The sequence below is a fragment of the Chiloscyllium plagiosum genome, unplaced genomic scaffold (assembly GCF_037043375.1).
Source record: "Chiloscyllium plagiosum isolate Xiang-an unplaced genomic scaffold, Cpla_swu_hap1 HiC_scaffold_10, whole genome shotgun sequence".
Classification (NCBI taxonomy): domain Eukaryota; kingdom Metazoa; phylum Chordata; class Chondrichthyes; order Orectolobiformes; family Hemiscylliidae; genus Chiloscyllium; species Chiloscyllium plagiosum.
Window position 1 is genome coordinate 85,988,426 of NW_028270148.1, and position 121,896 is coordinate 86,110,321.

General features: G+C 46.3%; 1 protein-coding gene across 1 annotated transcript; it reads left to right on the forward strand.

Annotated features, from left to right (window-relative positions):
* Nucleotides 1–56,326: 56,326 nt before the first annotated feature.
* Nucleotides 56,327–121,651, forward strand: LOC122552970 (solute carrier family 22 member 2-like). The gene is made up of 11 exons (XM_043696294.2): nucleotides 56,327–56,775; nucleotides 66,889–66,992; nucleotides 67,081–67,235; nucleotides 67,688–67,856; nucleotides 67,956–68,070; nucleotides 71,942–72,048; nucleotides 82,089–82,303; nucleotides 92,140–92,248; nucleotides 102,298–102,410; nucleotides 103,838–103,937; nucleotides 108,253–121,651. Exons 1-11 carry the CDS (start codon nucleotides 56,365–56,367, stop codon nucleotides 108,359–108,361), a joined length of 1,707 nt encoding a protein of 568 aa, XP_043552229.1. The 5' UTR covers nucleotides 56,327–56,364; the 3' UTR covers nucleotides 108,362–121,651.
* Nucleotides 121,652–121,896: the final 245 nt, after the last annotated feature.

Here is a 121,896-nt window from a genome sequence, read left to right on the forward strand (position 1 = left end):
GTGACCCAGCAATGAACCTGCACAGCTGTGTGACCCACCAGTGAACCTGCGCAGCTGTGTGAACCAGCAGTGAAACTGCACAGCTGTGTGACTCACCAGTGAACCTGCACAGCTGTGTGACCCAGCTGTGAACCTGCACAGCTGGATGACCCAACAGTGAATTTGCAGTTGTGTGACCCAGTAGTGAATCTGTACAGCTGTGTGACCAAGCAATGAACCTGCACAGCTGTGTGAACGAGCAGTGAAACTGTACAGCTTTGTGACGCATCAGTGAATCTGCATACGTGTGTGACCCAGCAGTGAACCTGCACAGCTGTGTGGCCCAGCAGTGAAACTGCACAGCTGTGTGACCGAGCAGTGTTCCTGCACAGCTGTGAGACCCAGCAGTGAAACTGCTTATCTGTGTGACCCAGCGGTGAGCCTGTACAGCTGTGTGACCCAAAAGTGAACCTGCACAGCTGTGCGACCAAGCAGTGATCCAGCACTGCTGTGTGACCCTGCAATGAGCCTGCACAGCTGTGAAACCCAGCAGTGAACCTGCACAGCTGTGTGACCCACCAGTGAACCTGCACAGCTGTGTGACCCAGCAGTGAACCTGCATACCTGTGTGACCCAGCAGTGAATCTGCACAGCTGTATGAACCAACAGTGACCCTGCACAGCTGTGTGACCCAGCACTGAAAATGGAACAGCTGTGTGACCCAGCAGTGAACCTGTACAGCTGTGTGACCCAGCAGTGAACCTGCACAGCTGTGTGACCCAGCAGTGAACCTGCACAGCTGTGTGACCCAGCAGTGAACCTGCACAGCTGTGTGACCCAGCAGTGAACCTGCACAGCTGTGTGACCCAGCAGTGAACCTACACAGCTCCGTGACCCAGTAGTGAACCGAGACAGCTGTTTGACCGAGCTGTGAAACTGCATATCTGTGTGACCCAGTGGTGAACCTGCATAGCTGTGTGACCCTGCAGTGAACCTGCATAGCTGTGTGACCCAGGAGTGATCCTGCACAGCTGTGTGACCCAGCAGTGAAACTGCACAGCTGTGTGACCGAGCAGTGATCCTGCACAGCTGTGTGACCCGGCAGTGAAACTGCTTATATGTGTGACCCAGCGGTGAGCCTGTACAGCTGTGTGACCAAAAGTGAACCTGCACAGCTGTGCGACCAAGCAGTGATCCTGCACTGCTGTGTGACCCAGCAATGAGCCTGCACAGCTGTGAAACCCAGCAGTGAACCTGCACAGCTGTGTGACCCACCAGTGAACCTGCACAGCTGTGTGACCCAGCAGTGAACCTGCATACCTGTGTGACCCAGCAGTGAATCTGCACAGCTGTATGAACCAACAGTGACCCTGCACAGCTGTGTGACCCAGCACTGAAAATGGAACAGCTGTGTGACCCAGAAGTGAACCTGTACAGCTGTGTGACCCAGCAGTGAACCTGCACAGCTGTGTGACCCAGCAGTGAACCTGCACAGCTGTGTGACCCAGCAGTGAACCTGCATACCTGTGTGACCCAGCAGTGAATCTGCACAGCTGTATGAACCAACAGTGACCCTGCACAGCTGTGTGACCCAGCACTGAAAATGGAACAGCTGTGTGACCCAGAAGTGAACCTGTACAGCTGTGTGACCCAGCAGTGAACCTGCACAGCTGTGTGACCCAGCAGTGAACCTGCACAGCTGTGTGACCCAGCAGTGAACCTGCATACCTGTGTGACCCTGCAGTGAATCTGCACAGCTGTATGAACCAACAGTGACCCTGCACAGCTGTGTGACCCAGCACTGAAAATGGAACAGCTGTGTGACCCAGCAGTGAACCTGTACAGCTGTGTGACCCAGCAGTGAACCTGCACAGCTGTGTGACCCAGCAGTGAACCTGCACAGCTCCGTGCCCCAGTAGTGAACCTAGACAGCTGTTTGACCGAGCAGTGAAACTGCATATCTGTGTGACCCAGTGGGGAACCTGCATAGCTGTGTGACCCTGCAGTGAACCTGCACAGCTGTGTGACCCAGGAGTGATCCTGCACAGCTGTGTGACCCAGCAGTGAAACTGCACAGCTGTGTGACCGAGCAGTGATCCTGCACAGCTGTGTGACCCAGCAGTGAAACTGCTTATCTGTGTGACCCAGCGGTGAGCCTGTACAGCTGTGTGACCCAAAAGTGAACCTGCACAGCTGTGCGACCAAGCAGTGATCCTGCACTGCTGTGTGACCCAGCAATGAGCCTGCACAGCTGTGAAACCCAGCAGTGAACCTGCACAGCTGTGTGACCCACCAGTGAACCTGCACAGCTGTGTGACCCAGCAGTGAACCTGCATACCTGTGTGACCCAGCAGTGAATCTGCACAGCTGTATGAACCAACAGTGACCCTGCACAGCTGTGTGACCCAGCACTGAAAATGGAACAGCTGTGTGACCCAGCAGTGAACCTGTACAGCTGTGTGACCCAGCAGTGAACCTGCACAGCTGTGTGACCCAGCAGTGAACCTGCACAGCTGAGTGACCCAGCAGTGAACCTGCACAGCTGTGTGACCCAGCAGTGAACCTACACAGCTACGTGACCCAGTAGTGAACCTAGACAGCTGTTTGACCGTGCAGTGAAACTGCATATCTGTGTGACCCAGTGGTGAAGCTGCACAGCTGTGTGACCCTGCAGTGAACCTGCATAGCTGTGTGACCCAGGAGTGATCCTGTGCAGCTGTGTGACCCAACAGTGAACCTGCACAGCTGTGTGACCCAACAGTGAACCTGCACAGCTGTGTGACCCAACAGTGAACCTGCACAGCTGTGTGACCCTGCAGTGCATCTGTACAGCTGGGTGACCCAGCAGTGAACCTGCACAGCTGTGTGATCCAGCAGTGAACCTGCACAGCTGTGTGACCCAGCAGTGAACCTGCACAGCTGTGTGACCCAGCAGTGAACCTGCACAGCTGTGTGACCCAGCAGTGAACCTGCACAGCTGTGTGACCAAGCAATGAACCTGCACAGCTGTGTGACCCAGCAGTGAGCCTGTACAGCTGTGATACGCAGCAGTGAACCTGCACAGCTGTGTGACCCAGCAGTGAACCTGCACAGCTGTGTGACCCAACAGTGAACCTGCACAGCTGTGTGACCCAGCAGTGAACCTGCACAGCTAAGTGACCCATTAGTGAACCTAGACAGCTGTGTGACCGAGCAGTGAAACTGCATATCTGTGTGGCCCAGTGCTGAACCTGCACAGCCGTGTGACCCCGCAGTGAACCTGCATACCTGTGTGACCCAGGAGTGATCCTGTACAGCTGTATGACCCAACAGTGAACCTGCACAGCTGTGAGACCCAGCAGTGAACCTGCACAGCTGTGTGACCCAACAGTGAACCTGTACAGCTGGGTGACCCAGCAGTGAACCTGCACAGCTGTGTGACGAAACAGTGAACCTGCACAGCTGTGTGACCCAGCAGTGAATCTGCATAGCTGTGTGACCCAGCAGTGACTCTGCACAGGTGTGTGACCCCGCAGTGACTCTGCACAGGTGTGTGACCCAGCAGAGAACCTGCACAGCTGTTGTATCCAGCAGTGAACCTGTACAGCTGTGTGACCCCGCAGTGAACCTGCACAGCTGTGTGACCCCGCAGTGAATCTGCACAGCTGTGTGACCCAGCAGTGAACCTGCACAGCTGTTGGATCCAGCAGTGAATCTGCACAGCTGTGTGATCCAGCAGTGAATCTGCACAGCTGTGTGACCTAGCAGTTAATCTGCACAGGTGTGTGACCCAGCAGAGAGCCTGCATAGCTGTGTGACCCAGCAGTGATCCTGTACAGCTGTGTGACCCAAAAGTGAACCTGCACAGCTGTGTGACCCAGCAGTGAACCGGCACAGCTGTGTGACCCAGCAGTGAACCTGCACAGCTGTGTGACCCAGCAGTGATCCTGTACAGCTTTTTAACCACACAGTGAACCTGCACAGCTGTGTGACCCAGCAGTGAATCTGCACAGCTGTGTGACCCAGCAGTGAATCTGCACAGCTGTGTGACCCAACAGTGAACCTGTACAGCTGTGTGACCCTGCAGTGCATCTGCACAGCTGTGTGACCCAGCAATGAACCTGCACAGCTGTGTGAACCACCAGTGAACCTGCACAGCTGTGTGAACCAGCAGTGAAACTGCACAGCTGTGTGAACCAGCAGTGAACCTGCACAGCTGTGTGACCCAGCTGTGAACCTGCACAGCTGTATGACCCAACAGTGAATCTGCACAGTTGTGTGACCCAGTAGTGAATCTGTACAGCTGTGTGACCAAGCAATGAACCTGCACAGCTGTGTGAACCAGCAGTGAAACTGTACTGCATTGTGACGCAGCAGTGAATCTGCATACGTGTGTGACCCAGCAGTGAACCTGCACAGCTGTGTGGCCCAGCAGTGAAACTGCACAGCTGTGTGACCCAGCAGTGAACCTGCACAGCTGTGTGACCCAGCAGTGAATCTGCACAGCTGTGTGACCCAGCAGTGAATCTGCACAGCTGTGTGACCCAGCAGTGAATCTGCACAGCTGTGTGACCCAACAGTGAACCTGTACAGCTGTGTGACCCTGCAGTGCATCTGCACAGCTGTGTGACCCAGCAATGAACCTGCACAGCTGTGTGACCCACCAGTGAACCTGCGCAGCTGTGTGAACCAGCAGTGAAACTGCACAGCTGTGTGACCCAGCTGTGAACCTGCACAGCTGTATGACCCAACAGTGAATCTGCACAGTTGTGTGACCCAGTAGTGAATCTGTACAGCTGTGTGACCAAGCAATGAACCTGCACAGCTGTGTGAACCAGCAGTGAAACTGTACAGCTTTGTGACGCAGCAGTGAATCTGCATACGTGTGTGACCCAGCAGTGAACCTGCACAGCTGTGTGGCCCAGCAGTGAAACTGCACAGCTGTGTGACCCAGCAGTGTTCCTGCACAGCTGTGTGACCCAGCAGTGAAACTGCTTATCTGTGTGACCCAGCGGTGAGCCTGTACAGCTGTGTGACCCAAAAGTGAACCTGCACAGCTGTGCGACCAAGCAGTGATCCAGCACTGCTGTGTGACCCAGCAATGAGCCTGCACAGCTGTGAAACCCAGCAGTGAACCTGCACAGCTGTGTGAACCAACAGTGAACCTGCACAGCTGTGTGACCCACCAGTGAACCTGCACAGCTGTGTGACCCAGCAGTGAACCTGCATACCTGTGTGACCTAGCAGTGAATCTGCACAGCTGTATGAACCAACAGTGACCCTGCACAGCTGTGTGACCCAGCACTGAAAATGGAACAGCTGTGTGACCCAGCAGTGAACCTGTACAGCTGTGTGACCCAGCAGTGAACCTGCACAGCTGTGTGACCCAACAGTGAACCTGCACAGCTGTGTGACCCAGCAGTGAACCTGCACAGCTGTGTGACCCAGCAGTGAACCTAGACAGCTGTTTGACCGAGCAGTGAAACTGCATATCTGTGTGACCCAGTGGTGAACCTGCACAGCTGTGTGACCCTGCAGTGAACCTGCATAGCTGTGTGACCCAGGAGTGAACCTGTGCAGCTGTGTGACCCAACAGTGAACCTGCACAGCGGTGTGACCCAACAGTGAACCTGCACAGCTGTGTGACCCTGCAGTGCATCTGTACAGCTGGGTGACCCAGCAGTGAACCTGCACAGCTGTGTGATCCAGCAGTGAACCTGCACAGCTGTGTGACCCAGCAGTGAACCTGCACAGCTGTGTGACCCAGCAGTGAACCTGCACAGCTGTGTGACCCAGCAGTGAACCTGCACAGCTGTGTGACCAAGCAATGAACCTGCACTGCTGTCTGACCCATCAGTGAGCCAGTACAGCTGTGTGACGCAGCAGTGAATCTGCACAGCTGTATGACCCAACAGTGACCCTGCACAGCTGTGTGACCCAGCACTGAAAATGGCTCGGCTGTGTCACCCAGCAGTGAACCTGCACAGCTGTGTGACCAAGCAGTGAATCTGCACAGCTGGGTGACCCAACAGTGAACCTGCACAGCCGTGTGACCACGCAGTGAACCTGCACAGCTGTGTGAACAAGCAGTGAACCTGCACAGCTGTGTGACCCAGCAGTGAACCTGCACAGCTGTGTGACCCAGCAGTGAACCTGCACAGCTGTGTGACCCAGCAGTGACCCTGCACAGCTGTGTGACCAAGCAATGAACCTGCACAGCCATGTGACCCAGCAGTGAGCCTGTACAGCTGTATGACGCAGCAGTGAACCTGCACAGCCGTGTGACCCAGCAGTGAACCTGCACAGCTGTGTGACCCAGCAGTGAACCTGCACAGCTGTGTGACCCAGCAGTGAACCTGCACAGCTGTGTGACCAAGCAATGAACCTGCACAGCTGTGTGACCAAGCAATGAACCTGCACAGCTGTGTGACCCAGCAGTGAGCCTGTACAGCTGTGTGACCCAGCAGTGAACCTGCACAGCTGTGTGACCCAACAGTGAACCTGCACAGCTGTGTGACCCAGCAGTGAACCTGCACAGCTACGTGACCCAGTAGTGAACCTAGACAGCTGTGTGACCGAGCAGTGAAACTGCATATCTGTGTGGCCCAGTGGTCAACCTGCACAGCTGTGTGACCCCGCAGTGAACCTGCATACCTGTGTGACCCAGGAGTGATCCTGTACAGCTGTATGACCCAACAGTGAACCTGCACAGCTGTGAGACCCAGCAGTGAACCTGCACAGCTGTGTGACCCAACAGTGAACCTGTACAGCTGGGTGTCCCAGCAGTGAACCTGCACAGCTGTGTGACGAAACAGTGAACCTGCACAGCTGTGTGACCCAGCAGTGACCCTGCAGAGCTGTGTGACCAAACAGTGAACCTGCACAGCTGTGTGACCCAGCAGTGAATCTGCATAGCTGTGTGACCCAGCAGTGACTCTGCACAGGTGTGTGACCCAGCAGTGACTCTGCACAGGTGTGTGACCCCGCAGTGAATCTGCACAGCTGTGTGACCCAGCAGTGAACCTGCACAGCTGTTGGATCCAGCAGTGAACCTGCACAGCTGTTGTATCCAGCAGTGAACCTGTACAGCTGTGTGACCCCGCAGTGAACCTGCACAGCTGTGTGACCCCGCAGTGAATCTGCACAGCTGTGTGACCCAGCAGTGAACCTGCACAGCTGTTGGATCCAGCAGTGAATCTGCACAGCTGTGTGATCCAGCAGTGAATCTGCACAGCTGTGTGACCTAGCAGTTAATCTGCACAGGTGTGTGACTCAGCAGAGAGCCTGCATAGCTGTGTGACCCAGCAGTGATCCTGCACAGCTGTGTGACCCAAAAGTGAACATGCACAGCTGTGTGACCCAGCAGTGAACCTGCACAGCTGTGTGACCCAACAGTGAACCTGTACAGCTGTGTGACCCTGCAGTGCATCTGCACAGCTGTGTGACCCAGCAATGAACCTGCACAGCTGTGTGACCCACCCCTGAACCTGCGCAGCTTTGTGAAGCAGCAGTGAAACTGCACAGCTGTGTGACCCACCAGTGAACCTGCACATCTGTGTGACCCAGCTGTGAACCTGCACAGCTGTATGACCCAACAGTGAATCTGCAGTTGTGTGACCCAGTAGTGAATCTGTACAGCTGTGTGACCAAGCAATGAACCTGCACAGCTGTGTGAACCAGCAGTGAAACTGTACAGCTTTGTGACGCAGCAGTGAATCTGCATACGTGTGTGACCCAGCAGTGAACCTGCACAGCTGTGTGGCCCAGCAGTGAAACTGCATAGCTGTGTGACCGGGCAGTGTTCCTGCACAGTTGTGTGACCCAGCGGTGAAACTGCTTATCTGTGTGACCCAGCGGTGAGCCTGTACAGCTGTGTGACCCAAAAGTGAACCTGCACAGCTGTGCGACCAAGCAGTGATCCTGCACTGCTGTGTGACCCAGCAATGAGCCTGCACAGCTGTGAGACCCAGCAGTGAACCTGCACAGCTGTGTGACCCACCAGTGAACCTGCACAGCTGTGTGACCCAGCAGTGAACCTGCATACCTGTGTGACACAGCAGTGAATCTGCACAGCTGTATGAACCAACAGTGACCCTGCACAGCTGTGTGACCCAGCACTGAAAATGGAACAGCTGTGTGACCCAGCAGTGAACCTGGACAGCTGTGTGACCCAGCAGTGAACCTGCACAGCTGTGTGACCCAGCAGTGAACCTGCACAGCTGTGTGACCCAGCAGTGAACCTGCACAGCTGCGTGACCCAGCAGTGAACCTACACAGCTACGTGACCCAGGCGTGAACCTCGACAGCTGTTTGACCGAGCAGTGAAACTGCATATCTGTGTGACCCAGTGGTGAAACTGCACAGCTGTGTGACCCTGCAGTGAACCTGCATAGCTGTGTGACCCATGAGTGATCCTGTGCAGCTGTGTGACCCAACAGTGAACCTGCGCAGCTGTGTGACCCTGCAGTGCATCTGTACAGCTGGGTGACCCAGCAGTGAACCTGCACAGCTGTGTGATCCAGCAGTGAACCTGCACAGCTGTGTGACCCAGCAGTGAACCTGCACAGCTGTGTGACCCAGCAGTGAACCTGCACAGCTGTGTGACCCAGCAGTGAACCTGCACAGCTGTGTGACCCAGCAGTGAAAGTGCTTATCTGTGTGACCCAGTGGTGAGCCTGTACAGCTGTGTGACCCAAAAGTGAACCTGCACAGCTGTGTGACCAAGCAGTGATCCTGCACTGCTGTGTGACCCTGCAATGAGCCTGCACAGCTGTGAAACCCAGCAGTGAACCTGCACAGCTGTGTGACCCACCAGTGAACCTGCACAGCTGTGTGACCCAGCAGTGAACCTGCATACCTGAGTGACCCAGCAGTGAATCTGCACAGCTGTATGAACCAACAGTGACCCTGCACAGCTGTGTGACCCAGCACTGAAAATGGAACAGCTGTGTGACCCAGCAGTGAACCTGTACAGCTGTGTGACCCAGCAGTGAACCTGCACAGCGGTGTGACCCAGCAGTGAACCTGCACAGCTGTGTGACCCAGCAGTGAACCTACACAGCTACGTGACCCAGTAGTGAACCTAGACAGCTGTTTGACCGAGCACTGAACCTGCACAGCTGTGTGACCCAGCAGTGAACCTGCACAGCTGTGTGACCCAACAGTGAACCTGCACAGCCGTGTGACCACGCAGTGAACCTGCATAGCTGTGTGACCCAACAGTGAACCTGCACAGCTGTGTGACCCAACAGTGAACCTGCATAGCTGTGTGACCCAACAGTGAACCTGCACAGCTGTGTGACCCTGCAGTGCATCTGTACAGCTGGGTGACCCAGCAGTGAACCTGCACAGCTGTGTGATCCAGCAGTGAACCTGCACAGCTGTGTGACCCAGCAGTGAATCTGCACAGCTGTGTGACCCAGCAGTGAACCTGCACAGCTGTGTGACCCAGCAGTGAACCTGCACAGCTGTGTGACCAAGCAATGAACCTGCACAGCTGTGTGACCTAGCAGTGAGCCAGTACAGCTGTGTGACACAGCAGTGAACCTGCACAGCTGTGTGACCAAGCAATGAACCTGCACAGCTGTGTGACCAAGCAATGAACCTGCACAGCTGTGTGACCCAGCAGTGAGCCTGTACATCTGTGAGACGCAGCAGTGAACCTGCACAGCTGTGTAACCCAGCAGTGAACCTGCACAGCTGTGTGACCCAACAGTGAACCTGCACAGCTGTGTGACCCAGCAGTGAACCTGCACAGCTACGTGACCCAATAGTGAACCTAGACAGCTGTGTGACCGAGCAGTGAAACTGCATATCTGTGTGGCCCAGTGGTGAACCTGCACAGCTGTGTGACCCCGCAGTGAACCTGCATACCTGTGTGACCCAGGAGTGATCCTGTACAGCTGTATGACCCAACAGTTAACCTGCACAGCTGTGAGACCCAGCAATGAACCTGCACAGCTGTGTGACCCAACAGTGAACCTGTACAGCTGGGTGACCCAGCGGTGAACCTGCACAGCTGTGTGACGAAACAGTGAACCTGCACAGCTGTGTGACCCAGCAGTGACCCTGCAGAGCTGTGTGACCAAACAGTGAACCTGCACAGCTGTGTGACCCAGCAGTGACCCTGCAGAGCTGTGTGACCAAACAGTGAACCTGCATAGCTGTGTGACACAGCAGTGACTCTGCACAGGTGTGTGACCCAGCAGTGACTCTGCACAGGTGTGTGACCCAGCAGAGAACCTGCACAGCTGTTGTATCCAGCAGTGAACCTGTACAGCTGTGTGACCCCGCAGTGAACCTGCACAGCTGTGTGACCCCGCAGTGAATCTGCACAGCTGTGTGACCCAGCAGTGAACCTGCACAGCTGTTGGATCCAGCAGTGAATCTGCACAGCTGTGTGATCCAGCAGTGAATCTGCACAGCTGTGTGACCTAGCAGTTAATTTGCACAGGTGTGTGACCCAGCAGAGAGCCTGCATAGCTGTGTGACCCAGCAGTGATCCTGTACAGCTGTGTGACCCAAAAGTGAACCTGCACAGCTGTGTGACCCAGCAGTGAACCTGCACAGCTGTGTGACCCAGCAGTGAACCTGCACAGCTGTGTGACCCAGCAGTGATCCTGTACAGCTGTGTGACCCAACAGTGAACCTGCACAGCTGTGTGACCCAGCAGTGAACCTGCACAGCTGTGTGACCCAGCAGTGAATCTGCACAGCTGTGTGACCCAGCAGTGAATCTGCACAGCTGTGTGACCCAGCAGTGAATCTGCACAGCTGTGTGACCCAACAGTGAACCTGTACAGCTGTGTGACCCTGCAGTGCATCTGCACAGCTGTGTGACCCAGCAATGAACCTGCACAGCTGTGTGACCCACCAGTGAACCTGAACAGCTGTGTGAACCAGCAGTGAACCTGCATACCTGTGTGACCTAGCAGTGAATCTGCACAGCTGTATGAACCAACAGTGACCCTGCACAGCTGTGTGACCCAGCACTGAAAATGGAACAGCTGTGTGACCCAGCAGTGAACCTGTACAGCTGTGTGACCCAGCAGTGAACCTGCACAGCTGTGTGACCCAGCAGTGACCTGCACAGCTGTGTGACCCAGCAGTGAACCTGCACAGCTGTGTGACCCAGCAGTCAACCTAGACAGCTGTTTGACCGAGCAGTGAAACTGCATATCTGTGTGACCCAGTGGTGAACCTGCACAGCTGTGTGACCCAGCAGAGAATCTGCACAGCTGTGTGACCCAGCAGTGAATCTGCACAGCTGTGTGACCCAGCAGTGAATCTGCACAGCTGTGTGACCCAGCAGTGAACCTGTACAGCTGTGTGACCCTGCAGTGCATCTGCACAGCTGTGTGACCCAGCAATGAACCTGCACAGCTGTGTGACCCAGCAGTGAACCTGCGCAGCTGTGTGAACCAGCAGTGAAACTGCACAGCTGTGTGACCCTGCTGTGAACCTGCACAGCTGTATGACCCAACAGTGAATCTGCACAGTTGTGTGACCCAGTAGTGAATCTGTACAGCTGTGTGAACCAGCAGTGAAACTGTACAGGTTTGTTACGCAGCAGTGAATCTGCAGACGTGTGTGACCCAGCAGTGAACCTGCACAGCTGTGTGGCCCAGCAGTGAAACTGCACAGCTGTGTGACCGAGCAGTGTTCCTGCACAGCTGTGTGACCCAGCAGTGAAACTGCTTATCTGAGTGACCCAGCGGTGAGCCTGTACAGCTGTGTGACCCAAAAGTGAACCTGCACAGCTGTGCGACCAAGCAGTGATCCTGCACTGCTGTGTGACCCAGCAATGAGCCTGCACAGCTGTGAAACCCAGCAGTGAACCTGCACAGCTGTGTGACCCACCAGTGAACCTGCACAGCTGTGTGACCCAGCAGTGAACCTGCATACCTGTGTGACCCACCAGTGAACCTGCACAGCTGTGTGACCCAGCACTGAAAATGGAACAGCTGTGTGACCCAGCAGTGAACCTGTACAGCTGTGTGACCCAGCAGTGAACCTGCACAGCTGTGTGACCCAGCAGTGAACCTGCACAGCTGTGTGACCCAGTGAACCTACCCAGCTACGTGACCCAGTAGTGAACCTAGACAGCTGTTTGACCGAGCAGTGAAACTGCATATCTGTGTGACCCAGTGGTGAACCTGCACAACTGTGTGACCCTGCAGTGAACCTGCATAGCTGTGTGACCCAGGAGTGATCCTGTGCAGCTGTGTGACCCAGGAGTGATCCTGTGCAGCTGTGTGACCCAACAGTGAACCTGCACAGCTGTGTGACCCAACAGTGAACCTGCACAGCTGTGTGACCCTGCAGTGCATCTGTACAGCTGGGTGACCCAGCAGTGATCCTGCACAGCTGTGTGATCCAGCAGTGAACCTGCACAGCTGTGTGACCCAGCAGTGAACCTGTACAGCTGTGTGACCCAGCAGTGAACCTGCACAGCTGTGTGACCCAGCAGTGAACCTGCACAGCTGTGTGACCAAGCAATGAACCTGCACAGCTGTCTGACCCAGCAGTGAGCCAGTACAGCTGTGTGACGCAGCAGTGAATCTGCACAGCTGTATGACCCAACAGTGACCCTGCACAGCTGTGTGACCCAGCACTGAAAATGGCTCGGCTGTGTCACCCAGCAGTGAACCTGCACAGCTGTGTGACCAAGCAATGAACCTGCACAGCTGTCTGACCCAGCAGTGAGCCAGTACAGCTGTGTGACGCAGCAGTGAATCTGCACAGCTGTATGACCCAACAGTGACCCTGCACAGCTGTGTGACCCAGCACTGAAAATGGCTCGGCTGTGTCACCCAGCAGTGAACCTGCACAGCTGTGTGACCAAGCAGTGAATCTGCACAGCTGTGTGATCCAACAGTGAACCTGCACAGCCGTGTGACCACGCAGTGAACCTGCACAGCTGTGTGAACAAGCAGTGAACCTGCACAGCTGTGTAACCCAGCAGTGAACCTGCACAGCTGTGTGACCCAGCAGTGAACCTGCACAGCTGTGTGACCCAGCAGTGAACCTGCACAGCTGTGTGACCAAGCAATGAACCAGCACAGCTGTGTGATCCAGCAGTGAGCCTGTACAGCTGTGTGACCAAGCAATGAACCTGCACAGCAATGTGACCCAGCAGTGAGCCTGTACAGCTGTATGACGCAGCAGTGAATCTGCACAGCTGTATGACCCAACAGTGACCCTGCACAGCTGTGTGACCCAGCACTGAAAATGGCTCGGCTGTGTCACCCAGCAGTGAACCTGCACAGCTGTGTGACCAAGCAGTGAATCTGCACAGCTGTGTGATCCAACAGTGAACCTGCACAGCCGTGTGACCACGCAGTGAACCTGCACAGCTGTGTGAACAAGCAGTGAACCTGCACAGCTGTGTAACCCAGCAGTGAACCTGCACAGCTGTGTGACCCAGCAGTGAACCTGCACAGCTGTGTGACCCAGCAGTGAACCTGCACAGCTGTGTGACCCAGCAGTGAACCTGCACAGCTGTGTGACCAAGCAATGAACCAGCACAGCTGTGTGATCCAGCAGTGAGCCTGTACAGCTGTGTGACCAAGCAATGAACCTGCACAGCAATGTGACCCAGCAGTGAGCCTGTACAGCTGTATGACGCAGCAGTGAACCTGCACAGCTGTGTGACCCAGCAGTGAACCTGCACAGCTGTGTGACCCAGCAGTGAACCTGCACAGCTGTGTGATCCAGCAGTGAACCTGCACAGCTGTGTGACCAAGCAATGAACCTGCACAGCTGTGTGACCAAGCAATGAACCTGCACAGCCATGTGACCCAGCAGTGTGCCTGTACAGCTGTGAGACGCAGCAGTGAACCTGCACAGCTGTGTGACCCAGCAGTGAACCTGCACAGCTGTGTGACCCAACAGTGAACCTGCACAGCTGTGTGACCCAGCAGTGAACCTGCACAGCTACGTGACCCAGTAGTGAACCTAGACAGCTGTGTGACCGAGCAGTGAAACTGCATATCTGTGTGGCCCAGTGGTGAACCTGCACAGCTGTGTGACCCCGCAGTGAACATGCATACCTGTGTGACCCAGGAGTGATCCTGTACAGCTGTATGACCCAACAGTGAACCTGCACAGCTGTGAGACCCAGCAGTGAACCTGCACAGCTGTGTGACCCAACAGTGAACCTGTACAGCTGGGTGACCCAGCAGTGAACCTGCACAGCTGTGTGACGAAACAGTGAACCTGCACAGCTGTGTGACCCAGCAGTGATCCTGCAGAGCTGTGTGACCAAACAGTGAACCTGCACAGCTGTGTGACCCAGCAGTGAATCTGCATAGCTGTGTGACCCAGCAGTGACTCCGCACAGGTGTGTGACCCAGCAGTGACTCTGCACAGGTGTGTGACCCAGCAGAGAACCTGCACAGCTGTTGTATCCAGCAGTGAACCTGTACAGCTGTGTGACCCCGCAGTGAACCTGCACAGCTGTGTGACCCCGCAGTGAATCTGCACAGCTGTGTGACCCAGCAGTGAACCTGCAAAGCTGTTGGATCCAGCAGTGAATCTGCACAGGTGTGTGACCCAGCAGAGAGCCTGCATAGCTGTGTGACCCAGCAGTGATCCTGTACAGCTGTGTGACCCAAAAGTGAACATGCACAGCTGTGTGACCCAGCAGTGAACCTGCACAGCTGTGTGACCCAGCAGTGAACCTGCACAGCTGTGTGACCCAGCAGTGATCCTGTACAGCTGTGTGACCCAACAGTGAACCTGCACAGCTGTGTGACCCAGCAGTGAACCTGCACAGCTGTGTGACCCAGCAGTGAACTTGCACAGCTGTGTGACCCAGCAGTGAATCTGCACAGCTGTGTGACCCAACAGTGAACCTGTACAGCTGTGTGACCCTGCAGTGCATCTGCACAGCTGTGTGACCCAGGAGTGAACCTGTGCAGCTGTGTGACCCACCAGTGAACCTGCGCAGCTGTGTGAACCAGCAGTGAAACTGCACAGCTGTGTGACCCACCAGTGAACCTGCACAGCTGTGTGACGCAGCAGTGAATCTGCACAGCTGTATGACCCAACAGTGAATCTGCAGTTGTGTGACTCAGTAGTGAATCTGTACATCTGTGTGACCAAGCAATGAACCTGCACATCTGTGTGAATCAGCAGTGAAACTGTACAGCTTTGTGACGCAGCAGTGAATCTGCATACGTGTGTGACCCAGCAGTGAACCTGCACAGCTGTGTGGCCCAGCAGTGAAACTGCACAGCTGTGTGACCGAGCAGTGTTCCTGCACAGCTGTGTGACCCAGCAGTGAAACTGCTTATCTGTGTGACCCAGCGGTGAGCCTGTACAGCTGTGTGACCCAAAAGTGAACCTGCACAGCTGTGCGACCAAGTAGTGATCCTGCACTGCTGTGTGACCCAGCAATGACCCTGCACAGCTGTGAAACCCAGCAGTGAACCTGCACAGCTGTGTGACCCACCAGTGAACCTGCACAGCTGTGTGACCCAGCAGTGAACCTGCATACCTGTGTGACCCAGCAATGAATCTGCACAGCTGAATGAACCAACAGTGACCCTGCACAGCTGTGTGACCCAGCAGTGAACCTGTACAGCTGTGTGACCCAGCAGTGAACCTGCACAGCTGTGTGACCCGGCAGTGAACCTGCACAGCTGTGTGACCCAGCAGTGAACCTGCACAGCTGTGTGACCCAGCAGTGAACCTGCACAGCTGTGTGACCCAGCAGTGAACCTGCACAGCTGTGCGACCCAGCAGTGAACCTACACAGCTCCGTGACCCAGTAGTGAACCTAGACAGCTGTTTGACCGAGCAGTGAAACTGCATATCTGTGTGACCCAGTGGTGAACCTGCATAGCTGTGTGACCCTGCAGTGAACCTGCATAGCTGTGTGACCCAGCAGTGATCCTGCACAGCTGTGTGACCCAGCAGTGAAACTGCACAGCTGTGTGACCGAGCAGTGTTCCTGCACAGCTGTGTGACCCAGCAGTGAAACTGCTTATCTGTGTGACCCAGCGGTGAGCCTGTACAGCTGTGTGACCCAAAAGTGAACCTGTACAGCTGTGCGACCAAGTAGTGATCCTGCACTGCTGTGTGACCCAGCAATGAGCCTGCACAGCTGTGAAACCCAGCAGTGAACCTGCACAGCTGTGTGACCCAGCAGTGAACGTGCATACCTGTGTGACCCTGCAGTGAATCTGCACAGCTGTATGAACCAACAGTGTCCCTGCACAGCTGTGTGACCCAGCACTGAAAATGGAACAGCTGTGTGACCCAGCAGTGAACCTGCACAGCTGTGTGACCCAGCAGTGAACCTGCACAGCTGTGTGACCCAGCAGTGAACCTGCACAGCTGTGTGACCCAGCAGTGAACCTGCACAGCTGTGTGACCCAGCAGTGAACCTACACAGCTACGTGACCCAGTAGTGAACCTAGACAGCTGTTTGACCGAGCAGTGAAACTGCATATCTGTGTGACCCAGTGGTGAACCTGCACAGCTGTGTGACCCTGCAGTGAACCTGCATAGCTGTGTGACCCAGAAGTGATCCTGTGCAGCTGTGTGACCCAACAGTGAACCTGCACAGCTGGGTGACCCAACAGTGAACCTGCACAGCTGTGTGATCCAGCAGTGAACCTGCACAGCTGTGTGACCCAGCAGTGAACCTGCACAGCTGTGAGACCCAGCAGTGAACCTGCACAGCTGTGTGACCAAGCAATGAACCTGCACAGCTGTGACCTAGCAGTGAGCCAGTACAGCTGTGTGACGCAGCAGTGAATCTGCACAGCTGTATGACCCAACAGTGACCCTGCACAGCTGTGTGACCCAGCACTGAAAATGGCACAGCTGTGTCACCCAGCAGTGAAACTGCACAGCTGTGTGACCAAGCAGTGAATCTGCACAGCTGTGTGACCCAACAGTGAACCTGCACAGCCGTGTGACCACGCAGTGAATCTGCACAGTTGTGTGACCAAGCAGTGAACCTGCAAAGCTGTGTGACCCAGCAGTGAACCTGCACAGCTGTGTAACCCAGCAGTGAACCTGCACAGCTGTGTGACCAAGCAATGAACCACCACAGCTGTGTGATCCAGCAGTGAGCCAGCACAGCTGTGTGACCAAGCAATGAACCTGCACAGCCATGTGACCCAGCAGTGAGCCTGTACAGCTGTATGACGCAGGAGTGAACCTGCACAGCTGTGTGACCCAGCAGTGAACCTGCACAGCTGTGTCACCCAGCAGTGAACCTGCACAGCTGTGTGACCAAGCAATGAACCTGCACAGCTGTGTGACCAAGCAATGAACCTGCACAGCTGTGTGACCCAGCAGTGAGCCTGTACAGCTGTGAGACGCAGCAGTGAACCTGCACAGCTGTGTGACCCAGCAGTGAACCTGCACAGCTGTGTGACCCAACAGTGAACCTGCACAGCTGTGTGACCCAGCAGTGAACCTGCACAGCTACGTGACCCAGTAGTGAACCTAGACAGCTGTGTGACCGAGCAGTGAAACTGCATATCTGTGTGGCCCAGTGGTGAACCTGCACAGCTGTGTGACCCCGCAGTGAACCTGCATACCTGTGTGACCCAGGAGTGATCCTGTACAGCTGTATGACCCAACAGTGAACCTGCACAGCTGTGAGACCCAGCAGTGAACCTGCACAGCTGTGTGACCCAACAGTGAACCTGTACAGCTGGGTGACCCAGCAGTGAACCTGCACAGCTGTGTGACGAAACAGTGAACCTGCACAGCTGTGTGACCCACTAGTGAATCTGCATAGCTGTGTGACCCAGCAGTGACTCTGCACAGGTGTGTGACCCAGCAGTGACTCTGCACAGGTGTGTGACCCAGCAGAGAACCTGCACAGCTGTTGTATCCAGCAGTGAACCTGTACAGCTGTGTGACCCCGCAGTGAATCTGCACAGCTGTGTGACCCCGCAGTGAATCTGCACAGCTGTGTGACCCAGCAGTGAACCTGCACAGCTGTTGGATCCAGCAGTGAATCTGCACAGCTGTGTGATCCAGCAGTGAATCTGCACAGCTGTGTGACCTAGCAGTTAATCTGCACAGGTGTGTGACCCAGCAGAGAGCCTGCATAGCTGTGTAACCCAGCAGCGATCCTGTACAGCTGTGTGACCCAAAAGTGAACCTGCACAGCTGTGTGACCCAGCAGTGAACCTGCACACCTGTGTGAACCAGCAGTGAACCTGCACAGCTGTGTGACCCAGCAGTGAACCTGCACAGCTGTGTGACCCAGCAGTGAACCTGCACAGCTGTGTGACCCAGCAGTGATCCTGTACAGCTGTGTGACCCAACAGTGAACCTGCACAGCTGTGTGACCCAGCAGTGAACTTGCACAGCTGTGTGACCCAGCAGTGAATCTGCACAGCTGTGTGACCCAGCAGTGAATCTGCACAGCTGTGTGACCCAACAGTGAACCTGTACAGCTGTGTGACCCAGCAATGAACCTGCACAGCTGTGTGAACCACCAGTGAAACTGCACAGCTGTGTGACCCAGCTGTGAACCTGCACAGCTGTATGACCCAACAGTGAATCTGCACAGTTGTGTGACCCAGTAGTGAATCTGTACAGCTGTGTGACCAAGCAATGAACCTGCACATCTGTGTGAACCAGCAGTGAAACTGTACAGCTTTGTGATGCAGCAGTGAATCTACATATGTGTGTGACCCAGCAGTGAACCTGCACAGCTGTGTGGCCCAGCAGTGAAACTGCACAGCTGTGTGACCGAGCAGTGTTCCTGCACAGCTGTGTGACCCAGCAGTGAAACTGCTTATCTGTGTGACCCAGCGGAGAGCCTGTACAGCTGCGTGACCCAAAAGTGAACCTGCACAGCTGTGCGACCAAGCAGTGATCCTGCACTGCTGTGTGACCCAGCAATGAGCCTGCACAGCTGTGTGACCCAGCACTGAAAATGGAACAGCTGTGTGACCCAGCAATGAGCCTGCACAGCTGTGAAACGCAGCAGTGAACCTGCACAGCTGTGTGACCCACCAGTGAACCTGCACAGCTGTGTGACCCACCAGTGAACCTGCACAGCTGTGTGACCCAGCAGTGAACATGCATACCTGTGTGACCCAGCAGTGAATCTGCACAGCTGTATGAACCAACAGTGACCCTGCACAGCTGTGTGACACGGCACTGAAAATGGAACTGCTGTGTGACCCAGCAGTGAACCTGTACAGCTGTGTGACCCAGCAGTGAACCTGCACAGCTGTGTGACCCAGCAGTGAACCTGCACAGCTGTGTGACCCAGCAGTGAACCTGCACAGCTGTGTGACCCAGTAGTGAACCTGCACAGCTGTGTGACCCAGCAGTGAACCTACACAGCTACGTGACACAGTAGTGAACATAGACAGCTGTTTGACCGAGCAGTGAAACTGCATATCTGTGTGACCCAGTGGTGAACCTGCACAGCTGTGTGACCCTGCAGTGAACCTGCATAGCTGTGTGACCCAGGAGTGATCCTGTGCAGCTGTGTGACCCAACAGTGAACCTGCACAGCTGTGTGACCCACCAGTGAACCTGCACAGCTGTGTGACCCTGCAGTGCATCTGTACAGCTGTGTGACCCAGCAGTGAACCTGCACAGCTGTGTGACCCAGCACTGAACCTGCACAGCTGTGTGACCCAGCAGTGAACCTGCACAGCTGTGTGACCCAGCAGTGAACCTGCACAGCTGTGTGACCAAGCAATGAACCTGCACAGCTTTGTGACCCAGCAGTGAGCCAGTACAGCTGTGTGACGCAGCAGTGAATCTGCACAGCTGTATGACCCAACAGTGACCCTGCACAGCTGTGTGACCCAGCAGTGAAACTGCACAGCTGTGTGACCAAGCAGTGAATCTGCACAGCTGTGTGACCCAACAGTGAACCTGCACAGCCGTGTGACCACGCAGTGAATCTGCACAGCTGTGTGACCAAGCAGTGAACCTGCACAGCTGTGGACCCAGCAGTGAAACTGCACAGCTGTGTGACCCAGCAGTGAACCTGCACAGCTGTGTGACCCAGCAGTGAACCTGCACAGCTGTGTGACCAAGCAATGAACCAGCACAACTGTGAGATCCAGCAGTGAGCCTGTACAGCTGTGTGACCCTGCAGTGCATCTGTACAGCTGTGTGACCCAGCAGTGAACCTGCACAGCTGTGTGACCCAGCAGTGAACCTGCACAGCTGTGTGACCCAGCAGTGAACCTGCACAGCTGTGTGACCAAGCAATGAACCTGCACAGCTGTGTGACCCAGCAGTGAGCCAGTACAGCTGTGTGACGCAGCAGTGAATCTGCACAGCTGTATGACACAACAGTGACCCTGCACAGCTGTGCGACCCAGCAGTGAAACTGCACAGTTTTGTGACCAAGCAGTGAATCTGCACAGCTGTGTGACCCAACAGTGAACCTGCACAGCCGTGTGACCACGCAGTGAATCTGCACAGCTGTGTGACCCAGCAGTGAACCTGCACAGCTGTGTGACCAAGCAATGAACCAGCACAACTGTGAGATCCAGCAGTGAGCCTGTACAGCTGTGTGACCCTGCAGTGCATCTGTACAGCTGTGTGACCCAGCAGTGAACCTGCACAGCTGTGTGACCCAGCAGTGAACCTGCACAGCTGTGTGACCAAGCAATGAACCTGCACAGCTGTGTGACCCAGCAGTGAGCCAGTACAGCTGTGTGACGCAGCAGTGAACCTGCACAGCTGTGTGACCCAGCAGTGAACCTGCACAGCTGTGTGACCCAACAGTGAACCTGCACAGCTGTGTGACCCAGCAGTGAACCTGCACAGCTACGTGACCCAGTAGTGAACCTAGACAGCTGTGTGACCGAGCAGTGAAACTGCATATCTGTGTGGCCCAGTGGTGAACCTGCACAGCTGTGTGACCCCGCAGTGAACCTGCATACCTGTGTGACCCAGGAGTGATCCTGTACAGCTGTATGACCCAACAGTGAACCTGCACAGCTGTGAGACCCAGCAGTGAACCTGCACAGTTGTGTGACCCAACAGTGAACCTGTACAGCTGGGTGACCCAGCAGTGAACCTGCACAGCTGTGTGATGAAACAGTGAACCTACACAGCTGTGTGACCCAGCAGTGACTCTGCACAGGTGTGTGACCCAGCAGTGACTCTGCACAGGTGTGTGACCCAGCAGAGAACCTGCACAGTTGTTGGATCCAGCAGTGAACCTGCACAGCTGTTTGACCCCGCAGTGAACCTGCACAGCTGTGTGACCCAGCAGTGAACCTGTACAGCTGGGTGACCCAGCAGTGAACCGGCACAGCTGTGTGACGAAACAGTGAACCTGCACAGCTGTGTGACACAACAGAGAACCTGCATAGCTGTGTGACCAAATAGTGAACCTGCACAGCTGTGTGACCCAGTAGTGAACCTGCACAGCTGTGTGACCCAGCAATGAACCTGCACAGCTGTGTGACACAACAGAGAACCTGCATAGCTGTGTGACCAAATAGTGAACCTGCACAGCTGTGTGACCCAGCAATGAACCTGCACAGCTGTGTGACACAACAGAGAACCTGCACAACTGTGTGACCCAGCAGTGAATCTGCACAGCTTTGTGACCCAGCAATAATTCTGCACAGCTGTGTGACCCAGCAGTGAATCTGCACAGCTGTGTGACCCAGCAATAATTCTGCACAGCTGTGTGACCCAGCAGTGAACTTACACAGCTGTGTGGCCCAGCAGTGAACCTGCATAGCTGTGTGCTCCAGCAGTGAACCTGCACAGCTGTGTGACCCAGCAGTGAACCTGCACAGCTGTGTGACCCAGCAGTGAACCTGCACAGCTGTGTGACCCAGCAGTGAACCTGCACAGCTGTGTGACCCAGCAGTGAACCTGCACAGCTGTGTGACCCAGCAGTGAATCTGCACAGCTGTGTGATCCAGCAGTGAATCTGCACAGCTGTGTGACCAAGCAATGAACCTGCACAGCCATGTGACCCAGAAGTGAAACAGTACAGCTATGTGACCAAGCAATGAACCTGCACAGCTGTGTGACCCAGCAGTGAACCTGCACAGCTGTGTGACCAAGCAGTAAACCTGCATACCTGTGTGACCCAGCAGTGAATCTACACAGCTGTGTGACCCAGTAGTGAATGTGCACAGCTGTGTGACCCAACAGTGAACATGCACATCAATGTGTGACCCAGCAGTGAACCTGCATAGCTATGTGTGACCCAGCAGTGAACCTGCACAGCTGTGTGACCCAGCAGTGAATCTGCACAGCTGTGTGACCAAGCAGTGAATCTGCACAGCTGTGTGACCACGCAGTGAATCTGCACAGCTGTGTGACACAGCAGTGAACCTGCACAGCTGTGTGACGCAGCAATAATTCTGCACAGCTGTGGACTCAGCAGTGAATCTGCACAGCTGTGTGACCCAGCAGTTAACCTGCATAGCTGTGTGACCCAGCAGTGAACCTGCACAGCTGTGTGACCCAGCAATAATTCTGCACAGCTGTGTGACCAAGCAGTGAATCTGCACAGCTGTGTGACCAAGCAGTGAATGTGCACAGCTGAGTGACCCAGCAGTGAACCTGCACAGCTGTGTGACCACGCAGTGAATCTGCACAGCTGTGTGACCCAGCAGTGAACCTGCACAGCTGTGTGACCCAGCAGTGAACCTGCACAGCTGTGTGACCCAGCAGTGAATCTGCACAGCTGTGTGACCAAGCAGTGAATCTGCACAGCTGTGTGACACAGCAGTGAATCGGCACAGCTGTGTGACCCTGCAGTGAACCTGCACAGCTGTGTGACCCAGAAGTGAACCTGCACAGCTGTGTGACCCAGCAGTGAATCTGCACAGCTGTGTGACCAAGCAGTGAACCTGCACAGCTGTGTGACCCAGCAATAAGTCTGCACAGCTGTGTGACCCAGCAGTGAACCTGCACAGCTGTGTGACCCAGCAGTGAACCTGCACAGCTGTGTGACCCACCAGTGAACCTGCACAGCTGTGTGACCCAGCAATGAACCTGCACAGCTGTGTGACCCAGCAATGAAACTGCACAGCTGTGTGACCCAGCAGTGATCCTGCACAGCTGTGTGAACCAGCAGTGAACCTGCACGGCTGTGTGACCCAGCAGTGAACCTGCACAGCTGTGTGACCTAGCAGTGAATCTGCACAGCTGTGTGACCAAGCAGTGAACCTGCACAACTGTGTGACCCAGCAGTGAATCTGCACAGCTGTGTGTCCAAGCAGTGAATCTGCACAGCTGTGTGACCAGCAGTGAAACTGCACAGCTGTGTGACACAGAAGTGAACCTGCACAGCTGTGTGACCCATCAGAGAACCAGCACAGCTGTGTGACTAAACAGTGAACCTGCACAGCTGTGTGACCCAACAGTGAATCTGCACAGCTATGTGACCCAGTAGTGAATCTGCACAGCTGTGTGACCCAACAGTGAACATGCACATCAATGTGTGACCCAGCAGTGAACCTGCATAGCTATGTGTGACCCAGCAGTGAACCTGCACAGCTGTGTGACCCAGCAGTGAATCTGCACAGCTGTGTGACCAAGCAGTGAATCTGCACAGCTGTGTGACCACGCAGTGAATCTGCACAGCTGTGTGACACAGCAGTGAACCTGCACAGCTGTGTGACACAGCAATAATTCTGCACAGCTGTGGACTCAGCAGTGAATCTGCACGGCTGTGTGACCCAGCAGTTAACCTGCATAGCTGTGTGACCCAGCAGTGAACCTGCACAGCTGTGTGACCCAGCAATAATTCTGCACAGCTGTGTGACCAAGCAGTGAATCTGCACAGCTGTGTGACCAAGCAGTGAATGTGCACAGCTGAGTGACCCAGCAGTGAACCTGCACAGCTGTGTGACCACGCAGTGAATCTGCACAGCTGTGTGACCCAGCAGTGAACCTGCACAGCTGTGTGACCCAGCAGTGAACCTGCACAGCTGTGTGACCCAGCAGTGAACCTGCATATATGTGTGACCAAGCAGTGAACCTGCATACCTGTGTGACCCAGCAGTGAATCTGCACAGCTGTGTGACCCAGCAATGAATCTGCAGTGAACCTGCACTGCTGTGTGACCCAGCAATGAGCCTGCACAGCTGTGAAACCCAGCAGTGAACCTGCACAGCTGTGTGACCCACCAGTGAACCCAGCACTGAAAATGCACAGCTGTGTCCTCCAGCAGTGAACCTGCACAGCCGTGTGACCATCAGTGAATCTGCACAACTGTGTGACCCAGCAGTGAACCTGCATAGCTGTGTGACCAAGCAGTGAATCTGCACAGCTGTGGACCCAGCAGTGAAACTGCACAGCTGTGTGACCCAGCAGTGAACCTGCACAGCTGTGTGACCCAGCAGTGAACCTGCACAGCTGTGTGACTGAGCAGTGAACCTGCACAGCTGTGTGACCCAGAAGTGAACCTGCACAGCTGTGTGACCCAACAGTGAACATGCACATCGATGTGTGACCCAGCAGTGAGCCTGCACAGCTGTGTGACCCAGCAGTGAACCTGTACAGCTGTGTGACCCAGCAGTGAACCTGCACAGCTGTGTGACCCAGCAGTGAATCTGCACATCTGTGTGACCCAGCAGTGAATCTGCACATCTGTGTGACCAAGCAGTGAATCTGCACAGCTGTGTGACCACGCAGTGAATCTGCACAGCTGTATCACCCAGCAGTGAACCTGCACAGCTGTGTGACGCAGCAATAATTCTACACAGCTGTGGACCCAGCAGTGAATCTGCACAGCTGTGTGACCCAGCAGTTAACCTGCATAGCTGTGTGACCCAGCAGTGAACCTGCACAGCTGTGTGACCCAGCAGTGAACCTGTACAGCTGTGTGACCATGCAGTGAACCTGCACAGCTGTGTGACCCAGCAGTGAATCTGCACAGCTGTGTGACCAAGCAGTGAATCTGCACAGCTGTGTGACCCAGCAGTGAAACTGCACAGCTGTGTGACCCAGCAATAATTCTGCACAGCTGTGGACCCAGCAGTGAGCCTGCACAGCTGTGTGACCCAGCAGTTAACCTGCATAGCTGTGTGACCCAGCAGTGATCCTGCACAGCTGTGTGAACCAGCAGTGAACCTGCACGGCTGTGTGACCCAGCAGTGAACCTGCACAGCTGTGTGACCTAGTAGTGAATCTGCACAGCTGTGTGACCAAGCAGTGAACCTGCACAACTGTGTGACCCAGCAGTGAACCTGCACAGCTGTGTGACCCAGCAGTGAACCTGTACAGCTGTGTGACCATGCAGTGAACCTGCACAGCTGTGTGACCCAGCAGTGAATCTGCACAGCTGTGTGACCCAGCAGTGAATCTGCACAGCTGTGTGACCAAGCAGTGAATCTGCACAGCTGTGTGACCCAGCAGTGAACCTGCACAGCTGTGTGACCACGCAGTGAACCTGCACAACTGTGTGACCCAGCAGTGAACCTGCATAGCTGTGTGACCAAGCAGTGAATCTGCACAGCTGTGGACCCAGCAGTGAAACTGCACAGCTGTGTGACCCAGCAGTGAACCTGCACAGCTGTGTGACCCAGCAGTGAACCTGCACAGCTGTGTGACCCAGAAGTGAACCTGCACAGCTGTGTGACTCAGCAGTGAATCTGCACAGCTGTGTGACCCAGCAGTGAACATGCACATCAATGTGTGACCCAGCAGTGAATCTGCACAGCTGTGTGACCCAGCAGTGAACCTGTACAGCTGTGTGACCCAGCAGTGAACCTGCACAGCTGTGTGACCCAGAAGTGAACCTGCACAGCTGTGTGACCCAACAGTGAATCTGCACAGCTGTGTGACCCAGCAGTGAACCTGCACAGCTGTGTGACAAAGCAATGAACCTGCACAGCTCTGTGCCCAGCAGTGAATCTGCACAGCTGTATGACCCAACAGTGACCCTTCACAGCTGTGTGACCCAGCAATGAACCTGCACAGCTGTGTGACCCAACAGTGAATCTGCACAGCTGTGTGACCCAGCAGTGAACCTGCACAGCTGTGTGACAAAGCAATGAACCTGCACAGCTCTGTGCCCAGCAGTGAATCTGCACAGCTGTATGACCCAACAGTGACCCTTCACAGCTGTGTGACCCAGCAATGAACCTGCACAGCTGTGTGACTCAACAATCAACCTGCACAGCTTTGTGACGCAGCAGTGAATCTGCACACGTGTGTGACCAAGCAATGTACCTGCACAGCTGTGTGACCCAGCAGTGAAACTGCACAGCTGTGTGACCCAGCGGTGAGCCTGTACAGCTGTGTGATCGAACAGTGAATCTGCACAGCTGTGTGACCAAGCAGTGATCCTGCACAGCTGTGTGACCAAGCGGTGAAACTGCACAGCTGTGTGACCAAGCGGTGAACATGCACAGCTGTGTGACCCAGCACTGAAAATGCACAGCTGTGTCACCCAGCAGTGAACCTGCACAGCTGTGTGACCATCAGTGAATCTGCACACCTGTGTGACCCAGCAGTGAACCTGCATAGCTGTGTGACCCAGCAGTGAACCTGCACAGCTGTGTGACCCAGCAGTGAATCTGCACAGCTGTGTGACCAAGCAGTGAATCTGCACAGCTGTGTGACCCAGCAGTGAAACTGCACAGCTGTGTCACCCAGCAGTGAAACTGCACAGCTGTGTGACCCAGCAATAATTCTGCACAGCTGTGTGATCCAGCAGTGAATCTGCACAGCTGTGTGACCAAGCAGTGAATCTGCACAGCTGTGTGACCCAGCAGTGAACCTGCACAGGTGTGTGACCACGCAGTGAATCTGCACACTGTGTGACCCAGCAGTGAACCTGCACAGCTGTGTGACCCAGCAGTGAACCTGCACAGCTGTGTGACGCAGCAATAATTCTGCACAGCTGTGGACCCAGCAGTAAATCTGCACAGCTGTGTGACCCAGCAGTGAACCTGCATATATGTGTGACCAAGCAGTGAACCTGCATACCTGTGTGACCCAGCAGTGAATCTGCACAGCTATGTGACCCAGCAGTGAACCTGCACAGCTGTGTGACAAAGCAATGAACCTGCACAGCTGTGTGACCCAGCAGTGAATCTGCACAGCTGTATGACCCAGTGACCCTTCACAGCTGTGTGACCCAGCAATGAACCTGCACAGCTGTGTGACCACGCAGTGAATCTGCACAGCTGTGTGACCCAGCAGTGAACCTGCACAGCTGTGTGACGCATCAATAATTCTGCACAGCTGTGGACCCAGCAGTAAATCTGCACAGCTGTGTGACCCAGCAGTGAACCTGCAGATATGTGTGACCAAGCAGTGAACCTGCATACCTGTGTGACCCAGCAGTGAATCTGCACAGCTGTGTGACCCAGCAATGAATCTGCACAGCTATGTGACCCAGCAGTGAAACTGTACAGCTGTGTGACAAAGCAGTGAACCTGCACAGCTGTGTGACTCAGCAGTGAACCTGCACAGCTGTGTGACAAAGCAATGAACCTGCACAGCTGTATGACCCAGCAGTGAATCTGCACACCTGTATGACCCAACAGTGACCCTTCACAGCTGTGTGACCCAGCAATGAACCTGCACAGCTATGTGACCCAGCAGTGAAACTGTACAGCTGTGTGACAAAGCAGGGAACCTGCACAGCTGTGTGACCCAGCAGTGAACCTGCACAGCTGTGTGACAAAGCAATGAACCTGCACAGCTGTGTGACCCAGCAGTGAATCTGCACAGCTGTATGACCCAACAGTGACCCTTCACAGCTGTGTGACCCAGCAATGAACCTGCACAGCTGTGTGACCCAGCAATGAACCTGCACAGCTGTGTGACCCAGCAATCAAACTACACAGCTTTGTGACGCAGCAGTGAACCTGCATACCTGTGTGACCCAGCAGTGAACCTGCACACGTGTGTGACCAAGCAATGTACCTGCACAGCTGTGTGACCCAGCAGTGAAACTGCACAGCTGTGTGACCCAGCAGTGAACCTGTACAGCTGTGTGATCGAACAGTGAATCTGCACAGCTGTGTGACCAAGCAGTGAACCTGTACAGCTGTGTGACCAAGCAATGAACCTGCACTGCTGTGTGACCCAGCAATGAGCCTGCACAGCTGTGAAACCCAGCAGTGAACCTGCACAGCTGTGTGACCCACCAGTGAACCTGCACAGCTGTGTGACCAAGCGGTGAAACTGCAAAGCTGTGTGACCAAGCGGTGAAACTGCACAGCTGTGTCACCCAGCAGTGAACCTGCACAGCTGTGTGACCCACCAGTGAACCTGCACAGCTGTGTGACCATCAGTGAATCTGCACAGCTGTGTGACCCAGCAGTTAACCTGCATAGCTGTGTGACCCAGCAGTGAACCTGCACAGCTGTGTGATCCACCAGTGAACCTGCACAGCTGTGTGACCATCAGTGAATCTGCACAGCTGTGTGACCCAGCAGTGAACCTGCATAGCTGTGTGACCCAGCAGTGAACCTGCACAGCTGTGTGACCAAGCAGTGAATCTGCACAGCGGTGTGACCAAGCAGTGAATCTGTACAGCTGTGTGACCCAGCAGTGAATCTGTACAGCTGTGTGACCCAGCAGTGAGCCTGTACAGATGTGTGACCCAACAGTGAACCTGCACAGCTGTGTGACCAAGCAGTGAACCTGCACTGCTGTGTGACCCAGCAATGAGCCTGCACAGCTGTGAAACCCAGCAGTGAACCTGCACAGCTATGTGACCCAGCAGTGAACCTGCACGGCTATGTGACGCAGCAGTGAACCTGCATACATGAGTGACCCAGCAGTGTACCTGCACAGCTGTGTGACCCAGCACTGAAAATGCACAGCTGTGTCACCCAGCAGTGACCCTGCACAGCTGTGTGACAAAGCAGTGAACCTGCACATCTGTGTGACCCAGCAATGAACCTGCACATCTGTGTGACCCAGCAGTGAACCTGCACAGCTGTGTGACCAAGCAGTGAACCTGCACAGCTGTGTGACCAAGCAATTAACCTGCACAGCTGTGTGACCCAGCAGTGAACCTGCACGGATATGTGACCCAGCAGTGAACCTGCATACCTGAGTGACCCAGCAGTGAACCTGCACAGCTGTGTGACCCAGCACTGAAAATGCACAGCTGTGTCACCCAGCGGTGACCCTGCACAGCTGTGTGACAATGCAGTGAACCTGCACAGCTGTGTGACCCAGCAATGAATCTGCACAGCTATGTGACCCAGCAGTGAAACTGTACAGCTATGTGACGCAGCAGTGAACCTGCACAGCTGTGTGACCCAGCAGTGAAACTGCACAGCTGTGTGACCCAGCAGTGAACCTGCACAGCTGTGTGACCCAGCAGTGAACCTGCACAGCTGTGTGACCCAGCAGTGAAATTGCACAGCTGTGTCACCCAGCAGTGAACCTGCACAGCTGTGTGACCCAGCAGTGAACCTGCACAGCTATGTGACCCAGCAGTGAACCTGCATACCTGAGTGACCCAGCAGTGAACCTGCACAGCTGTGTGACCCAGCACTGAAAATGCACAGCTGTGTCACCCAGCGGTGACCCTGCACAGCTGTGTGACAATGCAGTGAACCTGCACAGCTGTGTGACCCAGCAATGAATCTGCACAGCTATGTGACCCAGCAGTGAAACTGTACAGCTGTGTGACCCAGCAGTGAAACTGCACAGCTGTGTGACCCAGCAGTGAACCTGCACAGCTGTGTGACCAAGCAGTGAACCTGCACAGCTGTGTGACCCAGCAGTGAAATTGCACAGCTGTGTGACCCAGCAGTGAGCCTGTGCAGCTGTGAAACAGAGCAGTGAACCTGCACAGCTGTGTGACCCAGCAGTGAACCTGCACAGCTGTGTGACCAAGCGGTGAAAGTGCACGGCTGTGTGACAAAGCAGTGAACCTGCATACCTGAGTGATCCAGCAGTGAACCTGCACAGCTGTGCGACCCAGCACTGAAAATGCACAGCTGTGTCACCTAGCAGTGACCCTGCACAGCTGTGTGACAAAGCAATGAACCTGCACAGCTGTGTGACCCAGAGGTGAACCTGCACGGCTGTGTTACAAAGCAGTGAAACTGCACAGCTGTGTGACCCAGCAATGAACCTGCACAGCTATGTGACCCAGCAGTGAAACTGTACAGCTGTGTGACCCAGCAGTGAACCTGCACAGCTGTGTGACCCAGCAGTGAACCTGCACAGCTGTGTGACAAAGCAATGAACCTGCACAGCTGTGTGACCCAGCAGTGAATCTGCACAGCTGTATGACCCAACAGTGACCCTTCACAGCTGTGTGACCCAGCAATGAACCTGCACAGCTGTGTGACCCAGCAATCAAACTACACAGCTTTGTGACGCAGCAGTGAACCTGCATACCTGTGTGACCCAGCAGTGAACCTGCACACGTGTGTGACCAAGCAATGTACCTGCACAGCTGTGTGACCCAGCAGTGAAACTGCACAGCTGTGTGACCCAGCAGTGAGCCTGTACAGATGTGTGACCAAGCAGTGAACCTGCACTGCTGTGTGACCCAGCAATGAGCCTGCACAGCTGTGAAACCCAGCAGTGAACCTGCACAGCTGTGTGACCCACCAGTGAACCTGCACAGCTGTGTGACCAAGCGGTGAAACTGCACAGCTGTGTGACCAAGCGGTGAAACTGCACAGCTGTGTCACCCAGCAGTGAACCTGCACAGCTGTGTGACCCACCAGTGAACCTGCACAGCTGTGTGACCATCAGTGAATCTGCACAGCTGTGTGACCCAGCAGTTAACCTGCATAGCTGTGTGACCCAGCAGTGAACCTGCACAGCTGTGTGATCCACCAGTGAACCTGCACAGCTGTGTGACCATCAGTGAATCTGCACAGCTGTGTGACCCAGCAGTGAACCTGCATAGCTGTGTGACCCAGCAGTGAACCTGCACAGCTGTGTGATCCACCAGTGAAACTGCACAGCTGTGTCACCCAGCAGTGAACCTGCACAGCTGTGTGACCCACCAGTGAACCTGCTCAGCTGTGTGACCAGTGAATCTGCACAGCTGTGTGACCCAGCAGTGAACCTGCATAGCTGTGTGACCCAGCAGTGAACCTGCACAGCTGTGTGACCAAGCAGTGAATCTGCACAGCGGTGTGACCAAGCAGTGAATCTGTACAGCTGTGTGACCCAGCAGTGAATCTGTACAGCTGTGTGACCCAGCAGTGAGCCTGTACAGCTGTGTGACCCAACAGTGAACCTGCACAGCTGTGTGACCAAGCAGTGAACCTGCACTGCTGTGTGACCCAGCAATGAGCCTGCACAGCTGTGAAACCCAGCAGTGAACCTGCACAGCTATGTGACCCAGCAGTGAACCTGCACGGCTATGTGACGCAGCAGTGAACCTGCATACATGAGTGACCCAGCAGTGTACCTGCACAGCTGTGTGACCCAGCACTGAAAATGCACAGCTGTGTCACCCAGCAGTGACCCTGCACAGCTGTGTGACAAAGCAGTGAACCTGCACATCTGTGTGACCCAGCAATGAACCTGCACAGCTGTGTGACCAAGCAGTGAAACTGCACAGCTGTGTGACCAAGCAGTGAACCTGCACGGCTATGTGACCCAGCAGTGAACCTGCATACCTGAGTGACCCAGCAGTGAACCTGCACAGCTGTGTGACCCAGCACTGAAAATGCACAGCTGTGTCACCCAGCGGTGACCCTGCACAGCTGTGTGACAATGCAGTGAACCTGCACAGCTGTGTGACCCAGCAATGAATCTGCACAGCTATGTGACCCAGCAGTGAAACTGTACAGCTATGTGACGCAGCAGTGAACCTGCACAGCTGTGTGACCCAGCAGTGAAACTGCACAGCTGTGTGACCCAGCAGTGAACCTGCACAGCTGTGTGACCAAGCAGTGAACCTGCACAGCTGTGTGACCAAGCAGTGAACCTGCACAGCTGTGTGACCCAGCAGTGAAATTGCACAGCTGTGTGACCCAGCAGTGAGCCTGTACAGCTGTGAAACCCAGCAGTGAACCTGCACAGCTGTGTGACCCAGCAGTGAACCTGCACAGCTGTGTGACCAAGCGGTGAAAGTGCACGGCTGTGTGACAGAGCAGTGAACCTGCATACCTGAGTGATCCAGCAGTGAACCTGCACAGCTGTGCGACCCAGCACTGAAAATGCACAGCTGTGTCACCTAGCAGTGACCCTGCACAGCTGTGTGACAAAGCAATGAACCTGCACAGCTGTGTGACCCAGAGGTGAACCTGCACGGCTGTGTTACAAAGCAGTGAACCTGCACAGCTGTGTGACCCAGCAGTGAACCTGCACAGCTGTGTGACAAAGCAATGAACCTGCACAGCTGTGTGACCCAGCAATGAACCTGCACAGCTGTGTGACGCAGCAGTGAAACTGTACAGCTGTGTGACCCAGCAGTGAACCTGCACAGCTGTGTGACCCAGCAGTGAACCTGCACAGCTGTGTGACAAAGCAATGAACCTGCACAGCTGTGTGACCCAGCAATGAACCTGCACAGCTGTGTGACCCAGCAATCAAACTACACAGCTTTGTGACGCAGCAGTGAACCTGCACAGCTGTGTGACCAAGCAATGTACCTGCACAGCTGTGTGACCCAGCAGTGAAACTGCGCAGCTGTGTGACCCAGCAGTGAGCCTGTACAGCTGTGTGATCGAACAGTGAATCTGCACAGCTGTGTGACCAAGCAGTGAACCTGTACAGCTGTGTGACCAAGCAGTGAACCTGCACAGCTGTGTGACCCAGCAATGAACCTGCACAGCTATGTGACGCAGCAGTGAAACTGTACAGCTTTGTGACACAGCAGTGAAACTGCATACCTGTGTGACCCAGCAGTGAACCTGCACATGTGTGTGACCAAGCAGTGTACCTGCACAGCTGTATGACCAAGCAATTAACCTACACAGCTGTGTGACCCAGCAATGAACCTGCATAGCCGTGTGACCCAGCAGTGAGCCTGTACAGCTGTGTGACGCAGCAGCGAACCTGCACAGCTGTGTGACCCAGCATTGAACCTGCACAGCTGTGACCCAACAGTGAACCTGCACAGCTGTGTGACGCAGCAGTGAACCTGCACAGCTTTGTGATCCAGCAGTGAACCTGCACAGCTGTGTGACCCAACAGTGAACCTGCACAGCTGTGTGACCCAGCAGTGAACCTGCACAGCTGTGTGACCCAGCAATGAACCTGCACAGCTGTGTGACCCAGCAATGAACCTGCACAGCTGTGTGACCCAGCAGTGAGCCTGTACAGCTGTGTGACGCAGCAGTGAACCTGCACAGCTACGTGACCCAGTAGTGAACCTGCACAGCTGTGTAACCGAGCAGTGAAACTGCCTATTTGTGTGACCCAGCAGTGATCCTGTACAGCTGTGTGACCCAACAGTGAACCTGCACTGCTGTGTGACCCAGCAGTGAACCTGCACAGCTGTGTCACCCAGCAGTGAACCTGCACAGCTGTGTGACCCAGCAGTGAACCTGCACAGCTGTGTGACCCAGCAGTGAACCTGCACAGCTGCCTGATCTTGCAGTGATCCTGCACAGCTGTGTGACAAAACAGTGAACCTGTATAGCTGGGTGACCCAGCAGTGAATCTGCACAGCTGTATGACCCAACAGTGACCCTTCACAGCTGTGTGACCCAGCAATGAACCTGCACAGCTGTGTGACCCAGCAATCAAACTACACAGCTTTGTGACGCAGCAGTGAACCTGCATACCTGTGTGACCCAGCAGTGAACCTGCACACGTGTGTGACCAAGCAATGTACCTGCACAGCTGTGTGACCCAGCAGTGAAACTGCACAGCTGTGTGACCCAGCAGTGAGCCTGTACAGATGTGTGATCGAACAGTGAATCTGCACAGCTGTGTGACCAAGCAGTGAACCTGTACAGCTGTGTGACCAAGCAGTGAACCTGCACTGCTGTGTGACCCAGCAATGAGCCTGCACGGCTGTGAAACCCAGCAGTGAACCTGCACAGCTGTGTGACCCACCAGTGAACCTGCACAGCTGTGTGACCCACCAGTGAAACTGCACAGCTGTGTGACCAAGCGGTGAAACTGCACAGCTGTGTCACCCAGCAGTGAAACTGCACAGCTGTGTGACCCACCAGTGAACCTGCACAGCTGTGTGACCATCAGTGAATCTGCACAGCTGTGTGACCCAGCAGTTAACCTGCATAGCTGTGTGACCCAGCAGTGAACCTGCACAGCTGTGTGATCCACCAGTGAACCTGCACAGCTGTGTGACCATCAGTGAATCTGCACAGCTGTGTGACCCAGCAGTGAACCTGCATAGCTGTGTGACCCAGCAGTGAACCTGCACAGCTGTGTGACCAAGCAGTGAATCTGCACAGCGGTGTGACCAAGCAGTGAATCTGTACAGCTGTGTGACCCAGCAGTGAATCTGTACAGCTGTGTGACCCAGCAGTGAGCCTGTACAGCTGTGTGACCAAGCAGTGAAACTGCACAGCTGTGTGACCAAGCAGTGAACCTGCACTGCTGTGTGACCAAGCAATTAACCTGCACAGCTGTGTGACCCAGCAGTGAACCTGCACGGCTGTGTGACAATGCAGTGAACCTGCACAGCTGTGTGACCCAGCAATGAATCTGCACAGCTATGTGACCCAGCAGTGAAACTGTACAGCTATGTGACGCAGCAGTGAACCTGCACAGCTGTGTGACCCAGCAATGAGCCTGCACAGCTGTGAAACCCAGCAGTGAACCTGCACAGCTGTGTGACCCAGCAGTGAACCTGCACGGCTATGTGACCCAGCAGTGAACCTGCATACCTGAGTGACCCAGCAGTGAACCTGCACAGCTGTGTGACCCAGCACTGAAAATGCACAGCTGTGTCACCCAGCAGTGACCCTGCACAGCTGTGTGACAAAGCAGTGAACCTGCACATCTGTGTGACCCAGCAATGAACCTGCACAGCTGTGTGACCAAGCAGTGAAACTGCACAGCTGTGTGACCAAGCAGTGAACCTGCACAGCTGTGTGACCAAGCAATTAACCTGCACAGCTGTGTGACCCAGCAGTGAACCTGCACGGCTGTGTGACAATGCAGTGAACCTGCACAGCTGTGTGACCCAGCAATGAATCTGCACAGCTATGTGACCCAGCAGTGAAACTGTACAGCTATGTGACGCAGCAGTAAACCTGCACAGCTGTGTGACCCAGCAGTGAAACTGCACAGCTGTGTGACCCAGTGAACCTGCACAGCTGTGTGACCAAGCAGTGAACCTGCACAGCTGTGTGACCCAGCAGTGAACCTGCACGGCTATGTGACCCAGTAGTGAACCTGCATACCTGAGTGACCCAGCAGTGAACCTGGACAGCTATGTGACCCAGCACTGAAAATGCACAGCTGTGTCACCCAGCGGTGACCCTGCACAGCTGTGTGACAATGCAGTGAACCTGCACAGCTGTGTGACCCAGCAATGAATCTGCACAGCTATGTGACCCAGCAGTGAAACTGTACAGCTATGTGACGCAGCAGTGAACCTGCACAGCTGTGTGACCCAGCAGTGAAACTGCACAGCTGTGTGACCCAGCAGTGAACCTGCACAGCTGTGTGACCAAGCAGTGAACCTGCACAGCTGTGTGACCCAGCAGTGAAATTGCACAGCTGTGTGACCCAGCAGTGAGCCTGTACAGCTGTGAAACCCAGCAGTGAACCTGCACGGCTGTGTGACAATGCAGTGAACCTGCACAGCTGTGTGACCCAGCAATGAATCTGCACAGCTATGTGACCCAGCAGTGAAACTGTACAGCTATGTGACGCAGCAGTGAACCTGCACAGCTGTGTGACCCAGCAGTGAAACTGCACAGCTGTGTGACCCAGCAGTGAACCTGCACAGCTGTGTGACCAAGCAGTGAACCTGCACAGCTGTGTGACCCAGCAGTGAAATTGCACAGCTGTGTGACCCAGCAGTGAGCTTGTACAGCTGTGAAACCCAGCAGTGAACCTGCACAGCTGTGTGACCCAGCAGTGTACCTGCACAGCTGTGTGACCAAGCGGTGAAAGTGCACGGCTGTGTGACAAAGCAGTGAACCTGCATACCTGAGTGATCCAGCAGTGAACCTGCACAGCTGTGCGACCCAGCACTGAAAATGCACAGCTGTGTCACCTAGCAGTGACCCTGCACAGCTGTGTGACAAAGCAATGAACCTGCACGGCTGTGTGACCCAGAGGTGAACCTGCACGGCTGTGTTACAAAGCAGTGAAACTGCACAGCTGTGTGACCCAGCAATGAACCTGCACAGCTATGTGACGCAGCAGTGAAACTGTACAGCTTTGTGACCCAGCAGTGAATCTGCACAGCAGTGTGACCCAGCAGTGAACCCGTACACCTGTGTGACCCAGTGAACCTGCACAGCTGTTTGACATAGCAGTGAACCCGCACACCTGTGTGACCCAGCAGTGAACCTGCACAGCTGTGTGACCCAGCAGTGAACCTGCAAAGCCATGTGACCCAACAGTGAATCTGCACAGCTGCGTGATCCAATGAACCTGCACAGCTGTGTGACCCAGCTGTGAACCTTCATAGCTGTGTGACCAAACACTGAACCTGCACAGCTGTGTGACCAAACAGTGAACCTGCACAGCTGCGTGACTAAGCAGTGAACCTGCACAGCTGCGTGACTAAGCAGTGAACCTGCACAGCTGCGTGACTAAGCTGTGAACCCGCACAGCTGTGTTACCCAGCAGTGAACCTCCATACCTCTGTAACACAGCACTGAAACTGCACAGCTGTGTGACCCAGCAGTGAACCTGCACAGCTGTGTGACCCAGCAGTGAACCCGCACACCTGTGTGACCCAGTGAACCTGCACAGCTGTTTGACATAGCAGTGAACCCGCACACCTGTGTGACCCAGCAGTGAACCTGCACAGCTGTGTGACCCAGCAGTGAACCTGCACAGCTGTGTGACCCAGCAGTGAACCTGCACAGCTGTGTGACCCAGCAATGAACCTGCACAGCTGTGTGACCCAGTGAATCTGCTCAGCTGTGTGACCGAGCAGTGAACTTGCGCATCTGTGTGACCCAGCAGTGAACCTATACAGCTGTGTGACCCCGCAGTGAACCTGCATATATGTGTGACCCAGCAGTGAATCTGCACACGTGTGTGACCCAGCAGTGAACCTATACAGCTGTGTGACCCCGCAGTGAACCTGCATACATGTGTGACCCAGCAGTGAACCTGCACAGCTGTGTGACCCAGCAGTGAACCTGCACAGCTGTGTGACCCAGCAGTGAACCTGCACAGCTGTGTGACCCAGCAGTGAACCTGCACAGCTGTGTGACCCAGCAGTGAACCTGCACAGCTGTGTGACCCAGCAGTGAACCTGCACAGCTGTGTGACCCAGCAGTGAACCTGCACAGCTGTGTGACCCAGCAGTGACCCTGCACAGCTGTGTGACCCAGCAGTGACCCTGTACAGCTGTGTGACCCAGCAGTGAACCTGCACAGCTGTGTGACCCAGCAGTGAACCTGCACAGCTGTGTGATCCAGCAGTGTAACTGAGAAGTGAATCTGCACAGCTGTGTGACCAAGCAGTGAATCTGCACAGCTGTGTGACCCAGCAGTGAACCTGCACAGCTGTGTGACCCAGCAGTGAACCTGCACAGCTGTGTGACCCAGCAGTGAACCTGCACAGCTGTGTGACCCAGCAGTGAACCTGCACAGCTGTGTGAACCAGCAGTGAACCTGCACAGCTGTGTGACCCAGCAGTGACCCTGCACAGCTGTGTGACCCAGCAGTGACCCTGTACAGCTGTGTGACCCAGCAGTGAACCTGCACAGCTGTGTGACCCAGCAGTGAACCTGCACAGCTGTGTGACCCAGCAGTGAACCTGCACAGCTGTGTGATCCAGCAGTGTAACTGAGAAGTGAATCTGCACAGCTGTGTGACCAAGCAGTGAATCTGCACAGCTGTGTGACCAAGCAGTGAATCTGCACAGCTGTGTGACCCAGCAGTGAATCTGCACAGCTGTGTGACCCATTAGCGAACCTGCAAATCTGTGTGACCCAGCAGTGAACCTGTACAGCTGTGTGACCCAGCAGTGACCCTGTACAGCTGTGTGACCCAGCAGTGAACCTGCACAGCTGTGTGACCCAGCAGTGAACCTGCACAGCTGTGTGACCCAGCAGTGTAACTGAGAATTGAATCTGCACAGCTGTGTGACCAAGCAGTGAATCTGCACAGCTGTGTGACCAAGCAGTGAATCTGCACAGCTGTGTGACCCAGCAGTGAACCTGCACAGCTGTGTGACCCAGTAGCGAACCTGCAAATCTGTGTGACCCAGCAGTGAACCTGTACAGCTGTGTGACCCAGCAGTGAATTTGTACAGCTGTGTGACCCAGCAGTGAATCTGCACACGTGTGTGACCCAGCAGTGAACCTATACAGCTGTGTGACCCCGCAGTGAACCTGCATACATGTGTGACCCAGCAGTGAACCTGCACAGCTGTGTGAGCCAGCAGTGAACCTGCACAGCTGTGTGAGCCAGCAGTGAACCTGCACAGCTGTGTGACCCAGCAGTGAACCTGCACAGCTGTGTGACCAAGCAGTGAATCTGCACAGCTGTGTGACCAAGCAGTGAATCTGCACAGCTGTGTGACCCAGCAGTGAACCTGCACAGCTGTGTGACCAAGCAGTGAATCTGCACAGCTGTGTGACCAAGCAGTGAATCTGCACAGCTGTGTGACCCAGCAGTGAACCTGCACAGCTGTGTGACCAAGCAGTGAATCTGCACAGCTGTGTGACCCAGCAGTGAACCTGCACAGCTGTGTGACCCAGTAGCGAACCTGCAAATCTGTGTGACCCCGCAGTGAACCTGTACAGCTGTGTGACCCAGCAGTGAATTTGTACAGCTCTGTGACCCAGTGAATCTGCGCACGTGTGTGACCCAGCAGTGAACCCGCACACCTGTGTGACCCAGCAGTGAACCTGCACAGCTGTTTGACCCAGCAGTGAACCTGCACAGCTGTGTAACCCAGCAGTGAACCTGCACAGCTGTGTGACCCAGCAGTGAACATGCACAGCTGTGTGACCCAGTGAATCTGCACAGCTGTGTGACCCAGCAGTGAACTTGTGCATCTGTGTGACCCAGCAGTGAACCTATACAGCTTTGTGACCCCGCAGTGAACCTGCATACATGTGTGACCCAGCAGTGAACCTGCACAGCTGTGTGACCCAGCAGTGAACCTGCACAGCTGTGTGACCTATAAGTGAACCTGTACAGCTGTGTGACCTATAAGTGAACCTGTACAGCTGTGTGATCCAGCAGTGTACCTGCACAGCTGTGTGACCGAGCAGTGAACCTGCACAGCTGTGTGACCTATAAGTGAACCTGTACAGCTGTGTGATCCAGCAGTGTACCTGCACAGCTGTGTGACCGAGCAGTGACCCTGCACAGCTGTGTGACCGAGCAGTGAACCTGCACAGCTGTATGATCCAGCAGTGAACCTGCAAAGCCGTGTGACCCAGTGAATCTGCACAGCTGCGTGATCCAGCAGTGAACCTGCACAGCTGTGTGACCCAGCAGTGAACCTGCACAGCTGTGTGACCCAGCAGTGAACCTGCAAAGCCGTGTGACCCAACAGTGAACCTGCACAGCTGTGTGACCCAGCTGTGAACCTTCATAGCTGTGTGACCAAACAGTGAACCTGCACAGCTGCGTGACTAAGCAGTGAACCTGCACAGCTGTGTGACCCAGCAGTGAACCTGCACAGCTGTGTGACCCAGTGAACCTGCATACCTCTGTAACACAGCACTGAAACTGCACAGCTGTGTCACGCAGCAGTGAAACTGTACAGCTGTGTGACCAAGCAGTGAATCTGCAAAGCTGTGTGACCAAGCAGTGAACCTGCATACATGTGTGACAAAGCAGTGAACCTGTACAGCTGTGTGACCCAGCAGTGAGCCTGCACAGCTGTGTGACCCAGCAGTGAACCTGCACAGCTGTATGACCCAGCAGTGAACCCGCACACCTGTGTGACCCAGTGAACCCGCACACCTGTGTGATCCAGCAGTGAACCTGCACAGCTTGTGTGACCCAGCAGTGAAACTGTACAGCTTTTTGACCCAGCAGTGAACCTGCACAGCTGTGTGACTAAGCAGTGAACCTGCACAGCTGTGTGACCCAGCAGTGAACATGCTCAGCTGTGTGACCCAGTGAACCTGCATTCCTCTGTAACACAGCACTGAAACTGCACAGCTGTGTCACGCAGCAGTGAAACTGTACAGCTGTGTGACCAAGCAGTGAATCTGCAAAGCTGTGTGACCCAGCAGTGAACCTGTACAGCTGTGTGAACAAGCAGTGAACCTGCATACATGTGTGACAAAGCAGTGAACCTGCACAGCTGTGTGTCCCAGCAGTGAGACTGCACAGCTGTGCCACTCAGCAATGAACCTGCACAGCTGTGTGACCCAGTAGTGAATCTGAACAGCTGTGTGACCCAGTAGCGAACCTGCAAATCAGTGTGACCCAGCAGTGAACCTGCACAGCTGTGTGACCAAGCAGTGAATCTGCACAGCTGTATGATCCAACAGTGACCCTGCACAGCTATGTGACCCAACAGTGAAACTGTACTGCTTTCTGACCCAGCAGTGAACCTGCACAGCTGTGTGAGCCAGCGGTGAGCCTGTACAGCTTTTTGACCCAGCAGTGAACCTGCACAGCTGTGTGACTCAGCAGTGAATCTGCACAGCTGTGTGACCCAGTAGCGAACCTGCACAGCTGTGTGACGCAGCAATAATTCAGCACAGCTGTGTGACCCAGCAGTTAACCATCACAGCTGTGTGACCCAGCAGTGAACCATCACAGCTGTGTGACCCAGCAGTGAATCTGCACAGCTGTGTGACACAGCAGTGAAACTGCACAGCTGTGTGACCCAGCAGTGAACATGCGCATCTCTGTGACCCAGCAGTGAACCTATACAGCTGTGTGACCCAGCAGTGAACCATCACAGCTGTGTGACCCAGCAGTGAATCTGCACAGCTGTGTGACTCAGCAGTGAAACTGCACAGCTGTGTGACCCAGCAGTGAACATGCGCATCTCTGTGACCCAGCAGTGAACCTATACAGCTGTGACCCAGCAGTGAACCTGCACAGCTGTGTGACCCAGTAGTGAACCTCCACAGCTGTGTGACCCAGCAGTGAATCTGCACAGCTGTGTGACCCAGCAGTGAACCTGCACAGCTGTGTGACCCAGCAGTGAACCTGCACAGCTGTGTGACCCAGTGAACCTGCACAGCTGTGTGACCCAGCAGTGAACCTGCATCCCTCTGTATAACAGCACTGAAACTGCACAGCTGTGTCACGCAGCAGTGAAACTGTACAGCTGTGTCACCTATAATGGACCTGTCCAGCTGTGTGATCCAGCAGTGAACCTGCACAGCTGTGTGACCCAACAGTGAATCTGCACAGCTGCATGATCCAGCAGTGAACCTGCACAGCTGTGTGACCCAACAGTGAACCTGCACAGCTGTGTGACCCAACAGTGAATCTGCACAGCTGCGTGATCCAGCAGTGAACCTGCACAGCTGTGTGACCAAGCAGTGAATCTGCACAGCTGTATGATCCAACAGTGACCCTGCACAGCTATGTGACCCAACAGTGAAACTGTACTGCTTTCTGACCCAGCAGTGAACCTGCACAGCTGTGTGAGCCAGCGGTGAGCCTGTACAGCTTTTTGACCCAGCAGTGAACCTGCACAGCTGTGTGACTCAGCAGTGAATCTGCACAGCTGTGTGACCCAGTAGCGAACCTGCACAGCTGTGTGACGCAGCAATAATTCAGCACAGCTGTGTGACCCAGCAGTTAACCATCACAGCTGTGTGACCCAGCAGTGAACCATCACAGCTGTGTGACCCAGCAGTGAATCTGCACAGCTGTGTGACACAGCAGTGAAACTGCACAGCTGTGTGACCCAGCAGTGAACATGCGCATCTCTGTGACCCAGCAGTGAACCTATACAGCTGTGTGACCCAGCAGTGAACCATCACAGCTGTGTGACCCAGCAGTGAATCTGCACAGCTGTGTGACTCAGCAGTGAAACTGCACAGCTGTGTGACCCAGCAGTGAACATGCGCATCTCTGTGACCCAGCAGTGAACCTATACAGCTGTGACCCAGCAGTGAACCTGCACAGCTGTGTGACCCAGTAGTGAACCTCCACAGCTGTGTGACCCAGCAGTGAATCTGCACAGCTGTGTGACCCAGCAGTGAACCTGCACAGCTGTGTGACCCAGCAGTGAACCTGCACAGCTGTGTGACCCAGTGAACCTGCACAGCTGTGTGACCCAGCAGTGAACCTGCATCCCTCTGTATAACAGCACTGAAACTGCACAGCTGTGTCACGCAGCAGTGAAACTGTACAGCTGTGTCACCTATAATGGACCTGTCCAGCTGTGTGATCCAGCAGTGAACCTGCACAGCTGTGTGACCCAACAGTGAATCTGCACAGCTGCATGATCCAGCAGTGAACCTGCACAGCTGTGTGACCCAACAGTGAACCTGCACAGCTGTGTGACCCAACAGTGAATCTGCACAGCTGCGTGATCCAGCAGTGAACCTGCACAGCTGTGTGACACAACAGTGAACCTGCAAAGCCGTGTGACCCAACAGTGAATCTGCACAGCTGCGTGATCCAGCAGTGAACCTGCACAGCTTTGTGACCCAACAGTGAACTTGCACAGCTGTGTGACCCAGCAGCGAACCTGCACAGCTGTGTGACCGAGCAGTGAACCTGCAAAGCCGTGTGACCCAACAGTGAATCTGCACAGCTGCGTGATCCAGCAGTGAACCTGCACAGCTGTGTGACCCAGCAGTGAACCTGTACAGCTGTGTGACCCAGCAGTGAACCTGCACTGCTGTGTGACCCCGCAGTGAACCTGCATAGCTGTGTGACCCAGCAGTGAACCTGCACAGCTGTGTGACCCAGCAGTGAACCTGCACAGCTGTGTGACCCAGCAGTGAACCTGCACAGCTGTGTGACCGAGCACTGAACCTGCACAGCTGTGTGACCCAGCAGTGAACCTGCACAGCTGTGTGACCCAGCAGTGAACCTGCACAGCTGTGTGACCCAGCAGTGAACCTGCACAGCTGTGTGACCCAGCAGTGAACCTGCACAGCTGTGTGACCCAGCAGTGAACCTGCACAGCTGTGTGACCCAGCAGTGAACCTGCACAGCTGTGTGACCCAGCAGTGAACCTGCACAGCTGTGTGACCCAGCAGTGACCCTGTACAGCTGTGTGACCCAGCAGTGAATTTGTACAGCTGTGTGACCCAGCAGTGAATCTGCACACGTGTGTGACCCAGCAGTGAACCTATACAGCTGTGTGACCCCGCAGTGAACCTGCATACATGTGTGACCCAGCAGTGAACCTGCACAGCTGTGTGACCCAGCAGTGAACCTGTACAGCTGTGTGATCCAGCAGTGAACCTGCACAGCTGTGTGACCAAGCAGTGAATCTGCACAGCTGTGTGACCAAGCAGTGAATCTGCACAGCTGTGTGACCCAGCAGTGAACCTGCACAGCTGTGACCAAGCAGTGAATCTGCACAGCTGTGTGACCAAGCAGTGAATCTGCACAGCTGTGTGACCCAGCAGTGAATCTGCACAGCTGTGTGACCCAGTAGCGAACCTGCAAATCTGTGTGACCCCGCAGTGAACCTGTACAGCTGTGTGACCCAGCAGTGAATTTGTACAGCTGTGTGACCCAGTGAATCTGCGCACGTGTGTGACCCAGCAGTGAACCCGCACAGCTGTTTGACCCAGCAGTGAACCTGCACAGCTGTGTAACCCAGCAGTGAACCTGCACAGCTGTGTGACCCAGCAGTGAACCTGCACAGCTGTGTGATCAATAAGTGAACCTGCAAAGCCGTGTGACCCAACAGTGAACCTGCACAGCTGTGTGACCCAGCTTGAACCTTCATAGCTGTGTGACCAAACAGTGAACCTGCACAGCTACGTGACTAAGCAGTGAACCTGCACAGCTACGTGACCCAGCAGTGAACCTGCACAGCTGTGTGACCCAGCAGTGAACCTGCACAGCTGTGTGACCCAGCAGTGAACCTGCTCAGCTGTGACCCAGCAGTGAACCTGCACAGCTGTGTGACCCAGCAGTGAACCTGCACAGCTGTGTGACCAAGCACAAACTGCACAGCTGTGTCACGCAGCAGTGAAACTGTACAGCTGTGTGACCAAGCAGTGAATCTGCAAAGCTGTGTGACCCAGCAGTGAACCTGTACAGCTGTGTGACCCAGCAGTGAACCTGCACAGCTGTGTGACCCAGCAGTGAACCTGCACAGCTGTGTGACCCAGCAGTGAATCACCATTCAATAACAGTGAGAATGAAAATAAGTTGCCATTTATTTCTCACCTTTCATTTGAAATCTATAAATAAGGTGCAAGGGAAGACCAACTGGCCTAACCCTCTCCCATAATCATGATGTGTGGAGCATTTTAGCAAGACACGTTTGATGCCCTTCCCCTTATATCGGTGTTAGGATGTCCTGACAAACCTCATTCCCAGTGCATTACTTTTAAATTGTATTTCTATTAAAATGTACAGCAAACATGTCCGTAAAGACTCTTATCAAATTTTAGAGATGCGCCATCAAAAGCATTCCATCAGATGTATCACAGCCTGGTATGGCAACTGCCATGCAGGGGACCGTAAGACACTACACAGAGAGTTGTGAACTCAGCCCAGTCCATCATCCGAACCAACTTTCCATCCATGGACTCCAACTACACTTCTCACTGCCTCAGGATGGCAGCCAACATATTCAAAAACCTCTCCCATCTCAGTTATAATCTCTTCCAACCTCTTCCATAAGGTAGAAGATATAAAAGCTTAAACATATGTATCAACAGATTCACGACCAGCTTTTACCTCACTGTTATTAGACTTCTGAACAGACTTCACAAATTTTAAATTTAATGTTGATCTTGCTCTTTGTGCACTTTCTCTGCAGCAGTAACATTGTATTCTTTGCTCTGTTCTACTACCCTAATACACTTCATTTGGTATGATCTATCTGTGCTGCATGCAAAATGGCATATTTCACTGTACTGAGGTGAATGTGACAATACTAAATGAAATAAACTCAAACATGTCTTGGTGACACTGGTTGATGAACGAGAAATTAGGAGAATACATCGCTTTTTTTAAAAAGAAGGGTCATTACATGCAGCTAAACAGACAGTTCAGGAATTGAGTCCTGTCATGACAGGATTTCAATCACTCCTCCATTACTGCACTGAAGTGTCTACATGTTTGATATGGTGGAGTCACTGAACTGAAGTTTGAGCCATAATTGATTCAGACAAAGATATGCCCATCGCTAAGTCAAGCTTACACGTCATCAGCAGCTTTGTAAAGGGCAAAACCTTTCAATTAAATACATTGTTTGAAGGTGGAAAACTTCAAAAAAAAATTGTAGGCCTTGTAAGTTTCAACCTCCAAGGATGTAGTTGAACTGGAATACAGATGAATGATTGAATGGAATGGTCCTTTGACTCAAGTTATATGGTTTGACTTCCATTCCAGGCATTTGTAGTTAGTGGAGACCTAAGTTCTAATTCTGGAGTTTGGTTTATAAGAGCACCATTAAATCCTTCCAGTGAATAGGACAAACCACCCTATCAATCAGAGAATGGAATTGATTCTTGTCACAAAAGGGAGTCCAGGGCGATATGTTGCCTTGCTGCTGCCAAGGTCAAGGATGTCTCTGAGACAGAAGAGGACTTTTTCAAAAGGGAAGGCAGGTAGCCAGAGGTCATAATGTACTAATGTCTGCCTGAATCCCCCACTAACAACATCCTTGGGGTTACAATTGACCAGAAACTAAACTGGACATATCACATGGACACAGTGGCTATAAGAGCATGTCAGAAGCTAGGAATATTGAAGTAAGTAATTCATCACCTGACTCCCCAAAGCCTGTTCACCATCTAAAAGGCACAGGTCAGGAGTGTGACAGAACACTCCCCACATGCCTGGATGGGTGCAGCTCCAACAACACTCAAGAAGCTTGACACCATCCAGGACAAAGCAGCCCACTTGATTGGTATGGCATCCACTCCCTCCACCACTGATGGTCAGTTCCAGCAGTGCACATTATCTACGAAATGTGCTGCAGAAATTCACCAAAGACCCTCAGACAGCATTGTCCAAACTCACAACCACTTCCACCTAGAAGGACAAGGGCAGCAGACTCATGGGAACATAACCAATTTCAAATTCCCTCCAAGTCACTCACCATCCTGACTTGGAAATATATTGCCATTCCTTCACTGTTGCTAGGTTAAAATCCTGGAATTCTTTCCTTAATGACATTGTAGGTCAACCCACAGCAGGTGAATTGCAGCGGCTCAAGCAGGCAACTCATCATCTTTTCAAAGGCCACTAGGTGCAGGCAATGAATATAGGCCAGCCAGTGATGCCCACATCCCACAAATGAATAAAAAAATGTGGACTCTTGTACTCAATGCCCCAAACAATAAAGAAAGCATGCCATACACTTTCTTTACCACCGTACTTGTGTGGCCACTTTCAGGTAGCTGTAAACGAAGACCCCAAGATCCTTCTGTACGTGATGCTGCTATTAACTGTATACACTTCCTTAACATTTTTTTCCCCGAAGTGCAACACTTTATACTTTTCTGGATTAAACTCCATCTGCCATTTCTCCACTCATATCGACAACTGATCTATATCCGGCTGTATCCTTTGACAACATTCTACACTATTCACAAATTAAAATTACTAACCCTCCCATCTGTGTTTTCATCCAAGTCACTTATATAAATCATTATGGAATACCAAAGCTCCAGCCAGAAAAACACCCTTCCACCACTACCCTCTATTTTCTATGGGCAAGCCAATTCTGAATCCAAATGGCCAAGTCACTGTGGATCCCATCAATCTTAACCTTCTCGATGAGCCTACCACTGAGGGACTTTGTCAAAAGCCTTACTAAACTCCATGTAAACAACATCCACTGCTCTATCCTCATCAATCACCCTCATCACATCCTCAAAAAGTTCAATCAAGTCAGCAAGATATGACCTCCCTTGCACAGAGCCACGTCAACTGTCCCTAATGAGACCATGTTTTTCCAAGTGCACATAATTCCTATCCCCAAAGTTCCTCTCCAATAGTTTCCCAACCACCAATGTGAGGCTAGCTGTTATATAATTTTCTGGATTACCCCTATTTCCCGTCTTCAACAATGGAACAACATTACCTACTCACCAATCCTCAGGAACCTCTACTGTGGCTAGAGAGGATACAACAGTCTTGGTCAAGGGCCCAGCAATCTCCTCTCTTGCCTCTCTCAATAACATGTGGTAGATCCCATAGGCCCTAGTGACTTATCCACCTAATGCTCTTCAAGAGGCCTAGCACCATTCTTTCTTGACCACAGCATGCCCCACATGAATCTCATGATTCTCCATGTCCCTCTCCTTGGTGAATACTAATGTAAAGTACTCATTTAGAATTTCGCCTCTATCCTTTGCCTCAAAGCACAAGTTCCCTCCTTTATCCTTGAGCAATCCTACTCTCTCCCTAGTTATTGTCTTTCTTTTAATGTACAGATCATTCTGCTATAATGCGTGTTTAATCAACGTGAATTGGCTATAATACTATTGATGAATTGGAGACACTGTTTGGATAATGCAAACTTTCTGCTGAATGGTTGTAACAACCTTCTACAATGCGATTTTCTTCAGCAGTTTTCCATAGTGCAATTTTCTATAACACAACGTTACAGAGGAACGCAGTCATCACATTATACCAGAATGTCGTGCATGTATACATTATTACTGGTATGTATAAATTATTGACTGAGAATTCTCTTAGTGCCAGGGCTTAGGTGGGTTAGAATTTGTTAGGTGCATCCAGGAGGGTTTCTTGAAGTAATATGTAAATTACTTCATATTTACATAGTAAATGTAAATAGTCTCAACTAGGGAAGAGGCCATACTAGACCTGATACCCAGGAATAAGCCCAGCCAGGTGATTGAAGTTTCAGTGGAGGGGCATTTCAGGAACAGTGACCATAATTCTATAAGTTCTATGTTTGGGCAGCATGGTGGCACAGTGTTTAGCATTGCTGCCTCACAGCATCAGATACCCGGGTTCAATTCCCTCCTCAGGCAACTGTCTGTGTGGAGTTTGCACATTCTCCCCGTATTTGTGTGCGTTTCCTCCGAGTGCTCTGGTTTCCTCCTACAGTTCAAAAATGTGCAGGTTAGGTGAATTGGCCATGCTAAATTGCCCGTAGTGTTAGGTGAAGGGGTAAATGTAGGGGAATGGGTCTGGATGGGTTGCTCTTCGGAGAGTCGGTGTAGACTTGTTGGGCCGAAGGGCCTGTTTCCACGCTGTAAGTAATCTAATCTAATCTAATCTAATCTAATCTAATCTAATCTAATCTAGGGCCTTGGGTGAAAGTACTAAACTGGGAAAGGATGATAATGACAATATTAGGCAGGAACTGGGGAATGTAGATTAGGGATAGCTGTTTGAGGGTAAATCCACATCTGTCATGTGCAAGTTGTTAAAGGGCATTTGATTGGAGTTCAGGACCAGCACATTCCTGTGAAATTGAATGATAAGGAAGACAAGATGCAGGAATCTTGGATGACAAGGGAAATAGTGAGCTTAGTCAGAAAGGGAAAGGAAGCATAAGGAAGGTTTAGGAAACTGAAGACAGACAGACCCTTTTAGGAATATAAAAGACAGGAGGAAGGACTTAAACAAGGAGAAGTGACAAAGATGATTGATGAAGACAGTGTGGTAAATATTGTCTACATAAACTTCAGCCATGCCTTTGCCAAGGTCCCTAATGGCAGACTGGTAAAGAAGGTGAAGTCACATGGGATCTGCGGTGAGCTGCTAAGATAGGTACAGAAGTAATTTGGTCATAGAAGACAGAGAATAGCTTTGGAAAGCTGTTTTTCTGACTGGAGATCTGTGATCAGTGGTGTTCTGCAGGGATGAGTACTGGGATCCCTGATGTTTATAATATTTGTCAATGGTTGGAGAAGAGTGCAGGTGGTCTGATTAGCAAGCTTTGCAGATGACACAAACGTTAGGGAGCTGCAGATAGTGAGGGAGATTGCCAAATGATACAGTAGAGGCTTGGGTGGAGAAATGGCAGATGGAATTTAATCTGGAGAAATGCGAGGTGATGCATTTTAGAAGGTCTAACACAGGAGGGAAGTATACATGCCGTGACTGGAACAAGGTCAGTCAGGTGGATCTCATTGACTATGTGTTCCCTGACTGTGACTGTGACTGTCCAATCAGGGAGTCCTGGCTTACAGTATAAGCATTCTGTTCACTCTAGGAGCCAACTCTGAGCTAGCTGGATCAGTATCATATACTAAACACAAAGGATGACTTGGTGACAGGATACTGGTGTTCCTGGAGTTATTTCAATCCAATAAATGGCAGAACACATAGAAGCAGTATCTAGGCATAAAGGTCCACAGTTCCCTGAAAGTGGCTACACAGGTGGATAAACTGGTTAAGAGGTGTTTGCCTTCACTGAACTACATTAAGAATACTTTGTATAGTTTACCAGAAGTATATGGAGGCTTTGGAGAGAGTACAGAAAAGGTTTACCAGGATGTTGCCTGGTTTGGAGACTATTAATTATGAGGTGAGATTTGACAAACTTGGTTTATTTTCACCTGAATATTGAAATCTGAGAGATGACATGATAGAGGTTTACAAAATTATGAGAGGCATGGACATTCGGAGTCTTTTTCCTTGGGTAGAAATGTCAATTACTAGGGAACATAGGTTTAAGATAAAAGGGGGTAGGTGTAGAGGAGATGAGGGGCTTTTTTTAAAACAGAGAGTGATAAGTGCCTGAAATGCACAACCAGATGAGGTGGTAGAAGCAGACACAATAGTAATGTTTAAGAAACACCTTGACAGCTACTTTAATAGAGGAGTATGGAGGCAAAAGGTTTTTAGTTTAGAAAGGCATCATGTGTTGGTATTAGGATTGGTGGGGCAAACAGCCTGTTCCTGTGCTGTACTGTTCGTTGTCACGTTGTACCAAATCCCACTGGACCTCCAGGCCTTGAGCACAGAAATCTTGGCTGACTCTTCAGTGCAGTATGAAGCAAATGCTGAATGATTGGTGTCATAACCAGTTCAGGTGTATCCACACAATGGTCTGCAAATAGTATATTTGTATAGCTCATTCATCTTCCTTTTAGTTTTTAACTGCTCCAACGTGAAAATAACCAGCAGCTGAGCTTTTGTGTAAACAAGATCAAATATTTGTTTATCCACAAAGATTAAAAGGAGCTAGTAATAACATTCTTCCCTTTCTTTTAGTTTTTCTTGTATTCTCTGTCACCATGTCCTCTCTCTCTCCTCCCCACAATCCAGATGGACCATCTGTTCTTTACAGTCTGACATTTAGCCACACCATTGGTCTGCCATTCTCAAAATCTGATCACTTAATCGGAAGTAGCAAAATCCTTGCCCCCCCCCCACCCCCCACCCCAACACTCAACCCCTCCACAATTGCATCAATGCTGCCCTGTCCACACTTTACATCAGCTCTGATGATGAGCCAAGACTTGAAACATTAGCTTGATCTCTCCACAGATGCTGCCTGGCCCACCGTGATTTCCAGCATTTTTGTTTCCAGTACAAATTCCGGCATCTGCAATAATTTGCTCCTATTACAGTACCAACAAAGTATCCTTATAAAGACGAGTGCAAGATCAGTCTGTTATTGTTGTACACCTAGTTGTTTCTTGATGACTTACCTTTATGAATGAAAGAGCCGAAAGCATGAAATCAGATTGAGCAACTGTGATGGCTTCCATAGTCAAATAGTTGGAGGTTACTTGTACAGGTGCATCCAGTTGCTAGAGCAGGTTTCGAGAAAGAGGGAAGCTTTCTTGTTCTTCACTGTTTCTGCAGTTACAACACTTGAATATTGGCTAGACTCTTTTGGCAGAGCTGCAGTAGATTGTCCTTTTTGTAAGCCTGCTTTGGTTGAGAACCCAATCTCTCAAGACACTTTACTGGAGAGACTGATTCGGAATTATGCCTCAGCCAGTCCTATGCAGAGCAATATGGCTGCTACATTAAATTTTGATGAATCATTGTTGCACAAAGTAACCAAGTTCCACTGTGGTATATCTTCATTATACTTAGAAGCATTGAATTTTCATACCTTTAGAAAAATTCTTTGAGGGTGATGCTGAGATAACATATCAGTCTGTCTGTCTTTCTGGCCGAAATGAATCTGCAATGTGACTCATGGGAGTCATCTTGTATGTTGCTGTGTCCATTCTAAAAGGTCAGATTAGGCTTTTTTGTAAACTAAGATTCAAATTACACAGTTTTCACGGTTGGAGACACAATCTTTTGCATGAAATGCTAAACTGAGGGTGACAAAGAGTTTGAGTCACATTTCAAAGTGTCCTGACCAATGCCTGCTCTTCAGCCAAGACGTTTGAAACACATGATTTGGCCATCATTACGATGTTGTGAGTGTACTTTGCTTTCTGCAATTTTGCTAGCCAGATTTCCTCCATTGCTACAGCAATAATAAAAGCGACTGCTACTGTTTGGCACATCTGAATTGTAAAGTACCTTAGAAAATTATTTTTATGATAAAATTGCTGACATTGTCCCAGGAGAATTTAGAAGTTAGGGGTTGGGGTGTGTATGATAGGTTTGTAGAGCTTCTGCGTACCTCAAATTTATTTGCTGCTTTGGAGCAGGAACACTAAGCCCAATGTCCTTAATCAACATTTACAATCAGGAGTTATGTAAATCCAAGTGATATTTGTTATATATCAACATCCTGTGAGTTAAGATTAGATTAGATTCCCTACAGTATGGAAACAGGCCCTTCGGCCCAACGAGTCCACACTGACCCTCTGCAGAGTAACCCATCCAGACCCACTTCCCCCCCGCCAAAATTTACCCTGGCTAATGCACCTAACACCATGGGCACAGCCAATTCGCCTAACCTGTACATCTGTGGATTGTGGGAGGAAACCGGATAATCCAAAGAAACCCACACAGACACAGGGAAAACATGCAAGCTCCACACAGACAGGCACCTGAGGCAGGAATTGAACCAAGGTCCTGGCACTGTGAGGCTGCAGTGCTAACCATTGATCCACTGTGCCATCCCATGTTTATCATAACACCTACCTTATTCATTGATCAGAGTTTCAACTGATTAGCCATATAAATACCATGCTATAAACACAGTAAAAGGGTTGAGATTTTTTTTTGTGGTGGTAACACATTCCACTACCTGAAAAGGTACAAATCAGAAGTGTAATGGAACAGGCTCCAGTTGACTGAATGAACAGGGCTCTAACAACATTTAATGAGCATGACACCATCCAGGACAATGCAGCTGACTTATTGGCATGTCATACACCACAACATTTACTCCCTTCATCATCAATTCACAGTGACAGCATTGTGCACAATCCACAGGGAAAATTGTAACAAGTCAGCAGGACTACAGCAAAATCCATGTCTGCAAGAGAAACAAAACCAGCAAGTGTGCGGGAACAACACAACGTTCAAGTTCCCCTACAAATCACGTCATCCTAACTTAGAATTATTCTCACTATTCTTCACAGTCACTGTGCAAAAATGGTGAAACACCCACTCTAACAGCACCACGAAAGTTCCTTTATTCATTCAGATATCAGTGGTTCAAGAAGGCAGATCACTAATTGTTTTTCAACAGCAATTAGAGGTGGGCAATGAGTGCTGGCTTTGCCAGCAGTATTCAGTTCCTGTGGGTAAAAACAAGGGAAAGGGCAGGAAGATGGAAGTGAGGAATGTTGAATAAGCCATGATCCTACTCGAGGGACTGAAATGTCTATTCCTGTTACTATTTCTTATGGTCTTAAGACTGGGCAAACAGATTTCACCTGCTTTGCTAAAGGATGTCATACTGAGATTGAGAAAAGTGATTTTAACAGGTCACTGCATTAAAATTATTAACTTTGACATCTATCCAAATGCCTTGTGACCTATGATGCAAAACATCTGACCGTGTAATGTTTAATTTTCAAATGTTGAAAATTTATGTTACAGCAGCAAAAATCTCAGTCTTTTGCACCCCAAAAATATCTGAGGCTGGCTTACTTGGAAACTTCAAAACTTAGATGGATAGAGTTTTACTTGATAAGGGTTTTAAAGAATAGAGTGCAAGTTATGAAAATAGAACCAATATATAGAAAAACCATGAGGAAATTGAGTGACAGAACAAATTTGAGAGGCTGAATAGCCTAATTGTTTTCCTATGTCCTGTATGATCACTGGCACTCGACCGGGTCAAGAGGTTGAAGACCAATGAGAAGGTGGCAGACATCAAGCATCTTAGCCCCTTTTTGGAAAGAATCATCGAACACCCAACCCAGGAAAAATTAGTACTGTTCCTGTGATGATAGGGATACCAGAATGACCACTCACACAATGAGCAAAATGGTGCTTTGCAATTCCTGGATGTGCTTCACCTGGCATTTTACTCCACATCATTAATGGGCGGCACAGTGGTTAGCACTGCTACCTCACAGCGCCAGAGACCCGGGTTCAATTCCTGCCTCACGTGGCTCTCCGTGTGGAGTTTGCACATTCTCCCGCTGTCTGAGTGGATTTCCTCCGGGTGCTCCGGTTTCATCTTACAATCCAAAAATGTGCAGGTTAGGTAAATTGGCCATGCTAAATTGCCTGTAGTGTTAGGTGAAGAGGGGAATGGGTCTGGGTGGGTTGCGCTTCGGTGGGTCGGTGTGGACTTGTTGGGCTGAAGGGCCTGTTTCCACACTGTAAGTAATCTGATAGTTTGATGATATGTTGCCACGAGTCAGCACTAAATGGAATCTCCTGTCAGTCCACACAGAACGTTTTCCAAACTTGCTGCATAATACTGAATTATGATTTCCAAATCTGTGATGTCTATTGGGAGACTTGATCACTGAATTCATTCTACTGTTTCATTTTGAATTTCTTTCTTTCTGTGGCATGATTACATTAAATGAGAAAGAATGAATCAGTCACAAGACTTCCTTCTGATTTAAGGCTTAAGTTTTATCACCATTCGTGAGTAATTGCAAAGGAACATTTGAAACCTGTGGAGTGGAGGAGGTGCAGGTTGGTGCTTGGTCTGGGGATAGCCTGCTGGAGGCCACCAGGGATCTAAAATAGTAAATGGTTAAACAGTTAATTGATGAATGTTGTTCTTGCCATTAACATATTGCAATTCCTGTTTAAAACAGATTTGATGAGTGATTGTTTATTTGGAAGCCATTAGTAATTCTTGAGGGTATTAAGTAAAAATTTTCTAGTTGTTCCTGTAGATTTATTTTTTTATTCCTTTTCATCTTTGGTAAATACATAAATCCTCTGTATCCACGAAATCAGGTCTTGCAAATTGACCTATCCACACCAAGAAATAAGTAACAACAAAATTCAAGATTTGGACTGAGGTGTACAAATTTAAAAATCACACAACACCAGATTATAGTGCAACACGTTTAATTGGAAACACTAGCTTTCAGAGCGCTGCTCCTTCATCAGGTGGTTATAGTGCTCTGAAAGCTAATGCTTCCAATTAAACCTGTTGGACGATGACCTGGTGTTGTATGCTTTTTAACAAAATTCAACGTCCTCAGGAAAAAAAAAATCACATTCGTGATTTTGAATATTCCTTATTCGCAAAGCTTCTTAATAATGGAACCCTCATAGATAATACGAAGGAATGACTTTGTAATTTAAAGAGTGAATTAAATGCTTCAGTATTTTGTTTTTAGCAAATGCATCTGCTAATGTTTAAATGGTTACCTGATATAATTAAAATTGTTTAAATGGTTACTTTTTAAAATATCCACATTCCTAGTTGCCACAATCGTGGGGTCTACCTACCAAACCCTGGGCCATTAAAATCATTCCATCACCAACTTTCACATGCTTCCTTCCTTCATGCAGTTCTGCTCCCATTCATACCTCCTCTGCAGCCATTTTTATTACCACACCACCACCTAATATTGCTTTGCATCAGCATTTTTGTCATCTAGCACCTTGCTCTCTAGCACCATTTTACTTTATCAAATTTCACTTCCTTTGCTACCCTTCTCATTTTCCCTGTATCAGCTTAAAAGTTGTTTATATCTAAACATCTCTCCAAAATGCTGCCAGACCTCCTGCATATTTGTACTTTTTCTGTTTTAACTTCCAGTATCTGCGTTTAGTTTGCTTTGGTTTGAAACTCATTCATTGATGTTAAAATAAATAACACAAAGGACTGTGACTTCAGTGTAAGCTCTTTGCAAATTAGACCCCTTATAAGGACATTCTGAACCAAAGTTCAGCTGGAAAATTGACCTTTGATTTTATCATTTAATCATCCATCTAATCTCAGTGTTGCAATATACCTGTCCAGTGAACTGAATCCTACTGTCTCCATCGTCTTTGTTTAAAAGTGCACATTGTTAATCAGAGACGTATTTAAGATAAACGAAGAAGAGACAGGCATAACAATCTGGCCACAATGTATCTGGATTTGTTCCCTTATCACACTCTTCTCCAGTCACCCAATTAACAAATTTTAATTTCTAACATTATTTTCAAGATAGTTTCAGCTTAGCTTTATATTAGCTGAACTCATACAGATATACTGACAATGCCATGTCAAATCATTGTACAGAGTTGTTCCCTTCTGTCAAATTTTGAATGGGATATGATGGTAGACAGGATTGATACTCCACATTAGGACATCAGTTGTTAAGTAGTTAATTTAATAAAGAAAGGCTTACATTTATATAACATCTTTCATGGAGCCATTTATGTGTTACAATGTAGGAAGAATTGACAGCTTTATGAACAACAATGTCCCACAAATAGCAATGAGAATTTTCAAAAACGTTGTTTTAAGCACGGTTGAAGAATTAATAATATCTCGGACACTGGGGAGATCACTTCTCTATTTCTTTGAATGGGGCTGCAGAATTTTTCACATTCAGTTAACAGGTCAAGTGGGGTTATGTATAAATGTGTAATTGGAAAGATGACAGGTTTGACAGTGAAGTTCTAACTAAGGATTGCAATAACGACTGAGAAATTAGGACACAAGAACTAAAATCAAGTAATTTATATACCGAAGCAAGTTGATTTATTTTTCACTTTTACAATATTGGAGTCACATTTGTTTGTTTACTTTAAGTTTGAAGTAAATTATCTCCATCTTAAATGTGACAGTAGCTTGTCTATTCACTTATTAACAGAATAAACCATTGATTTGATTTGTTAATTTGTAGACCTTTGCTCTTCAGGCATTTGCTAGAATACAAAACTGCTGATAGTCTGCAGATAAACAGATCTGTGGATACATCCATCCCATCAGAAGCTCTTCTATTGAGCTCTGGGGGAAACTCTCCTTTGCAATGGCGGCTTTTGATGATGTTTTAATACAAATTGGAGGTTTTGGACAATATCAAAAGGTGATTTTCTTTCTGATATATCTGTCATCGATGATGTTCTCCCATTTGTACTTTGGATTTGTTTTTTTAGCAGTTACTCCTGACCATTGGTGCAGGAGTCCTGGGGTGACTGAGCTGAGAGATAAGTGCAACTGGTCTCTGGAACAGGAGAAGAATTATACGTTACCTGTGGGGCAATCTGGCAGCTCCTCATACAGTCAGTGTGAGACATACGATATTGACTGGAACTCTTCTTCAGGCAGCTGTGAAAATCCACTGCTTTTTGTCCAGAATGGATCCCAAGATCTACCACGTACAACTTGCCAGGACGGGTGGGTTTTTGAAAATGGCTCATTCCCCAGTATTGTGACCGAGGTATGTTTGAATTTTAGTCAGTTATTAAACTTGTCTTAGAGCAGAATTCCAAAGCATTATAGTGAAAGAAAGACTATAATTGTAAAATAGTTTTCACAAACGAGAAGTGTTTTGCAGCGAGTTAAGGATATTTTAAAGTACAAGTCACTTGTAATCTAGGAAACACTGAAGCCAATCTATGCCTAGCTTTTGTCAACAAGGCAACAGCAGTTGATAAGGAACAGTAAAACTGCTTTTGTTAGTGTCTTCAATTAAGGGATAAATATTTGTCAAAATATTGGGAAACTGCCCTGTTGTTCTTTGAAATACTGTAATAGGCCGTTTTTACATCGACCTGAGAAGACAGATTTCCAATACTACAGCTCTTTATCAATACTTACTGTGTGCATCAGCATGGTTTCCTTGTTTGTCTCTGATATGTGATTTCAACGTGCAGACTACTACTTCAGGGATGAGACCATCAGTGCTTCCCACAGAGTCAGGTGGGATCAATTGAATATTAGGGGACTGGTTTTGGTGATGGGCAGGTGTTTTGCATGGAACGTTAATAGACAAGTCCCATAGAGCACACAATTGGATAGATTCTGCATGTGCTGTAACGGTAAAGGTTCAATGGCCTTTTCTTATTTTATGCTTTCTTAGTTCTCTTAAGTATCTTATCGAAACAGAACAATTGTACTTGGAACTAAGGGTTGTCTTTGGGTTGTAGAATATTTAGCATTTAAAACCAAACAATACTGGTATTTTGATGTTACATCTGAGAGATTTTGTAATATTGTCAAAAAGATGTATAATTTGAACCATTGTATAATGTTGGCCATTGTGGAAAACAACATTAACAATCCTAAGCTTATGGAAAACTCTGCTGCTTGTATCACAACTTGTGCTAACATTCACTTACTTTTACATTTGAGGATCTACATCGGATCCTGGTCTGGAAATTTAAAAATTATCAACCTTGTTTTCATATTCCTCTATGGCCTTTCTGTTCCTGATCTTTCTTCCAACCCTGCACTCTTCCATTATCGTTACCTTTAATACTCCCTAGGATCTATCTTTGGCCTCCTATTTCTCATTTACAAGCTGGCCCTCAGAGATGTTATCCAAAAGCATCCAACATCAATTTCCACATGTACACACACATTACCCTGCTCTACCTTACCACTGTGTTATCTGAACCCTCTCCATTGTCAGTAAACTGTCAGACCGCTTGTCTGACATCAAATACTGGGAGAGCAGAAATGCTCCAAATAAATATTAGGAAGACTGAAGCTAACAAACACAATGTCACTGATTCCATCCCTCTCCCTGATAACTATCTAATACTGAACAAGATTGTTTGTGACCTCAGTGTCATAGTTAGCCCCCAAGACAGTCTTTTGATCACATGTCCTCATCATCACCATTTCTAATTCTGAAAAATTGCTTGTCTCGGTCATCTGTTCTACTGCTGAAACTCCCATCCATGCCTGTGTTATCTCAAAACTTGACTATTTCATGAACTCTTGGCTGACCTACATTCTGCCATTTGCGAAACTGAGATCTTCTAAAACTCTGCTCATATCCTAACTCACATCAAATAACTTTCACTCATCAATTCTGTTTATATTTGCTCTCAATTGGTTAAGACCTGTTTTAAAATTCTCATCCTTGTTTTACCCTTTAGCATCACTTCTGTATCTTGGATTTCCTCCAGCCCTTCAATGCTCTGAGATATCCGCACTCCTTTTCATTTTCTTCTCTTTTTGGTTTCTTTTAAGCCTGGAGGGTGGAGGCCTCTGGCAGCAGTGGCAGCAACGCTAGGTACACAGTTTCACCCCCCACCTGGGGTCTCCCAGCAAGTGAGGAACAGCTCCTAGGCTGAGCCCCCTGGCCTGGACTTACAGGTTAGGCTGTGTCTCCAGGTCCGCAGCTAAACCTGTTTGACTAAAGAAGAAGAAAGACCCTAAGAGGAGGTCTTCTTTGTCTTCAGTGTCCTGGTATTCCAATGGCTCAGTGAGCGATCTCATCGCTGAATGGCAGTCTTGTCCTGGCTGCTTCTTCAGGATATTCTATCATTCCTTAATTGGTTTCCCTGAGCCTCAGAGATGTTAACTGAACTGTGATGAACTTTGTCTTAACTTTCCTGTTTTTATTATTGGGTTTGACTTCCGTCATTGATTTTGGCACTGTGGTGGGGCAAATTTCACTATATTTTTTGTTTAAAAGTACACATGACAATAAATTTCTATTCTATTGTATTCCTCTAGACCCAGAGGCATACAGCATGGAAACAGACCCTCAGTCCAACCCATCCATACCGACCAGCTTTCCCAAACTAAACTAGTTTGCCTGCATTTGCCGGTGTTTGGTCTATATCCCTTTAAACCTTTCCATGCGTTTACCTGTCCAAATGTCTTTCAAATGTAACTGTACCTGCATCTGCCACTTTCTCTGGCAGTTCATTCCATATATGAACCACTTTGCATGAAAAAGTTGCCCCTCAGGTCCTTTCTAAATCTTTCCCCTCTCATCTTAAACCAATGCCCTCTAGTTTTGAACTCTCCATCCTGGGAAAAAGACCTTTGCTATTCCCCTCATGATGTTATAAACCTCTATAAGATCACTCTTCAACCTCCAGGGAATAAAGTCCCAGCCTTTCCAGTCTCTCCTTTTTACTCTCAACACTCCAGCCCTGGTAACATCCATGCACATCTTTTCTAATTCTGGCCTCTCGAGCATGCCTGGTTTTAATTGCTCCACATCTGGTGGTCATGCCTTCAACTGCCAAGGCCATAAGCTCTATTCCCTCTCTTCAACTCTGCCTTTCCACCTTGATTTTAGTTTTTAAGATACTCCCTGAGACCTATCAATGTGTCTTCGGGGGTTATACCTTGTTTCCTCTTACTTCTATGACGTGATTTGAGACATTCTATTATGGTAAAGGGACCAAATAAATGCAAATTGAAACACAGAAAACAAAGAAAGCTAGAAACCTAAAATGGAAACAGAAAATGTTAGATGCTCAGCTCTACCAATATCTGCCAATTAGCATTTCAGGTTGATGACCATTCACCAGAAAATTGAACTATCAACCTGAAACATTATTTCTGTTCTTGCCTGACAGATCCTGACTGACATGAATTTTCATTTTTAGTTATGAATACTGTTGTTTTTGTAATATTATCTGTTGGGCTGAATGGCCACTACAGAGTTCTTTTTTTAAAATATTATAGTTATGACACAGGGTAAACCCATCTGCTAATTTAAACCCAACACACAGAAGAGCTCACCTCGCGCCATAATCTGTTAAATTTCGAGAGGCAAAGAACTATCTCAGATCTCACTATTCAAAGTAAAAATTAATAATTTTATTCTTTAAGTCCAAAAGAGAACATTAAAACAACAACTATTTACTTTCTCTTAAACCTATTCTTTACCTCCCTAATACTCATCCAATAAAAAGAAACCTGATAAAGATTTACAAAAACAAATCACGTTTCAAACACCAGCCAGATTTTCCTCTGTAGGTTTTCCTCTGTATTTTCCTTGGTCGTCTTTTCTTCTGCTGCACAACTTTTCTTATGGACAGGTACCTTCCAGAGAGCTATTTGGCTGGCAGTCTGTACTTGTTGATGCCCTTTGCTGTTCTCCCCCTAACCGTTCAAAATGTCTGGTTTTATACCCCAAAATATTGGATCATTTCATTGGTTTGGCGCCATCCCAAACAGTAAAATTCAAATTCTTTTGGGTTTTGGTCTCTGGGGCATAATTTAAACTGATTTGATTTTTTTTGTTCCATGACAATACAGCTATTTGTTTCACTCAAATATTACATTTTTAAATTTTTCAGCACACTCTGTGCTTTCAGTCAGAACTTGCTAGCTTCCTCTCTCTCTTAAAGGTACAGCGCATACCAACAACTTCATAACACCTCCCCACTTAAGAAAAAAAATGAACCATCATGATGAAAAGATGGCTTCATTTTTTTCTCTCTATTCCTTAACCACAGTACCATGACATATATATGACTTTAATCTAAGTTCATATTAATTTCTTCCCACATATATATATATATATATATATATAAAAAACATTGAATAGGTACCAAGCTCATCTCTACTTTATCAGTTAAATCCATGACAATGCATCTGTGATTATATTCTTACAACCCGCAACATGTTCGATTTGTTAATTAAAAGTCTGTAACATAAGACTCCAATGAAATAGTCTCATATTCTTGTTTTTAAAGCATTCCAATAATGTAAGAGGATTGTGATCCGTGCACACAACTGTCTCCAATACATTGTTTGTGACATACACATTAAAATGTTGTAAGCCAGTACCAAACCCAATAGTTCTTTTTCGATCGTGGAGTATTCCCTCTGGTGGATGTTGAGTTTTTTCCAAAAGTAACCAACTGGCATTTCAATCCCACCATCATCTTCATGTAGCAGCACAGCTCCAACTCCTATATCACTAGCATCAATGGCAACTTTGAAGAGATTTGAAACGTTTGGTGTAGCTAAAACTGGTGTAGTGGTTAATATTGCTTTTAAATGGTCGAATGCCTCCTGGCATTGGTCTATCCAGTGAAACTTTGTTCTTCTTCTGCAAATCAGTTAACAGTGCCACTTCACTGCTGGCACTTGGAACAAACTTCCACGGTGGCTCAGTGGTTAAGACTGCTGCCTCATAGCACCAGGGTCCTAGGTTCAATTCTAGCCTTGGGCGACTGTCTGTGTGGAATTTGCACATTCTCCCCGTGTTTGCATGGGTTTCCTCCTACAGTCCAAATACGTGCAGGGTAGGTGAATTGGCCATGCTAAATTGCCCATAGTGTTAGGTGTATTAGTCAGAGGGAAATGAGTCTGGGTGGTTACTCTTCAGATGGTTAGTGTAGCCTGGTTAGGCCAAACGGCCTGTTTCCACACTGTAGGTAATCTAATCTAGAATCTGTTTAGTCCCAAGAATCAAAGCACCTTTTTCTTCGAGGTTGGTCATGGAAATTCCTTGATGGTCTTCCATGACCAATGTTATGTCCCAAGAAGATCACCTTTGCTTTCGCAAATTCAGTTTTGTTTAAGTTTACTACCAGTTTTGCTGTTCGGAGTCGTTCAAAGAGCTCTGCCAACTGTACCATATGATCTTTTCAGGGCTTACTAATGAGCACTATACCATCCAAATAGACTGCACAGTTTGTAAACCCAGCCACAACTCTGTTCATGAGTCTTTGGAACGTGGCAGGTTCGTTCTTCATTCCAAACACTGTCACTTTGAATTGATATAGCCCATTTGGGGTTACAAATGCAGAAATTTCTTTCACCATTTCTGATAAAGTACCAGCCAGTAACCACGCAGTAAGTCCAACTTGGTGATGTAACTGGCTTGTCCAACTTTCTCGATACAGTCCTCCAATCTCGGTACTGGATATGCATCCAATTTTGTAACGGCATTGACCTTCCAATAATCCATGCAAAATCATTGAGTTCCATCTGATTTGGGAACTAAGATGATTGGAAAACTCCACTCGCTCTGGCTTAGTTTGATCATGTCCTCGTTGAGCATGGCCTCCACCTCCTTCTGGACCTGTCTGGCCTTGAAAGGATTTAGTCAATAGGAGTGTTGTTTTATCGGAACGGTATTCCCTATGTCTACTTCATTTACAATAGCATTAGTCCTCCCCATCTGATTCCTAAAAATGTCCTCATACTGCTGGAACAAACCTTTCAACTGCATTATTTGCTGCTGAGACAGATAGTTTACTAACCTATCCCACTCCTCAAGGACTTCTTCATCTTTTAACATATTTTAAAGCACATCAAATCTTCAAATCTGGATTTGATTCCTCACTCTGCAGGGCAGTAACTTACACCTGTTTCTCCAGTTCTTTCTCACTCGTATTATAAGGTTTCAACATGTTCACATGACATACCCAATACAGTTTTTTTCTATCTGGCATCTTTAGCAGGTAGTTCACCTGACTCAACTTTTTCTCAATTTGATAAGGACCACTAAACCTGGCTTTTGAAGGGATCTCCTGTCACTAGTAACAGTACTAGCACTGTATCCCCTCGGGAAAACGTCTGAGTCTCAGAGCTTCTTTCTGCTATCTGCTTCATTCTATGCTGTGCCCTCTTTAGGTGCTGTTTAGCTAACTCACCTACTCGATTTAATCTCTCCGATATATAACCTAAGTGTGAGATCTGTGACTTTGGTCATGTCAATTTCTCTTTAATTCAAAAGGCCTCTCACTTCATGTCCGAATATTAACTCAGAGGAAGTAAACTAAGTAGATTCATTTGGGTCATCTCTAATGGCAAACAATACAAACGGGACACCTTTATCCCAATCATTCGGGTAATCTTGACAGTATGCTCTCAACATGGTCTTCGAGGTCTGATGTCACCTTTCTAAAGCTCACTAGGATTCAGAATGATATGCACTGGATTTAAAGTGCTATATACCTAAACTATCCATGACCTCCTTAAACAGCCTAACAGTAAAATTAGGCCCCTGGTCCTACTGAATCTCTCTGGGTAGCCCATGCCACATGCAGAAAGCTACTAACTCCTCTATCACCCTTTTTGTTTTAATACTCCGTAATGAAATTGCCTCTGGAGATCTGGTAGACACATCCATTAAGGTTAACAAGTACTGGTTCCCACTTTCAGTTCTCAGGAGGGAACCTACACAATCAATTATAACCTGCGTGAAAGGTTCTTTGAATGCCGGAATTGGCAACAAAGATGCTGGTTTACCTACCATTTGGCATGTATAACACGTACAGCAAAAGTTAATGCGTTGTGCATTCCAGGCCAATAAAAATGTTATAGTACCATTGCCTGAGTCTTTCGTGCTCCTAGATGACCACCTACAGGTAGTTCATGTGCTATCCATAACACTTCCTGTCTGTATGCTACCGGCAATGCAATCTGGTGCATTTTGGCCCATTTCTCCTCTGCACTAACCTGCCGTGGTCTCCATTTTTGTCTTAGGATTCTATCTTTCAGATAATAACCTTGAGGAATATTCTCTGCCTCCTTTTTGGAGTACGCATCCTCATATATATCTTTTATCATCTTGTTTTGCTGTCGCAAGTCCCTCAGCCTTTCCGGACTAAACACTTCTACCTGACCCACTGCCTGTTCAGGTTTTTCCTGCACCATTACGTCAAACTAACTGAGCCTCAACTCCTTCATCTTTCTCTGTAGTTTTTGCTTCATGCTGTGACATATGATAGTGGGATCTTGTTACTACACAGTCTGGAAAAATATCAGGATATTTTTCTTTTAACTCCTCAGTTTCCTGGTCTTCCTTGGGCTTCTCCACAACTAGGGGTGTCGCTCCCACCTTGGACCCTGCTTAATCATTCCCAAGAACAAACTGGATTCCTGGAACTGACACTCTGTCAATCATTCCCACTGTTACTTCCCCAATCTTGAGGTGGCACTCTAACCTGATCTTACATAGGTGAACGCTAAATTTCTGTTCATCTGTCCCACAAATTACCACACACTCAAGTAACAGATCAGAAAGAGTGCAAATTTGCTCATCTCTTACTATTAGACATTGCTTAGATCCTGTATCTCTCAAAATGATAACTTCTTGCCCTTCTCTCCCTGTTCTTTCTGAGTAAATTTTACCCACAGAGGCAAATTCTTTACAGTGATGAGGAACTAACTCCATTCTCGGCCCCTGCCTAAGCTGTGCACTCTCGTGCAGCTCCTTGGCTCTTCTTGGGGGTTTCCTTTACTACTTTCACTAATGCCACTGGCTTAGCTTCTTTTACCACGTCTATTCCCACAGTGCCTTTCTTTAACCACCCGCACTGTGACTTTACGTGTCCCACTTTACCATAGTGGAAACACCTGAGGCCTTTCACCTCCTTTCCACCCTCTTGGGCTTCTTTTTTAACCTGTGATAGATACTTACCAGTGTTCTCTACTCTTTGTTTCATAGTACAGGATCTCCCCTTCTCCCAACTTCTATTCCTCACAGACAAAATTCTAGCTGGAAGCTTCTCTTATGCACCAACATCGATTCACCTGCTAATTCTGCTGCTCTCCTCCCTTCCTGAACTTTTTGTTCATCCACGTGAATTCTTACCAATTCTGGAAGTGAGTTTTTTTAACTCTTCTAGCAGAATAATCTCTCTTAGAGCCTCATAGGTCTTATCTACCTTTAAGGCCCGCACCTATCTATCAAAATGACTCTGGTTAATTCTCTCAAACTCAACATAGGTCTGACCTGGTTGCTTCTTTATGTTTATGAACCGCTGTCTATATACTTCTGGTACCAATTCATAAACACTTAAAATAGCCTGTTTGACCTCTTCGTAATCTCTTGACCCCTTATCTGACAGCATGGAAAATACCTCACTAGTTCTGCCTACCAGTTCAGTCTGAACTAGCATTACCCATAAATCCTCAGACCACCCCATCTGCCTAGCCAATTTTTCAAATGAAACAACGAAGCCTTTGACATCTTTCTCATCAAAACGTGGCAGAGTTTTGACATGTTTGTATATATCATTATCTTCTCTTTTAATCTCCATCTTGTTAACTTGACTTTGCTGACTAAGTCACAACTTCTTAATTTCAAATTCTCTCTTTTTCTCTTTCCCTTTCTTCTCTCTCTTTCTCTTACTCTTTGCTCAGCTAAGTGCCCTCTCTCTTTTTTTCCCCTCTCTCTTCTCTCGCTCCTTCTTTCTCTCTTTGCTTAGCTAAGAACTTCCTCTGTCTTTCTTTCTCCTCTCTTCTGTCTCTTTCTCTCTCATCGCTCTTTCTCTTTCCCTCTGTCTTTCCTCTCTCTCTTTGTTTATTTTCTAACTCCATTTTCCTCAATTATAATTTAAGTTTTTCTAACTCTACTGGACTTGTCTGTTTCTCTGACACACCTAAATGTTTGAATAATTCCCTTACAATTTCAGCTTTACTTTGGTCCTTGGTTAAACCCAATTCTAACCTCTTTGCTAATTCTAAGAGTATGGTCTTTTCTTTCTAAACTTCCTTGGCAAATTTGGGAATCACCAGAGTCTCTTTAGCAATTTTAAGAGCCATTTCTCACTTTTAATTTAACCAACCACAAGTAACCAAAATTAAACAAATTGTCTCATCTACGTTTTATTTAAAGATCTAGGACGCTAATCTGCAAGTGTTCAAATCTACTGAGCTTTCTTCGTATACCAAATCTAACCAAATCTGTCCAAGTCTCATGCTGGATCAGTCTAAACCTGTACAAATCATGGACGAGAGCCCCCAAACTGTTACAACATGGGGTAAATCCCTCTGCTAATTTAAACCCGACACACAGAGAAACACATCTCGCCTCGTAACCTGTTAAATTTCAAGAGGCAAAGAACTATCTCAGATCTCACTTTTTAAAGTAAAAATTAACAATTTATATTCTTTAAGTCAAAAAAGAGAATGTTAAAACAACAACTATTTACAACTCCTTTCTCTTAAACCCTATCCTTTACCTCCCACTCTACAATACTGGTCCGATTAAAAAAAAAATTGATTAAGATTGACAAAAAAAAATCACATTTCAAAAGCCAGCCAGCTGTCAATTCTCCTTTTAGATTTTCCTCTGTATTTTCCTGGGTCGTCTTTTCTTTGGTTTTCTGCTGCACAACTTTTCTTATGGACAGGTACCTTCCAGAGAGCTATTCAGCCAGCAGTCTGTACTTGTTGGTGATCTTTGCTGTTCTCCCCCTAACCATTCAAAATGTCTGGGTTAATACCCCAAAACGTTGGATCATTTCATTGGTTTGATGTCATCCCAAACAGTAAAATTAACTTTCTTTTGGATTTTGGTCTCTGGAGCATAATTTAAACTGATTGGCCAAATATGGATTTGTTCTTGTACCATGGCAACACAGCACCAGCTATTTGTGTCAAACAAATGTTACATTTTTAAATGATTCAGCACACTCTTGTGCTTTCAGTCAGTCCTTGCCAGGTTCCTCTCTCTCTTAAAGGTACTGTACACACCTACACCTTCATAACAATAATATGAATTAACTTTAATTTAATAGTTCTGTGCATAATGTAGAAGTTAAATTCAAAAGGCAGAGTAAAATACTTGTCTGTTTTCAATAACTTCATTTGCGTGACTCCACAATTTGTACAGTTTGAACTGGTGTGTGCTGATGCCTGGAAAGTGGATCTGACTCAAGCTTGTCTAAACGTGGGATTTATGTTTGGAACGATGATCATGGGCTATGCAGCAGACATGTATGTATCATCCTAAATTTAATTCTGATTTAAAAATCTGGATACTAATATAATTTTATTTTTATTTCTTAAAATTATTTTGTTGCAGATTTGGCAGGAAGCTTTGCTTCTTATTTGCAACTTTTGTGACCACAGTGTCAGGTCTTCTACTGGCTTTTTCCCCAAACTATACTTGGTTTGTGATCTTCCGCACTCTTCAAGGCCTATTCAGCAGGGGAGGTTGGCTGTGTGGCTACGTCTTAAGTAAGGTCTTTCTTTTACTTTTGTTTGAATAGACAATCACTGGTAAATGGGCATTGTATTCAATGAATAATCTAAACAATGGTGTTGTTAAAAACTACTGCAGTGATTATGCCAGGATTTCCCAAACTAGAGATTGAGACACCAATTAATAGCTGAGATTTTGGGGCTGTGAGCTAGGAGACAGCAACGACTGACCCCTCTGATGTCTGCTGTTATAGATCTTCACCTATCCCCACCCCCATCGAGGAATCACAACAAATTTCAAGCTGGGTTTTATCTAGTTACGATGTTCCAATCTGCTTATTGGAGCCAACTTGCTTGTCTTTTCCTGCCTGTTATTGTTTATTCACGTGAATTAGCTTGTTAGAAATAGCTCAATTATCACGCATTGGTTTTTAGTGTCAACTCTTGGTATTCTCATTCCTTCACTGAACTGTGTGTTTCTCTTCCAGTCACTGAACTTGTTGTGTCAGATTACAGAAGAACAGCAGGGATTTTAAACCAAGTGTCATTCAGTTTTGGGATCATGCTTCTTCCTGCCATTGCTTATTTTCTACCAGCCTGGAGAAACTTGCAACTGGCAATAACCATTCCAAACTTCCTCTTCTTGACTTACTACTGGTAATGTCTGATCAGCATCAGTAGTTACTGAGGAACACCAGTTACTTAGTGCATTAAATTGTGGTCATGAAAGATAACCCCACATATGGTCATTTGCAGGTTGGTTCCAGAGTCTCCCAGGTGGATGTTTTCTCAGAAGAAGGATGAAGAAGCTATGAAAATTTTGCAGCAGGTGGCAAAAAGGAATGGCCACACCTTTTCAATGAAAGCCGAGGTGACTAGTTTATATGGGAATGAAACTGAGACTGTGATTCTATATACACGTTCAGCCTGCAGGCTAAAGTTGCCATCAACTTAAATGGGTCTAATGCAATGCAGAGATAATTCCGGGCATTCCTGTACATAAAGCCATAAAATATAGGATCAGAATTAGGCTATTTGGTATATCAAGTCTGCTCCACCGTTTGATCATGTCTGGTATGTTTCTCAAGCCCATTCTCCTGCCTTCAGCTCATTACCCTTGATCCCTTTCCCATTCAGCTCTGTCTTAAATATACTCAATGACTTGGCCTCCTCAGATTCATCATCCACTGGCTGAAGAAATTCCTCCTCATCTCAGTTCTAAAGGGTCATTCCTTTACTCTGAGGCTGTGCCATTGAATCCTAATCTTTCCTACTAGTGAAAACAGCTTCTCCACATCCACTCTATCCAGGTCTCTCAGTATTCTGTCAGTTTCAATGAGATACCCCTCATCTTTTTAAACTCCATCAGGTACAGAGTCCTCAACTGTTTCTCATATGACAAACACTTTATCACTAGATCACTCTTGTGAACCTCCTCTGAACCTGCACTAAGGCAGCACATCTTTCCTTAGATCTAGTCTCAAAACTGTATGAATGGTCAGGCACAGTTCATACCTCTAACAAATTAAATAAAGGTTTATTATTTGTCTTAACAATCAGTCAGCATTTTCAAAATTTTACAATAGTGAAAAGCTTTACTGTGGCAGTAAGTCAACTCACACACTGGCATGTATACTGACCTTTCAACTCTTGCACTTAACCTCAAGTGTACCCATCATTCAAAGGGAGAGAGGGAAAAACTATGTAACTATAGGCCAATTAACTTAATATCAATTGTTGAAAAAATATTGGAATCAATTATTAACAAAGTAAGAGCAGAAAAGTTGAAAAATCATTACATAGATAAGCAGAGCCAGCATGATTTCATGATAGGGAAATCATGTCTGACTAATTTATTCGAGTTTTTCGAGGAAGTCTCAACCAGAGTGGATAGAGGCGAACCAGTTGATATGCTGTATTTGGACTTCCAGAAGACATTCACAAGGTATCTCACAAAAGGTGACAAGTCATAAGATGGGCTATATTGTAATATATTGGCATGGATAGAGATAGGAAACAACAACTGGGGGATACCGTGTTCTTTTTCAGCTTGGTGACCTGACATTAGTGGGGTTCCACAGGAATCAGTTTATAGTTTATATTAACGACTTAAAAGAAGAAAGCAAATGTACCATAGCCAAATATGCAGAAATAGGTCAAAGTGAAAGATACATGTATGAGAGGGATATAAGCAGTTTACAGAATGATAGATCGGTTATATAAATGGGCAACAAAATGTTGACAAATAGTGGGAAAATATGAAGTTGTTCATTTTAGAAGGAAGAACAAAAGAACAGAGTATTATTTAAATGCAGACAAACTGCAGAAAGCTACTATGTAAAGTGACTTGGGAATACATGTGCATGAAATGTAGAAATCTAGATCAAAGTGCAGCAAGTAATCAGGAAGGCTAATGAAATGTTGGAAATGTGTTGCTGGAAAAGCGCAGCAGGTCAGGCAGCATCCAGGGAACAGGAGAATCGACATTTCGGGCATAAGCCCTTCTTCAGGAATGGGGAAAGTTTGTCCAGCAGGCTAAGATAAAAGGTAGGGAGGAGGGACTTGGGGGAGGGGCGTCGGAAATGTGATAGGTGGAAAGAGGTCAAGGTGAGGGTGATAGGTCAGACTGGGGTGGGGGCGGAGAGGTCGGGAAAAAGATCTCAGGTTAGGAAGGCTATACAGGAGAATCGACGTTTCGGGCATAAGCCTATATGATTCTCCTGTATACTTATGCCCGAAACATCGATTCTCCTGTATACTTATGCCCGAAACGTCGATTCTCCTGTATACTTATGCCCGAAACGTCGATTCTCCTGTATAGCCTTCCTAACCTGAGATCTTTTTCCCGACCTCTCCGCCCCCACCCCAGTCTGACCTATCACCCTCACCTTGACCTCTTTCCACCTATCACATTTCCGACGCCCCTCCCCCAAGTCCCTCCTCCCTACCTTTTATCTTAGCCTGCTGGACAAACTTTCCCCATTCCTGAAGAAGGGCTTATGCCCGAAACGTCGATTCTCCTGTTCCCTGGATGCTGCCTGACCTGCTGCGCTTTTCCAGAAACACATTTCCAGCTCTGATCTCCACCATCTGCAGACCTCACTTTCTCCCCTAATGAAATGTTGGCCCTTATTTCAAAAGAGTATAAGAGTATGGAAGTCTTATTGCAATTGTACAAGGTGTTGGTGAGACTACATCTGGAGTACTGTGAGCAGTTTTGGTCCCTGTATTCAAGAAATGATTTCAATGGAGGTAGTTCAGAGAAGCTTCTCAAGGATGATCTCTGGTATGGAAGGATTGTTTTATGAGTAAAGGTTCAGCAGGTTGTGATTCTACTCACTGGCGTTTAGAAAATAAGACGTGGTCTTATTTAAACATTTTGGATTCTTATTAGACTTGACAGAGTAAATGCTGGGAGGATGCTTTCCCACATAGAGTTTAGGACCAGAGGACATAATCTCAGAATTAAGGGGCACCAATTTAAGACTGAGAAGAGGAGGAATTTCTTCTCTCAGAGGGTTGTGAGTCTTTGGAAAACCTTGTCACAGAGATCTGTGGGGCCAGAGTCTCTGAGTAGATTTAAGGCTGAGATAAATTGATTCTTGATCAGTAAGGGAAGAAGAGCAATTATGAAGAAAGGGCAGGAAGATGGACATGGGGAGTGTTGGATTAACCATGCTCCTAGTGAAGATGAAGCAGGCTCAAGGGGCCAAATGCCCTACGTCTGTGCCTATTTCTTACATCTTATGATCTTTTATAAATTATTATTTGTTTCTGAAAATGGTAAATCCTGATCATTCACACTGAGGACGTTAAGAGCAGTCTGCAATCCATACCTTGTACGTCTGGAGGCATATCTAAGCTAGATCACATAGGACTGTTAGGACTAGACCAGTGAATTAATTGGTCTTTTTTTAGCAATTTGAACATATGAACATAAAATGTAAGAACTGGAGATGGCTATTTGGTCCTTCAAGCTCATTCTGCTATTCAGTAAGGCCATAGTTGATCTTCTATCTCAACTCCACCTTCCTGCACTGCCACCACATCCTCTAATTCCATGTTTACCAAATTTCTATCAAACTTTGTTTTAAATACAATCAGTGACTGAATATTCATGGCTATCTGGGTAAACAGTTTCAAAAATTCACAATCTTGCAAGTGAAGAAAATTCTTCACATAGAATTATATGGTACAGAAGAGGCCCTTCAGCCCTTCGAGTCTACACCACCAAATCTACTCCAGATCTACATAAGTCCCATTTTGCTGAACTTGGTCCATGGCTTTGGATATAATGACACTTGAAATGGCTCATCCAAGTACTTTTTAAAGTTTGTGAGGTCACACACTCCTACTACCCTTCTAGACATTCCAGGCAATCACCACCAACTTAAGTGAAAAACCCTTTCCTCAACTTCCTTTTAAACGTCCTGCCTTTCACCTTAAAAGTATACCATCTCACACAATTGGCAACTTACTTTAAGCTTTTAATTCAACTTTGGCTCAGGATATGGTTTTGATATAACTGGGTGATTTGCCAGATATACTAGGACAATCACTTAATCCTGAACTGATTTTTTTTATATGTAACACCAAATTTTATAACAGTCTCATTCAATCCCCTGGACTTTTGGATAATAGTTCTTGGTTTTTCAAATTATAGTCTTCAATTTGTTGGTGTCTAATTCGTGTTTTCTACTTTTTGCTACCCACAATATTTTCAGTCCCTTTTCTTTTCCCAGGCAATTACTATCGAGAAGAATGATGAAAAGATGAACCGTCCTTCCATAATTGAGCTGGTCAGGACACCTCAGATGAGGAAACATACTCTCATTTTGATGGTGAACTGGTGAGTCTTATTCATTTTTAAAAAATTTATATTAGCTTAATATTTAATCTTTAAAGAGGTATCACCTGAACTACTGTGTGTCACTCACTAACTACTGTTTGCAGCACCATAACCACTCTGTGTACCATTCAAACACTCATCCATAACACTCAACTACCATCTGCAAATCCCTAATTACAAACTACAAGAATAAAGAGTATAGTTACCGTGTGGCAAATGGTAACTGGGGCGTAATGTTAGTTGTGCTGAAAGTTGTAATTTAAATGACTGCTGAAATGGTTTAGTCATTGGATATTACAGATGTTAGTTTGGTGGCACATTTAATAGTTGTGGTGATGCAGTTGATAGTTATGATGATAGAGATGGTAGTTAGAGTTGTTCAGGTACTCAGTGAATTTCAACCGCCAGCAGACGGAATACCATAGGCAATAATTTTGTTTGGAAATATACCCCAGAAAAGGTATTCAGGCAATTCTCTGTGTCAAAGGTATTCATGGGAGGTGGTCTGTCATGGCCCACATTTATTTTCAGCACACAATCTTCAGCTCTTCCTCTCCATAATTATAGAATCATAGCATGGGAGAGGTGAAAGTGTTTGTTTACGGTTGCTGGGACTTTGCAATGTTTACAGCAAGGATGCCATATTTAAACTCCAACTGCAACCACCTTCAGGCATCGTAATCCAGGAGTTGCCCTTCACTGTTATCTCAAAGAAAATGTCCCAGAAAGGATTTTTCGCTCATTGGTTCAGCAACAGGGACCTGAAGGTTTTAATGGAAAGAGGAGAAAGTGAGGTCTGCAGATGCTGGAGATCAAAGTTGAAACTTTATTGCTGGAACAGCACAGCAGGTCAGGCAGCATCCAGGGAACAGGAGATTCGACGTTTCGGGCACAGGCCCTTCTTCAGGAATGAGCAGGGAGTGTTCAGCAGGAGAAGATAAAAGGTAGGGAGGAGGGACTTGGAGGAGGGGAGTTGGAAATGTGATAGGTGGAAAGAGGTCAAGGTGAGGGTGATAGGTCGGAGTAGGGTGGAGGCGGAGAGGTCAAGAAGAAGACTGCAGGTCAGGAAGGCGGTGCCGGGCTGGAAGGATCCGGCTGAGACAAGGTGGGGGGAGGGGGGATGAAGAAACTGGTGAAGTCCAAGTTCATCCCCTGCGGTTGGAGGGTTCCCAGTCGGAAGATAAGACGCTCCTCCTCCGACCGTCGGGTTGTTGTGGTTTGGCGGTGGATGAGTCCAATGACCTGCATATCCTCGGTGGAGTGGGAGGGGGAGTTGAAATGCTGTGCCACAGGTTGGTTGGGTTGGTTCGTCCGGGTGGCCCAGAGGTGCTCCCTGAATCGCTCCGCAAGTAGGCGGCCTGTCTCCCCAATATAGAGGAGGCCACACCGGCTGCAGCGGATGCAGTAGATGATGTGGGTGGAGGTGCAGGTGAATCTGTGGCGGATATGGAAGTTTCCCTTGGGGCCTTGGAGAGAAGTGAGGGGGGAGGTGTGGGCGCAAGTGTTGCACCTCCTGCGGTTGCAAGGGAAGGTGCCGGGAGTGGTGGTTGGGTCGGTGGGGGGTGTGGATCTGACAAGGGAGTCGCGGAGGGAGTGGTCTCTACGGAAAGCTGATAGGGGAGGGGAGGGAAATATATCCTTGGTGCTGGGGTCTGTTTGGAGGTGGCGGAAGTGACGGCGGATGATGCGCTGTACATGGAGATTGGTGGGGTGGTAGGTGAGGACCAGTGGGGTTCTGAACCCCACTGGTCCTCACCTACCACCCCACCAATCTCCATGTACAGCGCATCATCCGCCGTCACTTCCGCCACCTCCAAACAGACCCCAGCACCAAGGATATATTTCCCTCCCCTCCCCTATCAGCTTTCCGTAGAGACCACTCCCTCCGCGACTCCCTTGTCAGATCCACACCCCCCACCGACCCAACCACCACTCCCGGCACCTTCCCTTGCAACCGCAGGAGGTGCAACACTTGCGCCCACACCTCCCCCCTCACTTCTCTCCAAGGCCCCAAGGGAAACTTCCATATCCGCCACAGATTCACCTGCACCTCCACCCACATCATCTACTGCATCCGCTGCAGCCGGTGTGGCCTCCTCTATATTGGGGAGACAGGCCGCCTACTTGCGGAGCGATTCAGGGAGCACCTCTGGGCCACCCGGACGAACCAACCCAACCAACCTGTGGCACAGCATTTCAACTCCCCCTCCCACTCCACCGAGGATATGCAGGTCATTGGACTCATCCACCGCCAAACCACAACAACCCGACGGTCGGAGGAGGAGCGTCTTATCTTCCGACTGGGAACCCTCCAACCGCAGGGGATGAACTTGGACTTCACCAGTTTCTTCATCCCCCCTCCCCCCACCTTGTCTCAGCCGGATCCTTCCAGCCCGGCACCGCCTTCCTGACCTGCAGTCTTCTTCTTGACCTCTCCGCCTCCACCCTACTCCGACCTATCACCCTCACCTTGACCTCTTTCCACCTATCACATTTCCAACTCCCCTCCTCCAAGTCCCTCCTCCCTACCTTTTATCTTCTCCTGCTGAACACTCCCTGCTCATTCCTGAAGAAGGGCCTGTGCCCGAAACGTCGAATCTCCTGTTCCCTGGATGCTGCCTGACCTGCTGTGCTGTTCCAGCAATAAAGTTTCAACTTTAATGGAAAGAGTGAAGGAAAGCAGGGCAGGGCTTTATCCTGCTGACAAACAAAGGAGTCATGCCATAGACTTAGCCCACCTGACCGAGATAGTGGCCTGAGTCAGTGTAGTGTCCCTGGTGAAACATTACACACAACAGTGCAGTACATGACCTTCTGCGCTCTGTAAAGCTAAGTGCCACCATCTTCTTTCTGCAAACTTACACTCATCACTCATTAAACTCTATCACTTCATAAGGCTGTTACCAAGACTCATAAGAATTTCAGTAATGACGAGAGATCGGACAGTCTGTGGTTGATTTCCTTACAGCAGAGGAGACCGAGAGGGAACATGACTGAGATGTATAAAATAATAAGCAACACAGAAAGGATAGACAGGAGGAAGCTTTTCCTCTTGATGAGCAGAAGCGTAGATCTAAGGTGAGGAGCAGAAGGTTTACAGGGGATGTGAGTAATAAACCTTTTCACCCAGAGGGTGGTAGGAATCTGCAATTCACTGTCTGTATTGGTGGTAAAGGCAGAAACCCTCATACCATTGATGAGGTATTTCAATGTGCACTTGTGATGTCAAAGTGTACAGAGCTATGGATCAAAGACTGGAAAATAGGATTAGAATAGTAACAGAGTCAATCCATCCAGTCCATTCTTACGATAATCCCAAACTAAACTAGTCCCATCTGCCTGTGCTTGGTCCACATCCCTCCAAACATTTCTTATTCATGTACTTATCCAAATGTCTTTTAAACATTGTAACTATACTCGCCACTTCCTCTGGAATTTTATTTCACACATGAACCACTGTCTGTGTAAAAGAGTTAGCCTTCATGTCTTTTTTAAATCTTTCTCATCCAACCTTAAAAATATGCCCTCTAATCTTGAAATCCTCACCACAGTGTAAAGGCACCTTCCATTCACCTTATCTATACCCATTTATGATTTTAAAAAACCTCTGTAAGGTCTCCCCTCAACCTCCTGCGCCCCCGTGAAAAAAGTCCCAGCCTATCCAGCCTCACCCTATTACTCAAATCTTCCATTCCTGGGGTACCATCCCAGTAAATCTTTTCTGATCCCTGTCCAGCTTATAATATCCTTCATATAACAGGGTGACCAGAGCTAGACATAGTACTCCGGAAGAGGCCTCACAAACACGTAGGAGAGAAAGGAAGACCCAACATTCTAAAGTATGTTGCACTTTTATAAACATATACACTCTTGTACTCTATGTCTTTGTCACTATCTGGTGATGTCATACCCCTTTGGGAGATGGGCAGACTCTTCAGACATCACAAAAATGATGTAATGATCAATCATTGCTCATCTTTCACAAGCAACCAACTCCTTGACTGTAAATAGTGTCGACATCATGGATCCTTGAAGCAATATTGATGACAGCGACATATGTAGATAGTGTAGAAGCAAAAAATGGTGTGCAAGGGTTGTGCTTGGGTCTGGTCTGCACACATCTTCCCCACTTATACCCATCTTATGAGTGAGATTAAGGAAGCCATAATAGAGCAATAGAGTCATAAAGATGTACAGTATGGAAACAGACCCTTCGGTCCAACTTGTCCATGCCAACCAGATATATCAACCCAGTCTAGTCCCACCTGAGGTTTCTTTGACATCAGGTATATAGTCAGGTCAGGTATATAGAACATGATTTGCTCCTGCCCCGTTTGTGAGGTAACAGCTTTCAGGTGATCCATATGTTTGTTCTGGATAATTATTACCTACTTGAACTGTGTATCATGGAACCTGATCGCAAGTTGACCTCACCTTGTGCCCAATCAGGGTCATTTTCAGGATTCCGGCACCAAACTTCATCCCCTTAAGTAAACTGCCTCCCTCACGAATGGGAAGCATGCGGTGGCACTGGCTTTCCTGTTGCCATTTCACCATCCTGGGAGTCCAGGAATAACAGGTTTAGGCTGATGCAGAGTTTTCTCCCCACCAGTGACTCTGCTGGAGCTTTGAATGGGCATCCACAATGACTAGGAACATTGAGCCCATAAAAGGACTGGCATGGTCAACATGTAACCAAATCCAGGTATTACCCAGCCATTCTCACAAATGTGGGGGTGCTGCTGCCACCAACGTTTATCTTTGTTAGCACACTGGGCATTGCCCCACCAACGCAGCTATGCTGGCATCTAATCCTGGCTACCAGACATAAAGTCTTGACAACATCTTCATTTTGGAAACACTGGGTTACACTGATGGAGCTCAGCCAATATCTGGTGACAACTTTTACTCAAGACAATCACTCCTGCTCCCCATACTAATATGCCGTCCCCTACGGTGACCTGGTCTCACTGGGTCCAGAAAAATTTCTGATGGCCCTTCTGTTTCCACCATCACCACCATCTGTTTTAGTTTTGCCAGGACAGGCATTCACAGTCAGATATTGTCAGTGATGACCAGAAGGGTATCCATAAAGTTTAAAACCAGAATGGACTCATCCAGAGGAGGCACCATTGGTCCTGGTTCGACCAGAATCTATGGGCAGCACCGCCTTGACTTCTTTATGCAGCCCTTACAGGGGTTTGTGGTCCATTACTACGACAAACACACGTCCATAAAGATATTGGCGGAACTTTCCCACACCAAAGATGACTGCCAATCCTTCCTTCTCTATCCAGGCCTTTTTGCGTTCAGAATCAGCCAAAATCTGGGAAGCATATGCTATTGGATATTCCTCTCCTTTGTACCACCAGTGAGCCGATACTACTTGCCCCAATCGCATGTCAGCACCACCTCTCACATCGGATCATGGTGGGCTGATTTTTCACTTCCTTAAAGGCTACTTCTTGGCTACGTTACCATTTCCATGGCTGATCCTTTATTGATAGCAGGTATAAGAATGTCAAGATGGAGGCCAGGTTATGTAAGAATTTCTTGTAATAATTCACCAATTCAAGGAAAGACCTAAGCTCCATTACAGACATGGGAGCTGGGACTCCTTTGATGGCCCTCACCTTCCCTTCCAATGAATCTAACCTGGTTTTCTTGACTCTGTAACTCAAGTAGGTCACTTGGGGTGCTTGGAACACACGTTTCCCTTCTGAGGCATACACCTACCCAGGAGAAACGTTTAAGAACTGTGTTCAAGTTCTCCAAGTGCTCTTCATTGGTCTTCCCGGTTATTGACATGTCATCTAGATAAACGGTAACCTGGGGTAGCCCTTGTAAAATATTTTCCATTATCTACTAGAGAAGGGCACAGGCTGATACCCCAAATGGCAGTCCTGAAAATTGGTACAAATCTTACTATTAATTGTGGCGTACTTTTGGGATTCCTCAGTTGCAGGTAGGCGTGCTCATTTCCAGCTTCGCAAATGACAGTGTTTCCCCCCACCCACAACCCTTGCACACAAGTCCTCTATGCAAGGGATTGAGTATTTATCCAGCTGCAGGATGCAGCTTACCCTTTGCTTAAAATTCCCACAAAAGCGAACTGAGCTGTCAGGCTTCACAGTTGGTATGACCGATGCTGTCCATTTCACAAACTGCACTGGTTTGATGATTTCTTCACTTTCCAACCTCCTGATTTCTGCCTCTACTTTTACCCACAAGAAAATGACCCCAGGCAGACCTTGCAAAACTATGGAATTTCTTCCTGGTGATCATGTAAAGTGGCTTTGGCCCCTTTGATAGTCCCTAGCCCTTCCTGAAAAACGTCTGGGAATTTCATTAGGACTTCACCAAGGCAGCCATTTTCTCATGAAAAAATGTTGAGCCAATCAAGGTGAATCTTTCTCAACCAATTCTGTCGCAACTGGCTTGGGCCTGAGCCTCTGACTACAATCAGTGGTAACTGCACCATCTGCTTCTCATAGGAGACCAGAACCAAAATCATACTGTTAATTTCTATCTGTTCCCCAGCATACACTCTCAGTCTGGCTGAGGTCTTGCGTAAACTTAAGGGTTGGAGACCAGAGTGAATCTTATTAAAGAGAGGTACTGCAACCATAGATACAGCTGCAGTTGAAACTTTATTGCTGGAACAGCACAGCAGGTCAGGCAGCATCCAGGGAACAGGAGATTCGACGTTTCGGGCACAGGCCCTTCTTCAGGAATGAAGAAGGGCCTGTGCCCGAAACGTCAAATCTCCTGTTCCCTGGATGCTGCCTGACCTGCTGTGCTGTTCCAGCAATAAAGTTTCAACTTTGATCTCCAGCATCTGCAGACCTCACTTTCTCCTCGTAGATACAGCTGCACCAGTACTGACCTTCAGGAAAACCAGGTGACCATTTAACCAAACATTAATTTTAAATGGTACTAATTTGGATGTTGCTAAGCAATTTAACAGTTCCAAGCCACATGTAGGGGGACTTTCCAGGGTGCGCACTCTCCTGGATACCGACCTACGAGTTTTCTTACTCAAGGCAGGCTTTGTAGGACTCCTTTGCTCTCTCCAGTCTGCATACCAGCAGCAACTACAATGCCTTGTGATTGTGAAGAGCTTTCCAGCCACTTGGCCAAGACTCGGCTTTGTTGTAGGGTTCTGCTGTGGGCTGGCCTAGGATCCCTCTGCTCAGGATATGCCCTGTGTGAGGCTCTGCGATTGCCTACACTCAAATGATGTTCCCCAAGCTCAATCGGACAAGTCAGGGTGGTCACTTTCATTGGGATGCCCTGTAGCTCCCATGCTCCACTTGCCACATTTTCTAATAACAAAGTCAGTTGTGGTGCCTGTTTGAACTCCAGGTGGGCTTCAGCTTTTGCATAGTTATATTATTAATCCCATATACTAGATAGTCTCTCAGCATCTCATTCAGGGTTAACTCAAAATCACATGCCTCTGCTGGTCATCTTAACTGAATTAAAAATCCCAATACTGATTCATCTGGTTCTCAAACAGCCAAATAGAATCAATAACGTCTCAGAATTAGAGGTGGTTTGGTGTCATAATATACCTTAAATAAATATGGCAACCGTTGCAAGATTTTAGAGTCTGGTGCCTCTTGAAAAATTAAGCCCCTAATATCCAAAAATGCTGAAGGCCTGCAAGCAGTCAGAAGGATTATTTGTTACTTTTCATCTGCCCCAGTGTAATTTGCCTGGAAAAAAAAATCACGTTCTTTCTGCATCCTGGCCTCGTCTCTGATGACCGGTTCAAAAACGTCAAGCTTCCAAAATAAAGGCATGATGCCAAAAATGCTTACCTCAACTCAAAGATGACTTTTGAGAGTGAATTTTCTTCAAGAATGTATTGTTTTTTTATTGAAACAATTGCACAAAGGCCAGTATCCTGTCACCAAATCATCCTTTATTTACATGTGCACAACAGCCAGCTTAGAGTCAGTCTCTCAAGTGAGGAGATTCTGAATCCCCTTTTCTAAAGTATTTTCTTTAAATGCATGCTATTGGAAAAGCTCAGCAGGTCTGGCAGCATCTGTGGAGAGAAATCAGAGTTAATATTTTGTCTCTAGTGACCCTTCTTCAGAACTTTCCTTCAGTTCTGAGGAAGGGTCACTGGACCCGAAATGTTAACTCTGATTTCTCTCCACAGATGCTGCCAGACCTGCTGAGCTTTTCCAACAATTTCTGCTTTTGCTTTATTCCTTTTTACCTGCACACACAAGGGTGTCGCTTTCAGTAACTTGCACCCTCAACTAGCACATAAACATGCCAGCGCTCTAGCACACAAAGGTTAGGAGATGCAGTTTTTAAAACAAAAACTCCTCTTCTAGTATATTTATGGAAGCTTAAAACACAAGTATGTCTTTTATCGTTTCTTTCAACTCATATCATATCTATAGTCTGAGACATAACCCACAGGAGATTGTTTTCTGCTGAGAGTGGGTGATCAGCCCCTCATTATCTCTGTAGCCACAGGAAATCACAGTTCAGCTTTCTAGAACCACATCTCTCCTTTTGAAGTATTTCTTAGAACTTCTCTGAACACTCTTCAAATACAATATTCCATGGTTCCCCTGAGGACTCAGTATAATCCACACAGCCACTAAATTTATATTCTTTATGTTATCTTTTATAATTTATTTTATCTTTTGACTTGTATGTATTTCTGTAAAAAGAAGCGCATATTGTACTTGAAAGTTCAACATCAATAGTTCAGTATATACCACAGGGCAGAATAGTGGCTCAGCGGTCAGCACTGCTGCCTCACAGCGCCAGGGACGCGGGTTCAAATCCAGACTCAGGCAACTGTCTGTGTGGGGTTGGCACTTTCTCGACATGACTGCATGGATTTCCTCCGGGTGCTCTGGTTTCCTCCCACAGTCCAAAGATGTGCAGGCTAGGTGGATTGACCATACTAAATTGCCTGTAGCGTTCAGGGATGTGTACGTTAGGTGCATTAATCAAGGGTAAATATAGGATAATATGGTAGGGGAATGGGTCTGGGTGGTTACTCTTCAGACGGTCGGGTGTGGACTTGTTGGGCCGAAGGGCCTGCTCCCTCACTATAGGGATTCTATGATTCACTCTTGCCTCACAGCACCAGAGATCCAGGTTCGATTCCACCCTCAGGTGACAGTCTATGTGGAGTGTGCACATTCTCCCCGTATCTGTGTGGGTTTTCTCTGGGTGCTCCGGTTTCCTCCCACAGTTCAAAGATATGTACAGTAGGTGGAATGGCCATGGTAGATTGTCCATTGTGTCCAGGAGTGAGTAGGCTGGGTGGATTAGCCATGGGAGTTGGAGAGTTGCAGAGACAGGGTAGGGGGATAGATATAGGTGGGATGCTCTTCGGAGGGGTGGTGTGGACTTAATGAGCTGAATGGCCTGTTTCCACACTATAGGAATTCTATTACTATCCTTGAGTAACTTGGGAGAATGGTTGAAGGTCATGACATTGCATCATAATTCCACACAACAATTTGTACCTATAACTCAAGGAATCTTACCGGCTAAAAGCGCATGGGGTACTTCAGTTTTGTGAAGAGACAGGAGAAACTGTGGTTCTCTTTCCTAGAGCAAATGAGGTTAATAGGAGATTTGACAACTTTTCAAAATTATTAACTGTTTCAATAGAGCTGATAGGAAGAAGTATTTTCCATTGAGAGTGACTAATGTCAATTCATACAAAGACAGAGATAAAGTTGCAGAATTTGTTAGCAAACTATCAAATCAACTCAGTTGGCTGGACTGTCAATGTGTCAACCAATTATTGCTAACATCACATGGTTCAATTCCCAGTTTCAGGTAATGTAAAGTCAGGTCCTGCCTCCTCATCCTACTTATAGCAAAAGAAAAGGAACATAACTGTGGTTTGTGAATATTCACAAGGATTTACCTTGAGGCAAGGAGTTAAGATGAATTTAACAACATATCAATTAGTTTGAACCGTAAGAGCATTGGCTCATCAATTAGTGCAATGGTATGAGATTTGTTTATTAAACTTAACCTCTTTATTTCAGGTTTACGAGTGCCTTGGTGTATCAAGGACTTGTCATGCGTTTGGGAACTCTAGGAGGAAACATTTACCTTGATTTCTTTATCTCAGGAGCTGTGGAAATCCCAGCATCAATCATTATCATTTTAGTGATTGAACGGATTGGACGACGCCTTCCCTTTGCAGCAGGTGGTCTGGTGGCAGGGGGCTCCTGTTTAATAGTGGTGTTCATACCTGAAAGTAAGCATGATTCTCTGGGGATTCTTACCCAGTTGCACTGTAATGTTGATCTGAACCCACACTGCAACAGTGGAAATAACACATTCATTAAATTGTAACGTTGATATGTCTTAAATATAATTCACTAACTATTATGAACATATTTATTCCACAACATTACACATCTCAGAAGTTCAGGATATAAATTCACATTGGTCTATAAAAAAATGGGCTACAAATTAACACTAAGCTGTACTGGTGAGGATATAGATTTGTAGTGATGGACATTCCAGCTCATAATAGTCTGCAGCAGTGAGACTTTAGTAAGATGCAGGACCAACAGGTCTCTGGAGGGAAGGATCCATGGTCTAAGTGATAAGAATACAGGTTCACACTGATCTACAGTTATGAATATATATTCAAATAGGTTTACAGCAACAAAGATGCAAGTCCAATCTAGCCTATATAAACTTAGACAAAAGATTAAAATGATCTGTATTGGTGAGAATACAGTTCACACTGGGTTGTGCAAGCTCAGGGTACAGATTAACATAGATGTGTAATGGTGAGTGTACAGGTTATCACTAGTCAATGGAGTTGAGGATACAGATCAATGCTTGCCTATACAAGTTCATGATACAAGGTCACATGCGTTGTAGTGGTGTAGTTACAGGTTCATTTTGATCTGTGTAAGCTCAGGATACAGGTGAACAGTCGATTTGCACAAGCTCAGGATATAAGAATTCCTAGAGATAGTGCAGGTACATTTTTTACAGCAGTATGTTACTGATGAACAAAAAAAGGTGGTATTACTAGATCTGGTTCTTGGGTAGTTTTTTTAATTTTAAAAGGGAGGAGAACAGACAAAGGAAGCACATGGTGAGGTCAGTGCAGGATAGAGAGAGAGAGAGAGAGAAAAAGAAACAGACACCACAACCAACCTGCACAGTTACTGCCTTTGCCGTTTGAATTTATGTATCACTGGACATCGGAGTGTGCCTGGGAAAATTAACAAACAGTGAAATTCACAACTGATCTTGGAGGAATTGTTTGGGCGAAGTTCACAGCACAGAAACGGATAAGTGAATTTGTTGAAGAGTGTGGGTTCTTTCTTGATTATATGTTTTTTGAGATATGTCTCTTGATTAAACTTAAAATATAAGCCATAACTATTAATTTAACCTGGGGCAGTGTTTTGTAGAGAAATAAGATGGTGTTATTTTCTGGGTCTGTAAATTATAAAGGAGCAAAAATGGTCTTTAGTAGAGTGATATGCGCTTCTTGTCAGATGTGGGAATTTAAAGAGAGTTCAAGGGTTACTGCGGATTATATCTGCAATAAATGCTGTTGGTTGCAATTCCTATTAGATCGAATGGATCAGTTAGAGAGACAGTGAGAGGCAATGAGAAATTTGCAACAGCAACAGTATGTGATGGATAGCAGTGAAGGGGGAGGGGGAAGATGTGAAGGGGGAAAAGTCGCAGATGCAGTCACATTGATGGGTTAACTCCAGGAAAGGTAAGAGAGGTAGGCAGCTTCTGTGGCTACCCCCAGCTTCTGCAGGAGTCTTCTGTGGCTATCCCCATTTCAAGCAGGTATGCTGTTTTGGAAAATGTACGGGGTGATGGATTCTCAGGGGAACGTAGCATGAACAGCCAAGTTTCTGGTTTTGAGACTGGCTGTAATGCAACGAGGGGTTTGTCAGGTTCCAAGAGATCAATTGTGTAAGGGGAGTCTCTAGTCTGAGGTACAGACAGATGTTTCTCTGGCCAGCAGCGAAAAATCAGAATGGTGTGTTGCTTCCCCAGTGCCAGGATCAAGGATGTCTCAGAGAGGGTGCAGAATGTTTTCAAGGGGGAAAGGGGCCAGCAAGAGGTCATCGTCCACATTACAACCAACAACACAGGAAGGGAAAAGGTTGAGATTCTGAAGGGAGTTAGGCAGGAATTTAAAAAGGAGGACCTCGAGAGTAGTAATATCTAGATTACTCTCGGTGCTACAAACTAGTGAGGGAAGGAATAGGAGGATAGAGCAGATGAATGCATGGCTGAGGAGCTGGTGTATGGGAGAAGGAGTCACATTTTTGGATCATTGGAGTAGAAGTGACCTGTACAAAAAGGACGGATTGCACCTAAATTGGAAGGGGATTAATATACTGGCAGGGAGATTTCCTCAAGCTGCTCGGGAGCATTTAAATTAGTAAGGCTGGGGGGGGTGGGATCCAGGGAGATAGTGAGGAAAGAGATCGATCTAATACGGGTCCAGCTGAGAACAGAAGTGAGTCAAACAGTCAGGGCAGGCAGGGACAAGGTAGGACTAATAAATTAAACTGCATTTATTTCAATGCAAGAGGCCTAACAGGGAAGGCAGATGAACTCAGGGCATTGTTAGGAACATGGGATTTGGATATCATAGCAATTACAGAAACATGGCTCAGGGATGGGCAAGACTGGCAGCTTAATGTTCCAGGATACAAATGCTACAGGAAGGATAGAAAGGAAGGCAAAAGATGAGGGGGAATGGTGTTTTTGATAAGGGATAGCATTACAGCAGTACTGAGGGAGGATATTCCTGGAAATACATCCAGGGAAGCTATTTGGGTGGAACTGAGAAATAAGAAAGGGATGATCACTTTATTGGGATTGTATTGCAGAAGGGCTTTTGCCCGAAACGTCGATTTTACTTCTCCTCAGATGCTGCCTGAACTGCTGTGCTTTTCTAGCACCACTAATCCAGAATCTGGTTTCCAGCATCTGCAGTCATTGTTTTTACCTTGTATTATAGACCCCCTAATACTCAGAGGGAAATTGAGAAACAAATTTGTAAGGAGATCTCGGTTATCTGTAAGAATAATAGGGTGGTTATGGTAGGGGATTTTAAATTTCCAAACATAGACTGGGACTGCCATAATGTTAAGGGTTTAGATGGAGAGGAAGTTGTTAAGTGTGGACAAGACAATTTTCTGATTCAGTATATGGATGTACCTACGAGAGAAGGTGCAAACCTTGACCTACTCTTGGGAAATAAGGCAGGGCAGGTGACTGAGGTGTCAGTGGGGAAGCACTTTGGGGCCAGCAACCATAATTCTATTAGATTTAAAATAGTGATGAAAAAGGATAGACCAGATCTAAAAGTTAAAGTTCTAAATTGGAGAAAGGCCAACTTTGACGGTATTGGTCAAGAACTTTCAAAAACTAGTTGGGGGCAGATGTTTGCAGGTAAAGGGACAGCTGGAAAATGGGAAGGCTTCAGAAATGAGATAACGAGAATCCAAAGAAAGTATATTCCTGTCAGGGTGAAAGGAAAGGCTGGTAGGCATAGGGAATGCTGGATGACTAAAGAAATTGAGGGTTTGGTTAAGAAAAAGAAGGAAACATATATCAGGTATAGACAGGATAGATCAAGTGAATCCTTGGAAGAGTATAAAGGCAGTAGGAGTACACTGAAAAGGGAAATCAGGAGGGCAAAAAGGGGACATGAGATAGTTTTGACAAATAGAATTAAGGCGAATCCAAAAGGTTTTTACAAATACATTAAGGACAAAAGGTAACTAGGGAGAGAATAGGGCCCCTCAAAGATCAGCAAGGCGGCCTTTGTGTGGCGCGCAGAAAATGGGGGAGATACTAAATGAGTATTTTGCATCAGTATTTACTGTGGAAAAGGATATGGAAGATATAGAATGTAGGTGCTATGGTGCTATCTTGAAAAATGTCCATATTACAGAGGAGGAAGTGCTGGATGTTTTGAAATGCATAGAGGTAGATAAATCCCCAGGACCTGATCAGGTGTACCCTCGAACTCTGTGGGAAGCTAGAGAAGTGATTGCTGGGTCTCTTGCTGAGATATTTGTATCATCGATAGTCACAGGTGAGGTGCCGGAAGACTGGAGGCTGGCGAACGTGGTGCCACTGTTTAAGAAGGGTGGTAAGGACAAGCCAGGGAATTATAGACCAGTGAGTCTGACGTCAGTGGTTGGCAAGTTGTTGGAGGGAATCCTGAGGGACAGGATGTACGTGTATTTGGAAAGGCAAGGACTGATTAGGGATAGTCAACATGGCTTTGTGCGTGGGAAATCATGTCTCACAAACTTGGTTAAGTTTTTTGAGGAAGTAACAAAGAGGATTGATGCGGGGAAAGCAGTAGATGTGATCTATATGGACTTCAGTAAAATGTTCGACAAGGTTCCCCATGGTAGACTGGTGAGCAAGGTTAGATCTCACGGAATACAGGGAGAACTAGCCATGTGGATGCAGAACTGGCTCAAAGGTAGAAGACAGAGGGTGGTGGTGGAGGGTTGTTTTTCAGACTGGAGGCCTGTGACCAGTGGATTACCACAAGGATCGGTGCTGGGTCTTCTACTTTTTGTCATTTATATAAATGATTTGGATGCAAGCATAAGAGGTATGGTTAGTAAGTTTGCAGATGACACCAAAATTGGAGGTGTGGTGGACAGTGAAGAAGGTTACCTCAGATTACAACAGGATCTTGATCAGATGGGCCAATGGGCTGAGAAGTGGCAGATGGAGTTTAATTCAGATAAATGCAAGGTGCTGCATTTTGGGAAAGCAATTCTTAGCAGGACTTATACACTTATAATGGTAAGATCCTAGAGAGTGTTGCTGAACAAAGATACCTTGGAGTGCAGGTTCATAGCTCCCTGAAAGTGGAGTCGCAGGTAGATAGGATAGTGAGGAAGGCATTTGGTATGCTTTCCTTTATTGGTCAGAGTATTGAGTACAGGAGTTGGGAGGTCATGTTGCGGCTGTACAGGTCATTGGGTTAGGGCACCATTGGAATATTGTGTGCAATTCTGGTCTCCTTCCTATTGGAAAAATGTTGTGATACTTGAAAAGGTTCAGAAAAGATTTGCAAGGATGTTGCCAGGGTTGGAGGATTTGAGCAATAAGGAGAGACTGAACAGGCTGAGGCTGTTTTCCCTGGAGCGTCATAGGCTGAGGGGTGACCTTATAGAGGTTTACAAAATTATGAGGGGCATGGATAGGATAAATAGACAAAGTCTTTTCCCTGGGGGTTGGAGAGTCCAGAACTAGAGGGCACAGGTTTAGGGTGAGAGAGGAAAGATTTAAAAGAGACCTAAGGGGCAACCTTTTCACACAGAGGGTGGTATGTATATTGAATGAGCTGCCAGAGGAAGTGGTGGAGGCTGGTACAATTGCAACATTTAAAAGGCATCTGGATGGGTATATGAATAGGAAGGGTTTGGAGGGATATGGGCCGGGTGCTGTTAGGTGGGACTAGAATGGGTTGGGATATCTGGTCGGCATGGATCAATTGGACCGAAGGGTCTGTTTCCAAGCTGTACATCTCTATGACTCTATGACTTTATAATTCATTCACGGGACAAATGTGTTGCCAGCTAGGCCAACATTTATTGTCCATCCCTAATTGCCCAAAAGGCAGTTAATAGTCAACCACATGGCTGTGTTTATGACATATATCAGGTGGATGAAACAATGGAAAACTCAACTGAAAACAGAAGGTTCAGAGGGGAAGTGAAACAAGAAATAAGAAAAGCAAAGAGATATGATGAAAAGAGAATGGCAGCTAACATAAAAAGAGAAGCCAAAAGTCTTTCATAGTTACATAAATTGTAGAAGTTTCATATGTAAATGAGTTGATGATTAGGTACCAAAAATGAGATTTATGCATGGGGACATGGCTGGGGTGTTAAATGAATGCTTGGCTTTCAGCTTTACCAAGGAAGAAGATGCTGTCCATGTCATGGTAAAAGAGGAAGTAATTCAGGCACTTGAAGGGTTGAAAATCTGGAAAGGTAGAGGTATTAGGGCTGTCAGTATTTAAAAGTTGATAAAGCAAAAGAGATATTTCCAAGAATATGGGGGGAATGAAAATTGAAATTGTGGACGCACTGGCATGGTGCCAAAGAACTGGGTAATTGCAAATGTTACACCCTTGAACATAAAGGATCTAAAGATAAGTTCGGCAACTACAGGCCAGTTAGTTTAACCTCAGTAATGACGAAACTTCTAGAAAGGGCAATAAAGCTACATAGAATAAAAGGATATGAAATTGGTAGTGTGACAGGAAACAGAAAGTAACGACTTAGTAATGTTTATCAGGACTGGAGTAAGGTTTATAGTGGAGTTAGGACACTTATTCTTCCTGAATTTTTTAATAATCTAGACACTAGCTTTCGGGGCACAATTTTAAAAATTGTGCAAGGTATGAAACTGGAAAGCATTATAAAATGTGAGGACAGAACAGAATTTCAAAGGACATAAACAGGTTGATGGAATGGGAAGACAAATGGCAGATGAAATTTAATACAGCGGTTTATTAGGAAGAACTAGAGAGATAATATAAATGGTGCAATTCTAAAGTCTACAGGAGCAGAGTATGCATACATCCATAACTAATTGGAGGTCGCACAACATTAGTCTGTAACAATGATGATACAGATTCAATCTAATTTACCCAAACTAGGGTGTAGTTTAGCATAGGACTACAGTGTTGAGAATACAGGAAAATAATTATTTGTACTTGTGAGCACACTGGTTCATCCTGGTCTGCAGAAGCTCAGAATGTCAGTTAACACTGTTTGTAAAATTAAGGTTTCAGGTTAATATTGATCTATAGAATTCAGAGTATAGGTTAACATTGATTTATACAAGTTCAGAGTGCAAGTTCATGCTGATTGAAATTGTGAGGATAAACACCAATCTATACAATGCAGGATACAAATTTACAGTGATTTGATAAATTCAGGATATACATTCACACTGCAGGTAAACATGCAGGTTCATACTAGTTTGAACAAGATCAGGATAGGTTCACACAGGCCTACGGTGGCATATTGTTGGATACCAGCTCTGCTGGCATCTTATCTGTTGGGGTCATGTCCAATGGAACTATCTGAAATGCAATGGGTGAGTTCACTACCACCAATCTATGTTACTAGTATTCTTCTAAGTTGCTGAAAACTTGAGGGAAGGATATCCAGAGTCGTCAAAGAGGAGCTCAGCCTTGACAAATGGAATAAATCTATTACATAGAACTTAATAGCTAACTGCATTAACCTAAGAGTCTTTTGCAAGACCTTAGGCTAGAGTACTTACAATTAAGTACATATTATTATTTGTTCTTATTATTTTATTATTAAGTACATATTATTCTCTATCCTTTGAGAACAGCTTATCTTCCGAGGTCACCTAAACCTTTCATGCAAGAAATGCTTTGTATAACATGTAGAGCTGAGGAAACAGATTCACACTGGTCTTTGGTGGTGAAGGTAAAGGTTATACTGGTCTGTTCACTGGCCTGTAGTAGTGAGCATGCATTTAAATTGTTGGTGGAGACCCTACAGTGTTTTCTATTGCATTTACCTGACTTGGCACTTATTTTCAACAGTGATAGTGACGATGCATCTGAAGCAGTGTTAGTCAGAAGAGGATGCTAAGTGAAAATTCTGCAAACTGACATAAAATTTACAGATCTTGTTACAAAAGGGATAGTAGCAACACAGTTACAACATTAGCTACATGAAAGGAAGCAGAGAGTAATAGTCAATGGATATTTTTCATCCCAGAGAAAGGTTTGCACTGTAGCTCATTACTCAGACCCTTGCTTTTCCACATATATATACTGTATGCATGATCTGAACCTTGGTGTGTGGGGCAAATTTCAAAGTGTGGAGATGGTACTAAACTTGAACAACTATAAACTATAAGGAGAACTATATGGTCATCCAGAAGGACATTGGTGGAGTAGACAGACCAGTGGGAGATGGAGTTCAATGCAAAGAAGTATGAAGTGATGCATTTTGGTTTGGAGAACATCGAAAGATAATACAAAATAGGAGGTACAATTCGAAAGGGGGTGCAGAAGTGCAGGGATCTGGGTGCACATGTGCGTAGACCACTGAAGGTGGTGGGACAGGTGGAAAGTGCGGTTAATAAAGCAATATGGTTTTATTTGCTATATTAGTAGGGGCATCAAGTACAAGAGTAGCGAGTTGATGTTGAATTTGCACAAGATACTTGTTAGACCTCTGCTGGTGCGCCATATACAGTTGTGGGTCCACATTATAAAAAAGATGTGAATGCACTGGAGAGATTGCAGAAGCAATTTACAAGAATAGTTTCAGGAATTACAAACTTCAGTTATAAGGAAGTTGGGACTATTCTTGAAGTGGAGAAGGCTGAAAGGTGATTTGATAAAGATATTCAAAATCATGAGTAAGTTCAACAGCGTAGATAGAGAAAAACTGTTTGTGCTCATATAAAAAGAGAATGGGAGTGCATAGAATTTAAATTGACATTGAAAAGCAACAAATATGATGTTAGGTTATGGAATACACTACCTAGAAATGTGGTGAAGGCTGGTTCAATTGGATTATTTGAGAGGACATAGGATGATTATTTGGATAGAAATGGTGTGCAGAGATATGGAGAAAAATTAGGATATTGGCACAAGGTTATATGGGCCAAATAGCCTCCTTCTGCACCATAACAATTCCGTAATGATAATACAATATCTGCAGTCATAATCAATAATGGATCTCTTACATTGTGGCAGGTAATTCTGTGATTAAGAACAATGCAATGTAGTAGGGGATGTAATGGCGACACAATTAATAAGAGCTTCGTAACTCATTGTAGGTTTGACATGTTGATAATATTTTAAAAATGTTTAAAATCACCAACCAAATCCTGTTCGAAAATAGCATCTTAAGTAATCAACATACAGAAATAGCTGCCCAAAGGGCACAAAATTGAACTAGTTATGTAATGAGTGCAAAAATGTAAAAAGGTTTAATTTTGTTGACATCTCATTATCCCCACATCAACGACCTGTGAAGAAGTCATGAGTGACCAGAAACTTAACTGGATCAGCTAATAAATGCTGTGGCCACAAGAGCAGGTCAGAGACTGGGAGTGTGACCCACCTACTGTCTCCAAAGCCTCTCCATCATCTACAAGGCACGAGCCAGGAATGCAAAGAATATTCTCTACCTCCATGGTTGAGGCCAGCTCCAATAATACTCAAGAATCTTGATACTATCCAGAAAAAAGCACCCTATATCCCACCCTTAATTTAGTTCCTTCAATTACTGATGCATTTTGTTGCAATTTGTTTGAACCAATGATTTTCTGACACTAATTTAATCTGTCCTCCACTTTTTTCTAAATTCTGCTCTCCAAACTTCTATGTGTTTCTGATTTTCTTCTCTTGAAACGTTACCGTTTAATGTAGATATTCACTGTGTCTTTCTTCTGGAAGGCATCACCTCCCATTTCCCCAAATTAAGTTTCATCAGCCATCTGAAAACCTAATTTATTAACTTCTGTACATCTCCTTGAAGTCCTGCATTAGTTAATCATGCACCCTGCTTTAAAGCCTTCTTCATTTTTTTCTTTAAGCACTACAATCCAGATCAATGATACTTTGAAAAGAACAATGGTCCAACATTTATTAGAGGAAAGCACCAATGTCCCTATTCCTCCTGTTTCAAGAATATTAATTAATCACTGCATTATTATTATTCCTTTAACTTTCTATCTCAGCTGTCACATTATCTTCAAAGCTGTGCATCTTAATCTTATTAATGTCCTATGTGGAATTTTACAACTGTTGAAAACCCATTTATTTTTATTCACATGTACACAGTATCCACACATTTTCTTTATCAATGTACTGAAATTCCCTCAAATTTATTTGACACAACTTGCTTCTTACAAATTTATGTTTAATTAACTGACATTATTGTAACTGCGTGATTTTGTTTAACTTGTTAACAAAAATAGTAAACTAGTGAAATATTTTAATGGTTTCTAAGAAATATATTTTGCAAATTGTAAATGTATTTTTAAATTCAGATTTAACCTGGTTAAAGACAGCAGTTGCATGCTTGGGCAGACTGGGGATAACTGTAGCTTTGGAGATGGTCTGTTTTGTGAATATGGAGCTGTATCCTACATTTTTACGGTAAGTACAAAATAATTTAAAGCAACAGCAGTAACCAGCATGAATCAATTACTTTGTCAGGAATTAAATTCAATTTTAACAGTTAGGTTTATTGACAAGTACTGAAAATATCAAAGCAAATTTGCAAGCATTCGCATGTGGAAAATACTGTTTTAGAATTGATTAATTATACATCCCTTTATGAAGATTTAATATGAAAGTAGCATCATCTCATTCCAGGTATGCTACTTAACATAGAACTTAGAAAAGTACAGCACAGGGACAGGCCCTTCAGCAGACAATATTGCCATTCTAAACTAATTCCATCTATCTGTAAGTGATCCATATCTCTCTATTCCCTATCTGTTCATGTGTCTGTCCAAATGTCTTTTAAATGTTACTACCATTTCTGCTTCTGATCATCTTCCCTGACATTCCAGGCACCTACCATCCTTTGTGTGAAAAACTTGCCTCACACATCTCTTTTAAATTTTCCCCCTCTCACTTTAAATCTATTTGACATTTCCACCCTAGGAAGAAGGCTGAGACTCTACACCTTTTCCATGCCTCTAATAATTTTATACACTTCTATCCACATTCTCTGACACACAGCAAAAACAATCCAAATGTGTCCAACCGCTCCTTATAACCAATGCATTCCAATCCAGGCAACATCCTGATAAACCTCTTTTGCACTCTCTCCAAAGCCTCTACTTCCTTGCTAAAATGTGGGGACCTGAATTATGTGCACCTCTCCAAATGTGCCCTAATTAAAGTTTTATACAGCAACATGATTTGCCAACTTTTATACTCAATGCCCTGACCAATGAAGGCAAGCATACCAGAAGCCTTCTTTGCCACCTTTGCCAAGTGTGCTGCTAATTTCAGTGAGCTATGAACTTGCACTCCAAGATTTCTCTGTGTATCAATGCTCATTGGTGTCCTGCCATTTACCATATACTGACCTCTCAAAATGCATCATCCCTCACATGCCCAGACTAAACTCCATATGCCATTTCTCTGCCAATCTTTCCAACTGATCTGTATCCCACTGTATACTTTGACAACCCTCTTCATTATCCACAACCACACAATTTTTGTGTTGTCTGCAAAGTTACTAATCAGACCACTTATATTTTCATCCAAATCACTTATATAAATTATAAACAACAGAAGTCCCAGTGCTGATCCATGTGGAACACCACTGGTCATAAACCTCCAGTCAGAAAAACACCCAACAACTACCCGCTGTGTTCTAAGACCACGCCAATAACCATTACATTCCTGATGAAGGGCTGATGTCCGAAATGGAGATTCTCCTGCTCCTCAGATGCTGTTTGACCTGCTATGCTTTTCTAGCGCTATACTTTTTGACTCTGATCTCCAGCATCTGCAGTCCTCACTTTCTCAGTGCTAATACTGCATCCTACTTACTAACTTACCATGGATTCAATGCCCCCTTTCTCCCATCCTGATTCCTTGTTTAAGTTCTTGCCTGCCATGCTTTTCATCATTTATATAAATGATTTGGATGTGAACATAGGAGGTATAGTTTTCAATTTTGCAGATGACACCAAAATTGGAGGTGTAGTGGACAGCGAAGAAGGTTACCTCAGAGTACAATGCAATCTTGATCAGCTAGGCCAATGGGCCAAGGAGTGGCAGATGGAGTTTAATTTAGGTAAATGTGAGGTGCTACAGTTTGGAAAGGCAAATCAGGGCAAGACTTAATGGTAAGGTCCCGAGGAATGTTGCTGAACAAAGAGACCTTGGAGAGCAGGTTCACAGATCTTTGAAAGTAAAGTTGCAGGTAGGTAAGATAGTTTAGAAGGTGTTTGGTATGCTTTTCTTTATTGGTCAGTCAGTGCATTGAGTATTGGAGTTGGGAGGTCATTTTGCAAATGAACAGGACATTGCTTAGGACACTTTTGGAATACTGCATTCAATTCTTGTCTCCCTGCTATAAGAAGGATGTTGTGAAACTTGAAAGCATTCAGAAAAGATTTAGTTAAAAATCACACAAAGCCAGGTTATAGCACTAGCTTTCCTTCCGAATAAACCTGTTGGACCATAACCTGGTATTGTGTGATTTTTAACTTTTTGTCCACCCCAGTCCAATACCGGCACCTCCAAATCAGAAAATATTTATAAAGACATTGCCAAGCCTGGAGGGTTTGAGTTCTAGGAAGAAGTTGAATAGGCTGGGGCTATTTTCCCTGGAGTATTGGAGGCTGAGAGGTGCCTTTATTCAAGTTAATAAAGTCATAAGGGGCATGGATAGGGTAAATAGACAAGGTCTTTTCCCTGGGGTAATGGAGTCCAAATCTAGAGGGCATAGGTTTAGGGTGAGAGGGGCAAGGTTTATAAAGGGGCAACTTTTTCACGCAGAGGTTAGTACATGTATGGGATGAGCTGCTAGAGGAAATGGTGGAGGCTGATACAATTACATTTAAAAACATTTGGATGGGTATATGAATAGGAAGAGTTGAGAGGGGAATGGATCAAATGCTGGCAAAGGGGACTAGATTTTTTTAGGATATCTGGTCGGTATGGACAAGTTGGACCATTCCTGATGAAGGGCGTTTGCCCGAAACGTCAATTTTCCTACTCCTTGGATGCTGCCTGACCTGCTGTGCTTTTCCAGCACTACTTTAATCTTGACTGTAATCTCCAGTATCTGCAGTACCCACTTCCGTCAAGTTAGACCAAAAGGCTTATGTCCCTGCTGTACATCTCAATGACTTGATGCTTGTTTTATATTCCTCAGGGGCCTTGTCTGATTTCAATTTCCCAAACCTTACATATGTTTCCTTTCCTTTCCTGACTAAATTTTCAATATGTCTTGTCATCAATGGCTTCCAAGTCTTGCCATCCTTATTTTTCATCCTTACAGGACAATGTTGGTCCTGAACTCTGATCAATTGGCCTTTAAAAAAACTTCCATATATCAGAAGTAGATTTACCATCAAACATCTGCCCTAAATCTAATTTCTCCAGTTCCTTTCTAATATTGTTGTGATTAGCCTGTCCCCAGTTTAACCATTTCAATCAAGGACCAGTCTTATCCTTGTCCATAACTAGCTTAAAATGTATGTAATTATGATCACTGTTCCCAAAATGCTCTTCCACTGAAATATCAATCACCTAGTCATGCTCTTTCCCCAGTACAAGGTTTTAGTATGATTGCTTCCCGAGTTGGACTATCTATATATTATTTCAAGAAACTCTCCTGAATGTACCTAACAAATTCTGCCCCATCTCAGGAACTAAGGGAGTCCCAACCAATATTAGAGAATTTAAAACCACCCACAACAAAAACCCTGTTGTTTTAAATATCTTTCCATGATCTATTTTTATACCTTCTGCTGGCTGTCAGGAAGCCTACAGTATAATCCCATCATAGCAATTGTACCTTATTTATTCCTGAATTCTACCCATATGGCCTTGTTGGATGAGCTCTCCAAAATATCTTCTCTTAGTGCAGATGTGACATTCTCCTTAATCAATAATGCAACACCCTTACCCTTTTTTACATCCCTTTTCATCATGTCTGAAACATCTGAACCCTGGAATGTTGATCTTGCCCTTCTCTCAACTAAGCTTCTGTGATGGTGACAAAATCATTGATTTTATTGATGGCTTTTAGTGATATCACTCTTCCCTCAATCAGGAAGTTGGGCATGCACTTTCTTCTCCCTGCGTACACGTGTCTTCGCCCCCGCACATAATCTTTTCCCTCAATCCAATCTCTTATTGCTCTCTCAATTCTGCTCCCAATGGTACTGTACAGTTTGTCATTACTGACACCTCTCATCTACAATTGTAAATTGCAGGCTCTAAGCTTATCTGCCTTACTTGTTGTACAGACTGCACTGAAGTACAGTTCAGACCGCCAATCCCATGTTCATTAGCCTGGTCCTGTCTGTTCATCCTATTAGACTTATTTGACAACCTCTACCTTCTCCTCAATCACTGTACATACTGACCTACTGCTCTGGTTCCCAGCTCTCTTTTACACCAGTTTAAGTCCTCCCGAGTGGCACTACTACACTAACATACAATCAGTTATGTGTAACATATTAAACGCTTTGGGATTTTGAATGTAAGATGTGGCTTAGTGATAACATGCTTCCCTGAGTCAGAAGTTTGGACATGCACTTTCTTCTCCCTTATGTACCTGTGTCTTCTCCGCTGCACACAATCTCTTCCCTCAATGCAATCTCTTCTTGCTTTCTCAACTCTGCTCCCAATGGTACTATACAGGTTGACATTACTGACATCTCATGGTGTCTGCCACCTCTGCCAGTACCTGACACGATGTAAGAATTATTTGAGGTAGTTCAGTGACACTTTGTCTATACTGTAGTTAGGACCTATCTAATGATTAATAGTGAATGATATTCCACTGTAGAGCCTTTTCAGAAGAGGAATTTGTTTTAGTTGGCAAAGTGGTTTATTGCATCATAGCAATAAGTGTAACTACATTACTAGTCAGGCAATATTTACTAGGATTCTCAAGAGCTGGATGGTATTCACCTGGTCTCTGCAAATGCTCATGTGGTACTGCCTTAATCCAAAAACTGGATTACATTATCAGAATAAATGCAGATTATACAACTTCAACATTCACTCTTCCAAAATTATTATCTTATACAACATTCCTTGTGATTGCTTCAACACTTTGCCTGATCTGTTCCCCCATTGATTTAATCTTTCCCAGTGTCCAATTGCCCCATGGACCATCTCTTCCATTTCCCATTGCAGAATTCATTCTATGCTCCACTTGCAAACTTCTATCTCCAAGCGTATATGATCTCCAGGTTGAATTATTGTCTCTCCCTGACCACTTGGTGATCTATCCTTATCTCTGCAAACATAGATGGGAGTTGACCCTGTCAGCAATCAGAAAAAGGGCAAATAAAAAGGGCACAGTAGCAGCATCAGACAGGGATATGGGATGCAATTGCCCTCATTGTCCAGAAGCTATATCAGTTCAGTGAATCATGAAACCATCTAGATGCATCCTCATGGAGAGCCAGGCCCAGCACCTTGACCAGTTACTGGAAAATGCACACTTCCACTTCATTTCCACCCATTGGTTCCCAGTACTGGAGCAGGTGACAAGGGGGAGCCATGAAGCACACTCTGTCGGAGGTGGAACTACACACCGACCGCTTTGCCCATTCCACAGACATTGTTTGGTGTTCATCCTGCCTGCCCTCCTCCAACCCTTGGACACTTACATAAAGGACAGTCATCATGTCTTTGGCAAGAAGAACCTTGCATGTTTGGCCTGATAAACACAAAGGAGAAAGTGAGGTCTGCAGATGCTGGAGATCAGAGCCGGAGATGTGTTGCTGGAAAAGCGCAGCAGGTCAGGCAGCATCCAGGGAACAGGAGAATCGACATTTCGGGCATAAGCCCTTCTTCAGGAAGAAGGGCTTATGCCCGAAACGTCGATTCTCCTGTTCCCTGGATGCTGCCTGACCTGCTGCGCTTTTCCAGCAACACATCTCCGGCTCTGATAAACACAAATGTCACTGTGATAAGACAACCAAACTTCTCGGGTCAACATGTTGAACAATTGAATGGTTGTTCTCTCCCCCATAGCTGCTGAACCAGGTAGTATACTAAAACATAGTGGGAGTGAAATAAGAAAACATATTGAGGGCACAATGGTGGCACAAATGTTAAAAAAAGTCTGTCATACTGAGTTCTTGCATAAATGTTCCTGATGTTAGCATTCATATGGCTATGAGTCTCTCTGTGTAAGCACTAAGAGCATGTTCACACCATCCAGCAGCATTACATAGAGAAAGCTCCAGGAATGGAGGTCTATGATGCAACCCAACTCCACCTTTTGGAAACAGGAGGCACAAAGCATACCCATAGCATTGGTTCATGGTAACACTTTGTCCCTCCTCATTCAACATTATTAATATTTGGCTTTCTCTGTGCAGAAAGATGTAGCTGTCAAAGAATTGTCCAGCAGTGGCTAGACGATAAAGGTGTAACATACAGAGAGCATGCAGATGGCCAGGGCAATAGGCACCAGCTTGTGGCCAATGTCCTTCCCCTTTAAAAGCCCTATGCTCGGTTTTTGCAGCATCCCTCTCCCATATAGTTTGAGTCACTTACCCTGACCACTTAAGAGTGTTCTTGAAGCCATTTTCTTCCCCATTGCATGTGACTAACTCACAACATGATGAAGGGCAATAACAAGTGCTCCTCTGCTAGTGACCTCCATCCTTAGTCTTAAATGGTGAGTCCCCAAACATCCGCATACCTCCGAGTAACCCATCCCATTAACCCCACAGGCTTCACACTTCCCTAAGTCCCTCAGCTCCTGTCTACATGAGCCTGCACCTGTCAACTATCCCAGCCACCCCTAAGCAAATGAAGTGACAATGCTTAGTGTGGTAATTTACCATGCCTCAACACCACTCCGCCTCCCCCCCCCCGCCCCGCCACTGAGGCTAGGGAGATCCTAACCATGGATAACACTCCTCTCTCATGTTACTCCCTTCTCTGCCATGCTTTACTGTATCACGCCCTTGCAAACCCTGCTGCCCCTCTTCACAATTGTACTGCACCCTTGACCAAAGCTAGGAGTCCTGGGACACAAACAGTGACTTGCTGAGGCTCAGTTCTACAGGAACAGCCACACTCGCCCTCACACCATTCCGCTTCTCCCTTATTTTCTGTGGGTAGACTCAATCTTGTCCTACTCCCCTCAACAAATATGACCGGATAACCCTGGGTAAGGCAAGCCAAAACCTCTGACTGGCGTCTGTACATCTCCCTGACCTGCATGGTAGACTTGTCGCTTTGAGCCAATGGACAGATTGTAACCCACTCCCTGGACTTCAGAGGCACGGACCTCCAACCTGGAACACCCCAACCTGATGCCTGACTTTGGCAATTCCATTGAATGATTTGGGAGACTGCTATGGAAGACCACTCTATACTTAGAGAGCCTGAACCCCCTGACCTACCCCCTCCCCCCTCCCGCTTCCCCCCTCCAGACTGAGGATGCTCAGTAGCAAGGTAAGCTGTTTGTTTTGTGATTGTGCTAATTGGTACAGCAAGGAAGGCAAGGAAGTTGCTTAGCAACCAGGTGTGAAAAAAGCAAGCATCCAAGATGCAGCCTAGTTCAGTCTGCAATCTGTCCCTCACACAAAATGCTTCTGCTGCATTTCAATGCTAGTTTCTAGTGCATGCTGCAATGCACTGCCAATGCCAAGTAGAAGTGCCAGGATAGTTTTGATCAATTTTGCCTTTCCAAGGATTTGCACACATTGGTTGGCATGCGATCACTGCTTGCAGCATGGACTTCCGATTTCAGAAGATGCTGCCATGCATGGACCTTGGAGATCTGTGCAGGAGAAAACAAATAGTGGGGACACTTGGTTTAATGGGTTGGCAGATGCCAGAAGCCTATTGTCCACGAGTGGGATGGGTACATTTGGTGCCAATCAAATGTGCCCTAGGCTATGGTTTGGTTGCAAGCAACATGGTCATTCAGAGCAAGTGGTGAGCTGAAATCATTCTGGCCTCCTTGTTGAGTTTTCCTGACATCTAGCCTGTTTGGCAAGTTTAATAAAGTGCAAAGGTAAGTATTTATGAATCGAGCTGTGGTCTTAAAAAGGTGTTTAATATGTGGTGATACCTATCATAGAGTCATAGAGATGTACAGCACAGAAACAGACCCTTCAGTTCAACTAGTCCATGCCACCAGATATCCCAACATAATCTAACCCACTTGCCAACACCTGGCCCATATTCCTCCAAACCCTGACTATTCATATTCCCATCCAGATGCCTTTTAAATGTTGCAATTATACTAGCCTCCACCACTTCCTGGCACATAGCTACTTAGCAAAAGTCTCATCACATCACCAGTGCAAAGTATAAAAGATGATGCGCGATGATCTTGATATCAAGATGGGTGTCATTAGACTTCTTATCTGATTCTACCACAAATCTAATTCTTTACTCTTTCTATAGATGTTGGTGGACCTGAGGAACCAATATTTTTTGTTACAATTTTTGATTTCTAGCATTCCTTGTTTTCTGTGTTTCAATTTATTTAATTTAGTCCCTTTACCATAATAAAACATCTCATCACTTCATAAAGGTATGAGGAAACAAAATATAACACCCTCGGCCACATCGAAATGTTTTAAGGAGTATCTTAAAAGAGAAAATCAAGATCGAGAGAGGCAGAGAGTTGAAGAGAGGGAATACAGCATATGGCTTAGGCAGTTGAAGGCATGACCACCAGATGTGGAGCAATTAAAACCAGGCATGCTCTAGAGGCCAGAATTAGAAATGATTTACAAGGATGTTACCAGGGCTGGAGTGCTTGAGTTATAAGGACAGGCTGGATTGGCTGAGGTTTTTTTTCCCTGGAGGTTGAAGGGTGACCTTATAAAGATTTATCAAATCAAGAGGGGTGTAGATAAGGTGAATAGCAAATGTCTTTTCCCCAGTGTAGGGAGTACAAAACAAGAGAGCATATTTTTAGGTTGAGAAGGGAAAAAGTTAAACAGGAGCTGAGGGGCAACTTATCACACAGAGAGAATGAACTGCCTCGGAAGTGGCAGACGTAGGCACAGTTACACATTTAAAAAACATTTGGACAGGCAAATGGGTAGCAAAAGTTTGGAGGGATGTGGGTCAAATGTTGCCAAATGTAGGCAAATGGGATTAGTTTTAGTTTGGGAAACTTGGTCAGCATAGACGAGTTGGATCGAAGGGTCTGTCTCCATGCTATGGGACTCTATGACTCGATCTCGTCACAGCCCACGTTGATCAGATCCCTATAAAATTCCATCAGTTATGTGCCACTACAAGGGGAAACATCCTGTTGGCATCTACCAAGATGAGTCCCTTCAAGAAATTGTAAGCCTAATAAGATTATGTCTCATTCTTCTAAACTACAAAGGATTCTAGCCCAAGCCTTCCTTGGACAACTTCCCCACCACATCCAGGTATCAGTGAAGTGAATTTCCTTTTAACTGCTTCAAATATTTGCACCTTTGCTGTCCCCGTATTTTTAGGCAACCCATCTACTAGTGACCCTAAATCCTGCTATCACACTGCCTCCTCAGAAATATTGAGGCATTTGGTTCTATGATTTGGAAGTGATCCCATCATTATTTGTTGAGTCATCCATAAACTTCCTTCAAATTTTCTTTTCAAAAATAACATTTCTCATGTGAGAGTTATAATTGTATTAACTGATAAAATTCTGTGTCTGAGTTCTCAAATTAACATTTTTACCTCCAGGCCTAGGGTCCAAGTTGATGACAGTTCACAGTCCAGGCTGACGATCAATGTTGGGTTTGAGTTGGTATCACTCTGGGGATCAGGTTGATTTCAATCCAGATTATTGTCAGTCTGGGGTCTGAATCAACACTTAGTCTGGGGCCCACGTCAATTCTTAATCTGGGATCTGAATTGATGCTTCCTCTGGGGTCTGTGTTGATGCTCAGCCTCGGGTCTGAGTTATTGCTCAGTTTGGCATCTGAGTCAATGTTTTAGCTCGAGTCACCATTTTGTCAACTGAAGAGATTTAACAAATAGACGCCTACCTCAGTTTCATAAATACAGGGGTGTAACCACATGCATTGCAAAAAATCTTAGCGTCATTCTCTTAGGTATTTGTTCAATTGCTAGAATTGTAGTCTCAACTTCCTGGGAGCTCCTGTCATTTAAACAGAGTTTAATGAATTTCCAACCAGCTTCCTAGATTATCGCTGGAGCAGCAAAGAAGATTCAGGCCAAGATATATTTGGGAAAGGAAACCTCCCAATATAAACAAAACCAGAAATTGCTGAGCCTCTCCAGCAATTTCTGTTTTTAATTCGATACAAATTTCCAGTATCTGCAACTGTTTAAATTCACTCCTCTCAGCATGGACTTGTATCATGGTTATAGCAACGTAAGTCCAAAATTTACACAGATAATCAGGTGATATAACAAATTACCTCTGCAACATGATTTTGGAAATGTGAACATGTGAGCTTCAAAAGGTTGGGGATATAAACTGTTCTATTGTCTACCAGGAACTTTGCTGTTGCTGCGTGTGGAGTGCTGTGTGACATCGGAGGAGTTGTTTCCCCTTTTATCGTATATAGGTTGGCTGCTATCTGGATTGAAATGCCTCTTGTAGTATTTGGTGAGTATACTGAGCTCAGATTAAGTCTTTGTTATATGGGTGTAAATCATTACATGACGTGAAAGATGCTCCCTTATAAATGTGACAAATCTCAAATTTATTCTTTTTAGTGGTTTTCTCAATGCTTCTTTTCTTTCCCTCTATTTTTCTCATTTAGAGTAGAATCCCTACAGTGTGGAAACAGGCCATTTGGCCCAACAAGTTCACACTGACCCTCCGGAGAGTAACCTTCCCAGACCCATTCCCCTACCCTATTACTCTACATTTACCCCTGACTAATGTACCTAACCTGCACATCTCTGAACACTCTGGGCAATTTAGCATGGCCAATTCATCCAACCTGCACATCTTTGGACTGTGGGAGGAAACTGGAACACTCGAACGGAACAAAAGCAGACACAGGCAGAACGTTCAAACTACACATAGACAATCACCCAAGGCTGGAATTGAACCTGGGTCCCTAGCACTGTGAGGCAGCAGTGCTATCCACTGAGCCAGTATGCTGGCCTGTGAACTGAGCACAAACAGGGTTATTTTGATTCTTATGCTGACCACATGTCTGCCACTGTCAAAGACTGGATGTAAAATTCAACCTGTGCGTTGACCTCTTTGGAAATTGCTGGAATGCTTGAGCTTCCGAATAGTAATTCACCTAATCCCCAGTACCCTCTACAAAAATCCCTATGTTAGATTTGGCGACTTCCATGGTTCTTATCTGGATAATTGCTCAGAAGTGTTAGGCACAATAAAACCTAGTCTTCTTTCCACCCACTCAGGTAATCACTCACACTGACCCCTTTCAGACCTCTTTTGACCCCTGACCCAACCAAATAACCCCTGAACTCCCAACTTTCCTTCTCACACCATCCCATCACTGATTACCCGACAAACCCTGCATAACCCTGGACTAACCAACCTGAGACCCCCATCACCCAAATACCTGCAGTCCATGTACCCACACCATCCTAACCAGATATCATCTCACCCACCTATCTATTCACTAACATTCACACAGGAGACTTGAACTTACCATGCAACAGCTAGTGTTGTAAGAGGGTGTGTCCTGTCTGGCACTGGCATCACAAATGAGTTCTTCATGAATGCTGTGCTCTGTATTTCTGAAAGATGCCAGGCTCCAAAGACCTGGGGTGGAATGCAAAGCATAATAAGCTATTGAAATGTTCGAGTGGAGCGGTAACCTAACAATGATTGCTGGTTCGTGGAAGATCTGGGCTAATATTTCATTTGGGATGAGGACTGTGTGTCTTGTAATACACAAAACTCTGTACTTGTGTTGATATTTTGAAATTTTGAAAAAAAACTTGCTCTAAACCAATTTTTCGACATTATTTAAATTCCTCTATGTCTGATATCTGTTTCTTTACATATTTTTTCCCTCTATTGAATCTCTGTAAATTTATTCACAGGGGTGACTGGTTTGATTGCTGGTGTCCTAGTGTTACTCTTACCTGAAACAAAGGGAGTTCCTTTACCAGATACCATTGAGGATGCAGAGAACATTAGAAGGCAAGTAAAATTACACTTACAGGAGCACTGTAATTACTCAGTCCTGTGTTATTCCAATGCCAATGATCAATTCTGAGAGTAGTGGTGCTTGTTAATAACCGATGCCTCAATAGCAGATTCTGCTGAAATGGAGATAGATAGAATGCTTCCAGAACTTTCTCCGAACTGCTGTTTCTTCTTCTTTCCTTGGGATCAAAGATGTTTCTGCTGTGGTTCAATGGGTTTGCAGATGACTGATTTCCATGAAGCAATTTGTTGAGTCTTTCACATTCAGGGCAGGTTGCTCTTCAGTTACCTTGTACTTGAAACCAATATTGCTACCTGCACATTCAAATACTTGTTTGGAGTTTGTTAGACTGTGGTTCTCTGCGCATCTACTGTCCCTGAGTTGGCTTGCTCCTTATATCACTAAGTAAAGCTCTTCAATTTACTGTAACACTTTTATTTACACCGATGCAAATCTCAAGTGGAATATCTAAGATGTCACGCTACACATGCTTGTTCTTTGCCTTCACTCTCCATTTCAGAATAGATCAATCTGTTAAATTGGATAGGCAAAATATGTCCAGAACAGCTCACTCTACCATAATTTTAATGGGCCAGATAGAAGAGGTTTTTGGAGATTTGTGTGCCGTCTGATACCTCAACTTCCTCTGTCTGTTCCCAACTTGTTTTGTTTGTGCCTTCATAAATTGTCTCTAATATAGCGATCACAAGCCAAGGACTCCCATGAGTTGGTGGGGATGTTTGACCTTTTCAGGGATCCTTTGACACATTTCAAACTGTTTCCTTTGTCCTGGGAGTTTTCTGCCATGCCAGAGCATACAAACAACATGTCCTGCCCAGCAGAGTCGATTTTGAATGATTAGCATCTTAATACCAGGCATGTTGACATGGGAGACGATACTGCAGATGGGCCATCTTTCTTGTCATGGATTTGACTATTAAAACATGAACTAAGATTATGGATTATTGGGGTCACAATTCCTATGCTCCAGTATGGTTCAGAGACTTGGAAAATCTACATCAATAGTCAAAGCACTAGAGAAATTACTTTTCAACTATTTACTTAATGCCTGATATTTGAATGTGTTCAGGACTGACATGCTTTCTGGTTATATTGTTTATTAATTGTTCAACTGGTTTGTCAGGAAAATTGAGCCCTATTCCGGATGAAGGGCTTTTGCCTGAAACGTCAATTTTCCCGCTCCTCGCATGCTGCCTGACCTCCTGAAATTTAAGAGTGACAGTTTCAGAGCTTTTGAATGCAGGTATACAAATCATAGTTAATGCCAATCGTGCCCTCCACGATTGTTTCTCACCACAGTTCCAGAGATAAAGACAATCCTAAAGGTCCCGTTATTACTCTCATTCTTAAAAAAAGAATTCCAAGAGTGCTGCTAGCATGGATCATATTTGTTGTCTATCCCGAGGTGACTGAGAAGTTGGTGGTGAACCTCCTTGAGCTGTTACAGTCTGTGTAGTTAAGCTACTTCCATGCAGCTTTTAGGTTGGCAATACCTGGATATGATCCAGCAAAGGTGAAGGAATGTCAAAATGTGTCTAATTCAGGATAGTGTCTCCTGAACACCACTGTTCTCATATGACTGCTTGCCCTTGACCTTCTAGAGGAAAGAATTTGAGAGATGTTTTTAAGACAATTTGCTGAGTTGGTGAACTACATCTTGCGTATGATATATCTTTCTGCCATGTGGCACTGTGAAAATGGTAGACAGTGTGCATGTTACAATAATAGAAGGAGTTTTAATCAACTTAGTTATTTTGTCCTGAATGATCTTGAGCTTCTGGAGTGATGTCATAACTGCACCACCCCTTCCAAGTGGAGAATACTTTATAATTTTAACTGTCCAAACAGGTTAATTCAGCTCTTAATTAAATTGAAATAAACCAATTTCTCTGGAAAAATTCTGGCAAATGACCTTAACGCTTAAATTTTGAAATTGTTCTGAAATTCAAGTAACAAAGGACAGGCCATTCAGAAGCTTGAGAAGTCACCATTACCCAGTAGGGGTCAAATGTCCAAGATCATGTTTGTAACTGGCTTTGAACAATCAAATTTCTTGCGTTAATGTCCTGGGAGATTGCAAATAAAAACAATGAAATGGGTGATTGGGAAATAATTGTGCACTATAGTTAGTTAATGACTGAACTTTAATTCAGACCTCACAGAGAAAACCAATGTAATTTCTTTTCAAATATGAAATGGCACTCCACTAATGGACTTAAATCTCAGTTAGACAAGAATTGATGATTGACTTGCCTAAATCTCAAAATTTCAGATATCATCTTTGACCCATCATTGATATAGGCGTCATTGCATTCCCCACCACTGTACTGGAACAGGAAGCCAATGCCACAGACATCATTATTGTGCCTCCATTGAATGATTGCTACTGAGTTGCTCATCACACTTTTTACTTCACTCACTACTTCATTTGCCACCCGGTTCATTATCTGACTAGCTGCCCCACTGATGCCTCATTGCCATTATCATCCACATTCCTTATTCTTCCCTCCTCATCTCCACCCTTCCACTTCACCACTGGGGAGTCGATAATAACAAGGCAGTAGGTTGTTGAATTAGCGTACAGCAGTAAGGGGTCCAGAGTTTGACAGCCAGTGAGATCGTGCATGGAGAAGTGAGTGACGCGGCAAATAGGGTGTCCAAGTGTTAGATATGGAAATGTGTTGCTGGAAAAGCGCAGCAGGTCAGGCAGCATCCAGGGAACAGGAGAATCGACGTTTCAGGCATTAGCCCTTCTTCAGGAAAGGGCTAATGCCCGAAACGTCGATTCTCCTGTTCCCTGGATGCTGCCTGACCTGCTGCGCTTTTCCAGCAACACATTTCCATCTCTGATCTCCAGCATCTGCAGACCTCACTTTCTCCTGTCCAAGTGTTAGGTGTGGGGCAGCAAGCAAAATGTGATCTCAGGATTATAAACTGGTGTTTTGGGATTCAATATTCTACAATAACTGCAATTCCTAACCGTGGTATTAGCTGGCAGAGTTAGAACACATAACATTCAAGACTGCGCTTTGCAGAACCATTTTTAAAACTTGGTCTAAAGACGTCTATCATGCAGGTGGACACTGCATTCTCCAACTCAATGAACACCCAAGTGTAGACCTGAGTGTGGAACATGGGCAGACAGTGAGGTACTATGATCCCCTGCAAGGCCTGCTGCGTGCACCTATTAATGGATACATTGGCCCAGCCCTGGAGTAAGCCCCAATCTTCTACTTAAGCTTGCAAAGAGAAGAATGCGACTGAAGTGATGTATTGGAAGTTAGCTGGCAGAGGAACTATACCCTCCAAGTCTGTTGTATTGCAAATTTGTATGTAGCAGGGCCTTGGTACTGGATACATCCTGGAGTAAGTGCCAGGAACAAACCTACCCTTAACTTCCACTACAGATCCAAGCAAAACAGTAGAGGTCTGATGGCAATGTCTTGTGATTTATCTGCGATTGGTAGGTACGTAGACAGTAGATAGGGAGACCGAGCTCCGTAAATGGCCACAAACTACAGCATAACATTGTCCACCCATAGAATTATGAAATGTAGAAAAAATTACAGATACCCCATTCCCACCAAATTTGCTGCCCTATGTAAGGAGGCTGCACTTGATTAAAGAAGGTAATTTCTTGTTCTTCCATGGTTGAAGGCAGGATCCTAGCTTGGGTAGTATCTCACAAAACAGACCAACTTCCACCATTAAGTCTATTATCACCTTCTCCCCCACACACATGCGCACACAACACACACCACCACACACACGTGACTAGGTGTTTCTGGACCCCAGGCTAATGTTTATCCTTGAGATGGCTCAGGAGTTTTCACTTTCAGCAGCCTTAGATTAGATTACTTACAGTGTGGAAACAGGCCCTTCGGCCGAACAAGTCCACACCGACCCGCCGAAGCGCACCCACCCAGACTCATTCCCCTACATTTACCCCTGCACCTAACACTACAGGCAATTTAGCGTGGCCAATTCACCTAACCTGCACATTTTTGGACTGTGGGAGGAAACCGGAGCACCCGGAGGAAACCCACGCAGACACTGGGAGAATGTGCAAACTCCACACAGTCAGTCGCCTGAGGCGGGAATTGAACCCGGGTCTCTGGCGCTGTGAGGCAGCAGTGCTAACCACTGTGCCACCGTGCCACCCCTTAGTATTGAAGGAAACGTGTATTGAAAGGGAGAAAAGAAAATGTGATCTCTTAGCGCTGAATTTCATACTGAGAACATTGAGGTTCAAACTGGTGTGAAGTAAATATTTGGTTGTTACTTTAGGTGGAAGACAAGTGCTTTAAAGGCACATTATCAGCAGATTGTTCAACATTCAACGGAAACTCATAATACGAAGGACACTGATGCAGTGAAGATTGCCCTCAACTCATGAATTGGATTGCAGCATTAACCACAATATTGGCCAGTTAGATTTATATGTCATACTATCTACTGTGTACTAAGATATATTGTTATTGTTTGTTGTACATAATTATATAAAGTGTTATAACTATTATGATTCTATGCTGAAATTAAAAACATAATTTCACTGTCAGTTCACTCTTAAAAAAGCATTTTGACAACTGGTGTTGAAGTTGAATATTAAACTATAAAAAATTATGTTTGGATTAATTATCTGTAATGAAAATTACTGAAAATTTCATGCCCATAATTATAACTTAGATCTTGGAAAATAATTTCATTTTTATCTTTTTCAAGAATTCTTCAGTAATAGAACAAACCCTGTCCCTTTCTCATCAACCATGTGGAACAATCCAATCTAGTTACCTCAGCAGGTTAGTGTAATCAAAGAACTGTGAATGCTGGAGATCTGAAACAAACAAAAATAGAAGCTGTTGAGGAAATTCAGCAGGTCTGGCAGCAATTAATGTTTTGGTCACTGAACTCAAAATGTCAACTCTGTTTCACTCCATAGGTGCTGCCTGGCCTGCTGAGTGTATCCATCAATTTGTGTTTGTGTTTGTTTTATTTCATCAGATTTGTTTTCTTCACTTGTGGAATATAGGTGTCAGTGGTTGGCCAGCATTTATTGCCCATCCCTAAATTGCCCTTGTAAAGATGGTGGTGAGCTGCCTTCCTGAATCGCTTTAGTTCCTGTTCTGTAGGTGGATCTACAACGCCAATGATGAGGGAGTTCTAGGATTTTGACCTTATGACAGTGAAGGAACGCCAATATATTTCCAAGTCAGTATGGTGGCTTCAAGGATGACTTGCAGGTGGTGATGTTCCCATGCATTTGCTGCCCTTGTCTTTCCAGAGCAGTTCTGAGTTTAGAAGATGCTTTCTAAGGATCCTTGGCCAATCTTTGCAGTGCATCTTGTAGTTAGCACACACCGCTATTATTGAGTGTCAATGACACAGGAAGTGTTTGTGAATGTGTTTCCAATCAAGCAAACTGCTTTGTCCTAGATGGCATTAAGTTCCTTGAGTGGTGTTGGCGCTGCACTCATCCAGGCAAGTGGATATATTCCATCACATTCTTGACTTGTTCCTTTTAGATTGTGGACAAGCTTTGAGGAGTCAAGAGGTGAGCTACCTCTGATCTGCTACCATAGCCACTGTATTTAAATTGCAAGTCCAGGTGAGCTTCTGGTGGATGGTAACCCCAGGATGCTAGTAGTTGGGGTTTCAGTGATGGTCATGTCTTTGAATGTCAAAAGATGGTGAGTTTGTTTGCTTATTGTTGGAGATGGTCACTGCCTCGCATTTATGTGATTAAAATGTTACCTGAACACTTGTCAGTCTAAGCTTTGATATTTTCCCAGATGTTGTGATGTTTGAATATGGAATGCTTCAGCATCTGAGGCGTTGCGAATAGTGCTGAACATTGAGCAAAATTCTGCAAACATTCCACTTCAGACCTTATGAAGTAGGAAATATCATTGATGAAGCAGCTGAAGGTAGCTGGGCTTAGCACACTCTCGTGAGGAACTCCTGCAGAGCTGTCCTGGAGCTGAGATGATTGGCCTCCAATAACCACAATCATCTTCCTATGTGTCAGGTATGACTCCAACGAGCAGAAAGTTTGCCCCAGTTTCCATTCATAGAAGTCATAGAATCTGGACAGTGTGGAAGCAGGCCATTTGACCTGAGTCGACACCGACCCTCTGAATAGCATCCCATCCAGTCAGATCCCCTACCCTATATCAGGAATCCTCTATTTACCATGGCTAATCCACCTAGACCTGGACACTATGGGGAATTGAACATGGCCAATCCACCTAACCTGTATATTTTTTGGAGGAAACTGAGCACCCTGAGGAAACCCATTGATTCCAGTTTTGCTACAGCTCCTTGATAACACAATTAGTCAAATGCAGTCTTGATGTCATGGGTTGTCACTCTCTTCTCATCTCTGCAATTCAGCTCTTTTGCCCATATTTGAACCAAGGATGAATGAGATCAATGGCTGAGTGCCCTTGCCAGAACCCAAACTGGGTATCAGTGCACAGGTTGTTACTAAGTAGGTGCTGCTTTATAGCACTCTTAACATCTTCCATCACTCTACTGGTGATCAAAAGTACACTGATGGGTGCTAATTAGCTGTGGTGGATTTGTCTGCTTTTTTGTACAGAACATACCTGGGCAATTATCCATATAATCAGATAGATGTCAGTGTTGTAGCTGGACTGGAGCAGCTTGTCTAGGGGAACAGTAAGTTCTGGAGCACAAGTCTTCTGTACCATTGCCAGAATGTTGTCAGGACCCATTGCCTTTGCAGTATCCACTGCCTCCAACTGCTTCTTCATATTGCATTAAGACTCATATTGGCTGAAGACTAACATCCATGATATTGAAGACCACTGCAGGAGGTCAAGATGAATCATCTGCTCAGCACTTCTGGCTGAAGATTGCTGAGAATGCCTTAGCCTTACTATTTGTACTGATGTGCTCAACTCTTCCATCATTGAGGATGGGGATATTTGTGGAGCCTTCTCCTCCAGTGAGTTGTTTAATTGTCCACTACTATTCATGACTGCACGTGGGAGGACTGCAGAGCTTAGATCTGTCTGTTACTTGCTTCTTATGCTGTTTGGCACGCAAGTAGTCCTGTTTGGTAGGTTCAGCATGTTGACATCTCATTTTGAGGTATGCCTGCACTCTCCATTGAACCAAGTTCATATCCTGGCTTGAATTTAATGGTTGAGTGGGGCAATATACCATGAGATTGCAGATTATGTTGAAGCATCATCCTGCTGCTGCTGATGGCCCATAATGTTTCATGGATGTCCAACCTTCAGTTACTCAATTGTGTTTGAATTCTTTCTCATTTAGCATGGTGATAGAGCCACACAACATAATAGAGGATATTCCCAATGTGAAGGAGGGATTTTGTCGCTACAAGAACTGTGCTGTGATCACTTTTACTGACACTGTCACAGACAAGGTGCATCTGCAACAACCAGATTGGTAAGGTGAGGTCGAGTATGTTTTTTTCCTTTTGTTGGTTTCCTCACCACCTGCCATGGACCCAGTCGAGCAGATGTGTCTTTTAGGACCCAACCAGCTCGCTCAGCGGTGCTTCCACTGAGCTACTTTCGGGACTTTGAAATCTCCCTCCGAGAGTACATTTTGCACAATTGCCACACTCAATGCTTCCTTCAAGTATTGTTCAAAATGGAGGAGTACTGATTCATCAGGGAGGTTTTATGAAGTTTAAATTATATTTGACTAATTTGCTATAATTCTTTGAAATGTACCAAACAATGTGGATAATGAGGATCCTGTAGATGTAGTACATCTAGGCATGAAGGTGATAAGGTGAAGCACAAAAGTTTAATATACAAGGTAAGGTTGCATGGGGTAAGGGATAATTTAGTAACTTGAATAGAGGATTGGCAAACCAGCAGAAAGCAAAGAAATGGAATAACATGCCAAAACTAGTTGACCCTAACTATTTACAATCTATATTAGTAACTTGGACACAGGAATAGAAAGTACTGTAGTGAAATTTGCAAATGACACTAAAATAAGTGGGAAGGTAAGTTGTCATGAAGAAATAAGAAATTTACAAATGGATATTGGATAGATTACTTGAATGGACCAAAATTTGACAGATAAAGTTTAACATGGATATCCATTTTGATCAGAGGAATAGGAAGGCAACTTACTATCTAAATGCCAGAGTGCTTTGGTGCAAAGGAATCTGTGTGTTCTCATGCATGACACACTGAAAACTAGTTAGCAGGTACAGCAGGTAATAGGAAGGAAAAAGTAGTGTTTTGGCATTTATTGTGAAATGAATAGCATATAACAATAGGGAAGAATTGTTGTAACTATACAAGACATTAGTGAGACTGCACCTGGAGTATTGTCAACATTTTTGACCCCTTTACTTGAGGAGGGATAAAGTTAAAATTTACGCAACACTAGGTCATAGTCCAATAGGTTTATTTGGAAGCATTAGCTTTCAGAGGCTGTTCCTTCATCAGATAGCTGTGGAGCAGGATCATAAGGCACAATTTATAGCAAAAGATTACAGAATCATGCAACTCAAACAATATATTGAACAAACCTAAATTGCTGTTAAGTCTTTCATCTTTTAGAATGGGTGCAGGTTTTGGTTCATTAATATGTAACTACCAGAACTTCATTCAAGTCGCAGTCTCTTGATAACAAGGTTTTTTTAAAAAAAAGTGTCATCTCAGCTCAGACAATGCACTAAAGGTGTGAAGTTAGAGTCTGTCTGTGACCCAATTTTGAGTAACTGTATAGGAGGCAGTTCAGAGAAGGTTCATTAGATTGATTCTAGAGATTAGGATATTGTCTCATGAAGAGAGATTGAGCAGTTTAGGCGTATACTCTCTGGAGTTTAGAAGAATGAGAGGAGATCTAATTTAGATATATATGGTGTTAAGGGAGTGACAAAGTAGATGTACAAAGGGTGTATTCTTATGTAGGGCAATCTAGAACAGTGCAGTCAGTATAAAAATCTCTACAGCCAAAGATTTGGGCCCATTTACCTGGGAGTTGGAGCTGGGGGAGAAGTGCATGGAGTGGTGAGTATAAGAACTTGATATAAATTTACTTGTTCTGAAGTAGGGAAAGAAAACTGAAGTTATGTGACAGGAAAAGAATGACCTGTTGGTTTTGTATTCTATTCATTGAAGGTTGAGGGTATCACTGGTTAGGACAGCATTTATTGCCCATCCCTAATTACCCAGTGGGCAATGGTTTCATGATCATATTAGACTATTATTTCCAGATTATGATTGAATTCAAATTCCATCATCTGACATGGCAGGTTTCAAACACAGGTCCTCAGGAAATTATCTGGATTAATAGATTAACAGTTCAGCGGTAACACCACGAGGCTGTTGCCTTCTCAATGGGCTGGTAAGGGAACTAATTTTAGGAACACTGCTTAAATTGCAGTTATTTTTAAAAGTGTCAACTTATTTAGTAATAAAGTTAACTAGTAAGACTAGTTATGAAGTTTAAATTATGGCAGGCAATGGCAGCTGAGTGGAATATGTGTTCTGTCATGTAGGGAGTCACAGGTTCTACCACCATGTAGGATGACCATGTGCGCAGGAAATGCTTCCAACGCCACAGATTAGAGCTCAGGATTTCACAGTTTGAGCAGCGGCATATCCATGAGGCTGAGAAGTAAATGGATAGCACAATTAGAGAGGTGGTTACACCACAACTGAATGAACTGGAGGAAAGAGAAGAATGGGTAACCACCAGCCAATCAAACAGGAACAGACAGGTAACTCAGAAGTCCCTTGTGATCCTGCTTACAAATCCGTCTTCCATTTTGAAAACTGAGGAGGTTGGTAATGCAAGGGTGTGCAGTCAGAGCCAGGCGTCTGGCACCAGAGCAGCCTGACTGCATAGGAGGAGAGGAAGAAGAAAGCAGGAGCATCAGACATCACTTTAGGATGATGGCTTGCCTCCCTGGTGGCAGGGCCAGGGATGTCACTGAATGGCTGCAGGGCATCCTGAAGGGGGAGGTGATAAAACAGAGGTCATTGTGCATATTGGTACCAATGATATAGATAGAACAAGGGTTGAGGTCTTAAATGAAGTCTTCAGAAAGCTAGGCAATAAGTTGAGAAGCAGGACCTTAAAGGCTGTATGTGCTACGAGTACAGAAATAAGAGAACAGACCAGACGAATGCATGGCTCAACATGGAAAATTTTAGATTCCTAAATCACTGGGACCATTTCAGGGGAAGTGGGACCTCAAAAAGCAGATGGTCTGCATCTGGACCAGAACAGGACTAACTTCCTTGCAGGAGGGTTTGCTAGTATTGTTGGGAGAAATTTAAATAAATTTAGCAGGGGCAAGAAACACTGTACATTAGTTCAATAGTGACACTGAATAACTTAGAAGAAAAACCTAAGCAGCGCACTTTCAGTCACGTGATGTCTCAAAATGCAAGGTGAAGCTGGATGGCCTCTACTTATAATGACAGGAATATTAGAGGTAAGACAGATGAGTTAAGGGTATAGATTGACACATGGAATTGTGATGTTGTCATCACAGAGACATAGTTGAGGGAGGGTCAAGAATGGCAACAGAACATTCTGGAGTATAGGATCTTCAGGCAAGACAGTGAAGGGTATTGCATTACTAGTTAGGGAGTCAATTACTGAAGTAAGGAGGTATGATATCTTGGAAGGGTCATCAAATGAAGCTTTGTGAGTAGAATCTAGGAATAAAAAGGTGGCAGTCATGTTATTGGGAGTGAATTACATGTCCCTAAACAGGCAGCAGGTAATTGAGGAGCAGATATATAGTTAATTCACTAAGGCATGTAAAAAGAATAATATGGTAATTATTTTAGAATATTTCTACTACCCCAAACTTAATTGGAATAATTATAGTGTAAAAGGGCTTAGAGGAGGCAGATTTCTTGAAGTGTATACAGGAGAGTCTTTTAAGTCAACACTTAGATGGTCTTACAAAGGATGATGCAGTGCTGGACCTATTTCTGAGGAGAAGATCTGTTCGAGGCAACAGTGGAGGAACAGTTTCGTGATAGTGACCATGGCACTGTATATTTTAGGTTTGTTACGGAAAAGAGATGGGTGTTTGTAAAAAGAAAATAATTTTGGATTGGGTAAGGCAGAGTTTTGTTAGAATAAAGCAGGATCTGCCCAAAATAAACCAAGAACAGCCTCTTGAGGGTAAATTGACACAACAGTGAGAGGCATTCAGAAAGGTGCTTCAGGATGAAATGTAGGTGAAAAAGGTCCAGAGAACATTAGATGTCTAGGAAGACACAACACTAAAAAAAAAGGAACAGAGAGATATATATAACAGAAAGAAAGGAAGCAAAACAATAGAGGCTGTAAAGGAATATAGAATATAAAGGGGGGAATGCAAAAAAGCAACGAAGAGAGCAAAGAGAGTGCCCAAAAAGATGCTGGAAGACAAGATTAGGGACAATACCACGATATTCTATAAGTATATCAAAGGAAGAAGACTATCCTGAGAAAGAGTAGGGCTTATTAGAGACCAAGGAGACAATGTGTGTGTGAAGTCAGATGTGATTGGTAGAATGTTAAATGAATATTGACATCTGTCTTTATTCAGGTGAAGGAAGATGTGTCTGCAGAATTCATGAAAATGGACTGTGAAATTCTTGAGCAGATTAACATAAGAAGCGAGGAGGTATTGGAAGTTTTGGCAGATTTAAAAGTGGACAAATCCCCAGGTCCAGATGAGTTATATCTCAGGCTGCTCTGGGAGACCAGGAAAGACATTGCAGGGGTGCTGACCCCAATTTTTAAATTGTCTCTGGCCACAGGGTAGATGTCAGAGGACAGGAGGACAGCTAATGTGGCTAATGTGGTCCTACCTCACAAGAAGGGTGGTAGAGATAGACAAGGGAACTATAGTCTCTCATTACTGTTAGGGAAACTAATGGAGGAACTAGTGAGGGAAAAATTAATCACTATTTAGAGAGGCAAGGTATGATTAGGGACAATCAGTATGGCTTTGTCAGCAGCAAGTCACGCCTGACAAACAGTTTGGATTTTTCAAGGAAGTGACCAACTATTTAGTAGTTAAGGGTAAGGTAGTCGGTATAATTTAAATGGATTTCAGCATAGCCTTTGACAGGGTCCCATATGGGAGATGGATAAAGAAAGTAAATGCTCAAGGGATCCAATTTAACTTAGCAAGTTGGATCCAAAATTGGCTTAGTGACAGGGGACAAAGGGTGACAGTAGAAGGTTGTTTGCATGACTGGAGCCAGTGACGTACCACAGGGATCAGTGCTGGGTCCCTCTCTATTTGTGCTATTCATAAATGATATTGATAAGAATGTGGTGGGGGGAGATGATAAGTAAGTTGGCGGATGAAACAATGATTGGTTCGGTGGTTGACAAGTGAGGAGGAAAGTCTTAGCTCACCAGAGGATATAAATGAATTGGTCAGATGGTATTTAACCCTGATAAATCTGAGGAGATGTACTTTGGAGGAAAAAACAAGACAAGGGAGTATTCAATTAGGAGAACGTGAGGACTGCAGATGCTAGAGAAGGGCTTATGCCCGAAACATCAATTCTCCTGCTCCTTGGATGCTGCCTGACCTGCTGCGCTTTTCCAGCAACACATTTTTCAGCAAGGGAGTATTCAATGACTATCAAGACATGAGGAAGCTCAGGAAAGAGAGAGATCTTGGGGTGCTCATCCATAGATCTCTGAAAATGACAGGAGAGGTTAAAAGGATAGTTAAGGCATATGGGATGCTTGATTTTACTGGGCATAGTATAGGTCATAAGAGCAGGGAGGTAATGTTGGAGTTGTACAAAACTTTGGTTAGATCACAACTGGAGTACTGTGTGCAATACTATGGGAATGATGTGATTGTACAGGAGAGGATGTAAAGGAAATTCACCAGGAAGTTGGTGCAGAACAGAGCATTTCAGCAATGAAGAGAGGCTGGATAAGCTCAGATTGTTTTCTTTGGAGGAATGAATGTTGAAAGGGGACCCGTCAGAGCTGCATAAGATTATGAGGCACATAGACTGGGCGAATATAAAGTGATCGTGCTGATTCGTCTAAGGATCAATAACAAGAGTGCATAATTTTATTATGCATGATGGCATGGTGGCTCAGTGGTTAATACTGCTGCCTCACAGTACCAGGGACCTGGGATTGATTCCAGCCTCCGGCAACTGTGTGTATGCAGTTTGCACGTTCTCCCTTTGTCTGCATGGGTTTCCTCCGGGTGTTCTGGTTTCCTCCCACCAATTGGCCATGCTAAATTGCCCATCATGCTCAGTGATGTGTAGGTTGGTGCATTAGTCAGGGGTAAGTATAAGGTAGGGGGAATGGTCTGGGTGGGTGACTCTTTGGAAGGTTGGTGTGGACTTGTTGGGCTGAAGGGCCCGTTTCCACGCTGTAGGGATTCTATAATTTTAAAGTGCAAATCAGGAGGTTTGGAGGGGATTTGAGGAAAAGCTTTTTCATCCAGAGGGTGTTGGAAGTCTGGAATGTACTGCCTGGGAGGACAGTTGAAGTGGGTAATCTCAACTTTTAAGAAGTACTCAAAGTGTTACAGCATTAAAAGCTATGGATTTAGTTTGGGAAAGTTGGACTAGTCTAAGTCATGGTATAACTTTGACAATGCAGACTCAATGAGCTGAAAGACGTCTTCTATACTCTTAAAATTCTAAAGTTTTAATGTAAGGGATAGATTTAAAACAGAGACAAGAAGAAATTACACTGCCCCAGAGTGTGGTTAATTAGTAACTTAATTGAAGGGTTATGGAGAATGGGCAGGAAAGTAGAGTTGAGGCCTAACTGAGATCAGCCATGATCATATTAAATGGCGAGTAGGCTCAAAGGGCTAAATTGCTTCCTCCTGCTCCCAGTTCTTATGTTCCCCTGAGTTTATCTTCTCCAGCAAGTGATTCCCACCTATCAGTGCAAATATTGCATTTTTTAAGGAGGCTTTCAAGGTTTCCTTTTGTGTTTCCTCTGTTCTCCCAGTGAATGCTTACCATTGTAGAGCACAGAGTAGAGCACTTGTTCAGGGAATCTTGTGTCAAACATGTGGACAATGTAGCCATCCCATCACAGCTGACTGTGTGTGACCAGTGCCTCAATACTAGGGGTACTGGCATAGGAGAGGATGCTCAGGTTGATAAGCATAGTCTGTCATTGGATTTGCAGGATTTTACAAAGGTAGTACTGGTGATAACTCTCCAGGGATTTGAGGTATCTGCTGTACATGATTCATGTTTCTGATACAAACAGAAGGTTTGGGACCACAGCTGTTCTGTCAACCATGAGCTTGCTGGTGGGTTTGAGATCTTGGATATCAAATACTCTCTGTTCCCCAGATGTCCAAAATATATTGGCACATTGGAGTCACTTTTGGATCTCATTGTCAATGTCTGCTCACACTAAGAGGTTTAGGGAAATGATTCATGTTGCCAGGGTCTTGCTGGAGACATTGATGGTTAAGGTGTAGTGTTGTGTGGCAGGAATGCACTATTTGAGAACCTTTGTTTTCTGAACAATTAGTATGAGACTCATCTTACCATCTTCCTCGGTGAACGTGGAGAAAAGCATTGGTGAGATGATACAGTCCTGCTTGACCCCAGTTTGCACTGGTATTGGATCTGTGATGGATACATTGGTGAGAATCACAGCTTGCATGTCATCACGAAGCAGGTGGAGAATAGCTACAAATTTCTGTGGGCAGACAAATTTAAGGAGGCTATTCCACAAACCCTCACAGTTGACAGATTCAAAGGCCTTTGTGTCTATTGAAGAAGGCCATATATGGAGGTTGGTGCTATTCTGCGCTTTTTCTTAGATTTGGCCACGCATTGAAAACCATGCCTCTTGATGAACAGAAGCTGTATTGAGAATCTGAGGTGACAGTTGAAGAGGATTCTTGTGACCTTCCCTTTGGTGGACAGTCCAGAAATAGATTAGCTAGGTGACCCGATTGTGATGCAAAGTGATGCCAACAGCGTGGGTTCAATTCCTGCATCAGCTGTGGTTACCATGTAGACCTTGCCTTCTCAACCTTACACCTTTTGCCTGAGGCATGGTGAGCCTCAAGCTAAACTCCCCAGCAGTCATCTCTCTCCAAATAGAGAACTACTTAGAAAAAGAGAGCATCCCGAAGACAGTCAGCACCTCTTAATCAATAGTCTGCTCAAAGACACCCTGTCTGGGTTGCCAGGGCCACCCAGTTCCTGACTTCATTGCAGCCTTGGTTCAAACATGGATGAAAGAAATGAATTCCAGAGGCGCTGTGACAGTGATTGTCCTTGACATCAAGGCTGCATTTGACCTCGTGTGGCATCAAGGACCCCGAGAAAAGTTGGAGTTAATGAGAATCAGGAGAAAATCTCTCCACTGGTTGAAGTCATACCTGGCATAAAGAAAGATGGTTTTGGTTGTTGGAGGTCGGCATCTCAGCTGCAGGATATCGCTGAAGAAATTCCTCAGGATTATGTCCTAGGGCACAACCACCTTCAGCCACTTCAAAATGACTTTCCCTCCACAATAACGTCAAAAGTGGGGATGTCTTCTGATGTAGAGCATGTTTCATGACTCAGATACTGAAGCAGTTTGGGCCCAAATGCAATAAGACCATTAATAATATCCAAGGTTGGGCTGAAAAGTGATAAGTAACATTTGCACCACACAAATACCTGACAATAATCATCTAACAAACTAACCATTGTACCTAACATTCAATGGCATAACCATCACTTAATCTCCCATTATCAAATTTGTGGCTACCTTTGCACAAAAATTGAACTGAACAAGTTATATAAATACAATATCTGCATGTTAATGAGATGTTAGGAATCTTGCAACAAGTAACTCACCTGACTCACCAAAGCCTGTCCACATCAACAAGGCACAAGTCAAGAGCGTGATGGAATACTCTCCATTGCTTGGATGAGTGCAACTCCAAGAACACTCATGAAACTTGACACCATCCAGGATAAAAATGTTTGCATGATTGGCGCTGCATCCACAAACATCCAATCCTCCCACCATTTGGCGCACAGCAGTGTATACCAGAAATTCACCAAAGGTCATTAAGCCGAACATTTTAAACACATAACCACCTGCTTCTAGAGGAACAAGGGCAGCAGATACATGGGAACAAGTTTTCCCATCCCACTCCACCCTAACAAGCAACTAACCATCCAAAATCAGAAATATGATGCTTTCAGGTACATGGGCTGCAGAATATCAATAAGGTAGGTCATTACCATCTTCTAAAGGGCAACAAATGCTGGCTTAAATGAATAAAAAAAAGAAGTAATGGTAGTGTCTTTACCCTTGGTCCCAAAGACCTTTGAAATATATATATATGCTGCTGTTGTGCTTTCAGGATAACTGGTCAAGCTTTGTCTGCCTTACAGTTGTTTTTATGTATTGAGAGTTCATTTTATATCTGTAGCAGGGGACCATATTTTCTTCTATTTTGTGAGAGCTCTTTGGTTTTGGGTACTAGCTTACTTTCATCAATATTTTCTGTTGCTGAGTGTTTTCGATGCTTCTTGCATCACTATATTCATGTGAAATCAGTCGGCTTATATAGACTTTGATGTTGGTCTGCTTTCAATAACACTGTTGTGATTTTGCAACTAAGCATGTCAGCTACTTGGTTACAAACTTGCAAGTTACTAAATTTCTGAGTTTATACTGATGAAAGTGATACGATCATCTACAGCTGCGTAGTCTCAACATATGATTTAGATGAAATAAAAATAACCAAATGAAATATGAAAATGTCAATAATTGTGGCACTCCTTCTTGCAGTATACGGTCACGGTGGTTGTAATATATGAGTTGTGGCAGCACAGGCACAGTGGGAGAGCTGTGGGATCCCTGCTTGGAGGCTAAAGCATCTACTCAGAACATGACCTTTGATCCTATCTTCCCACCAAATTTAGGTGAGATAGGCCCAAATCCTCTGAGGCATTTGTCAAAAAAAACACACTGACTGACATTTTTCATGTGTGTCTGCAAATGCAAAAGTTTCAGCACTGTTTATAATTTGAAACTTAATGCAGGAACCCAAATATCTATTGTAAAAAATATCAGAACACTTGGGAACAATTAATAGGATTATACAAGGTCAGCATGGATTTGTGAAAGGGAAATCATGCCTAACTAATCTACTGGCATTTTTAGAATGTAATTAGTAAAGTAGATGAGAGGTAATTGGTGGAAATGATGTATTTAGATTTCAAGAAGGCTTTTGATAGGATCCCACATAAGAGGATATGGTAGTGGTCAAAATTAAAGTGCATGGCATTGAAAGTAATGTACTGGCAAGGATTGAAAATTGGTTGATAGTTCGGAAACAGAGATGGTTCCTTTTCCGGGTGGCAACTGGTGACTAATGGTTTACCCCTGGGATCAGTGCTTGGGCCCCAAATATTCAAGATGTGTTTAAATGACTTGGATGAGGGAACCAAATGCTATATTTCCAAGTTTGCTGACAGTACAAAACTAAGATGCGCAATCTCAACATTTGAGTTAGATGAAACAAAAACACAAAAATCCTAGAGGAAATATGTTGCAAATTTTACAAGGATGTAAATCTTTTACAAAGATTTACAAGGATGTTGCCAGGGTTGGAGGATTTGAGCATTAGGGAGAGGTTGATTAGGTTAGGGCTGTTTTCCCTGCAATGTCAGAGGCTGAGGGGTGACATTATAAAGGCATATAAAATTATGAGAGGCATGGATAGGGTAAATATTCAAAGTCTTTTCCACAGGGTGGGGGAGACCAGAAGTAGAGGTTTAGGGTGAGAGGGGAAAGATATAAAAGAGACCTAAGTGGCAACTGTTTCATGCAGAGGGTGGTATGTGTATAGAATGAGCTGCCAGAGGAAGTGGTGGAGCCTGGTACAATTGCAGCATTTAAAAGGCATCTGGTTGAGTGTATGAATAGGAAGGGTTT

Bases quoted from the DNA above. Each gene is read 5' to 3' on its own strand.
- LOC122552970 (XM_043696294.2), top strand. From the start codon at position 56,365: ATGGCGGCTTTTGATGATGTTTTAATACAAATTGGAGGTTTTGGACAA. The intron at 67,857-67,955 runs GTAATGTCTGAT...GGTCATTTGCAG, and splicing joins CTCTTCTTGACTTACTACTG to GTTGGTTCCAGAGTCTCCCA. The intron at 68,071-71,941 runs GTGACTAGTTTA...TTCTTTTCCCAG, and splicing joins CCTTTTCAATGAAAGCCGAG to GCAATTACTATCGAGAAGAA.